At 43.2% G+C, this 105,299-nt stretch overlaps 2 protein-coding genes across 3 annotated transcripts; both read right to left on the reverse strand.

Moving 5' to 3' along the window:
• Positions 1 to 12,484: 12,484 nt before the first annotated feature.
• On the reverse strand, positions 12,485 to 86,021 carry TFEB (transcription factor EB). Of its 2 annotated transcripts, none has more exons than XM_035121593.2 (10): positions 85,730 to 86,021; positions 42,458 to 42,576; positions 23,874 to 24,119; positions 22,746 to 22,994; positions 22,164 to 22,244; positions 21,524 to 21,644; positions 21,257 to 21,313; positions 19,841 to 19,916; positions 19,300 to 19,447; positions 12,485 to 18,965 (listed from the first exon to the last, which is right to left on the reverse strand). In XM_035121593.2, the coding sequence occupies exons 3-10, from the start codon at positions 24,069 to 24,071 to the stop codon at positions 18,510 to 18,512; spliced, it is 1,386 nt and encodes a 461-aa protein (XP_034977484.1). In that variant the 5' UTR covers positions 24,072 to 24,119; positions 42,458 to 42,576; positions 85,730 to 86,021; the 3' UTR covers positions 12,485 to 18,509. The 2 variants fall into 2 exon arrangements, with proteins under 2 accessions (XP_034977484.1, XP_034977485.1); XM_035121594.2 differs by lacking the exon at positions 85,730 to 86,021 and adding an exon at positions 49,352 to 75,493.
• Positions 86,022 to 92,503: 6,482 nt separating this feature from the next.
• Positions 92,504 to 100,275, reverse strand: LOC118089240 (gastricsin-like). Its single transcript, XM_035123730.2, has 9 exons — positions 100,132 to 100,275; positions 99,501 to 99,651; positions 98,155 to 98,272; positions 97,417 to 97,535; positions 96,911 to 97,110; positions 95,299 to 95,421; positions 93,368 to 93,515; positions 93,049 to 93,147; positions 92,504 to 92,842 (listed from the first exon to the last, which is right to left on the reverse strand). The coding sequence occupies exons 1-9, from the start codon at positions 100,185 to 100,187 to the stop codon at positions 92,690 to 92,692; spliced, it is 1,167 nt and encodes a 388-aa protein (XP_034979621.1). The 5' UTR covers positions 100,188 to 100,275; the 3' UTR covers positions 92,504 to 92,689.
• Between the last annotated feature and the right edge of the window lie 5,024 nt (positions 100,276 to 105,299).

Raw genomic sequence — 105,299 nt, forward strand, 5'->3', positions numbered from 1 at the left:
GAAGCTGCTTTCTTTTATCTCCAGGGTCAAAACCCACTCAGAAATTCTCCTGTGGAAGCATTCATTCCAGAAGTGTGGGTTTCCAGTAGCCTGTGACCCACATCACAAAATAAGTGAAGGCAAAATTCCCAATTGTTTCATTCTGACCAGCTTTTGAAAATTATTAGCCGTTCACATTTTGCAATTGAAATTCATATAATTGGGAGTTTCGTGTCCAGATTGTCACTAATGCAAATCCACTAAATCTGTCAGATACAAATGTCTCAACAACCATTCAGTTCAGCTCTAATAGCAGTGGCATAGTTAAAAATCAATCAAGGCACTATGAGTCCTCAGTGAATTATTTCCAGTAACTATCTGGCTCTCTCTTGTGGTCGTGTATGTTCCATACAAGCTTCTTCCATAACACCGGCCTTCCTTGCAAGATGCAAGGAGGAGGATTATTCTCCCAAGGGGAAACAGTCTCGACATCTGTCCCTATCAATTTCCGTATCCTGTCCCCATGCCTAATTGTTGGAAGTGGCTCCTGCCAAAAAGGAGCAATCTTGTTTGGGGCTGTGATGGCAGAGAGGCAATTGGCATTGTTTTCTGTGTTCTCTTATGAGAATAGCCGTTTATCCCCCACTTGCAATTTCTGTGGGAAACAATCTGAGCTAAAGTGTCACTCCATCCTCAACTAACTTTGCCTGAGGCAAGCTGATCAGATTTTTTATCTTGTTACACTTTGGAACTTATATCACAGGGATTCTACAAATGTAAACAGGTAACTACGCAATAAGGACCAAACTGTACAACAAATACAAATATGTATAAGAAACTGTCCCAGAAACTCCAGCGGGTGCAGAATGCTGCAGCGAGGCTCCTCACGGGGTCCTTGCCATGGGAGCATATTCACCCAGTGCTCTACCAGCTACACTGGCTTCCAATGGAGTATTGGGTCAGGTTTAAGGTGCTGGTTTTGACCTTTAAAGCCCTACGCAACCTAGGACCCTCGTACTTATGGGACCGCCTCTCCTGGTATGTCCTGCAGAGGACCCTAAGGTCCATGAATAATAACCTGCAAGGTCCCAGGCCCTAAAGAAGCCAATCCTCTGCCAGGGCCAGGGCTTTTTCAATGATGGCTCCGACCTGGTGGAATGCTCTCTCCCACAAGACTAGGGCCCTGCAGGACTTGACCTCCTTCTGCAGGGCCTGTAGGACAGAGCTATTCTGCATGGCCTTCAATTTGAATTAGCCTGATCTTCTATTCCCTTTTCCCTTTCCTTGTTTATGAAGAAACCCTTCTGGGACCCCACATTTAAACTCTTCCCTGGTCTCCTGCTGGCCCTAGTAGGACCAACTTGGCCAGTTAGCCCTGGTGATCACTTGATGTTTACTGACTGGGGTTTCTTTCCCCCCAAATGACCCCTGAATTTTTGAATTTTATTGACATTGATGCTGCATTTATGTTGAATTTTATGCTGTTTCTATGCTCTTTTTAAGTCGCATTTTAATCAGCTTTGTATTTGCTGTTAGCCACCCTGAGCCCAGTTTTTAAAACGGGAAGGGCGGGATATAAATAAAAATTTATTATTATTTTTATTACAGTGGTATCTCCGGATACGTACCTGATCCGTTCTGGGGCACCATTCGCACCCCGAAAAGTACGCATCCAGAACGGCGCTTTTGAGTATGCGTGAAGCGCCAATAGAGCACTTCTGCGCACGTGCAGAGCGCACAGAAAGCTTCTGCGCATGCACGCGCAGCGAAACCTAGAAGTAAACACTTCCGGGTTTGCCACATTCTTAAGTTGAAAATACGCAACCCGCAGCTAACACAACGCGAGGTATGACTGTATATTATAATAGTCCAACAGGGTTTTTAAGAAAATCAAAAAATACATGTTAGGAGGATGTGTTTGAAGGAGGGGAAGGAGCAAGAAGAAAGGAAGTAGTTCCTTAACTGCTGCTTCCTGTTCCATATACCCCACATTCGCTCACCCCCTCCATGGCATTTCAGATGTTTTTGTGTGTTATTTTCTTTTTTTGATTGAGCTGATATTGCTGTATTGGTATGCATGTGAGCAACGGAGGACAATTTTCTCATTCAGAAGTAGCATACAAAGTCAATTACAATCGTACCTAATTCTAATCTGGAACACCATAAGAAGAAAAGTTGCTGAACAGGGGAACCGGAGAAATGATTGGAGAAAAGAGAGCTAAATGCCCTCCTGGCAGCCACCCACATTCGTCTATTCCTAGCTGCCGCCTTCCAAGGCAGCATTTCTGCCATTTTAAAAGGGCCTTTGGGCTACTCTTATACATGGTTGCATGCAGTTAAGTTGACACCTTCTGAGTCTTTTAAGTGATGGAATACATATCAAGCAAAAGCTGTTAGTTCCATGAAAGGGGACATGGAACCGGTAAAGACACCAGAACTGGTAAGGGTACCAAAGTATGGAATCTATCAAAGCAAGGATCCTCCCCCAAAGCCTACATTTTGAAGCCACAAGTATATTAACAAATGGACTTCCAGTCCATGTTACAAGAAGACATTCAGCATTATAAAGATTTGGCTTTGTCCATGCACAGACTTAGATACCAGATATAGTGTAAAATGGGAAATTCGGAGCAAGGTATGGATAGAGGAACCTAACATTGCTTGTGATTGTATATCTAATTCACTAAACTATTAAAATCCATCTGTGTAGACTTGAGAGCACAGGCATACAGTATGGTTAGCAGGTGGTATTTGACATCTTGTGAGTTCACCTTGTCTTAAGGCAAGGCTCAGATAAGTGCTGAGACAAGTGAGAACAGAAGGACACTTATTCCCATCCATAGTGGATGCCATAAACTGCAGAAGTACTGGAGATCTATTTTGGCAAACATCAGGTCCCCAAAGTTTCTTCCTAAATCATTTTGATGATTCCCATGTTTTAAGATGCTCCGGAGAGGATAGCACCTACTTATAGTTGGCAGTTATCTATGTGAGTAATGGTTTATTTAACTACTGCACCTCAAGTTCCAAAGACCAGCTAAAATATAGGAGTGGATCTTTACAGAAAGAAAATTGACAAAATAGGAAATAGGACCTTAAGACTTAGAAAGGCCCATCAAGTATATGTGGCAAAGGCTGTTGTTTCAAGAGGAGGGAGGGAGGAGAAGCACATGCAGTGTGTTGGAGAGAGAGGTTTGGGAGAGAGATTCCTACTCTCCAGTAGCAGTTAAGCATAATGACAATTGCTCCAAGCACATTAAAACTTAGTTAGATTTTACATCTGCTCTCATTCACCTTTAAACAAAAAATACTTAGGCTAGAATAAATCATAGACACTTAGCTTTGCAAATATGTGAATATTTGTGAATAGAGTTTCTAGAAGTTACAACAAACAAATCTCCATCCACTGGCAGTGAAGTGAAGATGAAAAAAGGTTCCAAACAACTTAGAAAGATTTGATTAACTTGTGGAAAGCCATGGCTTCATGGTTTCTTACTTGTTCAAGGAAGCACAAAGTAAAAGAGAATGAGAATGAGGAAACAAAAGGCTATAGGGAACCTACTAAGTTCCACCTGCACTGCCAACCTGAGCTAAGGTTAACCCTTTCATGCACATCAGTAACTGTACATCACAACACAGTGAACCCACTAAGCCTGCATATTACTCTGCTACAGAAACACAAAAAGTTGCAGCTTTGCATATGTAATATACCATGGCACAGTGGAACTTCATGGAAGCCTATACTGTATAGAAAGAGATGCTTTTGCTTCATGAGTGCAGCATGGTGTATGCACAGTCATCTATTGTTTGCTCCATTTTGCTGCTTTGATGGGTCGTCCTGGTACAGTGTAGGGTAGCATGTGGAGCAGTAGGTTTTCACACTCTAGTTAGAGCAGGAAGCACAAGCTGGAACACTGCAATCATCACCTGTTGGTCTGGGCTATGCTGTACTGGGAACCATATGGCTGGAACCACCAGCTTTGATAGCATTGGTCATCTTTTGAAGGGAATCATATTGGCAGTACCACAGTTTATATTACTGGACACCTGACCAGTAGGTACACTCAAGGAGACACAAAGCAGTGCATGGGCATTTCAAAGCTATGTATAGTACACATATCTCAGTGCCATCTCAGAGAAACTATTAGCAATAACAAATTATTTCATTATCTGTGTTATTTAACAGGGGAAAACATTATTGTTAATAAATAGCTCAGACACTACACACATGACAACATTTAATTGAATAATCAATCAATTGATGGAACTACTGAGATAGTTAATAGGTTACAAATATTCAATAGATTGAAAAATAGTTAATAAATGGTTAAAATGAACTGAGTTCAAGTTATAAAGGTCCACTGGAATAAGTTTAACATGATGGCTCGAATCCCTGCCCCTTTGCATGTAGGAATTTCAAGGATGGCAGAGAAATGTGTTTGTCTAGCATTCATGCTCCAAAACCAATTTGGAAACTGAAAACAAAATGTACACAGAAATGTGTATTAGGGGAAGGTTTGCACAAAAACACTTCTATTAAGTGAAAATAATGTACAAAAGTGCATTGTCTTAAAGGAAAGTGCTTGCAAAAACGTGTATTATCAAGCTAAATTGCTTACAGAAATGTACTGATCTTTCTGTATACCGGTAGTGCACTGTCAACAATCATATGGCAACATATCAGATGTTGCATATCAAATACTGAAATCAAGTAAGATTGTTGGCAGAAATAGATATACTGTAAAATAGTAATTAAATATTTCAAAAATATTTGAGCACAGAGAATAAATTGGGAGACTGCCACTACATTCTCATTTGCAAAGGAGATTCTGAGATTTTTAAATATTTTTTAAAAGGAATCACAGTTTTCGCTCTAACACAAAACCAAGTTCAACAAAGGATGTGTCATGGCTTTATACAAAATAACTAATTCTTCTCAGTATGTGAGTTTTCACAAAACCTAAAAAAAAATACCCATATATGGCACAAAGATAATTATTTTAATAGCATGAACAAGTCTTTTCACAAAGCAACAGTGTAAAGAGGAGGAAACTCATGGAAGGACATCTACGTCGCATCCAAGCTAAATTCTTTTTCTAATGGGGAAACCACCTTATTTTCAGTTTGGCCAGTACCTAGCGTAACGTGGCAGAGAGTTTCAGAACATTCTATAAAAAGTAAGTAATAATGATCTAAATGTTAACTTCACTGTTCTCTCTCTAGGGGATAAGGACACTGTGTTGGGGATCTTAATGTGCCGTATATGTGTGACAGACTCTGCAGGGAAGTTATTAAGAATCTCAACCCCAAGCAACCCCTTTTTGGCTTTTTATATCCCACTTAGGGCCTTGACACAAATTTCCTCCCTTCGGGTGGCTTGTATTCTGTAATCAACAGCCCTTTCCAAGCCCTGCCTTTTGTGGCAGCTGTTTAACGGAAGGAAACCCCCTTTCGTTCTCTCTTTCTCCCTTCTGATCGCAAAGGGAAGCCTGCGCTGTTAGATTGGTCTTTTGCATTTCTGAGTTGGTTCTATTAATTGGAAGGAGGGTTAAGAATTTGCAAGGTCGTTTCAATCTACATCTGACCTTCAGAGTAATCCTCTATACCAACACCAGAGCATGTCATTAAAATGAGGCCCTCTACCATCTCCCAGCATTCTTTTATTCTCTCCTTGTGCACATTAATTGCTCATAAGTTGATTTGATCTCCCTATTCTGCAAGAAGTAAATTGGCCTCTTATTTCACCATTTTCATCCTGTTTTCTTAATTAGGCCCTTAAAAATCTCTAGGGCCTCAGCCAGGCCGCAGGCCTCATCCTGGGAATAAATTTTGATCTCCGCCTGATAAAGAGTGAGCAAACCCTGAGATTGAACAATGTCATTCTTCCCCTCCTCCCCTCCTTGCTATTCTCCTGACATGAAAAGGCTATCAGTTTTTCCTCTGTGTTAATATAGGAAATAATTCACACTTCAGGCGTTGTTCTCTATTTAGTGTTCACACTCCCCAGATAAATCAGGATGAGGGTTTTTTTTCCTTAAGTGTCTGAACTCTCTCTTTTCACTCTCCTTTTCTTTTTAATAAAGTTTCCAAGATTAGTCTTAGTAATTTTTTACCCACATCCTGATGAGTCTATTTTAGGGGCTTTGTTGCAGCTGAACAATCTGAGATGTAGCTGCATCTTTTCATAGGAAACTGACACAGTTCCCTGGACATGGTTCGCCTCAGCACATGTGTGAAACAGCCCTGGGATGGCTCAGCATTTCGAAAGGGGCATTTCCAGAAACGAATGCCATCACTTTAAACTTTAGAACTGTGCTGAGTATGGAGAAGCAGAAGCATGCAGATCAGCACACCACTGGCATTACAATAGTGTTTAAACAACCCAAACCACCTTTTGACTAAAATAAAAATGCACACGGAAATAAATAAGTTTTAATATGTTCCACAAATCCCAACAGATCTTCAGTGTGTTGCCATGAAACCAGAAAGATGGAAAATGTTCTTCCATTTCTGATATTTAACCTGGTCCTCACTAATTTAGTATAGCACATATATGAAGTTTGTCAGGGAATCCTTTGCAGAGCAGAGAATCTAACTCAGCTGTTTCCAGATTCCATGGGAGGCCAAATAGCCAATCACAGTACAGAATTCCAGGGACGGTCCTGGAATTTTAAAATTTACATTTACATTTTAACGTACTTAGTCTTGTTTGTTCAATTGTATTTTAACTAGTTGTTTTATATTTGGTGTTAGCTGCTCTGAGCCCAGCCTTGGCTGGGGAGGGAGGGGTATAAATAAATAAATATTTATTATTATTATTATTATTATTATTATTATTATTATTATTATTATCCCGGCTTGTGATTTGAGCCAAGAATGTCCCTATTTCCCCTGCCAGTGCCTCTGCTGCTGAGCTTGGTCAGGAGGAGCCAGTGCTTCTCCTAAATGACAGTGGCAGCTGTGAAGAAGCATCCCATTCCCTCTCCACAGCCACCCCTGATTTACTCAGACTTTACTCAAATTTTTGCCAAGGTTTATAATGGCCACCTTTCCCCTTCCAGTGCCTTTCTCGTCTCACTGTCCTGAAATTTCTCCCTCTTCATTCTCCCTCATGTCAAAGAGATAAAGTATGAGGAGCTCTCAAATATTGCATAGCACCTCCACACAATTCCCAGAGTGGTTTAACAACCAAGCCATCAGGGAACGCTGGGAATTGTAAGCTCCGTACTGGGAATAGATGTTTCCTAACAACTCTCGGCACCCTTAACAAACTACAATTCCCAGGATTCTTTGTCAGAAACCATGGATGTTTGAAGTGGTACGATACTACTTTAAACGTATAGTGCAGCTGGGGCCCCAAAGCAATGACTTACATACTTTAGTTTTAAACTTCTCATGTCCTCAATTCACCGTTCCCATTTGTGCCCTTCCAACATGATGCTATGAGTCAGAGGACTTGCAAGTGAGCCTAGGTAGCCTGTAACCATGACGACACCTTTTCAGCTGCAGACCTCTGATTAGCTGCATGGCTCAGTAATTAAACCCTCAGGGAAGGTGGTAGGTACATTTCTGACACAAACAATTCAGATAGGAAACTACCTGAGGAGCCATGCATGTGTCTCATACCCTTCAGAGTTTGTGGGTCTTTGCTGAGGAGAGGGATGAAGAGAAGGAGAAGATCGTTTTGGTTCAACAGTATGGTAGTTGTACTTTTCTAGAAAAATAGGTGCTGGTACTCACCATGAAGTTGTTACAGTAAGTGCCACACTTTTTAACAACAGCAGAAACTACGTACCCCCTGGAAGTAGAAAAAAAGCACTGGCTGTGCTCTTACACCCCTTGGAATAGCAGGCATTCTATAAAGGTATTGTATTAAAATACACGGTTGAGCCCACTTTTTACAAAATTTTGCAGCAGAACGGAGGTAGGGAACTTGTGGGCATCCAGTTGTTGCTAGACTCCATCCCAGCATGGGAAGTTGTTGTGGGGGACCATACCCCATTGCAACCTCTCCACATTGCTCCTCCCACAGAGTACCCTCCACTGCAACCTCACCCCACCATTCCGCGTGTGCACACACATTGCAAACCTACACAAAGAGGCAGGAAGATTTCTCTAGCAATACTAATAATAATACCTTTATTGTCAATGTACAACCTGTGTACAATGAAATGAAACCGAGCCTCCCCCCAAAAAAACTCTGAATCTCATTGCACTCTGTGTGCTTGTCACACAACACACCAACCCCGAAAGTCAGTTGCACTATATTATTTTCTGTTCAGCAACCTAACAGCCCACGGATAGAAACTGTTTTTTAGCCTGTTGGTACGACTGATTATACTTCTATATCTCCTGCCCGAGGGTAGAAGATTAAAGAGGTGCTGGCTGGGGTGTGAATCAACTCTGAGAACATTTTTCGCTCTCCTAAGGCAGTGTTTTTCAACCTTTTTTGGGCAAAGGCACACTTGTTTCATGAAAAAAAATCACGAGGCACACCACCATTAGAAAATGTTAAAAAAATTAACTCTGTGCCTATATTGACTATATATAAATCGAATTTTTAAATTTTCCCCACGGCACACCAGGCAACATCTCGCGGCACACTAGTGTGCCGCGGAACAGTGGTTGAAAACCACTGTCCTAAGGCATCAATCCCTTGCGATGTTATCTAGCAGGCTCAGGGGGCAGCCCATGATATCATGTGCTGTGTTCACCACCCTCTGTAAAGACTTTCTGTCCGTGGCTGTCAAGCCAACGTACCACACTGTGATACAATATGAGGGGACACTTTCTGTTGTGGACCGGTAGAAGGAGCTCATCAATTGTTGTTTAACATTGTTCTTTTGCAGGACCCTGAGGAAATTGAGTCTCTGTTGGGCCTTCCTAACCACCTGAGTTACAGTATATTGTTTTTCCAAGTGAGGTCTTCACTAGGGTAAACTCCCAGGAATTTAAAGGAAGAGACTCTCTCCACACACCCACACACCCCGGATATACAACGGGGCTAGTTCCCTTCTCTTCCTCTGAAAGTCCAACACCATCTCCTTTGTCTTGCTAATATTTAGGTACAAGTTATTCTCTAGGCACCATGTATATACGTTTTGAACCTCCCACCCTGTATGCTGATTCATCTCCACCTGTAATTAGTCCCATTATGGTAGTATCATCTGCAAACTTAATAATTGCAGTAGATGGATAAGATGAAATACAGTCATGTGTATACAACGAATACAGTAAGGAATGAACCTTCATGAGGCCATAAAGGGCCATGTGAGGTGTCTGCTGTTCTCAGGCATTTCATCCTCCGCAAATTGAGACTGAAAGGGAAAGTGTGACCATATGGAGGGTTCGCTGTAAGCAAGCATTTGTGACATTGCACAACATCACTATTACTTGCAGGTCGCAACTGTTGCAATTGAGGCATTAGCATTAGTGTCAAAATCAAAACTCTTGCTGTCATATTCCATAACTAAAGGATGCACATAGCATCCACTAGGTGGCTTCCTCTGCAAACACCGAAATCCTGGTAAAAGTCCGCTTCAAAATTTAAAATACATGCATATTTACATAAAACTTTTGTTTTTTTATTCCAGCTTTCCACCTCAGATGTGGGACAGGTAAAGCTGTGACTGCAAAGGAGCAACCAGGAGCCTTAAAGTGCACTCTCACTTGTTCCTTGGCAAGTGGGGGCTTACATTTGGCACCTTTAAATATCTGGTGCCAATCGCAAGACCTGTGTGGATTGGTTAGGAAAACAGGCAATAGTGGTTAAAACTTCTAAAGTAGCTGCTGCCAAGACCCCACCCTGCACAGCCAAATCAATTACAAAGAGGATAATGAAGGAGTCTTTAGCCAGATCAGCCCTGCACCGAGAAGGGTCCTCAGTCAACTCTTTGCTCAACAGCCACTTGAGCTGCCATCTCTGAGGCACGTGGAGTGATGTGATTAGCTTATGTTCTGACAAGACTGGCGATGAGACAGAGCACATCACATTAAGGGCAGTAGTAGCAAATGCCATGTGAGCAGAAGGCAGCTTATGAGGGGCCTCAGAAGAACTGCAGTGGAAGAGTCTGGTGTTAAATCGACATGTATTTGGGACCTCATATCTTAAACTCAAGCTGGAAACTCCACTTACTGAACCTGTGATCATTTTCTTTTGCCAGGTTTGCGCTTAGGGGATGGGAGACTAGTCATTAATTGCGCTTGTGAGTTTGCATCAACAGTTTGGGCTATGTTCCTGCCCTCCTATCTGAAGGGACCCCCACCCCCTGCATTGCTTTGTTGGCTCCCTGCATATCAGCATAGAGGACCCCTACTTTACTAATAGGGGGAGTTACGGAGATATTCATTCCATCACAGCAGAAATCTGTTTTATTTAAATGGCTTTCTACCCTTTTATACTAGAGGGAATACCCAGAGATGCCATTTAGAGAGTGGAAGGCTTCTCCTGCACTTCAAGCTAAGTGAGATTATTCCCCAGGGGAGCTATATCTCTGATCATTAGAAGGGGGCAATTAATGCTCTTAAAACACACTTGGGTTGTTTTGTTTACTTGCAATTTAATTGTCGGTATATCCCTAAGTGCACACTGAATGTTTCATCTCTCTCACTCACACTGAAACCTTCTACACACACCCCACTCCCAAAGAAACTCCTGGTGAAAATGATGCTCTCTAGAATATCCATCACCTAGAACACATAGGAAATAGGTTTTTCAAGCATTACTAGTTCCATAACCATTGAATGAACTGCCATTTCAACCACATCAAACAGGTGGCTCCGGTCTTTCGTTCCACTGTTTGGGGATGTGTGTTGGGCCTCCTCAGCAAAGCATGGTCAATGGCAATGGGTGATCAGAGTTGTAGTTCAGCAACTTCTGGAGGGCCAAAGGTTCCCTGCACCTGCACTTTATCATCACTGATGACAAGTGAACCCACTACTTCTTCTGCAGGTGGGTATGGTGTAATTGAAGCAGCCAATTGGGCCTTCGGAAAGCCTAAATAAGTAGCTACCCATGCAAAAGTATGGAGAAAAGCCACAAGGTCACCGACAGGAGCAAGCAGAAATATTTCATAGCAGAGGTCTGAGATGAGATTCAGACTGGGACTTCCTGATCATAGCTCAGTCTCTTCACTATACTAGTTTTATGTTACCCTCCCTTTAGACAGTAAAGCTGCAGATAGCATGATTTTATTAAAGTCCAGGAAATTTAGGTGCCTTGCTGTCACAGTGGCCGGAGCGGGCTACTTCAGAGTAACGACTCTACACAGCTCTGCATTTTATCTTTTATTGGTGCTGCGTATTTACAGTGCTGAAGGCAATGCTATTTACAAGGACACATCTTCTCAGCTTGAATCAGAACCTCCGAATGGCGTTTGGCGCGTTTTTCTCCAACATAACAACTTTGGTAGACCCATCCTCTTCCCTCTCCGCTTTCTGCGCAATTCCGGAGTTGGGGGGATGGGTCTGCCCCCCTTGCTTGCCCCTTCCTGTCCCACCTGGGACCCTGGCTCCGCTACCTTGTCTGAGCCTCGGACACGACTTCCTGCTTCCCCACTGGAATCGGAACTCTCCCTGCTTTCCCCTGCGCTCGGGGATGGGCTTGAACTCAGGAGGGGAGGGACTTCGCGATATCCCCTGTCCCTCACACTTACATCACAATCTTACATCAAATTTAAGTGCCTTACATCACAATCTTTAGAAATGAAAGTCAGGAAGCCAACTGGTACTGCCAGATCTCAAACAGCAAGGTATTAACAAATATTGCCTGTTTCTTTCCCGTTCTGACCCTTAAAACTACACATATTTAATGGGATTTGGGCTCAAATATTCAAATTGAATGGGGGTGGGAAGCAATAGGAAATGTAGCACATAACCAGTTGTACTAACTGTACACAAAACAAATTTAAAGCATTTTAAATCCCTCTTTCCACACTGCTTGCCATTCATGGGCGTGCATAGATAACTATTTCACACGCCATAAAGAAAGTATGACAAAGTTATGTTCATTTGTGCATGAAAGGTAAGCCACAGATCTGTGCCAGATGGGTTTTTAAGCTCTGGGACAACCATGCCAACAGCACCACCTTGTGCTCTTAATCCTCAAGCACAATTTGTTTAAACAGCATAAATCCCTGTAAATTTCCAGATTTGCAAGGGAAATAGTTTACCTGTAGCATCAAAGATAGCATCACCTTGCAAGTTGCTTTATATTGCAATTTTGTCCCACTCCGCCCTGAAAAGGCTTGAAGTTTTCCTCTCTGAAAGCTACATCTGATGAAGTGGATGGAAAGTAGATCCCCGCATCTCCAGTTTTCGTAATTAGTTTGTCCTTCCTGTTGTTTCTTCTGCGTTATTTTGAAGACAGTCTTTCTCAAAAGGCTTCACCACCCCTAAGCTACTGTACATTGAATGTGCCACTTCTATAATCACTATAGCATGGCAGTTCCTATTGAAATGCTTTAGTGTGCTCCCTTGTATCCCAAAAGAATCAGATGTCTCAATCGATTGTAAATAAATAAATTTTAATGATTTCCCCCCCTCTGTTCCAGTCCATTATTTTATACATTTATTTATAAAACAGTAGTAACATTTCAGAATCAGAGCGTGGTGCATTTTTCTTTTTCTTTGTTTTATTAAAAACAACATTCTTTTAAAAATTTGTGACTAATTCTCAAAAAAGGCCAGCCCCTCACTTCTCGCACTGAAAGAGATTTTGGTAAAGTACCTTTTATCTGTTCCAGTGGGGAGCCATATATAATATATACTTCATAGTTTATCATTAATCCTTGCCGTGTATACAATATACACAACTTCACCATATAAGTCAACAAAGCATGCTGTGCATGGCATATACTAGAAACGAAGGTAAAGAGAACATATAAAAATCTTTGCCCCCAAAGTTTAAAGAAATGTGACCACTGATTTCAAGTACCTAGCATGAGACATCTCAATAGTCTAATATTTGAAAGAAAGGAACTTATGAGTACAATATTTTCTGAAAATTAGGTCCCTTTCAGTTGCTTGAGACTGATCTTATTTGCAAGCTGAGGCATCAAAAAAACTGCTAGATTTTTTTTTGGGGGGGGGAGAAAACATTCTGGCTTCTATCTCCAAATTCACATGTTTTTCAAAGCCTACTGGATCATGTTGAGTTGAAGATTACAAACAGATCAGTCATTAAAGCTACAATCCTGTGCACACATACCCAGGAGCAAGCCTCAATGAACACAGTGGGATTTATCAATAAACAGGCACAGGGTTTCACTGTTAGATTGTGCAAGCCTATGTATACTTACTTGGAAGTATGTCCCATTGGACTTAAGGGGACTTACATCTGAGTAAACGGGCTCAGGATTGTAAATGTTAGACCTAATAGCCCAGACTGGGTTTTGGGGTTTTTTAAGCTCTAGTTTTGCAGATAACATGATTTTTCTGTCCCAGATAAGGAAGAAATACAAATATGCCATAGTTTAAAATCCTGAGAAGAAAAGAGGCTGAAAACCACAGGCTTTTTGAACAAATATTACATTCACATCCTATACCTATATCTTGTAAATCAAGCACACTGCATAATGCATATAATAACCGCATCCTGTCTCTGCAGAAGCACTTCATGAACTTGAGAGTTCTAACATGTAATATAATGAATTGAGAAAGAACCTTCCAATAAGTCATTTTCTCTATTCCTCCCCCACTCAGTCTTTTTCAGGTATCTGTGCTATAACTGGTGCAGATCCTACCAATATAGTCTTTGTACAAACAGAAGCTTTTTCTTAATACATATTATTACATGCTTAATACATTTACAATTGATTGTAAAGCACCAATCCAACCTTATGTTCTCCTTTTGCCCCCAAACAGGGTTTCTAATATCACCTGCATTTTCAAAATTTCCCCTCAAACTCACAACATGCACTGAACGCTTGCATTCAAGTTGCCATACATTTTACTGCAGATAACACAGCTTGCACACCCATTGGCCTTTGGCAGGAGTACACAATACTTTCTAGTCCAACAGTGTACAAACTGTTCTCAAAGGACCTACTTCTAATGCCCGCGATCCTTCCACAGACACTTGAAATAAACCAATAGTTATGGAACTACTGTACATATGTTAGCAAAGAACAACGGAAAGGGGGTGGTGGTTTATGAAAGTCTAGGCCAGTCTTCCCTAACCTGGTGTTTTGGACTACAACTCCCAGCAGCCATGCTGGCTGGCTGGGAATCAGGATCCAAAACATCTGGAGAGCACCAGGTTAATTGAAGGCTGCCTTAGGTTGTCATCTAGACCATACTTGGTTCTACCAAATTCCTCTTTAGGAAATCTGCCGAATATATATTTCATGATACAAATATTCCAACTTTGCAAAATGCACTATGGTGCAAAATCAAGTCCGACTGGTTTTGGTCTCACATGGCTGCATGTCTAGGTATGTTCTTCTGGATGACTAAATCAGTACTTGCTACATTAATTACCAAAGCAACACAAGCCCTAGTCCAGCACCACCAGGCACTATAATCCACATCCCCCTTTATGGGCAAAGCAGGAGAAGTTGCCTTACTGTGGGGAATGATGTAAAAAAAGAAAAGAAAAGAAAATAGTGGGGGAGGGGGAGGAAATGTGCTAGACCTTTGAAGAAAAATACATTTAAAGGGAGGAAAATAAAATAGCATTGTGTTGGTTGCAATTATTGTGTTGGTTGCAAAGACAGAATTGTGTTGGTTGCAATTATGTCACAAGCATCTTCCAAGATGTGTACCATTATACTAGTGCAACCTTCTTCCATTACAGCAAAGGCTGTGGTTGCTGTGGGCAGAGGAAAGTGCATCTCCTACATCAGTGGTTGCCAATTGGTGGTCCACGGACCCCCAGGGAGTCCACATAACCCATGCAGGGATCTGTAGTACCGTGCACATAACAAAAACTACCACAGAAATATTAAAAGAGATATTCTAGAGGGCGCAGATGGAACACTGTAAGAAGGTGGGTGGGGAGGACTTGCAAGAGCATCATAAATAGCTAAAGATACAGCTAGGACTTTGTTGGACCGATTGTGCAGAAAGACCCTATAAAACTACAGAACCACAGGAAACTGAAGGCACTGCTTTGTCTCAAAGGAATATGCTGATGGCTCTTTGGTAGATGGCTCATGGTTATGGAATTGAAATCTCTATCCCAAAAAAAATTGTTTCAGAGAAAAGGAAGCTGTTACCTGAAATGCTAAAGTTAGTTCCCTTTCATTCGGGTTTTTCCTCAGTTGTTTAATAGAGGAAGTTGCCATATAACCAGGTCAGATACTATGGTCCATCTAGTTCAAGTCTTGTCTGTTCTGACTAGCAGAAGAAGGCTCTTCATCACCTCCTACTTGACCCTTTGGGGATCTTTTGCATGCAGAGCACAAGCTCTTCCACTAAACCATGGGCTCTCTAAATATGTCAATAAGCATTCTGAGAAGAAGTCAAGAGCTTCCTTTCTCCGTAGATCCAAAATGAGAAGCAGATGCTGGATACCGTTACGGCATGCACACTGCAAGTCCAAAAAGACTAGAGCAGAGTAAAGAAGCTAAATTTAATAATCCGAACAGCATCACTTGACACTTCCCCAGGCTCACAAACACAACATGACCCTGTCCCCATGCGACTAGATGTTTCCACTTGCTTCTCCAAGATATCTCTATCACACACACACACAGCAACTTAACCAAGGAACTGAGATTCAGTTGGAGCCAAAGTCTCCTAACTTCACAGGCTTGATGACACTAGAGGCTCATCCATGACTCCATTTGCCCTGCCACTTCCCGCCAGGGAAAAGCCATGGTTTAGCACAGAATCAGAACAAACAGCAACCAGGTCTTCCACAGATTGCTATTTGTTCCAATTTAGTGTTAAAGAGCGGGTTTTCCAAGGGAAAGGGACGAAGGCAAAAGTGCTCAGACCCATGTTTACAAGCCCTGTGGTAGCAATCTACCCTAAGGCCACTGAACATTGATCCATCTGTGATTACTTACATTCAAGCACCACCAAGCATATTGCTCTTGCCAAAAACATCAGGCCAAGTTTCTGTGCAATGTACACGTGAATCAGCTCGCAGTGCAACAGAGGATTTTCATCTGATGCAACATACAAGGTGCCAAGCAGGCAGAAAGGAGGTCCTCGCTTGTTTTGAACTTCCTGAGTTACCAGTGGGGCTGAAGAAATGTAGAGCAGACAATTCAGCCACAGCTACCAGGGGCTGGTCAAGGACAGATAATGTCAGGCACTAATGGGCTGGACCTGCAATGCACCACAATTCCTAAGTGACTGGAAGGATTATTGAGCCCTGACCAAAATGCCCTGAGACATTGAAGCACTGATGGTAGGCATAAAATCTAGTTACTCTGAGACCTGCCCAAGACTGCCTGGAAGAGTGAGATGCAGGGAACATAGGCTGCAAAAAGAAACAGCTGGTGATCTTATCAGTTCTAGGAGATAGCAGTTGCCAAAACACTCAAATAAAGCTGTGCAGTAAACCAAGGCACACACCTTCAGGACTGATAAAATTTCTCATTCATACATTGTTTGACAATAGGGGGGAAAGAAGGTTCCCTGCTGCAATGTCTCTATCTTAATTTGAATTGTATAAGAGGGTGTCCAAGATAGGAAATGCAAGGTCAGGAGAGTTGTGTAAGTCCATGTGCAAACTACCAACTTGTGTTAACCACTTAAAAGGAAATAGGCACACCAGACATTTGCACATGTAGTGATGTAGTGGGAGAGTGACACATACATTCCAAAATAAAGAGGCATGAGTGAGTGAATGTATGTATGTATTGTTATTATTATGATTAATTTGATTTCTTACTCGCCCTTTGCCATAAGCTCCCAGGGGCAGGTTACAGCAATTTAAAAAGACAATATTAAAATCAGTTTAAAACAAATGCGCTCAGAACGACACTAGAGTTTGCACTAGCTTAGCTGAAGAAGCTTAATTAAACTGGTGCAAAGGAAGATTCTTTGAGCTCCTTTCCGGGACAAGGAGGGCTTAGGGACACAGGATGGAATTTGTAAGGTTCTAAAAAAATGTATTCATCTGTAGCAAAGTTACTGATGTATGACATCCAGCATGAAGGGGCAACAGAATGAGCTGCTACCAGCTAGATTGATGGGCTGTGGCCTCAGTCCTCAACTGCCATACACACGGGTGGTGGGGGAGAAGCAAACATGCAGCTGGAGATACTTTGCAAGATTTTTTTGTTGCAGCTAGCAATGGGTTTAAATGGAAAGACAGCTTACCCATTTTGCTAGGTGAATGATGGCAATAGTTTGAAATATATTGAGGTGCACACATGCACTTTGTATGACTATGTAGGATGACAGTCAAAAAGATTAAAATGGAGGATGGACACAAGCCAAAATTAGCCATCAACACGCTGAGCTTTGGACAACTCAGGTCTAGTTGAAATCTAATGGAGTGCGCATTTTGAAAGCCATTAAAAAGTTAATTAAGGCTGCCATTATCCCACTTGGGCTTCTGACTTTAGCAAAAGCTCTGCAAGAGCAATCACATTATCCTTCCATCTCTCCAAAGAATTGATACAAAATCACCACCCATCGCACTACACTGCTAAGTGGTAGCACCACAATCTTTTGCAGGGTCTATCCCTGCCCTGTACAGTGGTACCACTGGTTACGGACAGAATCTGTTCCGGAGGTCAGTTCATGTCCGGAAACGGTTCTCAACCTGAGACACGCTTTAGCTAATGGCGCCTCTGCCATGCGATTTCCGCTCACATCCTGGGGCAAAGGCAACCAGGAGCGGCTACTTCCGGGTTCGCAGAGCTCATAACCCGGAGCGTTCACAACCAGAGATACCACTGTATAAAGAAAGGAGCCCCAATATGGGAGCAGGCCATTACTCCCGTCGGCATGACGGCAGGAATTTTATTTATTTAGCGAACTTATATCCCGCCTTTAAGAAAAAACAGTTTCTCATAAGGCGGTGGTTAAAAAGGAGTGGGGGCACAGTGAGGCTTAAGGGATGTGCTAGTCCTCAAGAAGAAAAAGAGATTAGCACCAAGCCTTGGTTAAAGCTGCTTCTCAAACAGGACAAGCTGCCACCCAACACTAAAATCACATTGTTGCATAAATGCTCAAAGTGGATCTGCAGGACACGTAGTATTAAAGGCACAGGGCCCTGAGATACACCTGCAGGGATCTGAAAGGCCATAAAGGGGCCATAAGAAAACCATGATCATCCCGTGGTCATGGCAGAGGAGGCAAGGCTGCTTGGGTTTGTGTGTGTTTTTGGCAAATCAAGGCAGAAGAGAAACTTGGGGGTAACATTCCAAGAGCTGGGGTGAGCTTTGTGCAGAGCATTTCCTACCCCACGCACGCACACAAACACAATCTCCTAGTTCAGGAGGCATCTCTGTTCAGTCTCCTATGCCCTTTGAGTAAGCCTGCAGGGATAAGGCAGAGGGATGAATCTTCAGAAAACAAACAAACAATCTTTTGACTCCAAGTCTTTTCTGCCTTAGAGAAGCTTCTCATCACAGCATATCTGTGTCCTCCATGCTGAAGCTGCTTCTGCGACTGCTAGCCTTTGAAGCTTCTGGGGACACGGCAGAGAACAAGGGGTCTGACGCCATGGGCAGCATGGTATCCTCCATCAGCATCAAGTCCAGCTCCTTCTTGGACAGGGAAGGGAAGGAGACGTTTTGGCTGGGGTCCAGAGGGTCATGGAAGCCTGTTGAGTTGTCGTCAAAGCTCAGGCCATGAGTGAAGTCCAGCTGGTGGTAAGGGGACTGCGGAGGAGCAAAGTGTGGCTGGCGCTGCTGAGCCTCCTGCTCAGGATGGAGTGGCGGCTGCGGTGGAGGTTGGTTCTCTGTTGTGTCCTCTTCTCCAGGGGTTTCTTGCTTCACAACTTGCTGAGCAAGTTCAGCCATGTTCATGCCAGAAGGTGAAGCAGTTGGTAGGCCATGGACTCGGGCCTGCATCTCCAGCTCCTTTAGGACAAGGCACACAAACATGACAACAGTCAGACAGATGAGCAAGCGGCATGATCTCCACCCACCCAAAGTTCCAATAGGCATTACTAACGGAAGTAATGCTTTCACGTGGGTGAAGGCCATAGTAAAAATCAGCTTTGCAGCCAAGGTTGAGAACCTCTTTCATCTATTCCCTGAGCACAAGGTTATGAGACAGGGCTACCAACTGGAACGGGGGTAGGGATGGGGAAAGTGATGGTTGAAGGAATGAATGAGTAAAAGGAAGGCAGTTGCTATATGCACGTAAGAGATTTAGGAAGTGTGAACACAGGACAAAAAGATGGGGACTCGCCTGTATGCGGAGCCAGAGCTGCTTGTTTGCCATTTCCAGGTGCCGAGAATGATTCTCAAGATCTCGTGACCTTTGCAAGTCTTTCTGCATCCTCCTGATGTAATCAACAGAGGCTTTCAGGATTGTCCCTTTGTTCCAGCGCACATCCCTGGAAAAAGACATCGGAGCAGATAGTTAAGAGAATAAAAGGATGACTTCCAGATTCAGGAAAGTTCTGGGGGCAATTATGCTCAGAACATAATTAGTGCTGAAAGTTTCCACACAAATGAAGGGAGGAAAGCTCAAGCATTTGTGCCATTATACTAAGTTTTATCTGCCTCTAACAAATCTTTTCTTTAAGGCTTAAATAAGTTTTGAATTTTAGCTGAGACAAAAGGTGTGTTGTGAATATTTGGGGGGCAGAAGTGAAAGGAGTGTTTTCAGTGAATATGGAACAATAATTTCCCAGAAGGCTTTATTCCTGTTGCCTGTTTCAGAGCATGAGGTCCTTCATGGCTCTTCAGGAGGCATTAGGATAATTGAACATTTGAGCACAACTTACAGGTCTCCTGCTTTGGGGATCAGCATTCCTAGTTCCTTAATGCGATCATTGATGTTGAACCTTCGTCTTCTTTCAACTGAGAGAAAAACAAAAATAGTGGCAATATGAAATATTTATTAAAGTATAAAATGAACACAAAGGTGCCAAAATAAATGAATAAATATCATTTGATGAAAGAAATTATGAATCAATTTAGAGTTGTATCCAATGTTGCTGTTCCACTCACTCAATGGAGTTCCACTTATGCAGAACTTCCCCTCTTCTCCCTTGTAGCACCCACACACACACCCTCAGAATCTTTTCAACAAGTCTGGGGGACCCTCTGGAGCAGGTTTTGAAGGTATGTGGGGTAGAGGAGAAGGAAGCCTCATTGTGCAAGTGTAACACTGCCTGTGCAGCCTTGGATAAAATCCTAAATCTGCATATATTTGCATCCAAAAACACACACACAGTGACTGTGTGCACACACATTTGCAAGTATATGCAATGTGCATAACAAAAAAGCAGTTTTGGTGTAACAGAAAGAAGGACATAAGAGGCAGAGTTAGCCAATAGGATAGAAATAACTTGCCGTTCAGAATGCCTTTTTTTCTGGCTGGCTGTTTTAGCTAATGGATTCTCTGTCTGTTTGGAGTGAATATGCTAATTGCTTTCTTTGATACTCTGCTTGCATATTTTTAAATAAACCAATGCAAATATTATACTACATAGGACCAGCAATTTCTCCTCCAAAAAAATCCAGGTAACACCGTGACTAAAATGGTTATTCCCCAGATTGACAGCATGGCTTTCTTTCTTTATCCCAAGGGCAGCACCACCGAACTGATTATCTTCCATTCTTATAGCTAATTATATTAAAACAGGTGCCTGCATTTGAAATGAAATGTAAGAAGAAACACCAAGTTGCAGTTGCTGATTTCTTTCAGACCAAGGCAGCACAATTACATGAATCCATGCTTTAGCAGTGTTGGAAATAGCTGCCCACCTCCAAACCCCACGCCTTCTATGAACCACTCAGGTGATAAAAAGGCTTGCTGGATACATGAGCACCCTTTTGTTCCAAGTTGAATGGCTGACGGCAGAAGGATAAAACACAAAAAGTCCACATGAAGACAGACCCAGCTCTGTGCATATGCAACAGGTACAGAGTGTTCCTAACATCTCCATGTTCTGGAGTCCTTCTCTGCACCAAGACAGTCAGATACATGCATTAATAAAGGAGTGAAATTTTAAGACTCCTGCAAGACAGCATTGCTTCTGCAAGAAGCCAATACACACTGGGTTGCCACACTGTCCATGAAAGAGAGAGATTTCCCATATCTTCTCTAGAAGGACTAAGGGGGAACAGAGCAGGGATCACTGAAGACAATTTGGGAAGACGTTCAGGCCACATGGTTTTAACCAAGCACCACTCACTCAGATTGTGATTGTCCTTCTTCTGGCGTTCCTTAGCCAGTGCACGGTTCTCTGCATCTAGAGACAAAAGACCAAGCTGTCAAGCAAAGCAGTGGGTCAAGAGAAACAAGAGTGCTGTTGCACATGTGCATGTGAATATATGCTCACATGCGCACATGAAAACAGACTTCCCAGTGACCTACACTCTGAGTCAAAGCTGGGGCTGGATACAGCCCCAACAAATCAACTCAGGCATGGATCCCAGGATCATAAGCCCTGCCAAGTTACCCGTGAGCTCTCTCTTCTGCGTCAGATCTGCTGGGCAGGAGCTGCTGGTCATGCCCACCACAGAGGGTGTCATCTGAAGATCACTGCTATACACATTCATGTGGCTGCTGGACAATGGCAGCTGGAAAACAAAGGAAAGGAACAAAACACTTTAAAAAAAATATTTGCATAGGAATAACATGCAATAGAATGGAGGGGGCAAAGAAATAGGATTCCAGCCAGATGCAAAGTATCATAGCAAAATCACAGTACTGTAGAGTTGGAAAGAACCACGAGGGCCATTGAGTCCAACCTCCTGCAGTGCAGGAATCATTTGCCAACGTGGAGCTCAAACCCATGAGCTTGAGATCAAGAGTCTCATGCTCTACTGACTGAGCTCCTGGTTACAAAGTGGGGGGTGCCCTCCAGATGTTGTTGGACTACAGCTATCATCACCATCCATGACCACTTTGAGATTTCTTGAAATAGACTCCACAGCCACTAATGTTGTAGCAGGGTATGTTGCTGTCCAAACTGGCATCCCAATAGGCCCACAGCATGGACACACTGCAGCTTATTTCCCTCCCATTAAGATAGTTTTCATAGTTTGACCACCATTCATCCAGGAGACAACAAGAAGCAAAAAACCAGAGATACTCACAGTATTTGGCATGTGAATTTCTGGATTAATGCACCCCACAGTAGTTGTCAGCTGCATTATGTCTTCAATGACATCATCTATCTGGAAGGAAAAGTAGCCTTTGAGATATAAGAACCATTTCCTCTATCTTGTCAATACAGTACTTTTTCACTAAAAAAAATTAATGCATTCATGTACACAGACATGAGAAACACAACTGCAGATTTAAGTGAGTCTTATAAAGGTTTGCTTCTTTCAAGCCTCCTACCAAAAAAGAATGGAGATGAAAGTTCCCCCACAGTCACCATGTTCCTTTATTACAGTTCCTACAGTGATACAAAAACCTGACTTCTGTTTTGTCCCGTTTCTAAGCTTCAAAACTAGGAAAATCATGTGGTGCAACTATATCACGGAAACTTCTCAATTCAGTTTGCAGAAAGGGGAGGTGATTGCAAGCTTGAATTCTCCCTCACAAAAAACGCTCTTACTTCCATTAATACTTCCTACTGTACAGTCCCAGGAAAAGAGGAACTGGATTCAGAATTATCTCCCAACCCTCCCCAAAGATCCACCATTCCCCAGGAATAGAAGCCACTCACTCACCTCCCTTTCTGGGTTGGAGCCAATGTTGAGCATTGCCATTGGGCTGTTGGGCGTACTGTTGCCGGCGGAGGAGGGCATGACATGGCTTGGCCTCACGCCAGGCGAGACAGAAGGAGGAGGCTTAGGAGACGGAGCACTGAGCAGCGGAGCAAACTTGTTCCCATAGGTTTCAGACAGGAATTCTTGGACCTTCTTGTCTCGTGACCGTTGCAGGTGGTATGTGGTAGGGTTCTCCAGGAAGGACTGAACCTGAAAGTGTCCAGGAATAAGGAGAGGAACAACATAGAAGCAGAGGGCTGTCATATAAAAAGTAGCAGGAGATTTCAACTGAGCAGCTCTTCGGGAACAAAAATGCTTTACAGTATTTTCTTATAGTGTACTGTTTCCACAAGACTATGGCTTGCCTGAACCCCTCCACCCTCATTTTGAATCGTAACCATACTCAAAACTGTCTGTAATTGCAGTTGTTCACATTTTCCTCTACCTCTGTCTATCCTTTTTTGAACCCCTCACAACCTCTCTCTCTCTCTTTTAATCACACTGAACAATTTGGCATCGTCAGCAAACTTACTGTAACTGCCTCACTGCTGAGCCCTAACTTCCTAGATCATGAGTGAACAAGTTCAAAAGCACAGGTCCCAAAATACTGATTCTTCTAGGACTCACTTTCTACAACCCTCCATTGGAAAATGTATTTCCACAGGCTGTGGCTCAACCAGGAGGAGCTCATCCCAAGATTTAAGCAGACAGGCTGGTCTACACAGATTCAGGTCTTCACGAGTTGTTCAGGTGTTTATACGTTAACAACAGAATCTTAAAACTGGCCCAGTAGCAAATGGGCAGCCAGGGTCTATCTTTCAGCAGAGGTTTTACAGGACTGCAATAGGCTGCTCCCATTAGCAACCTAACAACCACATTTTGTACAAGCTGCCCAACATAGAGCACACTACAATAGCCCGGTCTTGAGGTTACCTGCACATGGATCACTGTGGCTGAGCTATCCCTGTCCATTACTTGTTGATTTGTAAACAGAAGACATCCATCTATGCAATTTCCATAGCATAAATAGTCCCTACATTTGGCTTCCCCACTAGGCATTGCCAAGACTTTTATTTACTCGAGCTGTACCTTTAAGACTTCTCCTGGCACAGATGGTGGTGACTGGAAATGAACTGGTGTGTTGATGGCAGGGGTTGGAGCCATTGGCATCTGCTGCTGTTGCTGCATGTAATGCATCATTGCCTGCTGCTGCATGCGCTCCCGTTGCTCCTCTTGTTGGACTTGCTCTCGCATGAGCTGCATCCGCAAGCCAATTCGCGACGCCATGGCGGGTATTTTGGATCTATCAACGTTTCCCACGGGACACTTAAAATCCTGAGAAGGAAAGTAGAAGCATTTAGGCACAAGCATTCAGCATCAAAAGAAGGCTATAAAATGTGGCCTTTGCCCTCATAGCAGAAATATGGCCATGGACTGTGAAATATGCACCTGAAATTTACCAAGACTGAAAGTTGCTTTGCATAAGTGATTCTAATAGGTACAGCAGCAGCAAAACTCTTGGCTTGACTGTGTTAATAGACTTGAGTTTAGTGTGGAACACTCTAGGACCCCACTGTTGCTTTATGTATCTTTTCTAACCTCTTATGTCATTTATGCAAAGCTGACCAGAACAAAATACGTAATTCTTTTTTCTCTGAACTTTCCCAAATATCAAGTATAATGGCAATTAAAAGCTAGGCAAGATAAGTATTGCATGAGCTGAACTGCTATGTCAATTCAGAGTTTCTTGCAGGAGCCAAGCCGTTTTTCTAGATCCTAGTTGCACATGAACTACAATCAGAAATTACAAAACAAGAGCAGAACAATAACATATTTTAAGTGCTATATAACAACATAAAGCACATTACTGTTTGTTTTGGAGTGTTTTTTGCCTTTTACATGCACATTTGAATGAATGCTTGTTTTCTATAAGTATTCTAATTTTAAGGATTTTAGCTCTTCGGCGGGGGGGGGGGATACAGCCCTTGGCTGACCTTCATGTGACTCTTGGTCTAATTTCACAAGGGTAGGACAAGCTCATATGGACAGAAAGACACATTTAGGCTCTATATCAGACATTATTGCAAACAGTGACTATAATGTGTTTGTTCCATTAGATGAAGTGAACTTGCAAAGAGGAGCAGATGGTCACGTTTCTTTGGCTGTACTGGTCTCTCTCCTCCCCTCAATTTATATGATTCTTGGTGCCCCCCCCCAAAAAAAACACCAAATATTTCTTATTTTCACAATAGTTCCTTTTGTCACAGTTGCATTTTTATGGATCTTCTCAGTAGGCACCCACTGCATGTCTACTCAGAAGGCTTGTCCACACTTCCACTTGCCCTAACCCCTTCCTCCTGGGGAAATCCACTCTTTACTGCTGAATCAGAGCAAGCTGTGGGGTAAACAGAAAACTGCTTGGACCTGTGCTTTCCAGGCATGGGACAAGTGAAGTGTGTCGAGCCCAGAGTTAAGTCCAGCTGATTTCAATGGGCGCTTTCCCTAGTAAAAAGAATACAGGTTTGCAGTGCCAGTTCAATAACAGCCACACAATTGCTCTTCCAAGATGCATGTTAACAACCTAAACAAGAAATCACAGACACTCCTGAAGTCGGGAACAAACTTTCCAGATCACCAGTGCTTTTCAAAGACTGGACTTGGTTCTTCGATGGCAAGTTAAATGGTTTACTTTAATTTCTTCTTCTTCTACTACTTCTTAAATTTATATGGCCATCTATCAATAAATAGCTTACATGCAAAACAATGCTAAAAACAAAAGACCATATTATAATTAAAATCAACAACAAGAAAAACAGCAGCCTCCCCACCAAAAAACTTTTCATTAAAGCAGAGACAACATAACACAACCCTCATTTACAATGTCTGAATGAGCTATAGCTATCTTTCATGAATTCTTGCTCTCCTTTCAAAAAACACAACCACAAAAACTGCTAACAAAATGGTGTTCCCAGTGTTGGCCTCCTCATTCATTCACTTAAAAAAAATAAGTTTAACATCAAAGTGAGTTAATGATCCCCTTTCCTTCTACATTAATCTTTGCCCTGTAATGACCCGGAAAATGGAAACCCACTGCCCTCATTCAGATGTCTTATCATCTCCGGTCAGGTGACAAGAAGTGTATATTAAACTTTGCTGAATGAAGGCAGAGGTGGTTCCCCGAGTCCCTGGACTCCAAACAAGAGACACAGATGGAATTCAAGCGAGATAAGGGCCTTGTTTGCTCTGGCATGAGGATGAAATATGGTTCAGAGTATCACTACTGTGCTTAGAGAACTGCAGTCTTGCCACTTCTTCCCACGTTAGGTATAATAGCCCCGGCCTATGCCAGGATCATGAAACGATGCTCAGGCTGCAAATAAACAAAAACACCATAGATAAAACTGTACTGATTAGATGCAACCAATTTGCTGGAATGTTTTGATAGAGAAGTAAGGAATTAAGCACATTTTGTTCAGCTAATAAGAATATAAGCTCTTAAAGGTAAAGGGAGCTAATAAGAATATAAGCTCTTAAAGGTAAAGGGACCCCTGACCATTAGGTCCAGTTGTGACCAACTCTGGGGTTGCGCGCTCATCTCGCATTATTGGCTGAGGGAGCCGGCATACAGCTTCCAAGTCATGTGGCCAGCATGACAAAGCCGCTTCTGGCAAAGCAGAGCAGCACACGGAAACACCGTTTATCTACTTGCACTTTGACGTGCTTTTGAACTGCTAGGTTGGCAGGAGCTGGGACCGAGCACCGGGAGCTCACCCCGTCGCAGGGATTCGAACCGCCAACCTTCTGATCAGCAAGGCCTAGGCTCTGTGGTTTAACCCACAGCGCCACCTGCATCCCTCTAATACAAGCTCTTAGGAGAGGGCAAATACTTGTTTGCTACTACCCAGATGTCAGGACTAGATCTAAGGGGCATAAGTTTATTGAGGATAGATTTCAGTTGAGCAGTAAGGGAATTTCAACAATGGAACCAATTACCTAGAGGGGTGGTGGCCTCTCTCTTGTCTACTCCCCCCCCACCACCAAAAATTCCATCCATCTCCCGTCCGGCAAACTTGTCTCATATTCCAGTGGTCTCCAATATAGGTAGTAATTTTGACTGTTAAACCAGGACTATTTCAGGGGCAAATCAGTTCTATCGAACAAAGCCCAGTGTTATGAAGTCCATAGTACAGGTAGGAAGCAGAGGCGGGCAATCAGTGGCTTGGCCAAGGTCCACAGCAAATTGATGTTTGAGGTGACATTTGAATATTCTTCTTAAATTGTGGCACCTAGAACTGGACACTATATTCCAGGTGTGGTCTGACCAATGCCACTGGGAAAAAATTGTATCTTTGAGATTATTTCCTGGAATAAGCAGCTGGTTTATCAGGCATACAGTATGCTTTTGATAGGTAAAAAAAACCCATACATTTTCATTTAGGTTTAACCCATCCTATGCCTTACTTAGGCTTAAGGAAGCTAGCAGCAAATGTAAGCTCTTATGGTGAATATGCTTTCAGAGCAATTTTGCATGGCCTCCTCAGCACTTCAGAGTAAGAATCCAGCTGCTTTTTCAGATTCCTAAATATGTAAGCAGGAGTTTACACCCTGCTGGTCAAGCTTTTGTCCTCAAAGCGCCTCAACTTTTTTACTAGCTGCTTTCTTCAGCCAGGGAGTGTGAAGAGCTTACAGGCCCTATCTGGGCATAGATAAAGTGATCATATTCCTTCTTGCTGTCATAACACAGGCAGTACATAACAACTGGCACACGATGGTTAGCTTATTCATAGACTACAGGCACTCTGGCTCAGAAATAAGCTTAACCTCAAACAAACTGAAATAAGAGCAACACCATAGGCATATATGTTTCAACTTGTGTGATAAGTCTCCTGAATTCATATTGTAATTGGGAAACTCTCCCAGGATACTCCTTATGACCTCTCTAGCTTTTTCGTTCTCCTCAGTATAGCACCCAGTATCTCTAGAAATAATTAGGACAGACAAATGAGCCAAACACCACCTGAAAGAGAACATCTCAACACATCTCAACCTTAAAATTAATACAGAATGCACTGGTTCACTTAGGTTGAACCCATCCTATGTTCTAGGCTCGGGGAAGGTAACAACCATTTGCGTGTGTAAGATCTCAAGGTAAATATGCTTTCATCTCCAGCTTCAAGTCAATGCACAATGCATACAATTTTCTATGGTGCCACTTTTATGCATAAGACATGTAGATGACACATTATGCACATTCTGGTGCATAACCCCTGATCCCTCATACCCCTGCTTGACCACCACGGCTATTGGGAGAGTCACTGTCTGTGGTCCTCCATCGGGCTTGGTTCATATCCACAAGCAGCTGTGTGTTCAGTATTGTGGGCCCAATGTTGTGCAACTCCTTTCCAGTTGAAGTAAGAGAGAGGCACTTACTGAAGACTTAAAATTAAATTAAAAAACCCTGCAAGCTTTTTAATTGAATCCCAACATTACTGCATTGTTGGACCACTAGATGATTCTTGGGGTCCCTTCCAACTTCCATCATTTACAGGTTTGACACATTTTTAATCGTATTGTATGAGGTCTCCTGTACAGTGCTTAGAGACGGCTATGATGAAGCAGTATACAATTGCTAAAATAAATTGCTTTCAATAAATTAATAAATGCAAAACAAAGTGTTGTTTCTCCTTAGTACTCCATCATGGGGGAAATGCAACCCAGTTCTACACTCCCTGTCAGAGTTATGTGAGGATGGTGTGCTGAGATTATGATATAGATTGCTGTACTTCATGCTCTCTCCTGGTCAAGTGGCCTGATAGATTTTTGCTACAGGGGGAGGTGCCAGGTACTGGCAGCCCACCCCCCTCCCAAGGATGATCCAGGCGAAGGGGGCAGCGATTTATGGGGTTCTGTTCCACCTGTGAGGCAGCAGCCAGGGCTGGAGGAAGAAAGAGAGTTTTAGCAGTTGGAGATGGGGGAGGGGGTGCAAGAAGTGTCAGAAGAGGAGGAAGGGACTGTTCTTGAGAGAGGTGGGCTGGTAGAATCCCCTCCATCCCCTTCATCGCTGTCTCTAAGGACCAGGAGAAAAACCCCTTTCTAACACTCAAGGCCTACCCAGAAAATAAAAGATGAGCATGCTTCTTGCTTCAAAATAATTGCTTTCATCCATATGCAAATCAACCAAAAGTCATATGACTGGTTGACTAAGATTTCTTCAAGCAGGTGACATGGGGCATTCTTTTGTTTTGAATATGATGCATCAGAACCGGCACTATCTTATAAGTGAAATTCCCTTTTGTGTAGGAAGTGAATGAAGAATGAATTCCTGTTCTCAGTTGCTATCGGCCATGGTAATTTTAAGTGCTAATATAAAAAGTAAATATTCCTTTTTTAAATCGTTACCCATTGAATAGGGGGAAGCTTTTTAAATGCACCAAAAGATTGTTCAAACTGATAAATTTGATGGTTCATTAAATGTTAGAGCCCTAAGTGTTTCTTTTGGTTTTGAAATTCTTAACAATGTACAGTCTTCTAATTTTTTTTATGTGTTTATATGTGTTTTAAGGAGTGTATTTTTATTTGTTTCAAGAAGTTCTAACCTGCTTTTCTTTATAAAGCACTTTCAAAGCAATTTTACGTGCACTGCATGCAATTTCTATACAGGGCTAGTGCTCTATTGCAGGTACATCAATACAGCTCTATTGATGCAAAGATCCCTCCGGAGTCCCCCCCCCTTTCCCAGAGTTGTCAAACTTTTCCCAAACCTCTGCGGGGATCGCTCTCCTCCTCCAGAGGTTTGGGAAGGAAGCTGCACGCCCACCAGCCATATAGTTGGCGGGGTGCAGCTTCCATCCTAAGCCTCTGCAGGGATTGCTCCCCACCTGCGGAGGCTTGGGAGGCAAGCTGCATGTCCATCAGCCGTATGGTTGGTGGGGCACAGCTGGCGAGCGTGCAGGGAAAGGGGAGGCCGTCAGCAAAGCCGCGCAGCTCCCCCACTCGCTGGGGCACCCCTGAGAGGCCAGGGCCATGGTGCAATGCACCAGTATGCCCAATAGGAAAGATGGCTCTGGATGCTGTAATAGTGTGTTAGTGGTGGATTTATTCTGCTTTAGTTCCTTCTGCAAAGATTCTTCAATGCCACCACATTATTGCTACCTGGATGGGCTGTAGCACAATGAAAGTGGGACAAGAAAGGCCCAGAACATGTGTGGCATAAAAACCTACGGGATGACAGCAGAAAGCTATGGGATATGAAGCACTGTGACCACCCCAAAGGCTTTGCAGGAATAAACAGTATTGAAAGGGGGATCACATGTGAATGCTCCAGAAGTATCATGACCACAAATCATCATTTGTGCAATAAGAAGGACTGATAAGTGAATTCCATTCAGCTTTGATGGACTTATTAACAATTAGTTTGCCAATTAATCTAAAATGGCATACTTTGAGATCTCCATTTAGGGCATTCCTACTTTTCTGACTTGTTTGTAAGAGAGAGATGTGGGGGGAGGCAGGCTTACCTGGCAATGGCAGCAGGAACGATAATTTGAGCACTGCTGGGCAGCTTAGTCTACCCATTTTAATTTCTCACAGCGTCCTGGAGAAATGCCCAGCCTAGCACTGCTCAGAGTACCAGGGTGATTTTTACTGTTGTGTTAAACAGAGGTCAGCAACTTTTTCAGCCATGGGCCGGTCCACCGTCCCTCAGACCATGTGGTGGGACAGACTATATTTTGGGGGGGGGGTGAACAAATTCCTATGCCCCACAAATAACTCAGAGGTGCATTTTAAATAAAAGGACACATTCTACTCATGTAAAAATATGCTGCAGGCCGGATTGAGCAGACGATTGGGCCCCATCCAGCCCCTGGGCCTTAGGTTGCCTATCCCTGTGTTAAAGACTGGCCCACACGAAGTGTCAGTGGGTTCTGCTGGAGTACTGGGCCCCTAGCTGTTGCCCAAAGGTGCTGTAGGACACAGCCTGAAAGGCTTTCAGAATTTGAACCCATTCTTTACTTTGATGTAGCTATACTGTGCATTCCAAACAAGACGACGAATGCAAGGAGAATGGGTTACAAAATAGTAGACAGACATAGTTACAGACCTCTATATGCAACTATGACATGTGCCAGTAATATACCACTATGCAGAACCAATTCTTAAATCTGCCCTCAATAATAATCCCTTGACCAGCAAACACATCAATGACATGGCGTATGAATCAATCTGCTGCCTAGGTAAACTTTTCCCTTTTCCCAGGAAGCATACAAAGTCAGACCACTGGTCCATCTACATCAGGCATCCCCAAACTTTGGCCCTCCAGATGTTTTGGACTACAATCCCCATCATCCCTGACCACTGGTCCTGTAGCTAGGGATCATGGGGGTTGTAGGCCAAAACATCTGGAGGACCACAGTTTGGGGATGCCTAATCTACATCAATATAGGCTACACCAGGCATCTCCAAACTGCGGCCCTCCAGATGTTTTGGCCTACAACCCCCATGATCCCTAGCTAACAGGACCAGTGGTCGGGGAAGATGGGAATTGTAGTCCAAAACATCTGGAGGGCCGAAGTTTGGGGATGTCTGGGCTAGACTAACTACATTGCAGCTGTCCGGGTTTTAAAGTGTTTACCAGCCCTACAACAAGGACTGAACCTGGAATCTCTGCAAATAATATATCCATTACAGATCACTACAGCCCCCCCCCACCACACAACCCTGCATCCAGCTGGGCTTGAGTGCAGATGGAAGGAAGCTTTAACTGTGTCCATCACTGTTTGCTTAGGGGAGTGGTGGCCATACTTGGCCTTCCAGCTGTTTTGGGACTACAATTCCCATCATCCCTGGCCACTGGGCCTGTTAGCTAGGGATGATGGGAGTTGTAGTCCAAAAATAGATGGAGGGCCAAGTTTGGCCACCACTGGCTTAGGGAAATACCTTAATTTGCTTTATTTTTGAGGTAGCACATAAGGTTTCATGTACTACAGCTCAATTCATTAGGCACAAGAAAGTATTATCCTCACCTGGTGGGTCATATATCTGGGGTGAGGAGGAGAAATGCATGTGCACACAAAGTTTAGAGGGGAAAGAAAATGTAAACAGAGCAGCCAAAAGGCCACGGAATGCAGAGGTACAGTCTGAGATTTCTATGCAAAACAACAGTGTATACAAGATAAGGACAGCATATCTTGGGTACATTTCAGTTTTGCATAGAAATGTCAGAGACTGTACATCTCAGTCTTTTGACCTCGGCCTCTCGCTCAGTGTGTGTGTGTGCCAACTCAGTATAACACTTCATGTACTGGATGATAAAGTGGACTCTAGCTGGCCCATGGAAGTTTATGGCACAATCTTTCAAGCCACCACAAGCCCTTTTGTGCATACGACTTGTATGTTTATTCTTCTGGAATTACATTATTGTTATATTCTCATGGACCACCTGAAAACATCTCAGAAATTACACACAGTCATGGGCCATGTAAGAATCAGGTACAAGTAGAAAGGCAAGTCCCTGTGAGCATTGCCTCCATTCAAATCCCTAAATCCAGAGATCAGCTGAAGCCCCGTTACCTTCTCCAAATTTGGATGAATTAGCAATTTAGAAGACATTCTTGGCTTCTTCAACCTTTCACTGGTTCTCAGCAATTTCACTGCTTCCACTACTATGGGTCTCTTCCCCACACTTATCGTAAGAGAAGACTCACCAAGGTCACAAAGCAGAGAATTCTATGCAGGTTTTCCCCGAAGGAAATTCCAGCACTCATCACCTCAGAATGAGAACTTCATCTTCTAGAGCAATAGAGCAAGGCAAGCCTAAGCCCTGCATAAAAGACAGGGAGAATTGGAAACCAATAGAGTTTTAAAATAGCCCTGCCGGCTCTGCTTGGCTTCACCCTATGTAACGTTCATCAGCTTCTGCTTTCACTCTGACTCATTCACAGGATGGGCGGGGAAAGAGAACAGGACGTCTGAAGGAAGGAGAATGAAAACCAGCAGTGGAACCACATGGAACACTAACAGAAACACCTTATGCATGTCTGCGTGGAAGAAAGTCTCGCTCAGACTTCAATGCTAGTAGGCATGTTTAGACTTTTAGCCTAAGGCTGCAGTCTTATGCTTTTAATGAATTGAGGAGGGTTTACTTTCTGTACTGCACAAGCTTTGGGGATCGCAGTGCACAAGAGTTCACAGGGTTAGCCACTAGCCGAAGGGATATTTTGTAATGTATTCTACTTATAGAAGCAGGGCACAGGATTCTCAGAAATACTACTGGAGGAAATGTGCAGTCAGAATTATCCTACCCTTGAATTTAGATGGGTGCAGAAGGGCAATCTTTCGTTTAAGAAATTAAATAATAAAATGATTTTTTTCCTCCTCCACCTTTAGATCGTTGGGGGGGCCAATTTCATACCATCAAAACAAATTTACACAGTCCACCTAGAGTTACCTGCAAATCATACAGCAACTTTGAGGGATGGACAGTTACAGTGGTACCTCCGGTTACGAACTTAATTTGTTCTGGAGGTCCGTTTTTAAGCCGAAACCGTTCTTAACATGAGGCGCACTTTCGCTAATGGTGTCTCCCACTGCTGGCGCATGACTTCCACTCGCATCCCAGGGCAAAGTTTTCAACCAGGAGCATCTACTTCCGGGTTAGCGGAGCTCGTCACCAGAAGCGTTTGTAAGGAGGACAGTACGTAACATGAGGTTCCACTGTATTGTCAAAGCGTTACTTCAATAATTGTATGTATTTGTGCAACATTTCTCCACTGAAAGTAGGGACATGCTAAGCAAAACCAGGACATTCCAGGATCAAATCAGAAACCAAGACAGCTTCTCTAAATCAGGGACGTTCCTGCAAAACAGGGAAATTTGAGGGTCTGCAGTGGGTTTTCCCGGAGAAAACAGTGGAACAAAAGAAAAACCTATTAGACCCATGCCTGCAAATCAAGAGACAAAGAGAAGTGTGGATGAGCCCTCAGAGTTTGCTCTCCAAACCACATCTGGGCCTTGTGATTGCTCACACTATTTACCAGGCCACAACAATGTGCCATGAAATACCCTAAAGTGTGCATTGAAAAATTAAGCACAAGAAGAAAGGAATGGGTTAAAGTGAGACCTGAATATATACCTACACACAAGGGAAGAAGGAGTGGGCAGAATGACAAACCTTCACAGTGAATCACCACAGAAACACTTAGTGAAGTCATAAGCACAAGGCCAGGTTAAAGCATGGGCTATGTGGCCTGTGGCCATGTGCCCGCAGTCTCGGGGGACCCACTAGCATTCTAGACCAACTTCCAAAATGCCGTGTCCGTGGCTGTTCTTACAGCATAGTATTTTGTTTCTGCTGTGCCTTTCTTAATACATGCTCTCCATTCTCATCATTGAGTGTCCAAATGCACAAAACATGAGAGAGAGAGAGAGAGAGAGAGAGAGAGAGAGAGAGAGAGAGAGAGAGAGAGAGATTGCATTTTCCACTCAGAGCCCACTGGCAAGAGATAGGCTTAGCATTCAAAACGGGTTAAAATAAATTATTTTATATTTGGTTTATAAAATATTTTGGGTTACGCCCACACACGCATGTAGGCTTCCCCTGTGCAGATGCCCCAAGTTCAATGTATGGACACCTGAGGGATCAGGTAAACTGTGTGACAATGGGTGGGCCCAGCAGTGTGGCTCCACAGCCTCTTGTACTATCCTGAAGAGACCCCTCCATACAATAAACAGGTGAAGGGGGATTAAGAGTCATTTGCTTCAAGTGCACAATATGATGATCCACTAATACTTGTAGTATTTCCCCACGTTTGTATATAGCCTAATTTGCTTTACTGTGCATATGTGCACATATCATGTGTTTTTGAGTTCGGAATTGGCCCAGCTTTCACGTTACGGTAATCCATGGTAAGCAATAAACCATGGCTTACTGTGGACAAGCAGCATGCTAGTGCATAGTGCTCAATTGTTCCTGCTTTGAATGACCCTGCCTGGGCCTGGAACTGGAAGAAACAAACCATGAGGTTTGGCTTATTGTTACTTGCATGTGAACCAATGCTAGTGATTTGTTTGCTCCAAACAAAATACGAACAGTAAGGCAATGGCAAACCTTAGCTTCTCACTCATGGTTTGTTGCGGAAGCAGCAAACCACAATGCAATGCTTTGCATGTGATGTCAAGCCTCATAGTTTGTTTCTTCCAGCTCCAGGAACAGTGGAGCAAAGTGGGAGCAATTGGGCAGCATGCACTAGTAAGTACTGCAGCTCATCATGGTAAGATACAAACCATGGTTTCCTCTAGAATAAAAACCATGCCAAACGATAAATAAATGGGTGTGTTGTTGAAATCGATCTTGTACTACTACGGTACTTACCGTACATCTCAGGAAGTGTAGCAGAATGACGATGCAAGTTCAAAACAAATAAATACTGTTTTTAGCTTATGATTGATTTAAATTGCTTTTTGAATGTTTTAAATTGCTTGTTGAATGTTTTAAATAGCTGTTTTGATTGCTAATTTTATCCGTGTATTCTTTTGTAAACTACTATGAAGTTTGTTTGTTACAAACAAGTGGTACATAAATTTTATGAAATGAAATAAAACCAAAGGTTTGCATTCAAAAGAGGATGCAAAGTTTGCAAAATAACTCCTATATTCTTCAGTAGACTCTAGATTTTCCAACTGGTGAGATACAAGCCTCTTTACCATCATGCAGAATTCAGTGCCTCAGCGCAATGCCTTGGAAAGTTTCAAAACAATTCCAAATGCCTGATGGGATGCCAGCCAACTATCCTGTTTAACATACCATTATTCATGAGCATGCAAAAATCAATATGACACCACAGAAGGTACTTTGATGAAGCAGCATAATAATCCTTAAATCGCTCACTGGCTTCCTTGGAATACTTATACAGGCATAACAGAAGTATGTGACTTAACTGTGACATTTAATTGACTATTTATTTAGTGATTTGCATCCGAATATGAAGCTTTAAGAAATTACCACATTTTACTAGCAACTGCTCCCTCTTTCCCCCCTCATATATATAAAAAAACTAAACTGCTGGTAGTGGACTTCCCAGGATATTAAAATCGTTTTACAACCTATATTCCCATGCTTTCCCTGCTGGTTGCTTTTGTGACTTTTAAACTCTGCTGGGGGGTCTCTCTTGCTGGAGAGTGTGTTTAGCCCTGCACTTTAGATCTAGGGATCCAGAGCCAATTATTTTGTTAATTTTTGCTAATTTCCTCCCACAAGTGATCTACAGTCGTACCTTGGAAGTCAAACGGAATCCGTTCCAAAAGTCCGTTCGACTTCCAAAACGTTCGGAAACCATAGCACAGTTTCTGATTGGTTGCAGGAAGCTCCTGCAGCCAATTGGAAGCCACAGAAGCCCTGTTGGACGTTCTGCTTCCAAAGAATGTTTGCAAAGCAGAACACTCACTTCCGGGCTTGCGGCATTCGGGAGCCAAAACGTCCAAGTACCAAGGTGTTCGGGATCCAAGGTACAACTGTATATCTTTATCTATATCATCTATATAGATATAGATATATTTATAGCTATATATATTTTCTCCCTGCAACTGCATAGATGCATGAACCATTCTATGACTACTGGAGCTGATAGACCCTATGCAGCACTAATCTCCACCTCCATTGCTGTGTCAATATCTGGTCATTGGCATCATATAGGGAGGCAGTAAGGATGTACTGTCCTGGGTCCTGTGCAAGTCTGGGAAAGACACATCATCTGAATGTCCTGAACTTCCCCACTGATAGCCACTTCAAAGTCCAATTCCATCAAGAACAACAAAATTGGCATTGACTGGGATAACCACACTAATCATGGGTAAAGCTCTACTCATTGCCTAGATCCAACTAAGTTTGTGAATAGGTTGCCTGAATCTCATTGCAATCTGTGTTGGGGTCACAGAGGACCAGACAACAGCATCTAATACTCCTGTCCTTGCCCATTCAGTCTCAGACCCTCTTGTGCTCAGCAGAAAACGACAGAAGGAGGCTTTTACTCACACTGAACACACTAGAAGCCTCTGCAGAATCAGGAGTCCTGGCAGAAGCCACCTTTAGACCTCCCTTTGCTCAACACAATAAGGTCAGGAACACAGAAAGCAGTGCTGAGGTAGATGGGGACATTTGGCATGCACAGCCCTGTGTCCCCAACAGAGATGGATATTTCCTGTTCAAGCATAACACCTGAGCAGTGGTGCACAAAACTGCAGCATTCAGCTTGTGGCAGATGAAACAGAGCAGCCAAGTAGATATCAGTAAATGTGAAGATACCCAACCAATAGCTGGGCTGGGAACCAGAGGTGAATTCGCCCCAGGGACTTCAAGGTGAGAGAAACATGCCTTGCTTGTTCTGAACCCTTTGGCTCCAAACTTCCTCATGTGATCCACATGCCTCATAGAATATTTACCGTATTTAAAATACCAGGAGCAAAGGGGACAAAATGATTGTTGTCTGTTTTACTATAGGCACAAGCCAACTCACAAAAGGATGCTAACAATTTGCCAAAGGCAACATCAGAAAGGCATAGAGAATACCACGGCTGGTGGAGGAGGGACTGTCCTATTGACCACTCTTCCTTCTTCCTTCTTCTGTTTGTATGCTTTTCAGGTGCCTGATGCTGCCCCACTAAGATAGCATTGCACTGTAATGGGCTCAATTAAGGAACTTAATGATTCAGGCTCCAATCTTTTTCACTCACACAACACAAACCTAGGTTACGAGTAGCAAGTATCAATTATACAAGTGTAACCGGCTGCTATAATCAAACACTAATTTATAAACATATAACACAGAATAACTTCAATCACTAATTTATAAACGTATAACACAGAATAACACTCATGATTCAATCCAACATCAGTTCAATGTATTCAAGTCATATGTTGTACTTCATATTGGGTATCCATATGACATATAAATTGGTTCAAAAGTACTTTCAAATGAATGTGTAATACTTGAGTTTGTTTTTTTGTTCACCGCTACCAGGAATATATATAGTTTGGAATATACTGTGCCTGACGATGTCAGTCAGTGGTTATTCCACAGAATGGATTGTCCAAGCACAGTGACAAGTATAGGTGGCAGTGGAGCATCCAGGTGAAGACGAGACATATATATATGAAGGTGGCAAGGGAGTATCCAATAGCAAAAAGTATCCAAAAGCAGAAGACAAGGTTACCCAGGTTATGTGCCTTGTTTTGCCAAAGTTGGCTTCTTCAGTGAGCGAATTGCTGCATGTTATAAGGGAATAAAAAGTCAGTCTTTCTACCACCAAAAACGCCAGTAATGTCCTTATCAATGTATGTACAGTGGTACCTCGGTTTATGAACACAATTGGTTCCAGAAGTCTGTTCATAAACTGAAGTGTTCATAAACTGAAGCGAACTTTCCCATTGAAAGTAATGGAAAGTGAATTAATCCGTCCCAGATGGGTCCGCGGCGTTTGTAAACCGAAAATTCATAAACCGAGGTGTTCATAAACCGAGGTTCCACTGTACATACCTTTCCACGATAAAGTACTAGCTGGAAAAACTCCAGGTAAGTAATGCTCCAATTACCAGATAAGGCTCTAGTCCATATAAAGGTCTGGCTGCAGACATTAACAGGTGTGATCAATCAAAGCTAACATAGATAATTTTTAAAAGGGCTTTCCAAATTATGCTTACAGTGTATGACAACAGGTTACATGCTCAATAGAATTGAAACCATTATCATCCCATACAGAGGAATTACAGATAACAATTATAGTCAATGTCAGTATTTAAACCATGCGGATATAAGGTATTGAAGAGAAAGATAAACTTGGTTTCCTGCTGCATTAGTTCCTGCCTGGCTAACTCCATGGGGCCTGAGTAGGCCCATAACAAGGTTAAATCTCGATTTGTATGGGATGCTTCTATGAAATGGTTAACAAGTGGTGCATCGGTGACAAAATTCCTGATTCTGGATCTATGTTCGGAGATTCTAACCTTTATTGGTCTGAGTGTGTGACCCACATAAAGAAGCCCGCATGGACATCTAATGATGTACACAACTCGTGAGGTGGCGCAAGTGGCAAAGGAGTAAATAATAAACTTGTATCCTGTGGTATTGGAAAACTCCTTAACCTGTAGATCCAGATTGCATACTCTACAGCGCCCACACCTATAAAAACCCTGTGGGGGACCCGAAAGGAGAGACTGATTGGACACTACCTTCAAATCAGAATGAACCAACTTATCTTTAAAGGATTTTGTACGCCGTTTAGCAAATAGAGGAGTAACACTACATCCAGGGATATCCTTGCGGATATGCCAATGACGTTTTATGATCTTAACAATATCAGATGTTAAGTTGTTATATTCAAGGGAGAGCACCAAGTGGGAAGAATCAGACCTTATGTCACCACTCACTTGATTTTTGAGAAGAGCGGTCCTGTCTATAGACTGGGCTCTTAGGAATGCCGAATTTATGACAGTAGATGGGTATCCACGTCGTGCGAGGGAAGTGGCAAGCTTTTTAGAATGACTAAAAAAATCTTGTGGTTTAGATGAGCTACGTCTTAGCCTGAGGAATTGGCCCACCGGCAAATTATCTCGCAAGTGTTTGGGGTGATTTGACGTGTAATGCAAAAGTGAATTTTTGTCAGTATTCTTCTTACATGGTCGTACCTGCATTTTCAATTTGTCTATAAAGACTTCTACGTCTAGGAAAGGTAGATTACTATGACTATACTTTCCTCCAAACCTTAAATGGGGATGAACATGGTTAATCCATTTGTCAAAATCACTGAAAATGTCAGAAGCAAGGATAAACAAGAGGTCGTCAATGTACCGCCCGTAATACAGCACGTGTTCACCAAATGGATTATTATTTGTAATGTGAGCTAAATCAAACTCCCTCATGTATATATTCACTATACTCGGGGCAGCAAAAACTACCGAGAAGGAAGAAAAAAGAAGGAAGCGCTGTGGGTTAAACCACAGAGCCTAGGGTTTGCTGATCAGAAGGTCGGCAGTTTGAATCCCTGCGACGCGGTGAGCTCCCATTGCTCAGTCCCAGCTCCTGCCCACCTAGCAGTTCGAAAGCAAGTCAAAGTGCAAGTAGATAAATAGGTACCGCTCCAGCGGGAAGGTAAACGCCGTTTCCGTGTGCTGCTCTGGTTCGCCAGAAGCGGCTTAGTCATGCTGGCCACATGACTCGGAAGCTGTACGCCGGCTTCCTCGGCCAGTAAAGCAAGATGAGCGCGGCAACCCCAGAGTCGTCCACGACTGGACCTAATGGTCAGGAGTCCCTTTACCTTTATGATATACTTGGGGTGCTGTCCTTGGAGTCTGACTCAGATGTTGGAAATTCAAATGTTGAATGGAGGCCCAAATACTTTTATGGGTGAAAATCTTCCTATCTATAAAGTATGCATCCATGCAACAGGAGCAGAATTCTACCCTCTTCCCCTTTCCCATATTTCTTACTGAGCAGGAAGGAAACTTCTACTCACAATCACAACTAGAAATTACCCACTCCCTACACATCCACTGTTATAGGTTACTGCTTGAGAAATGGTCACCAAACATTCACCCAGTATGTATTGACTTCCACAACCCCTTTCTTGCCATTCCATAATACAGGCTAGCATCTCCTCCGCCCCACCTCCCATCCCAACTAGAAAGGTATGGCGTACTGAATGATGATCACAGAAAGACTTGTGGCAAAAGCAGAGGCTAAAGCACAGCTGCCCCAAATGCCAACCCACTACCCAAATCACTCTCTCATCTTTCCTTCCTTCCTGAGCACCTCATGCCCCAGAGCTATAGAAACTTTTGCAAACTCTTCTTGCTGTGGCTTAGACAGCACAGCTGCTTTGGAGAAAACTGAGGCTGGGCCTCAACCCTCCTCCTATCAAGAAAGGCTGTGATTACAATCAGTGCTTTATGGCACCATGGCCTCCAATGTTTGCTGGGCAAAAACTGGGTACACTTTTTTTTTTACCACTGGCTAAGAAAGTGGTTCATAAAAAAGTCTATCTACTTCTGTTGTAATTAAAGTCTTTAAAAGTAATAATAATAAAAGCTTAGTTTTTATTTGTCCCCATGCTGCCCACCAAGTCAGAAAAGAAGATAGCAGGAAGTTGGTACCATTGGCACTCCTTGAGGACGGCACAGAATACAAAACACAGATCTGCCCTTGATGAGTTGCTGAACATCCTAGCCTTAGTAACTGGAGCTTCTGGCTAACAAAGAACTAGTGTGTGCCACACTGAGCTGCATACAAAAGGCAGCTTTGCAGAACTAGGCAAGGGTTAAGGCCAGTAATTTTGACAGAAGGGAGATCATTGCCCCTCCTCGGTTCTTAGCCCAGTGTCAGCTATGCCAGAATGGGGATAAGCCAATTTGCATTGCCTTGGCCACTCGAACTAGCTAGCGTTGCAGTACAAGCCTCAGGCTTATTCAGCTTGTTTCATACCAAATGCCAAACTAATCAAGAGTTACAATCCAGGCACTCTTCTTTCCTAAATGCTGAGGATTTGGATCAGTTACATCAAATGCAGGAAAACTGTAGCGCAACCCACAAACATTTCCATTCTTCTTTTGAGCACCTGTTACCAGCCTTCAGACATTCATTTTCCACACACATCCTTCCACAGGAATCATTTTGAAAGTATTCCTGTGGAGGCAGACAGTATACGAAAACCAGCCCTAAAGTTATGGACACCTGATACTTTTGATCCTCCATAGGTCAGAGAGATGATACTAAAAAGGGACCCACCCACCTTGCTTTGTGTTTTCTTTAGGAACTTTACCTCTGGCTGCCTAGTATGCTTTTTTGTGGAGCTTTTGACTGGAAACACTTCTAGTGCTAGTGAATTGGCCTTTATGTAGTGCCAAGTGGCTACTATGCACATCCTGTCATTTTTAGCTCTACGATGTAAGAAGTTTCATCTGCCAACTTTCTCTCCTTTACAAAAGAGAACCAGTGTAGTGTAGTAGGATCAAATCCCCACTCCAGTGTTGAGGCTCACTAGGTGACCTTTGGCCAGTCACTGGCTCTGAGTCTGACCTACCTCACAGGTTTGTTGTGTAGATAAAATAGGCAGGAACCATGTGTGCTGTTTTGAGATGCCTAGAGGAAAGTTGGGGTGGGAAGCCCAGCCAGATGGGTGGGGTATAAGTAAAATAAAATAAAATAAAATAAAGTTTTATTATTATTTATTGCATTTATGTGCCATCTTTCTTCTTAAAGGACCCAGGGCAGTAAACAATGTATTGAAAATATTACAACAATAAGAAAACATATAAAAAGATTCAATACAGAAACAATACCAACACAGCACCACAAACCAAGCACTGCTATTTTGGAATTATTGAATATATAGGCTTTGGACATAATATTATGCCACAGTTAATAAAAAACAGAAGCAAAGCTTCTCAACTCCTCATGGGTGTGTTAGTGATGGAGGAGAGAGGAGCACATGAGCCTGGGGAAATGCTTGTTTCACTTTAAGCACACTAAACCATGACCTATCATGACATCTGAATATAAACAGCATTGGTCTTTAAAAAAAAGGCTTTCAATAAAAGGATGTTCTTGTCCCTTGCTTCAAAGAACCTGCAAGACAAAACACACTCATTGGGAATGCCACAGGATATTAAACTGGTTGTTACTTACCCAACTGTTAGATGGACGGGGCACCCACAATAGGGCCTCTTCCAATGACCTCAAGGATTGGGAAGGCACATATGGGATGGGAGGAAGTGTTCGTTCAGATGTCCCTTTGGTATGGCTTTCTAGAATTCAAAAAAGGGAGAAAAGCATGGAAAAAACAAGATCAGTAACTGGCAGGAAACTGTACCATGTCTTCTTCTTTTCCTCTTTTTTGAAAAAGCATCTATCCCAGTCATGAAAGCCTAGGTAATGCAGAAGAGAAGCTATAGCATTGCAAATTCATACCAGCACATTCATTCCTAATCCCACCTATTATCCAAAGCATTGCAATTTTTCAGGATTCATATCACTGGTCTTAGATACAAGGTTTTAAAAAGTCAAGCTCAATTGTTATAATATAATGCCAGGCAAAAAGCTGCTGGTCCCCATATGGCACTTAGCTTTGCAACCATCACTGAGAATGAATTTGTTGGATAGGTAGTAAACACAAGCATGGTACACTAGAGGAGGTTTTGTGGTTAGGGGAAATCCAGCAAGAGTATATCCAGCCATGTATTAAAAACCCACAAATGCCACCATAACAGTCTGCTGCGATTCAAGAAGTCATGAGTTTGTGACACCTGACTTGAAAGTTCATTTCCCACACCGTCACAAGAGGGACTGGCTTCAGATGGCCAAATAAGGGAGCTGGCCTTTGATAAAACTGTCAGAAACATAGGAAGTTGATGTACATCAAGTCAGACCACTGTGTCCATCTGGCTCAGATCTGTCCATGCTAACTAGCAGCAAATCTCCAGGGTTCTAGGAAGGAGTCTTTCCCAGCCCTATCTAGAGACACCAGGGACATTCTGAACGTAAAGAAAATGCTCTGCCCCTGACCTACAGCCCTTCCCCTATCAGCTGCTTACCCATCTGCAGTTTCTCCTGTCTCTAAATTTCAGATGAGGGCATTTTAAAGCTGAGCAAAAGGCTGCAGTCTCTTTTACAGACGTGAAAACTCAGGAGAGGAAACAGCCCAAGGAAAAACAGGATTATTTTACAGTGCCACCCACAAGGAGGCTGAAACACCCAAACAGTTTTGCACATTGAAGAGTCCTTCACACCTGTTCAAAGAGGGCGCAAAGCACAGGCGGGTGAACATCACTGTAGGTGTAAGCAGAGAGTTCATGCTGGGCAGAGAGCAAATGACACCACCAGTTGCAAAGTGAGGAAGATTCGAGCTGCCAGTCCAGGCAGTGCCTTAGATATGAGGAGTAGTTTTCATTCACAGTTCATAAATCTAGCAGCAGGCTGGACCTCCCGTTACTTTACCTCAGTTGTACGCTCAAGTTAACTGTTGTGCTTGCCCAGGGGAGTTAATGATTAATGCAGTCAAGAGCCATCCCTCCTCAATATTTAGTAAAATAAGGAAAGGGGGGGGTCCTCTAGTCATTTATACAGGATAACAAGTACACATGTTCCTTTTTCCTATAGAGCATAGACTGCTAATTCCATCAGATACACCTATTTTGAACCTTTGGTGGGGGTGGGGGAAGGGGAAGGGGTGCCTGATGGCTGCAAAAAATATATTTACCAAGAGGGATAAAAACAAACTTCCAAGAGGCCAGCTACTATATATAGCACAGGCAAAACATCCAGGGGTAGGTTGGGTTACAGATCCCTCACCCTACTCAAGAAGGAGGTGTTGCCAGTCTCCTAAAATCATTCTTCCTTGGGAGGTGATAGGATTCTATTTCTAGTTATTGGCTTGCCAGAATATGAATACACACACACACACACACACACACAACAGAACATCTACCTAAAATAAGGATTTAACTCTTCAAGAGACCTCAAAGAAATCCCCTCACCTTACATTATATACATTATTATGTCTATAAACAGAGAGAGAGAGACATCTTCAGGCCCAGCACTTTTTTGTTATGACACAGGGCACCATAATATCTTGGATTATGTTGCCCATTGACCCAACTTCTCAGTAGCAGTTCCCCCATTACTTGAATGCCCTCCCTGGTGAGGTACACCTGTCTTCCTCATTAACAATATCCAGGAGGAATTGAAAAACATCATTCACCCAGGCATATGATGGCTGAAAAATACTTTTTCAGAAAACCATGAAATTAGATGTGGTGGTGTGTGTATGTTTTTAATTTCCTTTTAGACACTCTTAATTACTTTCAAGTTTTTTAATAGGTTTTTGTTTCTAATTGTATCATTGTATTTACTACTGTGTTTGCTGAAATTTAATAAATAAGAATAAGCAGCAGCAAGACAAAACTCTGGAAAGGATTGCCCCAGGATGAGATACTAGCCTGCCCTGAGTTCTCTTGTTCCATGGGAGCACCAGGAAAAGGGAAATAGTACAGTGGGATATGCAGTGTGAGCAGAGAGCACATGTTCCCTCTACCAGCCTCTTTCTGCCCTTACATTTCTAGGCAAAATAAATTGTCATCCACAGAGCTTCCAGACAGGGATGGGTCAATTCCCAGGAAGGAAGGAAGGAAGGAAGGAAGGAAGGAAGGAAGGAAGGAAGGAAGGAAGGAAGGAAGGAAGGAAGGAACGAAGGAAGGAAGGAAGGAAGGAAGGAAGGAAGGAAGGAAGGAAGGAAGGAAGGAAGGAAGGAAGGAAGCATTACTAGCCTTATTAATCCAGTTAAGTGTTTCACAGTGGGCAAAATGAGGGCTTGTGATTCTTTTCAGCAGCGCAATAGGCATTTCGATTTAAAAAAATTGATAAAGTAATTTAAGGCCTTGAGCAAGAGTGATAAAAGAAGTCTAGCCCAAAACCTCTGTATTAACTTAAAACAACTCCATGATGTACATGCTGTGATTTCTGTCCTGGGATACAGTCAGCATTTACTGTGCGGATATCTTGAGAGAATGGGTGCTCTCATTGGTCAGAAAGAGCCAAGAGCCACCCCTTCGAAACTGAGGTGCTATTGTCCCCTCCCACCACCACCGGATCCATACCCATGATATAGGCAAAAATCTGCCTTTATTCCCTTATTGGGTTCTCCATCGGTTGGAGAATATAACAGAGGCCAACCAGAGAAGTTTGAGAAGCAAAGCCTTTATTTTCGCTGTTGCAACAGGGTCCTTCCCCTCACGCAGGAGAACAAGGAAGGAACCCCAAACAAAGGTGTCTTGCCCTTAAAAAGAAATTTGAAATTGGTTTCAGCCCACCCCCCAGAAGCATCATCCATATGTCACAGAAGGGGTGTAGCCAAGACCCCCCTCCCTAGATTCAGCATAGTTACATCATGAAAGGGGAGGTCTGGTGGCAGTAATCTGAGCAGTCTGGACCCTGCCCCCTGCCCCCAAAACCTAATCAACAAAAAAGAGAGATATTTACATTTCCCTGTTTCCCAGCCAAGTTAATCACACCCTTTTGTCTGGCACTCAGGTATCAGGATGCCAGGGATTATCACTTTAATTCCTGAGACAATGAGAAGGTTCCCCCCACCGCCCTTCTTCCTTGCAGAGGAACACCTGGTCAGAGAGAGAGAGTCAAAATGGTGTCAGTCAGGCCTGTCTTCCTGTGCTGCTTCAGACATGTTTCTGTACATTCATGTACATGTTTTATGAACAATTAATATATATATATATATATATATATATATATATATATATATATATAACCTCAAAATTCTTATAACACCCATCTTCCAGACCACTGGGAAGCTGGCAATCCACAGCGCCTGCTCCCAGGTAGACTGCTTTGGGTTTCACCCTGTTGGAGGTCTAGGATCAAAGTTGGTCAAGGTCAGGAATTTGCTCTATTGGGGGGAGGGCAGCAGATTGCAAGGGATTGGCTGGGGGTGCAAAGAGTACTGACTGGTCTGGGATCCCCAAGTCTAACAGGTAATTGGACACCCCAGTTTTCCCCTTTTCTGGGGCAGTAAGTGACCTATAAAAAGAGGGTGGTGGCAGGAAGTACCAGACAGGAAAGCAGTGAGTGCTGTGAGGCCGGGAAAAGGACAAGAGAGACTTTCTTGAGCATCCCAGCTTTTCTGTACCCATCTCCTCCAAACTCTGCAGCAATAAGTGGAAATAGGTTCCTTTCCTTTGGTCTTTTGGGCCACTAGAAACAAAAATGGGCAAGCTGTGCCCAGGTGAGGAGCAACTGGAAGTAGAGGTGTGGCAATAAGAGGCCACGCACTGAAATAAAACAACATGCATGACAGACCACACACACAATGTGGCTGCAGATGCATAATAGGTTTTGTTTTTATTTGTTTATCAGATTTTAGGTGGTATGGGAAAATACAGATTAACTGTAAAAAAAGGGGAGGGAGTGAATTCTGAGGAGGACATTGTGTGGAAAAGCAGCAACTTGTGGCCATGAGCAGCATTAACCCCGCAATGAACTCCTGTCTGGAAGAACCCGTGGGTCAATAAGAAAGAGTCAAACTTGTGCACCTCCACCCAAGCCCAAAACAAAAGAAACTCTGCAGAGCAATTGCTTCATCTCAGAGCCATGTCGCTGCTCCCTCCAGTTCCTGTGGGGTATTTGCTTAACATTTGACAGTGATGTTTTATGAATGGAAAAATCAATTTCACCATCGAGTCCATTTCAAAAAGGGAAAGAAAAAAATGGACAGCGCAAATGTCCCAGGAGGGACCCAGTAATTACAGTACTGAATGCTCCAGGAGAAGGAAGGTAGAGGGGAAAGTTTCACCTTTGCCATTTGTTTTGTGAAACATCTTCAACACATACACAAGTCTTCAGAAAAGGAAACAGAGGACAAAGAAGTACATATAAACAACTGAGTGTAGCTTCTCCCCCAGCCCTCTCAACAAGCCTTTTTTCTTGAGTTTTCTTTTCTAAGTGCCACTAAGAAGCAAGTGGAGAGAACTGCACCCTGCAGGGCAGCGTTCCCAAACTTCTGCCAAGACCAACACACACAGAGAGGGGCTAACTGTGGTACTTTCAAAGCCAGCCTGCACAAACCCCACCAATCCTGCTGCACAGACTCAATCAAAAAGTGTAAATACTCCAGCTTTCCAAAGCAAGAAGGATGCCCAGGCAGAGGCTCGTGTGAAAAAAATACTAGGCATGCCAGCCAGGTTCACGAGTGCCTTTGGCAAAATTTGGTCTTTTTTTCTTCTCAGGGCTTCCTCTGAGGGTGGCTTGGGATGCAAAAGTATATATTACTGTGATAGTTTGGACTTTCTTGCAATAAAGGCTTCCAGGCAATGAGGTATATGCACTCAGTTGTAGGATTACTTATGCAGTACAAAAGTTTATATTTTGCGTACAAAGAGCCAGGTGTTATGTTTTTTAAAAAATGAAACAGTTCTCTTTTCTTTTACATATGAAACTGTGGGCAGTCAAATGTTCAACTGTGACCTTGACTAAACTCAGTTGGGCTGCCAAACAACACCCTAATACTTGATATGCTATGGACTTTATGGGTTATAGTTAAGAGTGAGGGAAACTCTGATACAGTTGGGAGAACTGTGAGGCAAGGTCTTTTGACCAATCCCTCTCACTTTTATAACACCAGCCATTAACATCTGTTTAATAGTTTATGCTCAGCAGGTTCTTAGTCATTCTGAGGCATGTAGCTGGCAAACAGGAGCAAGTAGAGAGGATATTTTAGCAGTGGATTTTTAATATTTTTTTGTTTTTATGACACAGTAAAAATAAACCCTGGAACTTTGTAATAGTGCGCGGCATAAAGTTTAAGTGACAACAATACTGCTTGATGAATGGTTATTCCATTCTCTAGCAGCAATACTTCAGGGTAAAATGGAGCTATAAACACCATGGGAAACACAGCTATCACATAAGCCAAGTCTGTGCCTCTCACATCTGGCCTGGCCAGGATACAGTTCCAAATCAATGGCTTTCCCAACTGTCGACTATCACAATCCAAGGCTCTTCTTACAGTTGCAAGTTTGAAGTATAGTGGTACCTTGGGTTACAGACGCTTCATGTTACAGACGCTTCAGGTTACAGACTCCGCTAACCCAGAAATAGTACCTCGAGTTAAGAACTTTGCTTCAGGATGAGAACAGAAATTGAGCGGTGGCAGCAGCGGGAGGCCCCATTAGCTAAAGTGGTACCTCAGGTTAAGAACAGTTTCAGGTTAAGAACAGACCTCCAGAACGAATTAAGTTCTTAATCTGAGGTACCACTGTACTCTTTATCTTATTGGCATAAACACTCATGGGCATATGAATTCAGCACTGAGCAATTCATGTGTAGAAGCTCATTAGATGACCCCAATGTGGCACAGTTTGTGAAAACAAAGAGCTTGCTTAGATTAGTTTGAAGAGCCAGACAAAACTATTCAAGCTTGCAAATTTAAATTTAAGAATTTATTGAATTAACACTCAAAATTTGAAATATAGCTTAGGGGAGGCATTCCTATCGTTAAGCAAGCATGCCCAAAGTGCAGCAATCAGTGCACTTGACTGACTTGTTTTCTCACATCAACTGTGGCAGGATCTCAAATCTCATATTCTACTAAATAAAAAAATTCCTTCAGTAGCACCTTAAAGATTAGTTGGTCTTTAAGGTGCTACTGAAGGATTTTTTTTATTTTGTTTCGACTCAGACCAACACGGCTACCTACCTGTAACTCATATTCTACTGTTCTCCTGAGTACACCGGACTAAACTAATTTAGGGCATTTTTAATTGGCACGCATTCTCAACTTTCAAAAACAAGAAATTTAGCATCTTCCACACAGTCCAGAAAACAGTACACGCACTCCCATCTCTCCTGCAAAGAACAAGAGAACTTCATAGAAGTTCTTGAGAGCCAACACACAACCAACTCATGCACCATCAAACTTATCAGCTGTAAATATGGAAGGGTGCCACCTTCCAAGCTGATCTCTAATTCCAGATGCAGATGCACAACACATTTGTTAATCCCCAAAGTATTTACCTTAGCGATCAGTGCGCCAGGAAGAAGAAAGAAAGGAGGAGAGAATTTCACAGTTCCCAAAGAAAGGTGACCGGCGGCATCGCCTTGTAACCAAACAAGCTCTTTCTCTCCAGTTCTCACACAGCACCCGGCATTTCCTCATTTTTCAGGGTCTCGCTTTTAATTTAGTGCTCAGCAGCCGTGGGGAGAGGAAGTTGCAAAACTGCAAGGCTGCTTAGCTCATTCTTTTAAATGTGACCAAGACATCACTGGTGGGGCTAAACAAACAACCCAAACACCATGAGTTGGGAGCTGCCAGTGCCAGCAAGTCTACGCTGCACCTCCCACAGAGTCAATGAAAAGAGCCACATTTTCTCCTTCCCATACTTGCGCCTACAACTTTAGCTGGGTTTGACATGCCTGCAGGAATAAGTAGAAGAACTTAAAAACTTTGCCATCACTCCCAAATGCTGCCGGTACAGAGATGTGTGGGTGATGCTCCAGCAAACAGGAGCAGGAGGAGGTCTTCCTGTTCCACTTCAATCACTCAAAGCATCTGGGGCAGCGGAAACTAATTGCCTGGTTTCTTTGCCCCAGATCTGAGGCACCTCCCATACCTTCAAACCTTGCACTGATTTGCCCAGGTGTTAATATTAGCAGCGGAGGTTTTGCTGGTAGTGCCACCACTTTCTGTAGTTTTAGGGTTGGTAGCAGGGAAGGTCTTTGTCGTGGCCCCCACGTTATGGAATTACTTCCCCTATGAAGTGTACTTTGTACCGTGTTTTTCATGATTGATCAAGACTAGGGATGTAGTTTGCTGTTCCCTACCTGTTCATCTTTTGATCGCGTTATCATTACTCAAGCTTGGTCCACTGCAATTCGCGGTTTGTTAAATTTGTATAATCTCAAGTCAGTATGGCGATTTGTGAAAATAATGTCATTGTTTTAGAGGCATGACCACCTCTTACATTATGGATATCATGATGGCAGACCTGCCACCTTATTTACTTAAGGTGGGAAATAAAACAAAAGATTTTAAATTCAGGTAGGTAGAAGTGTGAAGACGTGTGCATGCACACGAAAGCTTATACCCAGAACAAACTTAGTTTCTAACTCTAAGTCTCTAAGTCTGCTCTCTAAGGTGCTACTGGATGATTTTTTTATTTATTATTTATTTCAAAAGATTTTAAGTCATTGGTCTTTGTGTGAATGACACAGATCATAAGCAAGGCATTCCCAACGGGGAAACAACCATTATAATTCCACAACAAATCCAATCATCTCCCTCACTTTCCCTTCCTACATGCAAAGCTGTGAACAGCAACATGCAGAAGAATATATGATAATCTGCAAAATATTTTGGATTATGGCAGAGAAACTGGAGGATAACACACACACACACACACACACACGCACACACACACACACACTTTGCAAAGCTTGCTTTATTTACTTTTCCCGGGGGGGGGGGGAATAATTTACTTTGGCTATTACTGTATAAAAAGGTAAAGGTAAAGGACCCCTGACAGTTAAGTCCAGTCGTGAACGACTCTGAGGTTGCGGCACTCATCTCGCTTTACTGGCCGAAGGAGCCGGCATTTGTCCACAGACAGTTTTTCTGTGTCATGTGGCCAGCATGACTAAGCCACTTCTGACGAAACCAGAGCAGCGCATGGAAACGCCATTTACCTTCCCCCCCAGAGCGGTACCTATTTATCTACTTACACTTCAACGTGCTTTCGAACTGCTAGGTTGGCAGGAGCTGGGACCAACCAACGGGAGCTCACCCCGTTGCAGGGATTTGAACCGCCGACCTTCCGATCGGCAAGCCCTAGGCTCAGTGGTTTCAACCACAGCACCACCCGCGTCCCTATATAGCAGAACCCAAAATCCTGTATAGCAGAACCCAAAACACAAGCAAGATGATTGAAAACACAAAAGAGTGAAATAAATAAATAAATAAATAAATAAACAAATAAAAGTACTGGTAAGCATTTTTATATAAAAAATGTTACATTCAGATTTTAGCCATTTGTGTTTTTAAAGATGCTTCCATTACCCACTACTGCCTTAAACATAGACACACTGTAGGTAGGGAAATAGGATAAGAAACACAACAATGAATGTTAATGGCCACCACCATCACTTCAATAAAATCAAGTTCAAGGAATACACATGTTAGCACATCTAATCAGATGGTAATATGGCAACAAACACAGTAGTTAGTATAACATATCATTGTTAAGAATTTCCTGGGTTTGAAAATACTGTTGTTAATGTTGTTGTTTTTTTAAAAAAAGAGGATTAAAAAAAATATTGTTCAAGGTCACTAGCACTCACGTGGAAATGGATTCCCTTAGTAAGTGAGCTGTTGCAGAGCTCAGTAACAAGTTAGATTATTGCAAAATTCTCCACCATCCCTAGTCAAGACACACTCTTTATGCCCAGGCGTTTTGCTGAGTGGTTGTCTTCCTTCCTCCTGCATTTCTGTGCATTGCTGTTTTGTGCTGCTGCTTCCTTATTCTGATATTGGTTGTTTTTTGGTGTGTTTTCATTTTATTATTGTACACAGTATTTCTTTTAATTGTGGCATTTTTTGTAACCCACCCTGGAACCATTTGGTGAAGTTGTTAGTATGGTACAAAAAATAAACCAGCTGTGACTGAGAAACAGTCAGGATACATAGGGAAATAACATTTTAAATCCACCACTACACACACAACTTTCCATTTTAGGATGTAAGCTGAGATTCTCAAAGTTCAGTCAAAATTTCCCCTCACAGCCCTCCCCCAGAGATGCTAGAGGTTTGAGCCAGGTATGCAGCTACACTCAAACTAACCCCCTCTCACACAAGGAACTCCAACTTTTCTGTGTTAACAATTAGAGCACTATACTCCCAGAGTTCCTAATGAGTTTGCATATAGTAAAGGCACAGCTATCTATAAACACATCCCTTGGAATGGAAATAGAACTTGGATTTTTTTTAAAAAAGACCCTCTGGTCTTTGGTACCTGCCAAGTTCATTTGTACAAATGAGGGCTACTTCATAAGATATTTGTGTGCGTGCGCTCCTAAGACAAACTACAAAATGCACATGTTGTGTATCAGTTCAAAGTAGTGGGCACAAAAATTATTAAAATAGGAGTATTGTCAGCCCTTAAACTCCACAGGAACCAGAATCTGACTGTTTCCCTTTCACAGTTCATTGGCATAATAAATGAAACAAGCAATTTAATATGAATGAATGCATGCAGTGCTTTTTTTCTGGGGGGACGCAGGGGTACGCATACACCTAAGCATTCTGTGAATCTAAGTTTGGCCTCGTTGAGGGGCAAAGCACTGAATGAATGAATATCACAAAAGAAATCTTGCATGGAGTGAAACCAAGACGCTTCCTTTGTGATAGCAGCAGGACTCGCTGCGGAATCTTCAACTGGGGGGAAGCACCCTTCTCTTGCCTGTTGCTTCTTTCCTACAAATCACACATGTCTGCTGCACTTTGCCTTGAAGAAACAGCTACCAGGCTTCTCAGACACACAGTGGCTGCCAAACAAGTATTTTTTGTTTCCAAACAATTGAAATTCATGCACCTCTGGATGGAATTCTCATCCCCTAAGGTTTTAAAAAGAAAACTGGACTAGCACCTTTCAGTGAAACTTTAATTATAGGTCAAACTGAATTCCTTTTAACTCAGTGATGCTATGAACTACTGTACATAGAGCAACTACTAACAATTGTTGGTGGACATTTGCTCCCTTTTCCCTTGGATCCAATCAAAGTGTCCCATTATTTTGCAACATTTTGCCCTAATAGCGAATTTGGGGGGTTTCTTGTGGGCCATCATAATGACAGGTGAACAACACTAATAGCGCAATCCTAAACATGGATACGGGGACCCAGGTGGTGCTGTGGTTAAACCACTGAGCCTAGGGCTTGCTGATCAGAAGGTCAGTGGTTCGAATCCCTGTGACGGGGTGAGCTCCCATTGCTTGGTCCCAGCTCCTGCCAACCTAGCAGTTTGAAAGCACGTCAAAGTGCAAGTAGATAAATAGGAACCGCTACAGCGGGAAGGTAAACGGCGTTTCCATGTGCTGCTCTGGTTTGCCAGAAGCGGCTTTGTCATGCTGGCCACATGACCTGGAAGCTATACGCCGGCTCCCTCGGCCAATAATGCGAGATGAGCGCGCAACCCCAGAGTCGGTCACAACTGGACCTAATGGTCAGGGGTCCCTTTACCCTTTACCTTAAACATGTATACAGTATGCAGAAAAAAAACTGAATTTCTCTTTCATTTTGCACTGTTATATATTGTTATAAAAGCCCAGTGCCCACCGCTCTCTCTGCTAAGCAGTGGCAGGAGTGCATGGGGCCACAAGCACACACACATTGTCTATGTCCCTTTTGAGAATGGAAGACATGGCGGAGACTGTCAACCTTTAAGAAATATGGGTTTATTCACATAATTACACCTTCAGTCTGCATGGAGGGGGTCCAGATCTTACAGCATGGCCTAAAGCATTAGAGGCAGTCCTTCTTTCTCCCCCTTTCTTCTTCCCAGAAGCCCCTTGCCCTCCCCTAAAGCAGTTACCCTGGCAACCTTCCAAATCTCCAGTCTCTAGTCACACCTGGGGCTAGAAGTGCCATTGTCTTGTTCACAACCCACAATGGCTCTCTTAATGGCCCTAGTTTGGCCACCCAGGCATCTGATATTGTCTCTTCATGTCACAAATAACCCCAAATCCTATCATTTATTAATTTTCGTATTTAAGGGGATTCTCCCACCCCCTTCTGTAACAATATTTTACTGCTATTTGGGCTCCCAATGGTTTTAAGGCAAATATTGCCCCAGACACTCACAGTTGCAAAATCACCACTTTCTGCTACCCTGCTCATAAACATACTGACTCACTTATACCCAGAAGTCTCACATTTGGGCATGGTGTGGGAGGGAGGCGACATTCTGGGGAGGCAAGAGACAAGGGGCTCCTGGCACTAACAGCTTTAAGTGCCAGGAGCCTTCGTGCTCACAACCAGAAATTCTAGGAAGCCCTGCTGCAAGAAGATAAGGCTCTTGTGTGAGAAGGCTTGCCCAGCTGGCTTCCAATGCCAGGGAGAAACTCAGCACACTCCCTCTCTTGTAAGCTATGAGCCACATCTTCCTCTTTGTGTTTGGGATTCAGAGAGAACCCCAAGGCAGGCCTCCCACTGTGACATGTTCCTTGGGCCAGCTGAAGAGCCTATCTTTAGCTCCTCGCTTATCAGAGGCTTTAAATAACCATGAAAAACATAGAAGGCTTCAGTTACTAAACACAGAACACAGTTCTGTGCAAGGAGGCTTCCCTGGAACCACTGAATTTGAACAGACTGGAGTAGGCCACAGCTCCTATTGGTATTTACCAGTGCCAGACCGACCATAAGTATTTTGCACAGCCAATTATGTACCTGCTTATTTTAAAGAAAGGGTTTTTAATGTTGAAAGTGCAAGAGATGCTGGCCATGAATCTACCAAGCCACACCTATACAGTATAGTGAGCCGTGGCTTTGCATATAATCTGCTCAATCAAGTTCTGCAAGATCCTCCAGGATCTGCCATAGTGGTCAGGGTACCAGCATTTCTTCAACCTGCTGTGACCCTAAGAAGTGATAGGTCCTCAGGCTAATACTGTACTAACTCTAATGAAAGACCAGCCAACCACTCTCTTTCCATTCTTAAGTATGGCTATGACCCAAAGGCCTGGAACACCCAATTTTTGCATGGTGGTCCCTAAGGAAACAAACACAAAACAATATCCTCCATGAGCCCTTGCTGAGAGGCAAAGCGTCAAGTGGATTGCTAGTGACACTCAGGCTTTTCTCAGACCTTGACAGGTCTTACTGAAACCTTCACCACAAGAAAGGAATTCCTCCATTTAGGATTTAGTCACAGCAGGCTGGTGCTCTCCTATGTGCTTAAAGGTAAAGGGGGCCCCTGACCATCAGGTCCAGTCATGTCCGACTCTGGGGTTGCGGCGCTCATCTTGCTCTATAGGCCGAGGGAGCCAGCGTTTGTCCGCAGACAGCTTCCGGGTCATGTGGCCAGCATGACAAAGCTGCTTCTGGCGAACCAGAGCAGCGCACGGAAACGCCATTTACCTTCCCACCGGAGCGGTCCCTATTTATCTACTTGCACTTTGATGTGCTTTCGAAGTGCTAGGTGGGCAGGAGCTGGGACCAAGCAATGGGAGCTCACCCCATTGCAGGGATTCGAACCGCCGACCTTCTGATCAGCAAGCCCTAGACTCTGTGGTTTAACCCACAGCGCCACCTGGGTCCCTCCTATGTGCTTAGCCAGGCTAAATAGGCAGGGCAAGGAAAGAGCTCTGAGCAGCCTAGTCCCTCCATTCCAATCTATGGCTGTGACAGGTGCACACTTATGCAAAGAGAGCTATATTAGGTAAGGACTCCACGAGCCCAGGAAAGCTCTTGCAGAGAACATCAGGAAGAAAAACTGCAAATTGTACAGCACAAGTGTGAGACTTTGTATGCCCACAGACTCGTTACCAAGGAACTGTCAAAAGTTAGGTCACCATGAAACCCCATTAATTTCATTTTAAAAATTGCTCTGTCAGTGCACACAAACACCCCATGAACAAATGGTACTTACCACAGCACTACCGGTATGCTACCTGACATGGTAAATGTCAACTCTCACCAAGCGGGGTCACTTTCATAAGAAATATTATCTATTTACTTATTGCGCCCCAGAGCAAGTTACATATAAAATGGTGGGGAGATTTTATATATGTGAGTGTGTGTGTGTGTGTGTGAGAGAGAGAGAGCGGAATGTCTTTTGCTTGGATGTTACAGATAGGTAGCCGTGTTGGTCTGACGTAGTAGAAACAAAATAAAAAAAATTCTTTAGATGGTATCTGAAGAAGTGTGCATGCACACAAAAGCTCATACCAATGACAAACTTAGTTGGTCTCTAAGGTGCTACTGAAAGGGAAAAAGATTATTTTGCTTGGATGGTGGGACTTGTCCCCACTCTCCTCACCCCTGCACACTCCGCACCACCCCCAAATCCAGGGGGGGAACTCCAGAACAGATTTAGGGTGCACAGAGGGGGAGAAGAGGGGAAGTCACATTGCACAGCAGAAGTTGCTCACTCCACTGACAGTCCATTATCACCTCAAAAAATAATCTGCTCTGTGGAAGATGCAAATGGGGGGGGGGGGAGAAATCAGGTCTCAGTCAAGTTATCTATGGAAGAAATACTCCCGAGTCTGCCTATAGAGTGTACAACTATAGAATGCCCTCTCTTCAGAGACAGAGCTTGTGCCGACTCTTTTGAGTTTCCATTGACAGCTAAAGACCTGCTTGGGTGTGTGTAGCTTTTCAGTACTTGTTTTCATTTGTTGCTGTACTGGCTTGTTTCTTTTTCCATATTTACTGTATATTGTTTTATCTGCCCTTTTTTCATGATTTCATATTGTGGCTTTAACTAGAAGCACCCCACACTATGCAACCTCACCTGGAACAGGTTACACATCTAATTCCTGAGTACAATAAACACCTACCTAAAGGACCTCTATCTACCTTATCGGGATTCAGCCTCAGCTGGTTGGCCCTCATCCAACCCACCACTGCATCCAGGCAATGGTCCAGAACCTGCACAGCTTACTCAGCTTGGATAACATGGATCAATGGCTCTAAATCCCCTGATCACTATGTGCAAGTGTGTACACACATACTTTTTAGTTTATAAAAAGGAACTTGTGAATCAACCCTTGCAAATGGAAAAGATGCAGGAACTGTCCTTGCTGGAGCCACAGTCCTCACTCTACACATTTCCATGTTCCATGTAACATGCAAGTACTAAAGCTATAATCCGAAAACATGTTTACTAGGGAGCAAGTCCCTCTGGGAAATGGCAAGTCTTAGTCTTGAGTAAGCATGTTTAAGTCTACGCTGAAAAATGGCCTGCTGATAGTCTTGCACCAACATAAAGGGGATAACTAGGGGAAATTCACACTCCAAGGGGTGGTTGTGGTGAAATGCTTTATTGCCTTCGCACTACTTTACCACTTAAGGCAGCAGGTGGGCGGAGAGGGAACTGCATGCCTGAATACTCCTCCCACGTTAAAAATACCCTGCCTGTGAAAAGCTAGCACATCAGAAAGGAGACTAGTCTATTCTAGGCTACAGCCCTTCCCCAATGTGCTAGCATCCCCTAAGCAGAAAGTTCATTACCTAGGGCTGATGAGTATTCACCTGACATTCACCAGCATTCAGAACAGTGGAGGTGCTGGGGTGTGTGAGAGAGAGATTGAGGCGACCTAGGAACGGACAAAGAGCATCCGTGGAGGTAGGGGCCTTTGCCCCGCATTACATTTCTAAAATAGAAATAATGGAACATACACTTTAATTATCCCATCTTAAACATAATTCTGTGGAGCAAGTCCTATTTATTGTGTGACAAAGTTAACTTTCAAGTAAGCATGCTTAAGACTTCAGCTTTATTTTATTTTCTAAATGTACGGCTCTGCTAAAATTTCCTATAGGGGTCCAGATATGCAGGGCTACTTGTCAGCAAGGGCACTGTCCACCCACCCCCCGCCAGCACCAGTTATCAGGTCTAGAGTCCTGGGTACCTGTTGAAGCCCACACCTGAACAAGGGACCTGTTGCCAACCACTGGAGTGTCTGATCGTCCCAATCCTCCTCATTGTTGTTGTTGCCTGTTCAATTTCCCCCTGTAAGTGAACAATCAGGAGGAGGAGAAACATCCCCTGCTTGCTTAACCCCCTCCCTCTGGGTGGCTGGACAGTGTATGGATAGTGTCATGATATAGTTCTGTCACCAGGTGGCACTGGACTTAGTTGTATCTGGGTTTAGTTAGGCACCTTCTGCTGCTCTTCTGTCTTGGAGCCAAAAGATACAATTAAATTATTGTCTCAGTTCCTGGCTGGGGTGTCTTCTTAAGCCTTCATTGATACGGTGTCAGAAGTCAACTTTTAAACTCACAAACTCCTAACAACACAAAGAAAACGGCACAGTTCCCTGCACCAGTGTGAACTTCAGCTTAATAATCCCGAATGGAAAGAAAGATTTGCTTGCTTTCACCTAAACACAAAGCACCACATGGATGAAGTTAAAGCTTACCATACATTAATGCTTTGCACACTTCTCTACCAGGCTCTGAAGAGGCTTCAAATGCAACTGCTCACAGAAATCCAGAACATCAAAAAGTCTTAAACTAAATCAGATCAGGATGGCCTAAGCATTTCAGCAATGCTTCTAAGTCGACTAGAAAGTACTTTGCTGCCTGAACTGAGTGAATTGGAAAGCCTCATAACAAAACAGAACTGTAACACTGAACCGCAATCTAGGAGGAAATAAATCTTCTTTATCACCAGGGAAATCAATATCTAACCAAATGCCACAAGCAAATCAAGCACACAGTATTGTGGCTGGTATTGGAAATGATAGAAAAATACAAAATCTTACCCTGTTAGTACTCCAGAAGAAATAAATCAAAACAATAGGAGGAACTTTTATCACATCCTTATCTAAAAGGCCTTGGAAAAAGCTAGTAGTTAACCTGTGTGAACGCGAAGGTTGACACTATTTGGTTGTTGTAGACTACTACAGTGGAACCTCGGTTTATGAACACCTCGGTTTACGAATTTTCGGTTTACGAACGCCGCGGACCCATCTGGAACAGATTAATTCACTTTCCATTACTTTCAATGGGAAAGTTCGCTTCAGTTTATGAACAGACTTCCGGAACCAATTACACCCATGCTTCGGGTTAAGTACGTTTCAGGTTGAGTACTCCGCGGACCCGTCTGGAACGGATTAATCTACTTTCCATTATTTTCAATGGGAAAGTTTGCTTCAGTTTATGAACACTTCAGTTTAAGTACTCCGCGGACCATCTGGAACAGATTAATCCACTTTCCATTACTTTCAATGGGAAAGTTCGCTTCAGTTTATGAACGCTTCAGTTTATGAACAGACTTCCGGAACCAATTGTGTTCATAAACCGAGGTACCACTGTATTCAAGGTGCATTGAGGTACGCTTTTTGCCTTGCAGTAACTGCCACAACATAATTGCACAACAGAAGAAATACTTTTCTTCATTTTGGCATTCCAGATGAACTTGCATTTGAAACTCCAGTTTGTAGTAGCAGAATTCCAGTCATTCCAGACGCCTTACAGCTTTTGCAGCATTGCCACTAGCCATCACTATCCTCAAGCCAACAGTGAGCAGAGGCAGCAGTACAGATGGCAATGAAAATCTTGAGACAGAATGACCTACATGTTGCTCTTTTAAGCTACAGGTCAACACCACCACCAACAGCTTCTGGATATAGCCCAGCAGAGCTGCTAATAGGAAGGCAAGACACCCATTCGAACCCTAGATAAGAATCTTATTCCCAAGTGACCTGACCTGGAAAAAGTTGCTTCTTCATATTACAAAGCTATGAGAGGTTATGAGCCTTTATATAACCAGAGCAACACATTATGAGAGCTACTTCATTTAGAGCCAGGAGAGAAAGTTTATATACAGACTGATGGAGAAGAGACCTGTCAAACGCCAGCTCCTATACAAGGGAGGTGGAATGAAACACCCACATTATATTCTGCTGAGACTGAATTACTTAACGGAAACAAACACCTTCTGCCTAACTCTGATAAGTACAGTCACCAAATGCAGGGGCGGTCTGCCCCATTTCACCACCTGAGGTGAAATGGGAAGTTGATGGACCCCAGTCAAAGGTGAATTCCCCTCTGTGGCAGTGGCTTCCAGCAAGATGTCGCCGGAACTCATGAGAAGAAACTGCTGCCACTGTCATTGCTACACAACCCCAGCAGCTGCTTCTGACTGCCTCATGTGTGGGCAAGCGCTGACCAAATGCCACAAGCAGCACCTCAAAACCCAAGTTCACCTGCTGAGATTCTGCATCAGCCACCTTGTACAACCGATAGCAATACTGTGACTCGGATCATCACTCGCTCTAGTTGTGTCATTCAGAATGCTTCTCAAGATTTAGAAATGAGCGGCTGAATATCTCAACTAACCGAAGATTCACCTGTGGCTATTTAATTGTTTCTTTAAACAAAAGTCAGTGTTGTTACACAGTTATATCACTAGGCAGCACTGAACTTAGTTGCATCTGGACAAAGTCGGGACTTTTGGGTGGTTGTTTTTCCCCCTGTTTTGCATCGTTTAAGAGAGAGAATGAAGTTCTTGCCCAGCTTTCTGGTGGAGTGTCCTCCCAGCTTTCCATGACCAGCCGATTGGACTCAAAGGAAGACAGCATGCAGACAGATAACAGCAATAGTACTGAGGAGGGTAAGTTCACTGAGAGCATCTTGCCCAAAATGAGGAGACATTACTGCTTTAGGTCTGACTAATGTAGTTTAAAAAAACAAAACAAAAACCACCTTGGTGCCCTTCAGAAACTCTTCTCCACATTTACTTGCCTGCTGAGGATAAGGGGGAGTGTTCTAGGATGGGTGCTAAATTCATGTAAGACACTGGCTAGGCCTGTTGAGCCTCATTGCTATATCACATGAACTGTGATCTGTGTGAAAGTGTGCCCTAGATCACACTCAATGTTCTCTTGTGACTACGCATTGCACAAGAAGATTGGCAGCAACAGGCAAACTGTCTATCACGGACATTTGTCTGATGCTGCTGATCTTCTCATTGAAGTTTCCCCCCAGGGCAACAGAGTCAGGTAGCTCCTAATTTTTAAACATTTTTGAGCACAACAGCAAGCTGTGAAGTTCTGCCCTTTCTGTTTTGAGCAAGCTAATGGACAGAAGACAGAGGCGACATCGAGGCCCTTAGTCTCTGTGACAAGGACACACAGCCTCAAAAAGGAGAAGCAGCCCATTAATAGGCACTGCAGCAGCGCCACAGCCTCTGCAGATTGGAGAAGCGTTGCAAATAAGGGCAGGAGTTTGAATGGCAAGGCCAATGAGCAACTGAATCACCAGGACTGTTTTAGCCGCGGCATTTCAGCAACGTAGGCCGCTGTGTTGTTAACAAGCAGTTGGGTCAGAGGCCAAATGTTTTCCTTTCCATGCTTGAAATACCATAGTCAGAAGCAGCTCAGATATTCAGTACAGTGAAAACATTACCGCTCTGGGTGGGCGGCAGATCCTGAAAGATAAAGCCCCCCAAATGAAGTAGGAAGACCTATATGAGTAGCAGACCTCATTTTCCACCATTGCATCTCCTAATGCTATGAAGTCAATAAAATCTCTGGCTACCTGAGACACAGACTCCTTGGAGCTTCTTCATCCCTTCCTAAAACATCCACGCACAAATCCGTGATGTTTCAAAGGAATAAATGGTTTTAAAAAATACACCAAGTAATATTGAGCATGGCTGTTCCACATCACCTTGTGCACTGAAAAACCTTGGCACATTATAGAGAATTCTAGTGCCTATTCTTGGCTTAGGATTCCCGACAGACAGGATTGCCTACCTGGTCCAGCTGAGCCAGTTGCCAGATGTGTGTGCAAAAAAAGTCAACCCTGTTTCCACTTAGCAGTCATGCTAAAAACTAATGCACATTAACACCTGTTCCACTGTCCCCAATTTGCCCAGGGCATCCAAGATTGCCCAAGTCCTGTCACATATTAATCACTCACTGTCCCACCCACCCCTGAAAGCCCAAATTTTTGATCATGTTTAAAAACCAACAACAACTATATGCATGCACTGCCAAGCCAAAATCTAAGTAAACAAACTATTTCTCCTCTGCCCTCCTGCTGCAATGAAATCCCTGTAACACAAGCATGCACTTAGGGGGGAGTTGCTCGGTGCTGCCACCAGCCAGGGAGAATTGGAGCAGTCGTCTGAGAGCAGATGAACATGGCTCAGCTAAACATCTTTCCCTGTTTTTCCTGCAGCCATGCCTCCTCCTCTGTGCAGGAAGAGACTGTTGACTGCTGGAAAAGGAAAGCCAAGAAACGCAGACTGAGGCTGAAAGTCCCTGACTGGAGGTAACACAGCATGAGTGAGTAACAAGGCAGAGGTGGATTTGGGGAATCATAACCGGTTTGGTTGCACTGGGTGCAGAGGCTCGAGGGTGCTGCAGGAGAAGCCACAACAATGATGTAGAATGGAAGGTGAGAGGTGAGGGTGTCACCAAAATTTGAGACCACCAAGGTTCACCGCTGGACAAGGTTGCTGCTTCTAGTTCTGTTTGGTATAGTATGGCCATGGACAGTATCCAAGTAATTCTTTCAGTCACCACAAGGATTTCTGCTTGTACAGTGGAATTCCCCACTCCACCCACCTGCCCCACTAAATTTGGGGTTATTCCCAACCCTCCAGAGCAGATTTAGGGAGGACGGAGAGTAAAAAGAGGGGGTAAAAAGAAGTTCCATTGCACATGCAGAAATCCTTAGCTGGATATGTCCTGCTTTACAGAGGCAAAGGGCTAAGTCTAGTTTCAAGATAAAGAACCATGAAAAGAAAGTTCAGGGACCATCAACAGTTAGTACCTGGACAGAAGACTGAGCATGCACACTATGATGAGATTCACAGTATTTCTGTTTAAATTATACCAATTATTTAGATGCATCTATGCATCTAAAATTAGCATATATAAATTCTGTGCAAATCTATGTCCTCTTGAGACAAAGTAAACTGAGAAAATTTTATCCTGTATCTGTATCCCATTCCCTTAGATTGGGAGATGCCGGCTATTGGAATATAAGCATGTGGTTGGCTGCTTGCCTTCTGCATTAGCAATTTAGTCTGAAATTGCCATTCCTTGCTCACTCACTGTTTATAAGCAACAACAAAAACACAAATGGCATAATTATCGAGCAGTTGCATTCCATTGTTTTCTGTGGTATTGTTGTCCTGTCCCCCTGGTGATTTTCCCCCTATTATTCACAGCACAATTGTAGTGCAAGCCTTTTCAGTATGAGCAAGCAAAACACTATACCGGGCTTTCAGGGTTATTGTGCCTTTAAGTAGTAGCTTCCTCTTTCCAGCTTCTGACTCTTTCATGGCTTCCTGTTAATCATGGCAGCATGTACAGATCCATGACAGAAGGCTCTTTGACTGAAGCTGGGTTGGGGAGATGTTTATAAATTCTCCTATTGTCTCTCATACTGCCTTCCACACTGTTTCTAGATGTCCCCTCCACAGATATTCTGGAGCAGATTGCAGCAAGGGCATCAGTGTAAAATTACCTCACATACCCCTTTCTGCTAACAGAAGCTTCTCCTGGATTAATAAATATTTTGTCTGTGACAGAAATAATTGGACAACTCAATAATTTTTAAAAGAAATCACTGTTAGCTGTCTGAGCAAAGTCAAACATCACTTTTTTCAAACTACCATGCAAATACCACTGGAAGGCCCAACATCCCTTTGGTTTGCACTATCAACAGTTGAAAATACTGCTAGAACTATCAAACATCTAGGGTACTGTGGCATACCAGCACAAACTCTAATTCAGGCGATTCTGATTCAAACAACAGCCATGGCAGGTAGGCAACACACAACAGAATGGCACTTTGGAAATTGTTAACCATCTCAGGAAATCAGCCCTGAGTGCTCACTGGAAGGACAGATCCTGAACCTGAGGCTCCAATACTTTGGCCACCTCATGAGAAGAGAAGAATCCTTGGAAAAGACCCTGATGTTGGGAAAGATTGAGGGCACTAGGAGAAGGGGACGACAGAGGACAAGATGGTTGGACAGTGTTCTCGAAGCTACGAACATGAGTTTGACCAAACTGCGGGAGGCAGTGGAAGACAGGAGAGCCTGGCGTGCTCTGGTCCATGGGGTCACGAAGAGTCGGACACGACTAAACGACTAAACAACAACAACCATCTTTCTCAAGATAGGAGCAAATGAATTTAATTAGCCTATTTGTAAAAATTAACACACTCTGTAGAACTTTGGGTACAGTAGTATCTATGTGAACAGCCGCCTCAGCAAATTGTTCAACATCATCCTCAGCAAATGCTTATCTGGTACCGAACAAAGCACACAATCGTGAAAACTGTATTACGAAGTTCCTCTCTGGCAGAGAGATGAGCATAGGTGGCAAAAAGCCTCCCATTCACACCATTGCAGCCAGATAAATAAACTGAAGGTGTAAAATGAGCTCTAGGCACAGTTATTTGTTTATCTTCATTTATCTGCTGAAGCAACTTGCAGGCCACAAAAGCTTATGTCATCACAAATTTGTTAAGTCTTTAAGGTGCTACAATACTCTCCTTTTTTCTTTACTTGGAAGTTCCATTGAACACATACTCCAAGCCCTGCCTCCTATTAACAATGCCACAATAGATTTTGAGCTTCCAAAATATTTTTGGAGATGACAGGATCTGTTCTGCTTTCATGATTGCTAACCACAGGACAGCCACTTTTTAAAAAAAGCTTATGGTGTATGGCAGTTCTAATTGCCTAGTTGCTAATTGCTATGCCTGATCATAGCCTCCATTTGGCAGTTATTCAGCCTTACCAGGCTCTCCTAGTCCAGATTTTCAAGTGGCTGCTGGATTTTTGTTTTGCAGCTACAGATGGTAGAAGCCATCATTTTCAAATTATCTGATTTTCTCATTTTTCTTAAGTTTGGCTCTCCACATTTCCAGGTCAGTTTCCAACTATTATTTTTTAAAGCCTTCAAAAAATGCACCAGAATTTTAGTGTAGACAATTTCCCCTAATATACACCTTTCTGCAAAGAATGTTTTCCTAATATAATGTGTTTTTGCATGTTATTTTCACTAACGTGTACATTTTAAGCACATGTAACACTTGTATATGCTTTTTGATATATGTATATATTTGATATAAGTTGTTTATTTTAAAGTTATTGTGACTTTAATATTGGATCAGATTGTTACAATTAATGTTTCATTTTTTATTATGTTTTTGTGTTGGAAGCTGCCCAAAGTGGCTGGGACAACCCAGCCAGATGCAAGAGGTATAAATAAATAAAAATGTTGTTGTTGCTCCTGTTGTTGTTGTTGTTATACATTACTTGGCTGGGGAACTGAATTGCCAGATTCAGAGAAGTGCAAATTTTGCAGGACCGTTGTGTTTCAATTCATGTATTGTTTTGGAAAACTCAACTTAGATAGATTTGCCTTTAAATGTGAACTGAATCAAATTTCTCTACTTCCAACTACAGACCACCAAGTCTCCAAGAAATTAGAACACTTACATACGCCTTTCCCTCAGCCCAGATTTCAAAACCCAATCAGCTTTTGGAAGGAAGAGGGGGGATAAACTCAGGGCAGAAAGTTAAATGATCAACCTGGCTTCAAAGTAGCTCATTATCAGGCACTGGGGAAGGTTGCACCATGTAGTGGAGTGGGGAAATTGTTGATTTTATCCCATCCCGGATCTTGGCTTCCTTGATCTTGATGGCACTGGAAAAAACAGATACTGTTGGGGTGTTGATGCTGTGTGAGGCCCTCCATCTTATGCTCAGGTTGCATATGTATGTGTAAATAAAACTGTATATCATAGAGACATCAGTGTCTCCACTGACCTTCATTCCAAGGAAACAGAATCTGGGTAAATGTGTGGAACCCCTGGATTTTCTCACCACTCTGAGATTGGGTTGGCATGTAACTATATTTTTCACTGTGGGAGGCAAAAGAAATTTTCCTTTCTTCCCACTACTGAATTCTTGTCCCAGCTATCCTAAAATTAATCATCACAATTATATCACCACTGAAATTGACAGGACGACAGTAAAAATAAGGATACAAAGGCAATTCAAAGTCAGAAAGATTGAAGGAACTGGATTTTGCAGTTCCCCATTTTCCTTTTGCACTACCTTGGGACTGCTTCAAATGTAATCAATCCCTTCAAAGAGAGCATTTGTGTAAAAGGCAAAGGATTTTGTATAATTTGGAGGGAAACCAGAGTTTCAGATAAATTGAGTTTCACTATTTATTGGAATGATAAAGGGCAAGACTCGATCAATCCATATGTATCATTAGAGATATATGATACATAACTGATTGTCTGGATATGAAGAAAATAAATTATATTGAAAGGCGGGAAACTAGGTAGGGAGGGACAAATAATGATATATTCATATATAAAATATTTTCAATAGTATTTCAAATTTCACATTTTATTCTTTATCATCTGTATGATATTTTGTATACAAATACATAGTATCTGTAATATTCTATATTAATAAAAACAGTTCTGTAAAAGGAAACGATGTGCACAAGTAATAGATCACCTGATGCAATATTGCACTTGTGCATTCTGTTGCATGTACAATACACACACCAGGGTGCTGCAGCAGAAAATAGCTTCTTCACACATGTGCATACCATGAAAGGCTTGTGAATGCACATCTGATATGACAGAGAACGTAAGGAGCTATGATCCCAATTGGACATGAAGATTAAGACTAAGGACTCCAAACCTCAAGTTCATCTCAAGCCAGAAATAGAAACAAAAGAAATCATAATTTCCACAAATCCTCCTTATCAGCTTCTGAAATAATCCAGGTTAACCAATATAATGAAAGTGCAGCTTAACCTCCATTGGCAGACAAAAAACTGATGAATGCAATCTCTTCAAAAAAACATCCATGGTGGCTTCTGGAGCAAAACTGTGATGGTGAGCTATATAAACACACACACTGTGTGTGTGTGTGTGTGTGTGTGCGCGCGCATGCGTGCATGTGCCTCACTTAGGTGAAACCAGTCCTCCTGGAATTATAGCCTGCCTCTTTGCCTTCCCTTGGTTATTTAGAAAGCAAACCACAGTCTTAGGCAGCAGAATATTTATAAATGTGCAGTTCCCAGCTGGGAGGGCTACCAACATGTAATTATATAATGGTTGTATTACCCTCTCTTGTGTACAGGGGCTGCAGCTGTCCTTCATTCCCAATAATAAACAAGTGAAAAGGACAGACTGTGACTTCTCGAAAGACCTCAACTGTTGCTCTAATGATCAAACTCACCTTACCCCTGACGCCCTCTTCTCACGGCTATACATTTACAAATGTCAGTTAGCCACAGCTTGCTGAAAAACAAGGTAGCAAGAACTCTGCAGAATGTTTTGGTACCGTTAGCTCTTCTGGGACAACCTTTTACATTTTAGGAATACCTCACCATCGTGCCAGAGAGCACCCAAAGTTCCCCCACCATCGCCTCCTCCTCAGATTTCATTTCAGATATATTTACACCCAAATTCTTGTTAGGGGACAGGGACAGGAAGTGGGTCAAACACTGCAATAGGGGCTTGTTCATTTTGCCAAATCAGTTCAGGTCAATAACCCCATTACTTCACATAGCAGTTTGGATAAAAGACACAGGGAGCTTCCAGACAGGATGTTTGTTGAGCATTCAAATGGATATGTTTGCACAAAACTCACAGAGGTTATATGACATCACCTGCTAATTGAGCATTGGTCCCAACATGTTTGCATGAAGGTTGCATGACATCGCCTGCTATTATTAGTATTATTAGCAGCACTTTTTTCTTTTAAAAAATGTTTAGGGGTACTGTCATCATCCCACTCATATTGAAATATTGCCCCTCAATGAGGTCAAACTTAAGATTCACAAAATGTTTAGGGGTATTCGTACCCCTGCCTACCCCCAGAAAAAAGCACTGATTATTTAGTATTAGCATTAATTACACACTCTTCACCCTAAAGTCTCAGAGCAGGTTACAACATTAAAACAACATGTTAAAAACAGTTTCAAACAACTTATAATCACAAAAATAAGGTTGGTCCTAAAAATATACAGCTCGTGTGAAAATCCAGGATAAAGAGGTATGTCTTTAGCATTCACCAGAAGCTATATGATGAAGCTACCAGGCGTACTTCTGTGGGCAGGGAGTCCCACAACTTAGGGGCTGCCACAGCAAATGCCCTGTTCTGGGCAACTGCCTCTAAAGACAGAAGAATAACCAATTTTGCCATTCCTAGCACCCGAGAAGGTTTGTAGGGAAGGAAGAAGCCTTTCAGGTATCGGGTGCTTCGTAAGTCATTTAGGGCTTAACTTTGCCCTGATGCCCTCTTCTTGTGGCTAGTGGTTGTTACCCAGCACTTTCCAGTGCAATTTTCCATCACTTTTCCTATTGGACTTTCTGCAGTTAAAAAAAGAATTGGGATAATTGCACTAGAAAGTGTGGAATAGTTTTGTGCAAACAAGTACCCTTTCTGGAAGTGCCCACCCAACCGCAACACTAGCCCTGGAGCTAGTTAGGCACAATTTGTGTCCATTATGGTGGCAGACGTGGCCTAAGGTTTTAATTATCCCCATGGTGTTACGTCCCCTCAGCTCAGTTGTATCTTTTTAGCAGGGCCAAACAGCGTTTTACCATGGTAGTTTCATTTATGCTGCAACCCACAAAAATCTTCAGGCATTAAAAATCAGGCTGTCTGCTTTTGGTCCTGCATTTTCTTAAATAATACCCATACAGAAAGAGAAAGACCCACAAAAGAAAAGGGAATCTCTTTATTGTGATGTAAGAGCTCAGTGCCACAAAAAAGGTGTTTTGTACCAAATTCAGGACAGACAGAAGTACTCTACTCTTTCACAAAAATGGGAAAGCTATATTGTGGAATTCCCTGCCACAGAATGTGGCAATGCCTTTGTAAGCTAGAGCCCTGTAAAAAATGGTTATCAAAATGAGCTTTTACCTAAAGGCACCAGCTTGGAGCTCAGAACAGAAAGCAGGACAAGAGGGAACTGGGTCTGATCCCACAAGGAAATTTTAAGTGTGGACTCGTGTTAAAACACTGTCAGCTCATGAACAGAAAAAACCAGGGCCTGCCAGAGGTCCTTTAATCCGTTTGAAAAAAGAAGTAGGAAAGCTCTATTGGCAATTCATAGCAGTAACAGCAAAAAGCACCTCAGAAAGCAGCTGTCCCAAATGGAGCTCATACCACCTCCAAACAATGCTTGCCTTCTCCCTTCATGTACAAAAAAAAAAACATTAGCTTTTTTTCCATAATCCCACTGTTCATAGGAGACAGTATTTAAACAGCCATTCCTATTTGCTTTGGAAAACTAGCATCAGCTATGGGGAACAACGGGGATGGGCTTCCTTTCAGCACCCACAATGCCAAAAAACAGTTTCACCCATCCTGTGTCATATGGCTTCCTGAAGCAAACATTCAAGCCACTAAGGTTTTGTCATGGGAGGAAAGCCTAACGCTGACGAGATTTGTGTTGACTTAGGAAGCTGGACAATTTTCTCACCCAATAAAATGAACTTGATCACCAAATCTATTTTCCCCCAATGGCCCGGCTGTGCTAGTCCCAGAAAATCAAACAAACCACAGTAGATTGAGAGTGACCTTTGACTGCATGCTTATCACGTTTTGGCTGATAAGAGTAACAAGCTTTTGATCATCACAAAACCCACCTTTAGGCAGGAAGACTACGGATGTGCCTTGAAGACCCATCTCTGGGCCTCAAAAGTCTAAATCTCACTACCATTCGCTGGTACAGTACATCTCCGAGCTTAGATTTAGTTACAGAAGGGGTAAAGAACCACAGGCCCAGACTCTGTCCTGGCCACAGAGCCGCCTTAAGCATGTCGGGCGCCCTGGCGCTGTGGTGCGGAGATCGCTCCGGCGGCCCCCCGCCCCGTTTCTCACCGCGGTGCCCCCCTGGCAGCCCGGCGCCCTGGCCACCCAGCCTTCCCTTAGAGGCGACCCTGCCTGGCCACACCTCTTACTGGGCTCCTCCTCTACACCCTTGTGTGATTTTACTTAGCTGGAATGTGTCTGTGAACTGTGATAATGGAAAGTTTTGAGGATGGAGAGGAGGGTCTGCCTGGAATCTCTCACTTTTGTGTGGCTGCAATGTAACCTATTGTACAAAGGCAAGATCCATATCCCCCCTCCCACTTTTGCTTCTGGCTCCACCCACCACTGGAATGCGGTCCCCATAAAATTGCCCATGAGAAATGTGGCCCTTAGCCTTTAAAAATGCCCCCAGCCCTGAGTTACAGCACCTCCTTGCCCTTGGACCATAAAAGCATCCATTGAGGCCACCAGGGCCACTCAGTGGCACAAACCCATGACTGGGCCTTTTCAGTGGTGGCTCCCCAGTTATGGAATGCCCTCCCCTAGGAGGAATTTGATTTGAAAACATTCCTGTTTACCAAGGCATCTGGTAACGGAAGACTACTGCCCCTTGCAACCCCAATTATCATTGGATGACTAACATTTTAACTCAAAAGTATTTTGATCTGCAATGTGTACTTAAGCAGTTTCTCATTCCACAATTATTAAAATGTGTATTTTTTCCCTATGCATTGCTTTTAGAATATTTTAGAAGTTTTTAATTGTACCGTAATTATTTTTAGAATGCTTTGACTGTTTTACAATGTTTTGCTTTGTTTTTGTTTTTAAATTGTGCATCTGTTTGCTGCCCCAGTCTCATTGGGTGGAATGGAGTGGTATAAATTCAACAAATTAATTATAATGATTAAGGTTTTGATGAATGCATGATACACACAACTGCATTCTTATTTCTACCCTAGGCCATACAGTTTCTGCATCAATAAATTAGCTGGTTGTAACGAAGGTTCACATTTTTACTTCTCTCTCAGGACATCATGAGAATATTTACTAAATATTCATTTTATTTGAATATTTTAATAATAAAATATTATTAGAAAGAGGTTAGTTGGGGCTGGCATTTATATCACCATATTAGCAATGGCAATTAGCTAGTTGAGATCCCCTGCCTTCTGCGGAATAGTGGAGGAAATTCACACGAAATAATGATTCTGCAATTCTAACTACCATGAGATACTGCAATTGCAACGTAATGTTGAGTCCCAATTTTATTTTTAAAATAAGGAAATAAAACTAGTTTTATTCACAGTTCTTTTAAAAACAACAGCCCTTTCCTTTTTGAGCTATTTGCAACCGTTCAAATATGGAAGTTCTACTCTTGTGAAATTCTACTTTTTGTAAACCAGAACCACTCCCATGGTCTTTCTACTGCAGGAGTTAATGGAGGAATGAATTTTAAAGCAGCATTCAATGAAAATCTTTCAAACGTTTTGGATTTCTATGATCCACTCCTGTGAAATTCGGGGCAGTGAACTCAAATTCCACAAGGAATGAGGAAATGGGCTTGCCTCAGTACTCTGCAGGTTATGTTTCTGGTTTCTGTCTCTGGTGGGGCTTAGCCTCATAGCAAAGAGGTACAGTTAAAACACCATTCAGTGCCAAGGGGAATATAGGTGGTGTGATTAATAGGGATGGATGAATCTGTCAGTTTCAGATGTCTCATTTATCCAACACTAAATTCAGTTCAGCACATTTCCACATCAGTTTGCAATGAAAATAATAATAAAATGTTCTCATGAAAATTCATCAGCATTTAAGTTCACATTTGTCTCAATATACAGTGGTCCCTCGACTCACGAATTTAATCCGTTCCGAATGCACATTCGTAGGTCGAAAAGTTTGTAAGTCAAAAAAAGTGGTTTCTCATAGGAATGCATTGTAACCTGAAAATTTCGTAAGCCGAGTAAACCACATCTAAAATTCGTAAGTCGAAAAAACCCCATCTAAACTGCAACGGTTTTCCTTTTGGATGTCGAAAAAAAGTAAGCGTGCGGACATTTTTTTTCCATCCGTAACTCGAATTTCGTAAGTCGAGTACTTCGTAAGTTGAGGGACCACTGTATGTGTTTTTGCAAGCAATTCCTCCTAATATTTTTTGTATGTTGTTTTCACTAATGTACACATTTTTGCGCAAATTACTCACTCTGAGAATTGCACTGCAAAATTTCAAAATTGCAGATTTCAAAGTATAGGTGCATTTTAGTCCAAATATATATTCAGGGAGCAATAGTTAGATAGTTCACATTAAAAAGTGAAGTGAACCGAGTTTCTCCCTCATCCCTAGTGGTTAATTCTATATATTCAATCTTCAAAACTGTTTCTCTTTCTAAAAGTTCTAAGGGTACTTCCTGGTTCAGAGGTCAAAAGAGTGGAGCAGCCAGAGTAGTCAGGAAGAGCTAGGAATGTCCTAGCGGTCAATATTATTCACTTCTCTGAAGCTGTGGAAGCTTTTGATCAAGAACACTCAGTTCTTTGAAGTAACATATTAATGACCTGTGCATTGTTCCCAAATTAAGAACAGAAGTCACTATGTCCTAGCAAAGAGGACGTTTTAGTGCTATTACATACAGAGGTGGATTTAGATTGGTCAACAACAAATTGTCACTGTTTTTGTGTTGAATATATGCTATATGATAATTTATGGACCTAATAGGTCCATACACAACACAAAACACTGTTGCTGTATGTAGGTGTTATTTTATTTGTCTTTTATCTTATATTTTGGAAATGTACATAAAGGTTGTTTTTTGGCTTTAATTTTTTTGCTATAGCTTGTTTAGCTTATACATAAATCCAGCACTGATTACATACATTACATACAAGGGTGCAGTGGGCAATTGTTCTGTGACCCCACAAAGCTGTACCCCCAGCATATTGGTTCAGCCATTTTATACAAAGAAGTCATTGTGATCCCTTCTGAGTTATTCAGTGGAACAGATCCAACAGATGGACACCATGGAGCAATGTGTGGAGAGATCTGGCTTTTCAATAAAAATATTTTTTAAAAGCTCAGGATTGTGGGAAAGCCCTGCTGAAAACTGTACACTGATTGCCTGGAAGCCTATTCAGTCAGGGAGGCTGCTGAGCAGCAGAATGGACGGTACACCAGCAGCGGTCACAATCTACCTCTTGAGCTGGATATCGGATTCAGGCCCTCAGAGAATGGAGAGGTCTCCTGGCAATGGAATCTTTACAGACCGCAGAAAGCCCTCCCCAACCCTCCAGCCTATGTTGATGCTACTACATCAAGCACACAGGCGAGCACAGCGGTTTGGGTCTACCTCAACCAGCTCACCCACCCAGGTCTCGGTAACACATTCCAGGTTGGCTCCTCTCATTCATTATCAAGTTGTGGGAAAGCACAATCTTATTACAAACCAACCTGATTTTAAGTAACCACACGACAAATGGAGGTCTAGAAAAAGTGATGACCTCCAAACATCTGTAGCCTCTTCTTCTCACATACATTTATTATATTGCTATTCTATGTGCTTAAACACACTATATATAGTCCCAAGCCTATCCTCGGGAGTGCACCTCTGATACGTAATACGTAAATGTTTTCAAACACCTCTTTATCGCATTCACACTTGGGAAAAAAATTCTGTATGCCTAAAATATAAAGTGCACACCTTTAGAAGAAAACAAAGGAAAAAAGGGGGGGAACCCTGGTATACTACGTGATCATGAAACTTCTATGAATGGAACAAACTAATACACTCAGCTGTGGATCTGTTGCATTCTTTTCCACGTTGCTGTGCAAATTTTATATTAATTGGATGGAAGTATTTCCGCAGAAGGCATATAAGCCTATATGCAGCATGACCTTTTCATTATGCATGTCGGTTGCCATAGTACAATTCTGGGGTCCTTTGCTCAGATACAGAGCCCACAAGGGTCCTCTCTTCATACATCCGACTCAAATAACTGAAGGGGAAACAGATGCACCAAAAGGGGAAATCCCTTGTATGCCGGGTCAGCAGATAACAGAGTCTGGAATAAATTGCCCACCCTTCTGAGTCTACTTTGATGTCACGTCCATGATTCTCTAGTGTCTTGTTTACAGAATGGTCCCTTGGAAAAGTAGGTATTTCAGCATTAAGTATGGGGGGAAATGAGGCCCAGGCAAGCTACAAGATATGAGGGTACCTGAGTAAACCTGATTCTATTGACAGTTGACAAAGGTGAAATGAAACAAGATCACAAAACTGGACACAGCGGAAAGAAAATCTTTAAAGGCTTTTAAAACACTGGGGGAAGGTGCACTACACAGTATGTTAAAACCCAGATAAAATATTTTCCATCATTGTTTTATTGATAATTATTGTGTACACTGCATAGAGATTTTTCTGCTTAAGCAGTTTATCATTTTTCCTAGATCAGGCATCCCCAAACTTCGGCCCTCCAGATGTTTTGGACTACAATTCCCATCATCCCTGACCCCTGGTCCTCTTAGCTAGGGATCATGGGAGTTGTAGGCCAAAACATCTGGAGGGCCGTAGTTTGGGGATGGCTGCCCTAGATAAATTAGTGGAAGCTAAGAAGGGTCTAACAGAAAGAACACAAAAAAATTACTAGGAGTAATGCTAAGGTAAAGGTAAAGGGACCCCTGACCATTAGGTCCAGTCGTGACCGACTCTGGGGTTGCACGCTCATCTCGCATTATTGGCCGAGGGAGCCGGCGTATAGCTTCCAGGTCATGTGGCCAGCATGACAAAGCCGCTTCTGGCAAACCAGAGCAGCACATGGAAACGCCGTTTACCTTCCCGCTGTAGCAGTTCCTATTTATCTACTTGCATTTTGACGTGCTTTCGAACTGCTAGGTTGGCAGGAGCTGGGACCAAGCAACAGGAGCTCACCCCGTCACAGGGATTCGAACCGCCGACCTTCTGATCAGCAAGCCCTAGGCTCAGTGGTTTAACCACAGTGCCACCTGGGTCCCAGGAGTAATGCTAACTGCTGTCCAAATAATGAAAGCAGACAAATGGCATCCTCCGACAACTCCAACAGAAAATGGTTTAATAAAATTTGGTCTTTTGCCATAATGATAAAAATTGACAGAAATGGTCTAGTCAAAGGAAGGTAGATAAAGAAATTAACAATTTGAGAATCTATTGTCTTCTACAAACGTGAAACATCAACTAGAATTATTTAAAGCCTTTTCACTGCAGTTATACTCCACCACTTATAGAAATGTCAACAATTTTTAATATGAATCCTTAGAAATTAGTATATTTCCTATTTCTTATTACATATAAAGTATATTTTAGAAAGTAATATGGTAATAAAAGAGACACGAGCATGTGATCTCCCCAGGGCATGTGGCATGGCTCACTTGTTAGCTACCCGAGTTTTGCCACCACTTTCCTTGAATTCTAGTGGCACCTCAAGCATGTGGATTGATATACAGTAATGTGGGTAACATGGGCTAATGTGTTGCAACAGCCAAGGATTAGCCGAGTGGCTAGGCAACTCCATAAGACAGTTTTCCTCTTTAAAGAATCAAGCTGCCTGCTTAAACTCTCTCTATCCCTTCCCCCCCTTGCCAGTTGTACTATTAATTAATAATAATATTATTATTATTACTACTATTAGTAATAATATTACTACTACCGTGTTTCCCCCTTTTTAAGACACCGTCTTATAACTTTTTTTACTCAAAAAAACAGACGGTGTCTTATTTTCAGGGGATGCCTTGTACCTTAAGGCCTCCTCGGAAGGGCCAGGCCACTGGCTCGGGGTGCTGCTGGGCGCTCTGCGCGGCACCGAGGCGGCAGGCTGCTGGCTCGGCGCTCCGCCCAGCGCTGCTGGGCGCTCCGGGCGCTCGGCGCTGCAGACCGCTGGTTCCGGCGGCGGGGGGCAGGCCTCGGGCAGCTCTCCCCCCAAAAGAAGAGGCCAGGCGCTGCAGGGGGCTCCGAGCGCTCGGCGCTTCGGAGCGCTCCGCTCTGCAGCCGCCGGCCTCGGGCAGCCAAACAAAAAGAGAAGAGGCCAGGCGCTGCAGGGCGCTCCGAGCGCTCGGCGCTTCGGAGTGCTCCGCTCTGCAGCCGCCGGTTCCAGCGGCGGGGCGGCAGGCCTTGGGCAGCTCCTCCCCCCCCCCAAAAAAAGAAGAGGCCAGGCGCTGCAGGGCGCTCCGAGCGCTCGGCGCTTCGGAGTGCTCCGCTCTGCAGCCGCCGGTTTCGGCGGCGGGGCGGCAGGCCTCGGGCAGCTCCTCCCCCCCAAAAAAAGAAGAGGCCAGGCGCTGCAGGGCGCTCCGAGCGCTCGGCGCTTCGGAGCGCTCTGCTCTGCAGCCGCCGGTTTCGGCGGCGGGGCGGCAGGCCTCGGGCAGCTCCTCCCCCCCAAAAAAAGAAGAGGCCAGGCGCTGCAGGGCGCTCCGAGCGCTCGGCGCTTCGGAGCGCTCTGCTCTGCAGCCGCCGGTTCCGGCGGCGGGGCGGCAGGCCTCGGGCAGCTCCCCCCCCCCCGCAAAAGAAGAAGCCAGGTGCTGCAGGGCGCTCCGAGCGCTCGCTGTTTCGGAGCGCTCCGCTCTGCAGCCGCCGGTTCCGGTGGCGGGGCGGCAGGCCTCGGGCAGCCCAAAAAAAAGAAAAGAAAAAAAGAGGCCAGGTGCTGCAGGGCGCTCCATGCGTTCACTGCAGCAACAGCAGCCGGTTCCAGGCCCCTCTGGCTGGCTGGGGCGCTTGGCGGTCTCGCATGGAGGTATGTCTTATTTTCGGGGGGTGTCTTAGATTTCACTAATGATAAAAAATGCTGCCATGGCTTACTTTCTGACTACGTCTTAAAAAAGGGGAAACACGGTAACTACTAATTATTACTACTAATAGTAGTATATTATTATTAATTAATAGTACAACTGGCAAGGGGGGGAGGGATAGAGAGTTTAGTAATAGTAATAATTAGTAATAATTAAAACCCTGTACAGTGGTACCTCAGCTTACAGACACTTCAGGTTACAGACGCTTCAGGTTACAGACTTCGCTAACCCAGAAATAGTACCTCGGGTTAAGAACTTTGCTTCAGGATGAGAACAGAAATCATGCGGCAGCGCGTCGGCGGGAAGCCCCTTAGCTAGAGTGGTACATCAGGTTAAGAACAGTTTCAGGTTAAGAACGGACCTCCAGAATGAATTAAGTTCTTAACCCAAGGTACCACTGTAGTGCTATCTCATTGTGAATCCTGCAGCTTTTGCTGCTGTCAAGTTCCCCGCAAATTTCCCAGCGCAAAACAAAGTACATTTGGAACTTGTATATAAGCAGCCATCGTAACCAAATATATGACTCATCCTCAGAAAAGCACCACTCAACCACTTCTGTTGCACTTTCTGTGTTTGGGATTCTTACAAAACCAGAAAAACCCATTGCTGGCCTCGTGCAATGCCAGTATGTAGGGCCAAGAAAACAGTGGGGTGTAGCAAGCCACAAGGCATCACACTGGTGCACACACAGGAAACTTGTGTTCTCATCCAAGGTCTGTCACTGAGCTGCAGCAGAACTTCAGGCAATCCCCTTAATTTCCTTTATTCTAATTTTAGTTCAAATATTTTGGTGCTGTTCCAATATTTAAAAAAAACAGCTAATATTGCACTTACTGAAAGCAGCTCCCACCAAATGATGTATTCTTTTCCCCCAGTGTTCATCAAATAAGCCTGAATTTTAATAACTTATCTATGGAAAGGATCAGTTTAAATCAAGGGCTTATCATTTAACTGACATGCCAGGTACTCCCCTTGTCAGCGTTCTGTTCTTACATAACGGAATGGGTAGCCTTCCCTGTCCTTCAGCATCTGCTACCTGAGGCAGTGCCTCACTTTGCTTAATGGTAGGGCTAGCACTGGGCTCTGCTATTTGAGAAAAGAATGGTATTCTCCAAGTCACACTAGATTGTGGCTTTGAATGCTGGGTATCTCAGAAAGATAATCACATTGTTGAGAAGACATCAGAATATTGTGCAACAGCTATGCTTTTGCGGCTCATGAAACTCATTGTCTGGCAGGCACTAAACTGTATGAAGAGGACACAACTTGAATTTCACAATCTTACAGTAATAATAATATATAAAAATAATAATAAATTGTCCTGTAGCACCTAGAGACCAACTAAGTTTGTTCTTGGTATAAGAAACGAAAGCTTACACCAAGAACAAACTTAGTTGGTCTCTAGGGGCTACTGGACAATTATTATTTATTATTAATATTATTATTATTTATATATTTCGACTGCGTAAGACCAACACACCTACTACCTGAATCTAGTAATAATAATAGTAATAATAATTAAATGCCTGCCAAATCATTTTCTCTCTCTCCACCATGTTGAAAAGTCAAACAGATATATTCCTTATTGCCATATGTTTAAATACTTTAGTTCTTTATAGAAGTCACAGTGGGTGCAGCTAACTGGCAGAGTGCATAATTTACTTGAAAAATGTCCCAGGTTCAAGTTCCCACATCTCCAATGAAAAGTAGGGCTGAACAAAAATGCTCCCTCATTTGCATGTGCAACCTGCTTTGGGTGACTGATTGAATGCTAGTGAAATTCACCTAAAGATTCAGAGCCCTTTACTCACTGCGGCAGGCTCTTTTAAACTTGTTTGTGTTGTTGCCCCACGCAATGGCAGAACCGGGTGCCTCCAGTCTGTCGCAATTTTGCAGGGGAGATTCAAGCACAGTTAGATTGGTTTATGCAGGTATATTGGATTAAAATATCCAATATAGCACAAAAAAATAAATCTGTTTTAAGCAAAAATTAACTCACGTTTTGCAGTTTGGAAAGTGTTGGAGAAATACATTGAAAAGCGTGTGATGAACAAATGACTACTGGGAAGCCATATGAACACCCCCCAGAAGCGGATCAGGGCGAAAGCTCATTGTTGTATAACAGTTATGCAAATGTGTCATAACACATGCTCAATGAAGACCGGATATACTCTAACCTCCATATATGCTTTGTGCAAGCAAATCAGGATAAACAAGTCCTCTGGAAGAGCCCACCATTTCCCCTTCAGCTGTCCCTTCAAATTACACTATTATAATGATGTACATAAACACACATTTTCAATCCTCTGCTATTTTTCAGGCAGAATTTTATTTTATTTTCCATCTGAAATATTTATCCAGTTTAATATTTATTCGGTGTTGCTTTTTCAAGCCTATCATGTGTTTGTTTGTTTGTTTGAGTGGGTGTTAGGAGAGTTGCTTTGACTGTCACAAAAGCTAACCAATCAGTATTCACACAACCAGCTTCTACTGGAAGTAGGAAGCACCTGCTGCTCCCCAGAACGAATCTTTTAGCAAGGTTGTACATTTGACTGAAAAGAGATGAATGTGGATCATGTTGTATGTATCTGTATGTACCCTTTTTACACGTGAGAGGGTTCAATCGGTTTTCAGTCTCACTCCTGCTATTTATGTTAGCAGCTTACCCTTATTCATATGGAAGAGAATCTGGGGACAATTTATTCCTAATGCAAATTAGTCTTTTAGGCAATGAAGGTTACACATTACAAAACTAATTGAAGCGTAAGCCAAGTTAAGCCTTATGTGTCAAAACTGAATCCTGATTGTGTGAGCAAGCTCTTTGGTAGTTTATCTGAGGTAAAGGCTGGTGTATCAGATAGCGATTAACAAAGGCCACTACAATAATCACACACGGCATTGATAACACGTTTCCTGTGGAACCTCAGCCATCATGTTCAAAAACAATTAAACGTCTCTAAGGAAAAGACTGTCCTGTGACAAATTCTTGAGTTTCTGGTGCCAGTGCTGCAGCTCCTTGCAGCGAGGTTTAGCATGACTTACTCCAAAATGCCATGTTCATGTCTAAGTCAGCAGTTCATAGGCTTCTTGCCAAAAACATACTCTATACAGCGGTAGCTGCTAAGCAACTCTGGAAAACTCAGCTAATGCCATTAAAGCAATGAACAAAAGCTGGGGAAGGCTGCACCAAAGCCCACACAGCACTAGTGATGTAAGTTTCATGCAATGCATGCAACTGAAGATCTTCATGCCACACTGCATTCCATGTTGGAATCACTGCAACAGTGTTTGCTGCAACCTTAGCACTGCTCCAGCTAGTGGATGAAAACACAGGGGCATGGGAAGATAGGGGCGGTGGGGGCGGGCCGCCATCACCTCTGCCTGCCCCGCCCCCAAAATGTGCACGTCGCCCCTATGCGCGCCCCAAAATGTGTGCGTTGCCCCTGCACACGGTGCACCCTGCCCCCAAAATGCGCGCATGAAGCTCCGCCGCTGTGAAAACAGTTTTGTGTCTCTCTGTTGTGTGTCACACATTAAAGGCAATTAAGTTGCCATAAATAGGGTTGCCAACAAAAGTTGTTGAGCGGCAAAAATGACACTGCCGACGTGGGTTGCCAGGCGTACGGCAGCCCTACATAACAGCATTCCCAGGGCGTTTCTGTATTATTAGTGTGTGTACACAATTGTGATTCCTTTGCTGCCTCTACCTAGACTACTACTATCAAGGTGAAATCCATAATATATCCCAGAATTCCAAAGCACTTTATAAGCCATACCAGGCCAGATGTCTGAAGAGACTTGCCGGTTATTCTAAACCTTAACAACTACCCCTCGTTTCAGAAGTGAGCCCTAAACTGCATAGGATCCTGCAGTTCTGAAATTTTAATGAAGGATGGCCATCACCAGAGAACAGCAGCAGTAATAACCATGACAGAAGATAGACTTCCCACAATATGGTTCTTGCCTGGTTTTAAAAAAATACAATGGTGAGGACAACCGGGGGGGGGGGGTAGCCAAGCTCTTTTTGTCCGTTGCATAAATCTTAGGTAAGAAAGGGAAAACCAAGTCCAAATTTCAAGTACATCACCATGTGCAATGCTGCTATAGAAAGGCACATGGAAGGGGGGGGGAGAGAAACTAGATTCACACCCTCCTGCAGCTTCCTGCTGATAAGAAGAATTCCTGGACTTTAGCCACCCAATGTCACTTGGAAAGCATCACTAATATATACGATGGAAATTGTATCTATGTGCTTACAAGGAATGATATCACATTCTCTTTCTCCAAAAATAAGACACTGTCTTATATTTATTTTTCCTCAAAAAAAAACCACGGTCGCTTATTTTCAGGGGATGTCTTTTTTATTATTATTAAGTATGGTACAGTTTAATGGTATGGTACAAGGTTAAACTGCCTATCACTACGGCTTATTTTCTGGTTATGGCTTATTTTCGGGGTATGGCTTATTTTCGGGGTATGGCTTATTTTCGGAGAAACACGGTAAGTTATACTGTACAGTACAGTATAGTGAAGCCACATCATCTGTTTCATAGATCACAAAGCAGGGATATTCTGATACCAGAGAATAATCAAAGTAACAAAATGTTGCAGCATGGAATGATCCTCTTTAGTGTTCTGGTAAACCATGCCCCTTTCCAGGATATGCCATTCCATATACTCCCGTTTTCTGATTTCTCTCTCTCTCTCTCTCTCTTACACACACACACACACACACACACACCAGTCAGCCAGCATTCTATGCCCATCCAAGCACATTCAGTCCTCATTTGGCTGTTTTAAAACTTAAGGAGGGCAAGGAAGGTCCCTCTTAGTGAATTTTTTTTGTACTTTTACAAACCTTGAGTGTCCCAAACTGCTGATACTGTATGTGGATGGTGCCATTTTGAATTTCTGACTGTATCCACATTCAGCTTCTTAGTCTGGAAACAGAGGGAATGATTACTTTAATGTAAATACATCCCTATGACCACTGCTGGAAAATGATGGCCTCATCCACAATCTGAGGCCATGGTGAAGAACAGTCCAGGCACACTGCAATCCCAAGAACCACAAAGTAATATGGGGAAGGTGGTAGTGAGAATCTCCCTGGCATGACACAAACTTTTAACTTATTGTAGCCAGAAAGCAAGGGATATTTTCAGACACTATGACAACACTCACAAGCTCCACTTATAAACATTGAATAAATGACTGTGTAGTTCAGATATGGTTCAAACATAATGCTTATCTGTGATCAGGCTTCGTTTGAGGGAGCCAGACTAGACCCTTCAACTCAATTGTTTCTTCATCCCCCATCACTTCTTTGTGCTTGGCCTGCAAACCAGGATCCCATCCCAGTTTATAATCCTTTGTGGCAAAACAAGGGCAAACCATTGTTTGCCAGTTCAGCAAAGTATGGTTTGCCTCAAACCAAGAAAGAAGGGAGGGAATCGCCAGGCACAAGGGGATAAGAGAGTGCATCAGCTAATGCCAACCTTTGGCCCCTTCATGTGAAATGAGGGGTGGGGAACCTCTTGTTCTATAGGTGTTACTGGATTTTAAACTCCCATCATCCCTGACCATTGGCCATACTGGCTGGGGATGATGGGAGTTGGAGTCCAACAACACCCAGAAGGTCACAGGTTCCCCAGCCTATTAGCATATGCGTCTACATGTGTAGAAGCAACATATTTACGTGTGTGTTTGTGTATGAGTAATAGAAGTAATTACTTAATGAAGTAATAGAAAGTAGCAGAACGGTGCAGAGGATGAGGATACAGAGAAGAATAGAGGGGTGGGCATCGTGAACTTTTTCCTGTAGTTTACATGAACCTGGACATCTGATTAAAACTTTAATTTCTCTCAAGAGAAACTGCCTTGCATAGCGATTACTTCTGGGGTTGAAAATATACTACTGGGTTTCCTATGCGCTTGAGCTGAAAAGCAACTGCACGTTTTTACGTTATGGTATCAAATCACGCTCTGCCAACCACATATCACTGAATGACTCAACATTTACAGTCACTGCTCCTTTTCCCTTGTAGTAGTTTGGAATTTCTCCTTTGATACTGACAGAGAATAAATGGTTGCCTCAGTCACATGTTTTCTGGCTAATTAATCACCTAGTGCACATGGTGTGTTTTTTCCTAGCTCCTGCCGACAATGAGTGGGGCACCATCTCAGTAAGATGCATTGGCACAGCTGTTTGGAGAGCTTATTATGGGTTCAGGATCTAGCTATCTTTAACGTGGCACTGGCAGTCTGAGACAAGGGCTCCTTTACCCGTAGTCGCACATGTCACTAAATGATTTTGTGTGCATGTGAGAATGCTGTTCATGCCAGAATTTTTTTAAAAAAGTGGAAGAGAGGCACTTTTAAATGGCATAAACAGGCTTACCAATGTAGGTTTTCTGTTCTCGCTAAAGATGCCAAAAATTCAAAAAGCATGTGTGAAAGTGGACTGAGAAACCGTTCATACCAGCAGCATTTCATCACTATCTGCCTCAAGCCTTTATACAAGGAAATTTGACAATCTGGGGCCAATCTCACTCTGTGCCTTTTTCTGGCCATTTTGGTAGGACAATTGGGTCATCTTTTATTTTGAAATCAAATGTAGTTTCTCCCACTGCTGTAGCAAGATGACAGCAAACACCTTTCCTCTTCTAGCCAATGCTTAAAAAGATAAAGGTGCCCCATTAAGAGTTGCCAAATCCAGGCCCTGTCTATAAAAGACCCCAGGTATGAACATTCAGTCACCTAAAATCCCCCATCTCACTTTTAAGGTGAGGCAGAGCCTTCCACTTGCTTAAAAACTAGTCCATGCTGTGGATTCTAACTCAAGAGACGAAACTCAGCTTGAGTTTACATCCAAGGAATAAGAGGCTCTGAAGGACGGACTGCTCTCATTATTTGCCAGATCTGCTTGTCCGATACAGAGTCACCTGTATATCTAGCATCTGTAAACAGAAAGAAAAGCAAGGGGCCCAAGAAAAAGCAGGCAAAGACCTGTCGACGCAGCCCCACTCAAACCCCCATGCTGGAGATGGAGGGCAGCCATGCATGAAGTCAAACAAATATGATAGAGGAAATTAACAGCACAGAGGGGGAGGGAATATCCACACATTGGCCATCTGTTCAGTTTTCTACCACGTGCGTTAAGGAAAAAAAGTCACCAGGTCTCAGAGCAGTTTCCTATGCGCTACAAAACTGTTCAGGAAAAGAAGTTTTCAGAATTCTGAAATTTTCATGACACAAAGCATATACTGTAATACCTATATACTACACACACACTTTTGCTGGTCATCAGATTTGCTGTAGTTTAAGATGGCTGAACTAAATTTTGAACTAAGCTTTCTTCCGCTTTTTAAACTGGGCCTTCTTCACTGCCAGCGAAGAGCAGCCCCAAGACTAGAAATTAAGCAGCTGAAACCTATCCTCCTGAGCCTAGGAGCCAACTCCTAGGGGCCTAGGTCCTTTCAGCCCCCCCCCATAAAATATTTGAGGGGACTGGACCCCCCTCCCCAAAGTTGATGGACATTGCCATTCAAGTGGTGGGTGTGAACCGAGCCCTGTGATCAGTTTTGCGGGGCTTACATGTCCGTCCCCCAATATATTATTCAATTTAGCACCCCTGCTCCTGAGATTTTATTTCTCTGGGTTGGGCCACAGCTGGAAGCACTGGAGCAGAGACAGTAAAGAAAAGTTGGCAACCCTACTCTAGAGGAAGCCCCAGGCCTTTATCTCCTCTTGCCTCGGATCAGGGCCTGCAGGGTGAGACACGTGAAGGCGCCTCTTCCCAGCACTGGGCTTGCGCGGAAATAGCCTGGCTACAAAACAGCGCCGCGGGCGGGCTGGGTAGCTGCTCGCAGGACGCGCCCGGTATCCCTTTCCGCCACCGTCTCCTGACAGCACACGTGGGAGCTTCCCGGGACATGGAAATTAACAATAATGAGCGCTCATTAAACTAATGAGAAGCCTTGCAGCGCTTGTCATCGTGAACTTCCGTCTCGCGCCAAGAACGAGGCAAGCCCGGCTCTCGGAGATTGCCCGCCTCTCGCGCCCAAGCGCAGCTCCCAGCCGAGCGCGCCGACGGAGCGAAGCAACCAGCGCAGCCCGACTCCGCCCCCGCGCCGGACTTTGCAAACTCCGCCGCTGCCCCACTCGGAGCAGCCGGCAGTTTCCCGGCTTTCTGCAGCAGCAGTTACGTAAGAGGCCCCCGCGGCTCCCCTCTAAGCTCCTGGCGGCGCTGCTGAGAAGGCAGAGAGAGGAGGGCAGAAGCGAGCAGCCCTTCGCCGCCCCTCTCCGCCTTGACGCGGGTGGAGTTGAGCGGCTCTCCTCCCTCTCCCCCCCCCCCATTGTTTTGCTGCTTGACTTCTCCAGTTCCGGCATCGGCTTTCCCCTCCCCCGCGCTCCCCCCCACACACATTGACAGTTCCCGGCAATGGGTCGTCGTCGTCGTCGCCCCCCCTCCCGTCGGGGTGGCGAGAGTCGACTCGGGACCCAAACGCACTACCGTATGATGGCTCAAAAGCCGGCTTGATCTCTTGCAAAGGAGTAGGGGAGAGAGACGGCGGAGAGAGTTGCTTGCCCTCCACCCGACTCGCCCTGCCGCTCACCTGCCTACCCTTCTCAGCGACCCAAGTTACACATATAAACTTCTTGATCCCACGACGCGTCTCCCTCTCCCCTCCCCGCACTCTCCTTCCGGCTAAACACAAACTCCCGATCCCCGCTTCGACACCTTCTCCCTCTTCCACCTGCTCCGCTTAAGGAGACCTCGCGCGCCTCGTCGGTGAAACAGAGCGCTGGGTCCTTTAGGATTCTCCCGCCTCGCTCCCACCAACCACCTCAGCCGGGGGATTTCTATTTATTTTTTATTTTACCCCCACCTCACCCCCCCAACACACACACAGCGGGTGTTGCTGCCGCCACCTCGGCTGGCAGTTCACACGCCCGCCTGCCCGCCCCAAACGGCGCCTCTGGAGATTGTAGCTTTTTTGCCTGGAAGTGGCACGCGCGTCCGGAGTCTGCCCGCTCTCGGCGTACTTACCCTCCCGTGAAGGTCAGAGTCGGCTGCGCAGCCACTGGAGGGGAGGGGGAGAAAAACACGCCACTTCCCAAGCCACTTGGCCAACTCGGCTCAACTTGGGTGCCCTCTGCTTGTCCCGCCGCTCTCCTCTGGCTTTTCTCTTGGCACCAGGTAGTTCCAGCTGTTGCAATCCTCTCCTGTGCGCTGCCAGGGGTGCTTTCACCCCCCAGGACCCCTTACGGACAGCTCTCCCTCCCCCTAATTTACTGTCACCTTCTCGCTCTTCAACTTCCTAGATGTACCCAAGAGAGGGCAGCACTCAACCATGGCTGGCCACGCCCCCTTTTGCGTAGCCTGCCGGGAAATGTAGTTCCCGAGAGGTCCTCTCCCAAGCGGAATCGCGCTCGTTCTCAAAACAATTCCTGAGAGCGCCCACGCAGGGTCGGCGGTAGGCAGGCGGCCGCGGTTTTGCGTGTTCTTTACGCGTTCGTTTTCTCTCAATTATCCACCCTGTTGTGAATGAGATGCTGTTAAATGAATGTTACACGACTTGAAAAGGGCAGCTTAAGAAATACTGTAACTGAAATGAGTTAACTTTATAAAAACTAATGCTTAAAAGATAATATGTTGCCATTCCCAAGCAATTTGGAGATGATCGTCAACACAAAAGCTCACCAAAGCACATACTGCTCTGCTGATCAGAACAGATGCTCCCTAATCTTTAATATGAGATCTGATCGAAGAGAGAAGGGGAAAGGTGCCCTAGCGTTTATATCTCACATCATTCTCTTAGGAACGCAATGTGACATACATGGTCCTCATTTGAAACACACAACAACACTGAGACTCAGTGAGCTTCATGGCTCAGTGAGGATTTGAACCCTGGTTTTTCAACTCCTAGTCCAACACTCTAATCACTATACACCACAAGGGTAGTGGAAAACTTTCATTTCTCCAATAAATATCTGCTTATAACCTTGAGGTGGAAATACATGAGTTCAGAATGAGTTAATAGAAATTGCACAGGGAAAGGTGAGAATGCAAACTGTTTATATACAGTAATACATTTTTATAATATTTTCTCTCGAAGTTCTTTTAAGAGTTAGGAAGAGATCAAATGTGCCAATCCTATGAGCATTTACAAGTACACTCTATCTAAAATCATGGCCACAGAATGCCAACTGTTTAGATCAAGGGTGGGGGACTTGATTTGGTTACAGGCCAGATCCTTAACTCTTTTATAGCCCCCACTTTGACAACTGGGCATAGCTACTCAGCTGTCAAATCACCCAACATCATGATGATGCCAGATCATCAGCTGACTAGCTGGGCTGCACAGCACAGCACAGGTCTCTTGGCATGGCATTTGTACCACTAGAGGAGATACTGGGAGCAACCAAGAGGGGCAGATTGTTGTGATTTTGCCTTGTTCGTGGAAACCAAAAAAGACAGGAAGATAGAACCACGGAGAAACCTGGTCTAAATAAAGGCATTGGATTCTTATCTCATTATACATGATAAAGCCATCTCACCCGTTGCTTTTCCTATGGGATCAATTTGCAGTTGTAAACAGTCGTAAATTCTTCCTGTAAGACCAAATGCAGTCATAAACAGTCCGGGTTTCCCACCACCCTTTTGAGTGGTGCCCCACCTCACTATATGTGGGGATCTGGTGACTTCTGTTTCAGTGTATCTGAAGAAGTGTGCATGCACACAAAAGCTCATACCAATGAGAAACTTAGTTGGTCTCTAAGGTGCTACTGGAATGATTTTTTTTATTTTGTTCCTAAGACGAGTATCATGAATGAGTAACCACAGCAGCAACATTCCAAAATTGTTACTAAGCCATTGATTATAAGAAGTGGTGCTTCTAATTACAATGATGCACAGTGAATGACAATGTACCAACCATTAGGGCTGAATTATATAATCTTTCAGTTAGAGTAATCTATTTAAAGCATTTTAACTGCTTTAAAAGTGCCATGTATTAATTGGATGGCAAGTTATTTTAAAACCATATATATATAAATACACATACATACATACATACACACACACACACACACACACACAGTAGGTTAAAGGCACCATAGAAGAGGCGTTCTGTCTTCTCCATCACACATGGAGCAGATATTCACATCATCTAAAAACAAGGGAAGTATACACTCCCTCCCGACACACACACCTTCAGAACTACCGTTTTCATTTATAATGTATATGCGATTTAGTCAACACAAATTCATTCACAGATTGATTTAGCCCTCATAACAATGGTATACGGCTGTATATAGTCCCAGCCACAACATCTCAGTAAAAAACAGCATTATCATTGTGTCCCTATAAGCAAGGCTCTCATATCAGCTGTACTATGCAGGAGTTCTTCAATGCTAGCAATTAGGTGGATGTATGAAAGCACATCTCATCCCTGTGGTAAATTCCTGTGTTATGGAGCATATCCTCTCCTCCTAACAGCCCATTTCAACAAATTCTCCTATCATGAGTTATATATGTGTTGCAATAAAGTTGTGGACATCATTCACATGTATGGATGAAGGAAAGGACTAATGAACAGGAGTGGCAACCTCTACAGGCCTGTGATAAACTTCAAAAGCATCAGAGATACATGAATGCCTATCTGTGCCAGTAACTGAAACACCTGGAGAAGCTTTGAAACCCTAAAGTGTGACTCAGTGTTCTTTAAATCCATTGCTCACCTCTCAAGTGAGGGATGGAGACATTCCAGAGATTTGTGGGAGACCTCATAGGTAAATTGCCAACCAGCTAATAGTAGGATATAATAATACACCAAAAGTTGGGGGGGGAAAGAGGTGGTGTGTGCCTAATGGGGAATCAATTGCTTAAATAATAGCTGTGCTTAATCTGAATCAGGGTTCAATCCTGGAGCCTCTTTTGGCCTCTAGGATTCAGTGGATATGATGCAAGAAGAAGTGGTCTGGCTCTCAAAATGTGAATGATGGCTTCCCGTTCACCAGCTAGTAGTAATGCCAGCCAGTTGCTTCCCTCTTCCCCATAATAACATAAGAAGGGGCTGCTGGATCAGGCCAATGGCCCATTAAGTGCAACATCCTGTTCTCACAGTGGCCTATCCACACACCACCACCACTGAGACAGCTATCACAAGAACCTAAATTAGCTGGTTTTGTAGGATACATTTTTTAAAAAAAATGAATGTGTATCAGGTTAGCCTATGGTTCCCAAAGAATCAGGTAGGAAATATAAACAACTGGTTGTTGCAGCATCTACCGCACCATATTCAAAATATATGCCAAAAAAGGGGTGTGAGATGTAAGAGCTTATTGACACTTAAAATTTGGCCCCGTGCTTTCTAGACACAGGTCTACACTTTAAAGCTCAGTGGCTAAGTGATCTCCTTTTTTTTGCCCTGGTGCTTTGCCCACAAAAACCCACTCTTTAAAGCTACAGCGTTTGGGGCTTTTTAGGTTAGGGAAAAGGCATGCAAGTTTATAAAATTATGTGTGGTATGAAGAAAGTGGTTAGAGAAAGGTTTAGCTCACTCTCTTGTAACACTAGAACTCAGGGACATAAAACGAAGCTGAATGTTGGAAGATTCAGGACAGACAGAATAAAATACTTCTTCATGCAGTGTAGTGTTAAACTATGGAAATATCTCCCACATGAGGCAGTGATGGCCACCAACATGGATGGCTTTAAAAGAGGATTAGACAAATTCATGGAGGATGGGACTAACAATGACTACTAGGCAGGATGGCTCTGCTTTGGCTCTGAATATCCCTGAAAGTAGGGTTGCCAGACTCAATAGAGGCAGTTTAATTGCCCTGCTCTCCTTTGAGTGAATTCATCATGCGAAAGGCTGGACTAGATGAATCCCAAGCAGGAATTAAGATTGCCGGAAGAAATATCAACAACCTCAGATATGCAGATGACACAACCTTGATGGCAGAAAGTGAGGAGGAATTAAAGAACCTTTTAATGAGGGTGAAAGAGGAGAGCGCAAAATATGGTCTGAAGCTCAACATCAAAAAAACCAAGATCATGGCCACTGGTCCCATCACCTCCTGGCAAATAGAAGGGGAAGAAATGGAGGCAGTGAGAGATTTTACTTTCTTGGGCTCCTTGATCACTGCAGATGGTGACAGCAGTCACGAAATTAAAAGACGCCTGCTTCTTGGGAGAAAAGCAATGACAAACCTAGACAGCATCCTAAAAAAGCAGAGACATCACCTTGCCGACAAAGGTCCGTATAGTTAAAGCTATGGTTTTCCCAGTAGTGATGTATGGAAGTGAGAGCTGGACCATAAAGAAGGCTGATCGCCGAAGAATTGATGCTTTTGAATTATGGTGCTGGAGGAGACTCTTGAGAGTCCCATGGACTGCTAGAAGATCAAACCTATCAATTCTTAAGGAAATCAGCCGACTAAACAACAACAACTCCTTTGAGTCTGAGACTGAAACCTTAAACCTTTGTTTAGCAAAGGGTCTGCTGGTTTCTCTTTAACGTTTCCAGAAACCCTACCTGAAAGGGAGAGTCATGTCATGCTCAGGTCCTGTTTGCATCTTCCCATGGGTATCTGGTTGGGCACTGTGAGAACAATACACTGGCTCAGATGAGCCACTGCCCTTATGTTCTGGACAACTAGGTCAAGGCCCACTAGGTGGCAATATTGCAGTGCACTGTCATGTGTCTTTCTGTATGGGCTGAGTGAGTCTGCAAGTTGCCAATCCAATCCAACAAGGGGGATCTGCTAAGCTAAATACGTTTCTGCACACATATTATTTGCTAGAGAGACCAAGAACACGTGCAATGGGCTGCTATTCGTTACTTTTTAAAGGGTGCAAATTCAGATGTGCATATGAATGGGCACCCCTATCTAATGTAGGAATGGGGAAGTGTGTGCATTGAAAGCAATGTGCTGCAGGGTATTGATTCTCACAGTTCCCAATCCAGCAATTGCTGTGTGTGTTGAACTTTTTATCTGAAGAGGGGAAACTGAAATTCTATACATACTTGGGAAGGAGTCCAGTTAATGGAACTTATTTCAGGCTATAATCATAAGCTTAGTAGGAAATAATCACCATTGGGCTCATTGGGAAATATGTGTAGGTAGCATAATTACTACTTAGAAAAACCAGTTATTAAAACATGGCCAGTGCTGGGAGGAAATAGATATTGCTTGAAGCAGGGAACTCACATGTGAGCTATTTGTTAAATAGCTTACAACGATCCATGGTGCTGAAGCATAGGGTTCAGCAATGCTGCTCTGGTGGGAAAATGCCCTAGGTAGTAATAACATTGGGATAAATTGTAATGTCTCACTAGCATGGTGGCATTACACCTGAGCCTGTTTATTTATGAGGCAGTGCCAAGGGGCTTTGTTAATGGGTCCCTGGCCTTATTTCCCTTCCCGCTCTTGGTTCGAAAACTCTATTATGTTCTTTTGCTTTAGAAACACGTGTGAACTGCACAGAAGTAAGGCAGGGTGGAGGGTACAGGGAGGGTACAAAACCAGAGAGGTTTTGTACATGAATAAGGAACAGCTTGGCTCAGAGAAAGGGAACAATATAACAGGTCAGGTGTGTGTGTGTGTGTGTGTGCGTGCGTGCATATTTGTTTGTTTGCATGTGTGTATGCTCTTGTTAATTATGCTGTTTTAAATGTGCATTTTATATTTGACTTCACCTAGCAATTTTTTTAAAAAATGTTAACTTTGTTTGTGTTCAGTATGTATTCTGTAGTTGACCTCCTTTGTAATGTTTAATTTTGAAATCTTTAAGATAATATATTAGTTTTCTGTTAATTATGTTGCTTTGACTATATATTCTATATGTGACTTTCTTCAGATTGTTTTATTCATGTTTTATTGATGTTTTAATATTCTGTAAACCGCTGGAGGTGCTGGAGGAGACTCTTGAGAGTCCCATGGACTGCAAGAAGATCAAACCTATCCATTCTGAAGGAAATCAGGCCTGAGTGCTCACTGGAAGGACAGATTGTGAAGCTGAGGCTCCAATACTTTGGCCACCTCATGAGAATAGAAGACTCCCTGGAAAAGACCCAGATGTTGGGAAAGATTGAGGGCACTAGGAGAAGGGGACGACAGAGGACAAGATGGTTGGACAGTGTTCTCAAAGCTACGAACATGAGTTTGACCAAACTGCGGGAGGCAGTGCAAGACAGGAGTGCCTGGCGTGCTATGGTCCATGGGGTCACGAAGAGTCGGACACGACTAAACAACAACAACAAACCGCTTTGAGATTTTTCTTTAAAATATAAAGCAGTATAGAAATGTAATAATAATAATAATTGCATGCTTGGGTCCTGTGTATGGGTAATCTGAATGCATATTGGTCGGTAAGAATCTCCTGCTGTGTACCTGACTTTGGGAAACACTCTGGTCTTGTCCCTCGAGCATCTATTTACCTATGGAGGTGGTGCGGATGGATGGCTCTGTCTTTGGTGGGGTGGACTGGATGGCCTTGAGCAATCCCCTTTGTCATTTATCTGTGGATCCTAGAGCAATGCTGCCATAACAAGAGGCTTCCTGAGCAACATTTGGCATTGCTCCCTTCCAAAACATTAACAGTGAGCTGAGGCTGCCAGTGTCATTTAAAGGAGCTACCGTTATTTAGCCTAAGATTTATTCCAGGTACAGTATATAGATTCCAGCTAAGAGCACTCCTCTTTAATGCCCTCTGTAAATAGCAGAAAAGTAGTTGAACAGACTTGAGCATGAATATCTTGTGTTTGACCATTTATTATCCAATCTGCCACAAACATCATTATAACACCAAGAAAGGAAAAACCCCAGGGCTCCAGAGTGCAGATAGTTCAAGGAGAATAGTCTAAGACAAGCTTAAAGGGAAAGAAAGAAATTGTAACAGAGATAAGGGGAAGCATTTAAACTACCCCTTTCATCTCAGTAAGAATCTTAAAAGAAAGGCATTGTAATAGAGACAACTCAGGTATAATAGCAAAGAAGCTTAGGCAGCAGCTGCAAAGCCAATCCTGTTGTTGCCCATGTCGTAGACGGAATAGTATTTCCTGAGGAAGACATCTCCCAGGATCCAGAGTGGCTGTCCATTTTGGGAAGGCAGATATGTGGGCTCAATCCCAACTGTGCAGTAGCCATTGTTCTGTAAAGCAATAAATAGAAAGGGGGAAAGGCAAAATGAGTAGGATCCATTAAGATGCTAGCCCAGTTATTATAAAGACAGATGGCACACAAGAGAAAACCCTATCTTTCTTCTTCTGTCCTGAACATTAAGTTCTAATTCTCTCTATTGGTTCTATGCTAAAAGAAAACAAATGAATTAATGATGTCCAGATCTCTAAAACTTACATTGAGGATGTAGGCACTGGGGGGCAGAGGGAAGGAAACCCCATTGATGTTGAAGGAGATGGTGGGCAAATTCTGAACACTGCTGCAAGCAACCGCATACTGTGAAGGAAGAATGCAATGATGGGTTATTCTCCTATAGGAGTGGACAGCAAGGAACTGAGATGTAGTCATTCAGTAGGCATCAATTACTTCTATTATGCCAGGATTCTTGGTGACTTTGAGGCAACCCACACAAACTGTGCATAAACCAGCTGCATCCCACATCACCCTGCTTCCAGTGTTACCCTCCCAGCTCTTCAAAATGTTTAATGTCACCTACCTCTCCGTACTGATTTTGCTGAGCACCCACAGCCTGCACAAAACTCGCCATGTACTGCTGAGGAACAGTGAGGAGGGATGTCCCAGTGTCCACAATAGCTTGGCAACCTTGGCTGCACCATCCAGTAGCTCTTCCCCCAATAGAAAACCTAAGAACAGGGAACACATTGAAAATCCCACCATACCTCTCATGTAGGTGGCGCTGTGGTCTAAACCACTGAGCCTAGGGCTTGCCAATCAGAAGGTTGACGGTTCGAATCCCCGCAATGGGGTGAGCTCCCGTTGCTTGGTCCCTGCTCCTGCCCACCTAGCAGTTCGAAAGCACGTCAAAGTGCAAGTAGATAAATACGTAGGTACCGCTCTGGCAGGAAGGAAAATGGCATTTCTGTGTGCTGCTCTAGTTCGCTAGAAGCTGCTTACTCATGCTGGCCACATGACCCGGAAGCTGTACGCCGGCTCCCATGGCCAGTAAAGTGAGATGAGCGCTGCAACCCCAGAGTCGTCCACGACTGGACCTAACAGTCAGGGGTACCTTTACCTCTCATGTGCAGTCTTGCCTATATCCTCTGCAAAAAAATGTATGAAGTATTTGCTGGGCACTAAATTTCTTTTAAAATGCCTCCCTTTCACTGCCTTCTGTTCTGATGTGGGAGGACCAGGCCGTGCCATGTGCTTTTCTATGCACCAAAAAGAGTGGATTGATTCGTTGCTGATACTGATACAAACCTCATACTGACTCTTAACAAGCCAGTCTTACCTGCAGTCTTCCTAGTTGGTCATTTGTGTATCATGGCTTTCTTATTAGATTAGTATTCAGCCAATGCATAACTATACCATAACATGGTATAGTTTTACTAGGGACTGTACCCCTGGTCACTTCACTTACCAACCTCACCTACATTCACCCAACCTCCACCAACCACCCTTGCCAAAGCCATCCACTGCTTCCCTTTCCACTTCATGGTGCCAACCAGCCACCTTTTTCCTCCCTGTGAGCTGCTCATCCTGCCACACTTCATGGGGATCAGCCATGGCAGCAGCAGATTCCAAGGCCAACCATGAAGCAGGATGGTGGGCAGTAACAGTGGCAGCTGGTCTAAGGATCTGGATGCTGGCGGGCAGAGGAGCCAGAGTAACTGAGGGGCTGCCCTGGGCTGTTTGGGCTGTCCCTCTATGGCTTGCCTGGGCTGCCCATCCACTACCTCTTTTGATGCTGCAGTTCACAGCACCACCTGTAGCTGAGGGAAATTGCAGCATGATGATAACACTTACGTTTGTATAATATGGTAAGATATTTTATATCCTTGTGAGCTGCCCTCTTGATATAGAAGGTGAGGATATAAGTTATAAATATAAATTCCCACCCAGTGCTATATGCCGTTCACCTCCTTGTCCCTATTAATCCTCCAATCAACATCTCCATGAGATAAAGAAGCCATGGAGCAATGGGCTCAGGCTCAGTTCCTTGTCTAAATTTAAACAATAAGTTTGTGGCATGCAAAACATCTAGGCTTGTAGTCCAATTTTACACATTCAAGAAATAATCTTCCCTAGGGACATCAATGTACTTTAGATTGTAGCTATGTGATAGCCAGTTCACGTAGAACCCAGAGTGGAAATGCTGAACACACATTGCTGTAGGCTCATGAGCAAAGCCACATCCTACTTCAATTTTAATCCACTGCAGTTTGAATATTCTTATTCCAGAAATCATGTGAACATAAAGTGACAGTGCAATCATTTACTTTGGTGAAATCTCTATGGTGCTTTGAGAAACAATGTGTAAGTTTCAGTTTATATCTGCATTCCTTCTAGAAGAGTCTGGCTCAAATCCAAGAAGGTGTCGCCATGAGTTCAAAAGCACAGCACTATATAGATATTATGGGAATTCTCCAACGCTCTTGAATTATTTTTTTAACAATTTCAACTCACTCTTGAATTCCAATCTGCCAATAAAGTTCTTGGGTGACTGGAGCCCAATAGATCTCTCCAGAGTACAGTCGAGTGTCTACACCTCCAAAGACAACCTCACCACCATACTGAGAGCTTGGTTGGCTACAAACAAAAAGAAAGGATTGGGCATTCATAATTCGTTATGGAATGTTTAAAGCAAAGAACATTGTGTAACGGGGTGGCCCTCATTTGGGTTGTATAAATGCAAAAATTCCCTCCAAGGACAATTAAGGATCTGAGATAAATACACAGTGAGAGTACAGTACAATCATACCTCGGGTTAACTACACTTCAGGTTGAGTACTTTCAATTTAAGTACTCTGCAGACCCATCTGGAACGGATTAATCCACTTTCCATTACTTTCAATGGGAAAGTTCGCTTCAGATTAAGTACGCTTCAGGTTAAGTATGGACTTCCAGAACCAATTAAGTACTTAACCTGAGGTACCACTGTACTGTACATATGAATTTCTTGTGCATTGTTGGTTGTTTTTTAATGACTGACTATCTACAACATTTAATGCAAAATTATACGCCAAAATATGTATATGTGTGAGAGTCAAGTCCCATGCAATATGTTGTTTCTGCGCTATAATTTTGTAAGTATTAATACATATAAGGGATCCAGGTGGCTCTGTGGGTTAAACCACTGAGCCTAGGGCTTGCTGATCAGAAGGTCAGCGGTTCGAATCTCTGTGACGGGGTGAGCTCCCGTTGCTTGGTCCCAGCTCATGCCAACCTAGCAGTTCGAAAACACATCAAACTGCAAGTAGATAAATAGGAACCACTACAGCGGGAAGGTAAATGGTGTTTCCATGTGCTGCTCTGGTTTGCCAGAAGCGGCTTTGTCATGCTGGCCACATGACCTGGAAGCTATACGCCGGCTCCCTCGGCCAATAATGTGAGATGAGCGCGCAACCCCAGAGTCGGTCACGACTGGACCTAATGGTCAGAGGTCCCTTTACATTTACCTTACAGCGGGAAGGTAAACAGCGTTTCTGTGCGCTGCTCTGGTTTGCCAAAAGCGGCTTTGTCATGCTGGCCACATGACCTGGAAGCTATACGCCGGCTCCCTCGGCCAATAATGCGAGATGAGCGCGCAACCCCAGAGTCGGTCACGACTGGACCTAATGGTCAGAGGTCCCTTTACCTTTACCTTTATTTTTCTACAGCCATGTACATTGTTGTATGTATGTTTTTTTGCTGGCTACTTTAGGAAACCTGGAGTGAATATAATCTATGCATAATATTAACATGTATAGTAACACATACAATAATGTGTATAAACATGCAAATAAAATTTGAGAAGTGTTTGTATTTATAGCAGAAGCACTCAGGGAAATAACTTACTTCTCATCAAAATCATGGAGTGAGAAGGAAGTTAGAAAAATTATGTGTGGAGAAGCTTAATACTGAGATTTTCAGAAAATTCCATGCCTTCATGACTAACTGAAATCTCATCTATTTCTGTGGCAGTAAAGCATGATTAATTTATTCTAGATCCAACCCATTTATATTTATGCTATGATGTATGAAAAGCAAAGGAGTGTGGGACATGAAAGCTAAAGGAAAAATGGCTTCTGTTTCTTACGAGCTCAGATAGAAGCTGAAGATTGGCTGTGAAAGCAAGTTTTGCTGCAACATCCCCTCTAAGGCCGTCGTAGCACCCCCAACTGCAAGAGAAGGATAAGCCATCCCTAGGATGCCATCAAACTGGGCATAAACAAAGTTGGAACCAGGTTCATTTTCACTCAGGCCGAATTCTTGCTTAGGGACAACAATGTTCTGGAGCTAAAGGAGACAAAGAGAAAGTGTCACCGTAAAATTCATAGATAGGATAGGAATGAAAAGAATTATAAATTGTCAAAAGAGGGCATCCACCATCTTAGTACCCTGCTTTTGAGCTTCTAGAACAGAGGTTGCCAACATGGTGCCCTTCAGATATTGTTGGACCACAACTCCCATCATCCCTGAATATTGGCTAAGAGGGATGGTTCCCCACCCCAGCATTAGCAGATTCACTTGACGGTGATTCATTGGCAGCATTAGACTAGTTCACACACACACACACCCAAAAAAAGGCCAAGTGACACTTACTCTCATGGTGTCAAAGCCAAAAAATCCATCAAGGTTACCGCTACCATATTGCAGGGAGAAGGTCTGTCCATTAGTGGAGTAGGTGGAGGACTGGCTGGGATTGAATCTTGAATGACCAGCTGTGGAGAGAAATATAATAAAAGGCTGAAACCTTCCATAGGATATACCCTAAATGTTGTACAGCATCAGCAGAAGTATACAGTTAGAAAAGCCTTTGCTTGGCATCATGGATGACAGAAATTCAGTTTCTTGGCAGCAAGGATCTGTTGAAGCTCTGTCTGTATTCCATCACACGACAGCTGGCTTAGCTGTGGCTATGAATAAAGCTGGGCGTGGGTGGTGCTGTGGTCTAAACCACAGAGCCTAGGGCTTGCTGATCAGAAGATTGGCGATTCGAATCCCCGCAACGGGGTGAGCTCCCATTGTTTGGTCCCAGCTCCTGCCCACCTAGGAGTTCGAAAGCACGTCAAAGTGCAAGTAGATAAATAGGTACCGCTCTGGCGGGAAGGTAAATGGCGTTTCTGTGCGCTGCTCTGGTTTGCCAGAAGCGGCTTAGTCATGCTGGCCACATGATCCGAAAGCTGTCTGTGGACAAATGCTTGCTCCTCAGCCTATAGAGCGAGATGAGCACCGCAGCCCTAGAGTCGTCCGTGACTGGACCTAACGGTCAGGGGTACCTTTACCTTCACCTTTTATGAATAAAGATAGCTTTTGAAAAGTTGGGGGTTGGTGACTTACTGCAAGCCTGGCTGTTGCAGTAGACAGAAGGCACCCACAAGTTTGAAGAGCCAGTGTCAAAGAGCACCAGGAAATTCTGAGGTGGTGTTCCAATGCTGATTTCTCCATAGTAAGAAGCCTGGGGAGAAAATATATTACATTGTGAATTTCATAAGAATTCTGGCATGAACTTAGCTCTGTGATTTGCATGGAATGAGTGATTCTGTGAATTTAAAAAGCTCCCAACCTGATCGATTTCCCAAGGCATAGGATTTCTCAAAAGACGCATCACACATTCACATTTACACCTTGGGATGTTGTGATCACTCAAATAGGGGGGTTTGAATGCCCTCAGATAGGATTGAGGCAAGAGGGACACTGCTCATAGCCTACTACATGCAGGGTGAATGGAGTCTCAGATAGCTTCACCATCACTTCAACCATTTCCCCCTTCTCTAAAGGATTGGATTGAGCTTTTGACCATGGATGGAAGAAGATAATCAACAATGGCAGCAACCAGTGGTTTCTCCATCATGCAGTGGGGATTCTTCCCAGCAGAAATTGTGCAAATAGCATCTTTTCTATGCTTAGGTAGTTCTCCAGCCTTATATCATTGTGGAATCTCATGCTGCTGGGTCTCCACAGGGCCCACTGTCAACTCTTCTCCTGCTACCTTCTTCCCCTGGTCCAAAGGTAAGTTACACACACTGAGGAAGAGGGAGGCAATGGTGCACATTTCGAGTGCTTGTAAGTCTTTTGTGAGCACTCAGGCCCAGTACCATAGCTGCCAAGTTATCCCTTTTTTAAAGGGATTTTCTATTATGCTGAATAGGCTTCCTCGCGAGAAAAGGGAAAACTTGGCAGCTATGCCCAGTACTCACATAAAGGCTTGAACTGTTAAGAGGGTTGAGCCTAGAAATACGCTGTGGTCTAAACCACAGAGCCTAGGGCTTGCCAATCAGAAGGTCGGTGGTTTGAACCCCCGTGACGGGGTGAGCTCCCGTTGCTCAGTTCCTGCTCCTGCCAACCTAGCAGTTCGAAAGCACTTCAAAGTGCAAGTAGATAAATAGGTACAGCTCTGGCAGGAAGGAAACGGCGTTTCCATGCGCTGCTCTGGTTCTCCAGAAGCAGCTTTGTCATGCTGTCTGCGGACAAACGTCGGCTCCCTTGGCCTATAGAGCAAGATGGGCACCGCAACCCCAGAGTTGTCCGCAGCTGGATCTAACTGTCAGGGGTACCTTTACCTTTACATTCCATGTGGTTTCTCAGCCTAATAGCATTCTGTTGTAGTGAGGAAAAATATAGGCTTGTTAAAGAGAACATCAAAGATACATAGACAAGTTAACAAGAAAGGACGGGAGACTCACATCCATGTACGCCATTGGTTCATAAGCAACATTGTACTCATTGAAGATGTACTTCTTGGCTGGGTCAAGTTTGTGGTTCTTCAGGTAGTCTTCCAGCACACCCTTCTCCTTCATCACCTCTCGGATAGACTTGCCCTTCTTCAGAAGGACGCTATATGGAATTAAAAAGCAGAGCATAGATATATAATTAATAGAGTGATACTTGCCATTCAAGGACCCCACACAACTTGGATGACAAAGAACCACCACCATATTTGTTCCTGTTGCTGCACTGAGACTGCCCCTTGCCCACTTCTTGTTGTTTTTCTACAGCAATTGAAGGAAGGATGCACATTCAACAAATTGAAGAAATTAGGTTTACTGAATATGTGAGCATTACTGCATGAAACACCCTTTATACATAGCTCCTCCTTACCATGTGGAGAAAAATATTCTCACATCTTCACTCATCCCCGTACACTCATCTACCGTAACTCTCTGTGCTATATAATTTTACCTTACTCCTGACTTACACCATGAAAGTCCAAAAATTATAATGCTATCTGATTTGCAAGCGAACAATTTTTGCATCTTATTGGTCTCTATGCTGTTCTGTTTCATATATAGTATTAAACTGAGTAAGAACACTCACTTCACTAGTCCATCTGACAGCTGGAAGCAAGCCAGAACCAGGAGCACCCACTTCATGATGCTTGGTTTCTCCCACAACAACACCTGATGAGCTTAGTAGACCTCAGAAGAGAGTGGCCTGAAGTCTCACTTTTCAGCCCTTGCTTTTATACCATGGATACCATCCCCAAAAATGAAAACACCTTATTGGCTGGCATTGCCATTGCTGTAGCCTAGTACTCAACCACTATCAACACAATCAGGTATGCTAAGAAATGCTTTTTTCATCCTTTCATTGACTTTCCATTAAAAGTTATAATTGTGTATATAAAGCAATTAAGATTAGATAAGAAACAATACATGCGCTGATACAGCAAGAGGAAAATTGGGGTTATCAAGAATGAGAAAAGAACAATCACTGTTCTTCACCCCATTTCTCTTCATCTCAATCCAATTGTTTCTTCTAAAAATCAAGGGATTCAGTGTTTGTGCATGTGGGGGTATATACACTATGTATATATAGACACCTGCATATATCTATAGATGATAGATAGATAGATAGATAGATAGATAGATAGATAGATAGATAGATAGATAGATGATAGACAGATCCAGTGCAATATTTAACAGTTCACCAAATGGGTTATGTCTGCCACAGATTTTTCATGATATTCCTGTTTCCTAGAAACAATTAAAATAATAAACATTTGAATGATTAATCAATGTAGGGATTTATCCAGCCTGACTTTTGAGATCAAGGATTCTAGAAAAAAAATATTCAAGATTCAGTTCCTCTTCTGGACTGGTAACCAGTTAAAGGACAAGAAATGTTGCATTCAAATAAATAAATCACCTCCACAAATGAAGGAAGTAAGAAGGAGGGTCCACCAAGGGCTTACATTGAGGCTGTTGCTATTTAATGTCTTCATAAGTGATCTGGAGTCAAGGGTGAATTGTGGGGTAGCCAAGCTTGTGGATAAACCCAAGTATACAGAATGCTGACATTCTAAGCAAGCCATTTTATATTCTAAAAATGACTCAATGCACAACAAATGAGATTCAGTGTAAAGTGGGACAACTCATCTATGTGAAAAAAAAATTACAGCATTTTAGATATATATATATTTAATAAGATGAGCGAGAGGGGACATGATAGAGGTGTTTAAGATTTTGCATGGTGTAGACCAGGCATCCCCAAACTTCGGCCCTCCAGATGTTTTGGACTACAAGTCCCATCTTCCCCAACCACTGGTCCTGTTAGCTAGGGATCATGGGAGTTGTAGGCCAAAACATCTGGAGGGCCGCAGTTTGGGGATGCCTGGTGTAGACGAAGTAGACAGAGTGATGTTTGTTTCTTTCATTTTCCTAATACTAGAACCCTAGGCCCCCCCAATGAAGCTGAATGTTGGAAGATTCAGGATAGACCAAAGAAAGAAAGTACTTCACAAACTGCTCCCGTAAGAATTAGTGATGGCCACCAACCAGGATGGCTTTAAAAAGAGAATTAGGCAAATTAATAAAGGATAAGGCTATCAAATGACTGTGCTCAACCTTTAATGTCAGAGGCGTTATGCTGCTGTCTTATCTTTATATATATATATAAATTGTTATTGGGTTAAAATACAAATATACATACATACATAAAATTTAAAAAGAAAGAAAAGTTAGAACAGGAAAGAAGATAAAAGAAAAGGGGGGAACACTACATACAAAACCATCATTTACAATCATATGGAATCATTTCTCAAGTTTCTAAATAAAGAAAACTTCCAATTCTTTGCATTGTATTTGTGTTTTTCTTTTTTTCTTTATACTTAGCACACAACCTTCTATTACTCTGCTTAATCTTCTTGTGTTCTCATCTCATAACAGTTATACAGTATACTTTACAAGAATCAGTTTAGTTCCACAAGGAGGTTATTGTTTGAGCAATATGTTTTTAGATATTCTTTAAATATTTTCCATTCTTTATACACTTTCTGGTTTAAAAGCCCTCTTACTTTCCCTGACATCTTTGCCAATTCAAGATATTCTATCATAAGTGTCTGCCATTCTATTATCGTAGGTGCTGTTTCATTTTTCCATTTTCTTGCCACTAGTATTCTGGCTGCTGTTGTTCCGTACATAAACAATGGTCTTTTCTCTTTTTAAATTTCCAATGACATTATTCCGAGGAGGAAGGCTTCCGGTCTTTTTCTAAATGTTATTCTAAACAGCTTTTTAAACTCATTGTATAGTTTATCTCAGAATTCCCAGGTGGCTGTGCAATTCCACCACATATGTAAGTATGTCCCTATCTCTTATTCCGAGGAGGAAGGCTTCTGGTCTTTTTCTAAATGTTATTCTAAACAGCTTTTTAAACTCATTGTATAGTTTATCCCAGAATTCCCGGATGACTGTGCAATTCCACCACATAGGTAAGTATGTCCCTATCTCTTTTTTGCACCTCCTATGCTGCTGTCTATCAGTTGCTGGCCATTGCAAGTAAGGACAGCCCTGTTGCACACAGGCCCCTTTACAGGCTGCTCACTGGCATCTGGTTGGCTGCTGTGAAAACAGGAAATCAAAGGTACTAGGTGGGCCTTTGGTCTGACCCAGCATGGCTCTTTCCATGTTCTTTTAATTCTATTGTCCTTTCTTCCCACTGATGATACAGTGCAGGAATAACTGCTAAAGACCTTTATAGACATTAGATTAACAGGCACCATTTATACTGTTCTATCGTATCAGCATGGAAAACTATCCTTATCAATCCCAAAGCCAACACAGGGTAAAGTGACATAAAATTTATCCATCAGAGTGAGCAATGAAAGCTATCGGTCATCAGCTGAATAAACATCTGAAAGGGCTCGTTGTGGTTTTTCGAAGAAGTAAAGCGGACTCTTAAGGGCAAATGAGGAGAAAAACCCTCCAACTCAATGGAGTTTTTACCAAGTAGTCAGGGCAAAGCATTGAGACTACACATCTTTGGGCACAGGAATGAGGCAATGTTTTGCTTGCATACTTTCTGTTCAGTTTCCTTCAAGGTCATCCACTGGCTCCACAGTTGGGGAGGGAGTGGAAAAAACAAAGATACTGAATGGGTATTCAGTATGCTTGTTTTTTTCACTCCCTCCCCAACTGTGGAGCCAGTGGACTGTGCTAGTTTTAAATGTGGAAAGCCGAGGTTTGAACCCTTATGTATATTGGCAATCACTTTGTGCTTTGGACAAGTCACCCATGCAGTTAATATTAATTTGCCTCAATTTCTCAATTTCTTAATATCTTAGTCCATGTCCTCCAATGATAAATATATGCCACTTGTTCTAGGCATCTCCTCCAGGAAAGCCCATTTTTGAGCCATATAGCTGTACTTAATTGGTAAACACATTTTTTTTATAAAAAAAGATCATTTGCATTACACAAAGTGCTCTGGGCAGGGGAAGACCATTCTGTTTCGCCACCTGAGGTGGAACAGGAATTGTTTCCACCTCACCACTTCTACCACTGCTGCACCTTGGCTCATGACAAACTTGGCAGGAGCTAGAGCGCTTCTCTAAGCATTCCCAGTCAGCTTCTCCCTTGCAGGCAGGGAGGATAAACGCCACACACCAAAATGCCTCCCTCTTGACAGTACCAGAAGTGATGGGGTGGGCAAAGTACCACCTCTTGCACTTCCATCACCTGAGGTAGGCAATTCATCCCACCTCCTGGGTGGACCAGCTCTGCTGTATCATCTTCCAATCTCCTTCTGCAATTTCTTTTCATAGATTTCCCCCCCCCCATTTGTTTATATACCGGTAAGTTGTTTACGAGATCATTCCTCAGTAGACTGAGTTCACCACATTCATATCAATTTACTGGCCTAGTAACTTGTTACCTTTGTAAGACCTTTTTTTGCACAAGACTTTGAACTGCAGGTATCCCAATCAAGTTAATGGAATTTCTGTTGAAGATTGTTGTAGCCTTTCTGCTTTATGCTGATGTTTGTTATTCCCAGAAAATCAGGGAATAAAAATATTTGTTGGTTCTTCTGTGTGTGTTTTTTAAGACTGCCGTAATCTGTGTGAACAGCAAATTAGGATAATGGTCTAGGTCTATAAAGTTTTTAAAATCTTCCTTAGCCTAGGATGATGATCAGTTGAAAAAGAAAAATAAAAAAATTCCTTCAGTAGCACCTTAAAGACCAACTAAGTTTTTATTTTGGTATGAGCTTTCGTGTGCATGCACACTTCTTCAGATACAGTGAAATGGAAGTTTCCAGGCACTTATGTAGAGAAGGGGTGGGGAGGGGTGGGGATGGGGAGGGGGGATCACTCAGAAGGGTGGTGGAAATGGGTGATTGACTGACTGATAGCTGTTGATGACCGCAAACGACTGCAAATGGTTTTGCATGAAAAAGCAAGGGTTGAGATGGCTGAAGATCGCTTATCATGTATAATGAGATAAGAACCCAATATCTCTGTTCAAACCAGGTCCCTCCATGGTTTTGAGCTTGGTGATAAGTTGCAATTCAGCAACTTCTCTTTCCAGTCTATTTCTGAAATTCTTTTGTAGTAAGACAGCTACTTTGAGATCTTGTATAGAATGTCCTGGGAGATTGAAGTGTTCTCCTACTGGTTTTTCTGTCTTCTGGTTCCTGATGTCAGATTTATGTCCATTTATCCTTTGGCGTAGGGTTTGGCCTGTTTGTCCAATATAGAGAGCTGAAGGGCACTGTTGGCATTTGATGGCATACACAATGTTAGAGGATGAGCAATTAAATAGTCCTGAGATGGTATGTTGGATGTTGTTGGGGCCAGTAATGGTGTTGTCTGGGTGTATGTGGCAGCAAAGTTGGCATCTGGGTTTATTGCAGGCTCTGGTACCAGTGTCCATGTTAAGTCTGGTGGTTGTATTATTGTGGGTGAGGAGTTGTTTAAGATTGGGTGGCTGTCTGTAGGCAATGAAAGGTCTTCCTCCCAGAGCTTGAGAAAGGGAGCGGTCATTGTCCAGGAGAGGCTGTAGATCTCTGATGATGCGTTGTACTGTTTTAGCTTGGGAGCTGTATGTGATGACTAGTGGTGTTCTGTTATTTTCTTTTTTGGGTCTGTCTTGCAGCAGGTTCTCTCTAGGTATCTGTCTGGCTCTGTTGATCTGTTGTTTAACTTCATCAGGTGGATATTTTAGTTCTAAAAAGGTTTGCTGTAGATCTCTTAGGTGAGATTCTCT

The sequence above is a fragment of the Zootoca vivipara genome, chromosome 7 (assembly GCF_963506605.1).
Source record: "Zootoca vivipara chromosome 7, rZooViv1.1, whole genome shotgun sequence".
Taxonomy (NCBI): domain Eukaryota; kingdom Metazoa; phylum Chordata; class Lepidosauria; order Squamata; family Lacertidae; genus Zootoca; species Zootoca vivipara.

Excerpts from the sequence above, each read along its gene's own strand:
- TFEB (XM_035121593.2), bottom strand. The coding sequence starts at position 24,071 with ATGGCGTCGCGAATTGGCTTGCGGATGCAGCTCATGCGAGAGCAAGTC. Across the intron at positions 22,245-22,745 it reads GCTCCAACCCAGAAAGGGAG|ATAGATGATGTCATTGAAGA; the intron begins GTGAGTGAGTGG and ends TTTTCCTTCCAG. Across the intron at positions 19,448-19,840 it reads ATCCCCAAAGCAGGAGACCT|GGATGTGCGCTGGAACAAAG; the intron begins GTAAGTTGTGCT and ends GTCTTTTTCCAG.
- LOC118089240 (XM_035123730.2), bottom strand. The coding sequence starts at position 100,187 with ATGAAGTGGGTGCTCCTGGTTCTGGCTTGCTTCCAGCTGTCAGATGGA. Across the intron at positions 98,273-99,500 it reads AACCAATGGCGTACATGGAT|GCTTCTTACTATGGAGAAAT; the intron begins GTGAGTCTCCCG and ends TTTTCTCCCCAG. Across the intron at positions 93,148-93,367 it reads AGCAAAATCAGTACGGAGAG|TATGCGGTTGCTTGCAGCAG; the intron begins GTAGGTGACATT and ends CTTCCTTCACAG.